Below are 117,880 nucleotides of genomic sequence, written 5' to 3'. Positions count from 1 at the left end.
TGCCAACAAAAACCTTTGCAGAGGACGGATGCCGAGAGACGCGGAATTACGATTTTGCGGGTGTAGTTTACTCCTCAGTGCGTCCTTCCTGGGGAATCTGATGGGAGCTCAGGCCTCCGGGCTTTCTCCCTGTTCACTCCGTTGGTGCTTGACTCCTGAAGATGAAGTTGGGCTCCAACATTTTATTGCTTAGGAACCCAATGCATTTTTAAAAATTATTGTTAAAAAATTGCTGTCAATGTGTTATAGATGTTTTAAACAAATAGGCTTTACATCTCATAAGCATTGTATAAAAATTAAAGAACCAAACTTGATAGGTCCTCAAGCAGTTTTTCTTTATTTAGGTGTGTTTTATTTACTAACTGAATAATGAATTGTGACTTGTACACACTGGAAATTTTGAACAGTTGTCTAGCTGCATTTTGCATGGAAGACTGTCCTGTCTTCCTGGGGAAAATGCTCTGAATGAGGATGATGACTTTGTGTCTAATGTAAGCTATTCCCCATGAAGTTTTGTAAATTGAAGGGCTAAATGGAGATAGATTTCTGATGAATAACCAGCTCGGGGTACAGGAATGCAGTGAACACAGCAGACACTACCATTAGCCCATACCCACTCTTCCCTTCTGCTTCCCAAGAAAATTCCAAGTTAATTGAGGGTAATGGTTTACTGAAAAGACTCAACTTCCCAGATTGCCTTGCTGTTAGGGTGGCTGTCGACTCACCCTGGGGATGAAATGAAGTCGCTAGCGGCTTCCAGGACAGCTACTGGGACCACCACCCGCCCCTCACCCACCAACGTCCTGCCTGGGTCATTGTCTCTGAACTTGATGCAGGACATAAACACAGGGGGAGCCCACGTTGCTGCTGGCGACACTGGGCTGCTCCCTCTGGACTTCTGTCACAGGTGAGCATAAACCCAGGGTTCTGCCACCGTACTTGCCTCACTGCAGCAGGCAGCTGGGAACAATCCTAGCACACACCCAGGGTGCTAGGCCCTTTGAACACGAACCTCAGACTGCTCTACCTCTAGTCTCCTGGGAGATGAACTCCTCCTGGGAGTTCATGTTTAGTTTGATGAAATGAGAAATGTGCACAAGAAGTCCAGCTACCTTCCTCTCTCAGGTCTCTAGACTCATTTGGACAGATAACCAAGACTTCTATTAATACATTTTGCTTATTTAGACTTCAGAATACAAGAGGTCGTTTTTATCTCTAGTTTTAGATTCCCTTATAATGTATTTAACTTTTTTCCTGTGTGACATCTTTCCAAGAATTTGTTACCCTTTTGCTTTGGTGGGCATCATATTTGATTTTTAACTTAATTTTATCCATGTCATTTTGTTGAGATTATTTTTATTGAGATATGTTTGGCATAGTACACTAGTTTCAGGTATATGAAGTAATGATTTAATATGTGTATCTATTATGAAATGATCACCACAATATACCTAGTTAATGTCTATTATCACACATAATTACCTTTTTTTCTGGTGGTAAGAACTTTTGAGATTTACTCTCTTAGCAACTTTCAAATATGCAATACCATCTTATTAACTACAGTCACCATGCTGTGCATTACATTCCCAGAACTATTTATTTTATAACTGGAAGTTTGCACCTTTGGATCCCCTCACCCATTTCACCCATCCCCGCATCCCATCTCTGACAACCACCAATCTGTCCTCTGTATCTACGAGTTCTTTTTTTTAAAGATTCCTCAAAACGTAAGATTGTACAGTATTTGTCTTATTTGTCTTTCTCTGTCTGACTTAGTCACTTAGTATAACACCCTCAAAGTCCATCCATGTTGTTGCAAATGGCAAGATCTCCTTCTTTTTATAGCTGAGTAATATTTAAAATTATGTATATATATATATATATGTATACATATATATACCATATGTATGTATATACACCATAATCTCTTTATCTATTCATCCATCAATGGACACTTAGATTGTTTCCATGCCTTCTGTAAATAATGTTTCTCTGAACATGGGGATGTAGTATTTTTGAGTTAGTATTTTCATGTCCTTTGAATAGATACCCAGAAGTAGAATTGTTGTATCATACGGTAATTCTATTGTAACTTTTTGAGGAACCTCCATACTAGTTTTTTTATAGTGGCTGCACGATTTACATTCCCATTAACAGTCCACAAGGGTTCCCTTTTCTCCACATCCTTGTCAACATTTGTTACTTCTTGTCTTTTTGTTAATAGACATTCTAACAGGTGTGAGGTGGTATCTCATGGTGGCTTTGATTTGAATCTCCATGATGGCTTTGATTTGAATCTCCATGATGAAAGGTTGAGCACTTTTTCACATGAAAAGCCAATAAGATAGTTTGTTGGCTATCTGTGTGTCTTCTCTAGAAAAATATTTGTTCAGATCCTCTACTTTTTATTTTAATTTTAATTTTTTACTGAAGATTTGTTTTTTGGGGGTTTTAGACTTTTTTTTTTTAATTTTTTATTTTTTTATTTCCAGCATAACAGTATTCATTATTTTTGCACCACACCCCGTGCTCCATGCAATCCGTGCCCTCTATAATACCCACCACCTGGTACCCCAACCTCCCACCCCCCGTCCCTTCAAAACCCTCAGATTGTTTTTCAGAGTCCATAGTCTCTCATGGTTCACCTCCCCTTCCAATTTCCCCCAACTCCCTTCTCCACTCTAAGTCCCCATGTCCTCCATGCTATTTGTTATGCTCCACAAATAAGTGAAACCATATGATAATTGACTCTCTCTGCTTGACTTATTTCACTCAGCATAATCTCTTCCAGTCCCGTAGCAACATGGACGGGTTTTAGACTTTTTTTCTGAAAGTAATCTCTATGCTGAACGTGGGGTTGGAACTCAATACCCTAAGATCAAGAGTCACATACTCTACCGACTGCCTATTTTTTTTTTTTAAACTAGATTGGTTTTTGTTTTGTTTTGCTTTGTTTTTTGGTATCTGGTTTGTGAAATTATCTCTTTAATGTATATAGGCTTTGTAAAAAGGATATCTCACTTGACTTTCCAGCTTGGAATTTTGGAATTAATGGTTCTAATACTTTCTAAGTACAACTTTAACCCTATCAGTCTGGTAATTTATATCTATAATCATTTTCCTTACAACAATGTCTCATCTGTTCCACTTTATCCTTGAAATATACTAATGAAATGTATTAGAGTGAGTCCTCTAGACTGGAGATTTAGCCTAAATAAACAACTTCAAAGAAGAAATATATGTTAAAAGTGTCTCTGGCAACATAATTTGTAATGGAAAAAAATCCCTAGAAATATGGTGTATATCTAAGTATAATAGAGCATAAAGTTTGATGGTTTACTTGAGGAAGTATTGTGTAAACATTCACATAATAAATTCAACAACTGATTATATGCATGGGAAAAGTTAAATGAAGTAGCATTAAGTGAAAAAACAAAAAACCAAAAAAACCAAAAAAAACAAAACCCCAACCTATAGTACTGTATATTTCCTGTGGATCCAGCTCCATACAAATTTGCTACATTAAGAGAGGAGGCATGGGTCTCCATTTCTTGGTAAGCGCCTGCGAACAGCAGGGGCACAGACACTCAGCCGTGTTTCAGGGAGCCTGGCACTTAGAAGACCCACTATGGTGGGGAAAGTTCAGAGCTGAATCACACATTCTAATTACATACATGGGAGCTTGGATTTATAAAGGAAGAGTTAGTGAGAATTAAGTAAGCTTAGTTTGGCTCAGTTACACATCTGCATGTCTCTAAAACTGTGTACTCTGAAAGAAAGGGTCAGAGCTTTGGAATAATGCAGAAAAACAAAGATATTGGGTTAGGATCATGAGCTCCCTAGAATTTGTGAATTCTTACTGAAGAGGGAGCTCTGCAGCAGTGGTGTTTGAAACAGGACAGACTATGTCAAAACATGTGCAGGAAGCAGCAGGTCAGTTTCTGGTCCTCAGAGCCTCAGGTGGTGGTGCCAAGAGTAATTTCTATGATGGAGAGGGTGACAGAACAGCAAGGCAATGGTTCAGCATGCAGCCCCACAAAGGCTGGCGTTTCCAGTCTTTCCCACTTCATTAAAGACAAGGAGCAGCAGCCACTGGCCAATGTCCTAAGTAAAACCCAAATAACCCTTAGATGACTGTATTTTAAGATGCGAGTGTGAAGAAGGCAAGCCAGCTTTACCTGTCCCCACAGGGTGTGCTCTCCCCTATGTGCACTGTCAAGTTTGAATGTGGATCATCCATGACTTCATGTCACATGTAAAGGGCAGGGTTTACTCCTAGCCTGTGTGAGTAAATGTAAATGGTTGTGTAATTATTCTTCTTCCTGCTTTATTTGACACTAATAAGGACCACACGAGCTGTTAATAATATTACATAAATTCTTAACATGTGGTCCATTCTCCTGGAGATCAGTTCTACATAACTGGATCTGAGGCCACACAGACCTTGTGAGGAAGGGTTACATTTTAAACACCCCTACTAACATCAAGAGGGAGTTTGGGTAATTTTCTTAAAACAGTCCTGAACTGTTCCCTGAATTAAAGGCCTACAGGCACCTCTCATTTGAACTCTGGATGTAATGCAATTTTAGTGGTTTTTGATGTAGTGCGGTTTTTAAGTACTCTCTTTCATCTGTATTATACACTAAACTTTGAATTGCCGATGAATTGTAAGATATTTGCTTTGTTCTGAGATATCACCATCACTTGGCATTAGTTATCTAGACTGCCCAGGCAGATTGCTTTCACAACCAATGCAGCTCTTTGTTTCACTGATCTTTTTTGGTCTTTTAATTTTTATTTCATTTATTTCTCCTCTGGTCTTGATATATCTTTCCTTCTACCAACTGTGGACTTGACTCTTCTTTTTCTAGTTTCTTGAGCTGTAAAATTAAGTTGTTTATTCGAGACTTGTTTCTTGACGTGGGCATTGACTGCTATGAATTTCCCTTTTAGATCTGATTTTCCTGCATCCCATTAATTTGGGTATGTTCTATTTCTGTTTTCATTTGCCTCAAAGTGTGTTTTGATTTCCCTTTGGATTTATTCTTTGATTCACTGGTTATTCAGTAGCTTGTTGTTTAATCTCTACTTATTTGTGAATTTTCCAGTTTTCTTTGTGTAATTATTTTCTAGTTTTATACCATTGTGATCAGAGAAGATTCTTGATATGACTTCAGTGTTCTTAAATTTATTAAAACTTGTTTTGTGGCCTAACATGGTCTATCTCAAAAAATGTTCCATATGCATGTGAGGAAAATATGTGTTCTGTTGCTTTTGAGTGGAATGTTCTGTTATATCTGTTAAGTCCATGTGGTCTCTCAATTAAGGCTGATGTGTCCTTGTTGATTTTCTGCCTCGATGATCCATTCATTGATATAGGTAGGCTGTTAAGATCCCCTGTTACTATGTTGCTGTCTATTTCTTCCTTTATATCTGTTAATATTTGCTTTATGTACTTAGGTGCTCCTTTGGGGCATAGGTATTTACAAATGTTGTATCCTCTTGTTAGAATGATCACTTCTTTGTCTCTTAGTATAGTGTTTGTTTTTCTTTTTAAGATTTTATTTATTTATTAGAGGGGGAGAGAACACGAGTGAGGGAAGGGACAGAGGGAGAGAAAGAATATCAAGGGGACTCCCACTGAGCGCAGAGCCTCACATGGGAATCAATCCCAGGACCTTGGGATCAGGATGTGAGCCGAAGTCAGATAGTTAACTGACTGTGCCACCCAACTGCCCCCAATACAATCTTTGTTTTAAAACAACATCTATTTTGTCTGATAGAAATATAGCTACCATACGCATGGAGTTTCTTCCTTCAACCCTTCACTTTCAGTCCATGTGTGTCCATATACCCAAAGTATGTCTCCTGTAGGCAGCATATAGATGGTTGTTGTTTTTTTTTTAATTAACTCAGCCATCTGTGTCTTTTGATTGGCAAATTGGTCCATTGACATTTCTGTTTAATTATTGATAAGTATGTGCTTATTGCCATTTGTTAATTGTTTTTCTAGCTGTTTTTGTAGCTCCTCTCTGTTCTTTTCTTCTTCTCTTGCTCTTTTCCTTTGTGATTTCATGACTTTCTTTAGTGGTATCTTTTGTGTATTTGGATTTTTGCTTTGTGGTTACCATGAGGCTTACATAATAAACCTTATATCTGTAATAGTCTATTTTGGGTTGATAAAACTTAAGTTTGATTTCATTCTAAAGTTAAACATTTTTAGTCTCCCCTCTTTCATTTAATGTATTTGATGTGACATTTCACATCTTTTTGCCTTGTGTATCTCTTAACTAATTATTGTAATCATAGTTATTTTTACTACTTTGTCTTTGAATCTTCATCCCAGGTTTATTTTCAATATTTATTTATTTGTTTATTTATGTATTGATAGAAAGGATGAGGGGGGAGGAGGGCCAGAGAGAGAGCGAGATTATCTCAAGCCTGACAGGGAGCTCAGGCTCATGATCCTCAGACCATGGCCTGAGCTGAAATCAAGAGGCTGAGCTCTCAACTGAATGAGCCACCCAGGAGCCCCCATCCTAGCTTCATAAGGAATTAAGTTACTACCTTTACTATAAATTTACTTTTCCTGTGAGACTCATTTACTCATATGTGTTCTTGCTAATAATTAGTACCCTTTCTTCTTTCAGCTTGAAGAAATCCCTTTAACATTTCTTATAAGATCAATTTAACAATAATGAACTTCTTCAGCTTTTGCTTCTCTGGAAAACTCTTTACCTCTCCTTCAGTTCTGAATGATAACTTGGCTGGGTAGAGTACTCTTGGTTGGAAGGTTTCTCTTTAAGCACTATGAATATATCATGCCACTCTCTCTGGCCTGCAAAGTTTCTGCTGAACAATTTGCCATAATCTTATGGGGTTCTCCTGTATATAACAAGTTGGTTTACTCTTGCTTACTCTTTTAATATTCTCTCCTTGTTCTTAATTTGACATTTTAATTATAAAGTGTCTTGATGTGGGTCTCTCTGAGTTCCTCTTATTTGGAACTCTCTGGGATTCCTCGATCTGGATGTGTGTTTCTTTCCCCAGGTTAGGGAGATTTTAAGCCATTATTTCTTCAAATAAGATCTCTGCCCCCTTTTCTCTGCCTTCTCCTGCTAGACTGCCTATAATATGAATGGTCATCTGTTTGATGTTATCCTATGAATTTCTTAAGCTATTTTCACATTTTTTTTCTTTTTGCTGGTCTTATTGGGTTAGTTCCACTGCCTTGCCTTATAGGTGACTGATCCTTTCTTCTGCCTCATCTAAGCTGCAGTTGAACCCCCTCCAGTGTATTTTCCAGTTTAATTACTGTATTCTTCAGTTCTGTGACTCTAGTTCATTTCTTATAGTTCCCATCACTTTGTTGAATTCTCCCTTTGTTCCCCCATTCTTCTTCCCAGTCTGGTGAACTCAATTATGATCACTATTTTGAACTTTTTATAAGGCAAGTTATCTTCAATTCATTAAGTTTTTTTTTTTCTTTCTGAAATTTTATCTAGTTCTTTCAGTGGGAACATATCCCTCTGTTTTTCATTTTGCTTTATTGTCTGTGTTGGAAGAGACAGATATAGGAAGGAAGAGAGAGGAAACCACCTCTCCCGTCTCCTGTAAGAGATGAAATTTGTCATTCAACACTACTCCAGGACTTGGTTATCTCTCAAATCTGTGTTGGTCCAAGCAACCTATTTTTTAAAAGGTCCCTTTTTTTAATAGCTCCCAGTAGCTGAAGATGTACCAAGAGCTGTCAGTATCCCAAAGGGGAGAATCTCAGCACCTAGATTCAGGCTGACAGGAAACCAGATACCCAAGTAGAAGCTTTTAAAAGTATACAAATATATACGGTCCTAAGGGGCACAAGCATAAGTCCCCTGGTCTTCAGAGCCAGGCATCAAGAGGCATCTTTTAAGTGGAGCTACAAAAATTGGAGCAGCAGACATACATAAAGGTTCCCTTCCAGAAGATACTGGTGCTTTGGAGTATGGCAAAGGGAAAATGTGAATATGATGTTTTACAGTTCCATGCCTGGGGAGTGTTCCAGAAGACTCCAATGTGTGTTTTAAATTAGATGTCTGTCCCTCAGACTGAGGCTTTAGTACAAGCAGATGAGCTTGTAAGGCAAGCGTGTGTGTGTGTGTGTGTATATATATATATATACATATATATATATATATATATACACATTTAATGTATTTTCTTTATTTGTTTTCTTTTTTTAACTTTTTTTTCCTGGGCTTCTTTTTATCTCCTTTCTCCCTCCCATGATCTGGGGTGGGGTCTCTTCTGATTTGGTTAAAGCGCATTTTCCTGGGGTCTTTGCCAGCCCTTTAGTATTTTATTTGCTCATTCGTATACTCTTATCTGGACAAAATGACAAGGCAAAGAAACTCACCACAAAAAAAAAGAACAAGAGGCAGTACCGAAGGCTAGGGACCTAATCAATATGGACATTGGTAATATGTCAGATCTAGAGTTCAGAATGACGATTCTCAAGGTTCTATCCAGGCTCGAAATAGGCATGAAAGATATTAGAGAAACCCTCTCGGGAGATATAAAAACCCTTCCTGGAGAAATAAAAGAACTAAAATCTAACCAAGTTGAAATTTAAAAAGCTATTAATGAGATGCAATAAAAAATAGAGGCTCTTACTGCCAGGATAAATGAGGCAGAAGAAAGAATTAGTGATATAGAAGACCAAAGGACAGAGAATAAAGAAGCTGAGCAAAAGAGAGACAAACAAATACTGGACCACGAGGAGAGAATTCGAGAGATAAGTGACACCATAAGATGGCACAACATTAGAATAATTGGGATTCCAGAAGAAGAAGAAAGAGAGGGGAACAGAAGGTATATTGGAGAGAATTATTGTAGAGAATTTCCCTAATATGTCAAAGGGAACAAGCATCAAAATCCAGGAGGCTCAGAGAACCCCCCTCAAAATCAATAAGAATAGGTTCACACCCTGTCACCTGATAGTAAAATTTACAAGCCTTAGCGACAAAGAGAAAATCCTAAAAGCAGCCGGGGAAAAGAAGTCTGTAACATACAATGGTGAAAATATTAGATTGGCAGCAGACTTATCCACAGAGACCTGGCAGGCCAGAAAGAACTGGCATGATATATTCAGAGCACTAAACAAGAAAAACATGCAACCAAGAATACTATATCCAGCTAGGCTATCATTGAAAATAGAAGGAGAGATAAAAAGCTTCCATCCATCTGATATTTCTGAAATCCCATTATTCAAGCTTGTTTGAATCGTGAAGATTTTTCAGTTCTTTAAGCAACTTTTAAAATCTAATATTTTTCTTTATGTGGTGTAACACCTTAAAACACTGAAATTAATGACTCTGCAATAAGAAATGAGGAACAATCAGAAATAACTGAGGAATAGAGGGTGAAACCCTGTAGAATATTATCAGGCATCAGCCCCGGGGGTGGGGGTAAGCTGCCCTCTCTCCAGGTTGGACACCAAAGTGTCCAACTTGAGGGACCTTAATAATCAGTTTCTAGTTTCCAAATGCCCAAAAGGAAATTCCCTTCAGCCTACTTCTTCCAGGAGACATTCTATTGACAAGGCTGTTTTGGTTAGACTGTCAGAGCCAAGTTTTGTGGACAAACAGGTACACTGTTCACTGGGAAAGACAAAAATTCTTGGTTTGCTTATCCTAGAGTACAGGGCATTACAGCAGGAGACATCAATAGTCAGTAACACTCACCCACCTGCCTCCTAGAGTCAAACAGGAGCACAGACATTAGAGCAGTCTGAAAATTAATAAGGGCTTTAAAAGCATTGGATTGGAAATATTGTAGAGAATTTTCGTAATATGGCAAAGGGAACAAGCATCAAAATCCAGGAAGTGCAGAGAATCCCACTCAAAATCAATAAGAATAGGTCCACCCCACCCCCGTCATCTAATAGTAAAACTTACAAGTCTTAGTGACAAAGAGAAAATCCTGAAAGCAGCTCAGGACAAGAAGTCTATAACATACAATGGTAAAAATATTAGGTTGGCAGCAGACTTATCCACAGAGACTGGCAGGCCAGAAAGAGCTGGCATGATATATTCAGAGCACTAAGTGAGAAAAACATGCAGTCAGGAATACTATATCCAACTAGGTTATCATTGAAAACAAGAGAGAGAAAAAGCTTCTAGGACAAACAAAAACTAAAATAGTTTGTAAACACCAAACCAGCTCTACAGGAAACATTGAAAGGGGTCCTTTAAGCAAACAGAGAGCCTAAAAGTAGTAGATCAGAAAGGAACAGAGACAATATACAGTAACGGTCACCTTACAGGCAATACAATGGCACTAAATTCATATCTTTTGATAGTTACCCTGAATGTAAATGGGTTAATGCCCCAATCAAAAGACACAGGGTATCAGAATGGATAAAAAACCAAAACCCATCAATATGCTGTCTACAAGAAACTCATATTAGTCCCAAAGGCAATCCCAGATTTAAAGAGAGGGGGTGGAAAACAATTTACCATGCTTATGGACACCAAAAGAAAGCTGGGGTGGCAATCCTTATATCAGATCAATTAGATTTTAAGCCAAAGACTATAATAAGAGATGAGGAAGGACACTTTATCATACTCAAAGGGTCTGTCCAACAAGAAGATCTAACAATTTTAAATATCTATGCCCCTAACATGGGAACAGCCAACTACATAAATCAATTAATAACAAAATCAAAGAAACACATCAACAATAATACAATAATAGTAGGGGACTTTAACACTCCCCTCACTGAAATGGACAGATCAAGCAAAAGATCAACAAGGAAATAAAGACCTTAAAGGAAACACTGGACCAGATGGACATCACAGATATATTCAGAACATTCCATCCCAAAGCAACAGAATACACATTCTTCTCTAGTGCACATGGAACATTCTCCAGAACAGATCATATCCTGGGTCATAAATCAGGTCTCAACCGGTATCAAAAGATTGGGATCATTCCCTGCCTATTTTCAGACCACAATGTTCTGAAGATAGAACTCAATCACAAGAGGAAATTTGGAAAGAACCCAAATACATGGAGACTAAACAGCATCCTTCTAAAGAATGAATGGGTCAACCAGGAAATTAAAGAAGAATTGAAAAAAATTTATGGAAACAAATGATAATGAAAACACATTGGTTCAAAATCTGTGAGACACAGCAAAGGCAGTCCTGAGAAGAAAATATATAGCGGTACAAGCTATACAAGCTATTCTTTCTCAAGAATCAAGAAAGGTCTCAGGTACACAACCTAACCCTACACCTAAAGAAGCTGGAGAAAGAACAAGAATGAAACCCTAAACCCAGCAGGAGAAGAGAAATCATAAAGATCAGAGCAGAAATCAATGAACTAGAAACTAAAAAAACAATAGAACAAATCAATGAAACTAGGAGCTGGTTCTTTGAAAGAATTAATAAGATTGATAAACCCCTGGCCAAACTTATCAAAAAGAAAAGAGAAAGGACCCAAATAAATAAAATCGTGGATGAAAGAGGAGAGATCACAACCAACACCAAAGAAATACAAACAATTATAAGAACATACTATGAGCAACCCTAGGCCAACAAATTCAACAATCTGGAAGAAATGGATACATTCCTAGAGACATATAAACTACACAAGTGAGTGAAGAAATAGATAACCTGAATGGACCCATAACCAGTAAGGAGATTGAAACAGTCATCAAAAATCTCCAAACAAACAAGAGCCCAGGGCCAGACAGCTTCCCAGGGGAATTCTACCAAACATTTAAAGAGGAATTAATTCCTATTCTCCTGAAACTGTTCCAAAAAATAGAAATGGAAGGAAAACTTCCAAACTCATTTTATGAGGCCTGCATCACCTTGATCTTCAAACCAGACAAGGATCCCATCAAAAAAGAACTACAGACCAATATCCTTGATGAACACAGATGCAAAAATTCTCACCAAAATACTAGCCAATAGGATCCAACAGTACATTAAAAGGTTTATTCACCATGACAAAGTGGGATTTATTCCAGGGCTGCCAGTTTGGTTCAACATCTGCAAATCAATCAATGTGATACAATATATTAATAAAAGAAAGAATAAGAACCACATGATACTCTCAATAGATGCTGAAAAAGCATTTGACAAAGTACAGCATCCCTTCCTGATTAAAAATCTTCAAAGTGTAGGGATAGAGGGCACATATCTCAATATTACCAAAGCCATCTATGAAAAACCCACTGCAAATATCATTCTCAATGGAGAAAAACTGAAAGCTTTTCCGTTAAGGTCAGGAACAAGGCAGGGATGCCCGTTATCACCACTGCTATTGAACATAGTACTAGAAGTCCTAGCCTCAGCAATCAGACAACAAAAAGAAATTAAAGGCATCCAAATTGGAAAAGAAGTCAAAATATCACTCTTTGCGGATGATATGATACTATATGTGGAAAACCCAAAAGACTCCACCCCAAAACTGCTAAAACTTGTACAGGAATTCAGTAAAGTATCAGGATATAAAATCAATGCACAGAAATCCGTTGCATTTCTATACAGCAACACCAAGACAGAAGAAAGAGAAATTAAGGAGTCAATCCCATTTACAATTGCACCCCAAACCATAAGATACCTAGGAATAAACCTAATCAAAGAGGCAAAGAATCTATACTCAGAAAACTATAACGTACTCATGAATGAAATTGAGGAAGACACAAAGAAATGGAAAAATGTTCCATGCTCATGGGTTGGAAGAACAAATATTGTGAAAATGTCTATGCTACCTAAAGCAATCTACACATTTAATGCAATCTGTATCAAAATCCCATCCATTTTTTTCAAAGAAATGAACAAATAATCCTAAAATTTATTTGGAACCAGAAAAGACCTCAAATAGCTGAAGGAATATTGAAAAAGAAAGCCAAAGTTGGTGTCATCACAATTCCAGACTTTAAGCTCTATTACAAAGCTGTCATCATCAAGACAGTATGGTACTGGCACAAAAACAGACACATAGATCAATGGAATAGAATAGAGAGCCCAGAAATAGACCTTCAACTCTATGGTCAACTAATCTTTGACAAAGCAGGAAGGAGTGTCCAATGGAAAAAAACAGCCTCTTCAACAAATGGTGTTGGGAAAATTGGACAGACACATGCAGAAAAATGAAATTGGACCATTTCCTTACACCACACACGAAAACAGACTCAAAATGAATGCAGGGCCTCAATGAAGAGGAGAACACAGGCAGCAACCTCTTCGACCTCATCCACAGCAACTTCTTCCTAGGAACATCGCCAAAGGCAAGGGAAGCAAGGGCAAAAATGAACTATTGGGATTTCACCAAGATCAAAAGCTTTTGCACAGCAAAGGAAATAGATAACAAAACCAAAAGACAACTGACAGAATGGAAGAAAATATTTGCAAACGACATATCAGATAAAGGGCTGGTATCCAAAATCTATAAAGGGCTCCGCAAGCTCAACACCCAAAGAACAAAGAATCCAGTCAAGAAATGGGCAGAGGACATGAACAGACATTTCTGCTAGGAAGACATGCAGATGGCCAACAGATATATGAAAAAATGCTGCACATAACTTGGCATCAGGGAAATACAAATCAAAACCACAATGAGATAACACCTCACATCAGTCAAAATGACTAAAATTAACAAGTCAGGGAATGACAGATGCTGGCAAGGGTGCAGAGAAAGGGGAACCCTCCTATACTGTTGGTGGGAATGCAAGCTGGTGCAGGCACTATGGAAAACAGCATGGAGATTCCTCAAAAAGCTGAAAATAGAGCTACCTTATGACCCAGCAATTGCACTACTGGGTATTTACCCTAAAGATACAAATGTAGTGATCCGAAGGGGCATGTGCACCCGAATGTTTATAGCAGCAATGTCCACAATAGCCAAACTATGGAAAGAATCTAGATGTCCATCAAAAGATGAATGGATAGAGGTCGAAGAGGTTGCTGCCTGTGTTCTCCTCAAGGATTTTGATGGATTCCTTTCGCACATTGAGGTCCTTCATCCATTTTGAGTCTATTTTTGTGTGTGGTGTAAGGAAATGGTCCAATTTCATTTTTCTGCATGTGGCTGTCCAATTTTCCCAGCACCATTTATTGAAGAGGCTGTCATTTTTCCATTGGACATTCTTTCCTGCTTTGTCGAAGATTAGTTGACTGTAGAGTTGAGGGTCTATTTCTGGGCTCTCTATTCTGTTCCATTGATCTATGTGTCTGTTTTTGTGCCAGTACCATGCTGTCTTGATGATGACAGCTTTGTAATAGAGCTTGAAGTCCGGAATTGTGATGCCACCAACGTTGGCTTTCTTTTTCAATATCCCTTTGGTTATTCGAGGTCTTTTCTGGTTCCATATAAATTTTAGAATTATTTGTTCCATTTCTTTGAAAAAGATGGATGGTACTTTGATAGGAATTGCATTAAATGTGTAGATTGCTTTAGGTAGCATAGACATTTTCACAATATTTATTCTTCCAATCCAGGAGCATGGAACATTTTTCCATTTCTTTGTGTCTTCCTCAATTTCTTTCATGAGTACTTTATAGCTGCCGCAGCAACATCTTCCTAGGAACAATGCCAAAGGCAAGGGAAGCAAGGGAAAAAATGAACTATTGGGATTTCATCAGGATCAAAAGCTTTTGCACAGCAAAGGAAACAGTTAACAAAATCAAAAGACAACTGACAGAATGGGAGAAGATATTTGCAAACGACATATCAGATAAAGGACTAGTGTCCAGAATCTATAAAGAACTTAGCAAACTCAACACCCAAAGAACAAATAATCCAATCAAGAAATGGGCAGAGGACATGAACAGACATTTCTGCAAAGAAGACATCCAGGTGGCCAACAGACACATGAAAAAGTGCTCCATATCACTCGGCATCAGGGAAATACAAATTAAAACCACAATGAGATATCACCTCACACCAGTCAGAATGGCTAAAATCAACAAGTCAGGAAATGACAGATGCTGGCGAGGATGCGGAGAAAGGGGAACCCTCCTACACTGTTGGTGGGAATGCAAGCTGGTGCAGCCACTCTGGAAAACAGCATGGAGGTTCCTCAAAATGTTGAAAATAGAACTGCCCTATGACCCAGCAATTGCACTATTGGGTATTTACCCTAAAAATACAAACGTAGTGATCCAAAGGGGCTTGTGCACCCGAATGTTTATAGCAGCAATGTCCACAATAGCCAAATTATGGAAAGAACCTAGATGTCCATCAACAGATGAATGGATCAAGAGATGTGGTATATATACACAATGGAATACTATGCAGCCATCAAAAGAAATGAAATCTTGCCATTTGCGACAACATGGATGGAACTAGAGCGTATCATGCTTAGCGAAATAAGTCAAGCAGAGAAAGACAACTATCATATGATCTCCCTGATATGAGGAAGTGGTGATGCAACATGGGGGCTTAAGTGGGTAGGAGAAGAATCAATGAAACAAGATGGGATTGGGAGGGAGACAAACCATAAGTGACTCTTAATCTCACAAAACAAACTGAGGGTTGCTGGGGGGAGGGGGTTTGTGAGAAGGGGGTGGGATTATGGACATTGGGGAGGGTATGTGCTTTGGTGAGTGCTGTGAAGTGTGTAAACCTGGTGATTCACAGACCTGTACCCCTGGGGATAAAAATATATGTTTATAAAAAATAAAAAATTAAAAAAAAATAAATAAATAGATATAAGATATAAAAAAAAGATGAATGGATAAAGAAGATGTGAGATTTTATATATATATAGGAATACTATGCAGCCATCAAAAGAAATGAAATCTTGTCATTTGTGACGACGTGGATGGAACTAGAGGGTATTATGCTTAGCGAAATAAGTCAAGCTGAGAAAGACAACTATCATATGATCTCCCTGATATGAGGAAGTAAAGATGCAACGTGGGGTATTTGGGGGGTAGGAAAAGAATAAATAAAGAAGATGGGATCGGGAGGGAAACAAACCACAAGAGACTCTTAATCTCACAATACAGACTGAGGGTTGCTGGGGGGAGGGGGGTCAGGAGAGGGTGGTGGGGTATGGACATTGGGGAGGGTATGTGCTATGGTGAGTGATGGTGAGTGCTGTGAAATGTGTAAACCTGGCGATTCACAGACCTGTACCCCTGGGGATAAAAATACATTATATGTTTATAAAAAGTTTAAAAATAAATTAAGAAAAAGAAATACAAAGACGCCTAAGAGACTACAGCGAACAATTATATGCCAACAAATTGGACAGTCTAGAAGTGGAAGAATTACTAGAAATATGTAGCCTACCAAAAACGAATCATAACAAAATAGAAAATCTGAACTAGAAAGGAGATAGATTAATAGTTAAAAACCATTCAACAAGCAAAATTCAGGACCAGATGGCTTCACTGGAAAATCCTAGAATGCATTCAACGAAGAATGAATACCACTCCTTTTCAAAATCTTCAAAAAAAGTACAAGAGGGGAATATCTCCCAAACACATTTTATGAGGCATTAGGCCAACCCTAATACCAAGACCCGACAAGGATATTACAAGTGAAATTATAGGTCAATATCCCTAATGAACAAAGATGAAAGAGTCTTCAACTAAATATTAGCAAACTGAACTTCAACAGTACATTAAGAGGATCTTACACCATGATCAAGTGGGATTTATTCCAGGGATGTAAGGATGGTTCAACATGTGCATATCAGTCAATGTAATACATCCCAAAGACAAAATTAAAGATAAAAATCACATGATCACCTCAACAGATACAGAAAAAGCAGTTGAAAAATTCAACATCCATTTGTGATAAAAACTCTTAATAAAGTGGGTATAGGCAGAAATGTACCTCAGTGTAATAAAGGCCATATATGACAGGCCACGGCTAACCTCATTCTCAATAGTGAACAGCTGAAAGTTTTTCCTCTAATATCAGAAACAAGACAAAGATGTCCATTCTCACTACTTTTATTTACCATAGTATTGAAGTCCTAGCCAGAGAAATTTGATTAAAAATATAAATAAAGAGCATCCAAACCGGAAAAGAAACAAAATAGCCACTATTTGCCGATGACATGATATTATATGTAGAAAACCATAAATACCCCATTAAAAATCTGTGAGAACTAATAAACAAATTCAGTAAAGTTGTAGAAGACAAAAATCAATACACAAATCTATTGCATTCCTTAACACTAATAATGAAGTAGCAGAAAGAGAAATTAAGAAAATAATCTCTTTTACAGTTAAACCCCAAAGAATAAAATGCCTAGGAATAATTTTTTTTAAGTTTTTATTTAAATTCCAGTTAGTTAACATATAGTGTAATATTAGTTTCAGGTGTACAATATAGTGATTCAACACTTCCATACAACACTCAGTACTCATCAAAGTGTACTCCTTAATCCCCATCATCTATTTAACCAACTCCACATCCACTTCCCCTCTGGTAACCATCAATTTGTTCCCTATCATCAAGAGTCTATTTTTTGGTTTGCCTCTCTCTCTCTCTTCTTTTCCCCCTTTGCTCTTTTGTTTTGTTTCTTAAACTCCTCATATGAGTGAAATTATATGGTATTTGTCTTTCTCTAACTGACACATTTTCTTAGCATAATGTTCTATAGCTCTATCCATGTTGCTGCAAATGGCAAGATTTCATTCTTTTTTTAATGGCTAATATTCTATTTTGCATATATACCACATCTTCCTTACCTATTCATCAGTTGATGGACATTCGGATTCTTTCCATTATTTGGCTCTTTTAGATAATGCTGCTATAAGCATCAGGGTTCATGTATCCCTTCAAATTAGTATTTGCCTTTTTGGGGGAAATACCTAATAATGCAGTTGCTGGGTCATATGATATTTCTTATTTATTTACTTATTTGTATTTCTATTTTTAACTTTTTGAGGAACCTCCATATTGTTTTCCAGATGGCCACATCAGTTTGCATTCCCACCAACAGTGCAAGAGGGTGCCTTTTTCTCCACATCCTTGCCAACACCTGTTGTTTCTTGTGTTGTTGATTTTAGCCATTCTGATGTGAGGGTGTGAGGTAATAGTTAATTGTAGTTTTGATTTGAATTTCTCTGATAATCTGTGATGTTGAGCATTTTTTCTTGTGTCTGTTGGCCATCTGTATGTCTGATTTGGGAAACCATCTATTCATATCTTCTGTCCATTTTTTATGGGATTATATTTTTCTGGGTGTTGAGTTTGATAAGTTCTCTATAGATTTTTGGATACTAACCCTTTATCAGATATGCCATTTGCAAATACCTTCTTCAATTCCATAAGTTTCCTTTTAGTTCTGTTGTTTCCTTCACTGTACAGCAGCTTTTTATTTTGACATAGTCCCAATAGTTTATGTTTACTTTTGTTTCCCTTGCCTCAGGAGACATATCTAAAAAGAAATTGCTATAGCCAATGTCAAATAAGTTACTGCCTGTGTTCTCTAGGATTTTAATGATTTCCTATCTCACATTTAGGGCTTTCATCCATTTTGATTTTATTTTTGTGTATAGTGTAAGAAAGTGGTCCAGTTTCATTCTTTTCCATGTTCCTCTCCAGTTTTCCCAACACCATTTGTTAAAGAGACTATCTTTTTCCCATTGAAAATGATTTCCTGTATTGTTGAAGATCAATTGGCCATACAGTTGTGGGTTCATTTCTGGTTTTTCTGTTGTGTTCTATTCGTATGTTTATTTTTGTGCTAATGCCATACTGTTTTGGTTACTATAGCTTTGCAATATAACTAGAAGTCCAGAATTGTGATGCTTCAGCTTTCCTTTTCTTCCTTCCTCCATTCCTCCCTCCCTCCCTCCATCCCTCCTTCCCTCCCTTCCCCGCTCCTTCCCTTCCTTCCTTCCTTCCTTGCTTCCTTTCTCTCTCTTCTCCTTCCTTCCTTTCTTTCTTTCCTTCTTTCTTTCTTTCCTAAGATTTATTTGCTCATTTAAGGGAGAGGGAGAGAGTGTGGTGGGGGTAGGGGAAGAGGGAGATGGAGAGAGAATCCCAAGCAGACTCCAAGCTGAGCAAGGAGCCCAACATGGGGCTTGATTCAACAACCCCAAGATCATGACCTAAGCTGAAACTAAGAGTCAGACACCCAAATGACTATGCTACTCAGGCACCGTCCAGCTTTGCTTTTATTTTTGAAGATTGCTTTGGCTGTTTGGGGTGTTTTGTGGTTCCACACAAACTTTAGGATTGTTTGTTCTAGCTCTGTGAAAAATGCTGGTGCTATTTTGATAGAGATATCAAAATATTTGTTTGGGGTAGTATAGATATTTTAACAATATTTCTTCTTCCAATGCATGAGCATGGAATGTTTTTCCATTTCTTTTTGTCATATTCAACATATTTCATAAGCATTCTATAGTTCTCAGAGTACAGTTCTTTTACTTCTTTGGTTATTCCTAGGTATCTTACAGTTTTTGGTCCAGTTGTAAATGGGATTGATTCTTGGATTTCTCTTTCTGTTGCCTTGTTATTGACATATAGAAATAGAATAGATTTCTGTATATTGATCTTGGATCTTACCACCTTTAAAAAAATTGTTATTTACTTAAGTAATCTCTACACCCAGTGTAGGGCTCAAACTCCTGACCCTGAGATCAAGTCCCATGTCCTTCCACCTGAGCCAGCCAGGTGCCCCTGTCTCGTGGGACTTTACTGATCTTGAGTATCAGTTCTAGCAGCTTTTTGGTGAAATCTTTCACGTTTTCTATCTGGAGTATCATGTCATCTGCAAATAGTGAAAGTTTGACTTCTTCCTTGCTGATTTGGATGCCTTTTATTCCTTTTTGTAGTCTGATTGCTGAGGCTAGGACTTCCAATACTATGTAAAATAAAAGTGGTGATAGTGGACATCCCTGTCTTGTTCCTGACCGTGGTGGAAAAGCTCTCAGTCTTCCCCATTAGCATGATATTAGCTGTTGGTTTTTCATATATTTACTATAGGTTGAGTACCTAGGAATAAATTTAACAAAAGAAGTGAAAGACTTGTATATTGAAAAATACAAGATATTAGTGAAAGAAATTGAAGGAGACTCAAATAAGTGTAAAGATATTCTTTACTCAGAGATTAGAAGAATTAATATTATTAAAATTGTCATACTACCTAAAGCAATGTACAGATTCAATGCAATCCCTATCAGTATTACAATGATATTTTTCAGAGAAATAGAACAAAAAGTCTAAACTTTGTATGGAACCACAAAAGACCTTGAATGCCCAAAGAACTGTACAAGCGTACTGTATGATCTCACTTTACGTGGACTCTAAAAAAGAACCCAACCCAGCAAGCTCATAAACACAGAGAACAGATTGGTGGTTCCGAGAATTGAGGGTGGGAGTGGGAGGAATGGATGAGTTAACTGTTTTTTGTCTCTTTGTTTTTTTAATTTAAATAAACTGAAGGGAAATTAAAAAAAAAAAAATCCAACCTCTGAATTAGAAGAGGCCCCTGCCACGCCTTTTCCTATCATGTGCTTAGTCCAGGCAGAGCAGCTGCAGGGCCTGGAAGCATAGACCTCCTCTGGGTGTAGGGTTACTGGTGTTTGCTCTTGGGGGGCGGGGTCTCTTCAGGTTCCCACAGCAGACAGCAGAAATCTGTGTGCCAGCATTTTCTCTGGTCACAATGACTGCCTCTTCTCTCCTGCACTGGTATTTTCCCTTGTACTAATCGTTTTGTAATCACGATCATCTTTCCTATCTGAATTCCATTTGGAAAGTTCTTTGCAATGAGTTTACTAGTTTCTATGCCCTTAAAGATTAAATAATGTAATGATACGTGCCAGATGGAGTACTTTATTATGTGATTCTCACAATTCTAAAAACAACATGGATGCTGTTTTAATACTGTATTTAGTGCTGTAATTTAATACTGTAAATCCCTATTTACAGATGAGAAAACTGAAGCATAGAAAAAGGACTCAAAACTGCCTTTAAAAGAGTCCCACATGGGTGATTATGAGAGAACTGGAATATTTTCCCTCAGTGAAGTCGTTACCCTATATGTGTGACACTGATCAGGATTAAGAAAACAAGGAAGAGCAGGGGTTCAGTGGGTTAAAGCCTCTGCGTTCAGCCCAGGTCATGATCCCAGGGTCCTGGAATCGAGCCCCGCATCGGGCTCTCTGCTCAGCAGGGAGTCTGCTTCTTCCTCTCTCTCTACCTGCCTCTCTGCCTACCTGTGATCTCTGTCTGTCAAATAAAATAAATAAAATCTTAAAAAAAAAAGAAAAGAAAATAAAGAAGAACAGAATATGAATAATCTGTTTCATTGGAATCACTATGTAACTGAGTAACAAGCCAGGCTCAGGGTTACTCTTGTAAGGACCTATTTAGAAACTGTCCCTGCTCCCCTTCCCCAGGGGATTTACTTGGAGACAAGCCCTGGAAACCAGCTTCAGGTAACAAAGCGCAGATACAAAGGTGGGTCAGGCCAGGTGGAGACACTGATCGGTGGGAGGGATGCATACTGTCTCCCTGGTTATCAAGGAGTATGGGCCCAGCCCTTTGGGAGCCTTTTTGGCGCCAATCCCAATCAAGGTGTAATAGGCTGGTTCAAATGTCTACTAGGGTAAATTTTAACTCAATTGGTCACCTAGCATCATTGTGGAGTTTCCGTGTGTGTTACAATCTCATTGGCCACCTGTGCGTGGCCAGGCCTGACCGCATGGCCTTTGCTCTTAAAAGCTAGTCTGTGAAACAGAGAGGGGTCGCTCTCTCTTGTAAGAGGTGTGGCCCCGAACCTTCGGTTAGATTCTTGATGCTTGGCATGAAATAAAGCTTTGCTTGACCTTCGCTTTGTATCAGTCTTGCTCCTTTAATCACAGACCCATTATTGGGACATAACAACTCTTAGAAAAATGGTTTTAAGCCTTCTCTCCATTTTCACCCTCTGGTTATCTCTCTATGAGTTTTAAACAAATGAAATACATAGAAAACTTGAACTTCTCATGAGGTCTTTTGGCACCAGAACAAGTAGCTGAGCAGGACCCGTCTGACCCTCCAAAATATCTTTTTGAAGCAACAATGTTTGTGCTGTCTCCAGGTTTACCTGGTCCATAAAGCATTCCAACACATTGGAAGTAGTATCAGAATTTTAGCTTTTCACTACAAAATGCAAGATGTCTTTGAAGGGCTGCAAATGCATTGAGTGGAGCAGCAAAATTTCCACACAAAGCCAACAACTCTTTCAAGCTTCTAAAAGCCATCATTGTTGCCCAAGTGAATGATTCACTGGAAATGTTTGGGGAAAAAAAGTATAAGCAAAGCCCTGAATAAAGAGATATCTTCTAATTCAAACTGGGTTCTCATGAGACTCTGCCACATCGCCCTGGCCCACTGAGGCTGGAGGCAGAAGAGCAGAGCTCGTGCGCCCCAGTCAGGGTTGCGGGGCAGGTGGCCCACTGAAGTCCTTGCTGCTGAGCACCTGCAGCCCAGCTGTCTGTCCTTTCTTCACAGTTCCCTGCAGGAAGGCTGTCACTGCTTGGTATTCACACAGCAAAAGAGCCCCTGCTGGAAAGTATGCTTTGACAGAACACTTCCTCTGAGGATGTTACATTGTCATAGTCCAGTCATCATGTACTTATTGTGGTTGGCAGACCAATGGTTCCTCAAAAACATTTACCCTTGATTTGAATTTCATAACGTAGGCTAAAGTCCATCAACCCTATGTCTTGGGACCATGTGACCTCACATACACTTCGTAGAAATGATTAAGCTTGAGATGGAAAAATGATTCCAGATTACCTGGGTGGCCCCATGTGATCACAAGGGAAAGGAGAGGGAAGCAGGAGGGTGACCGGGAAGGATATGTGACAAAGGAAGCAGAGGTTGGAGAGACAGGATTGCTGGCCTGGAAGATGGAAAGGAACCATGAGCCAACAAATATGGACAGAGGCTGGAAGTTAGAACAGGCAACATTTTCTTCTATAGCCTCCACAAGGAATGCAACTCCATTCAACCTTTTACTTGAGGACTTCTGACCTCCAGAACTGTAAGACCATAAATTCTGTTGCTTTAAACCACTAAGTTTGTGGTTTAAAAACAGTCCTATGACTGTTACTGCAGTCATAGGAAACAAACATACCTGTGGGTATTTGCATTGTCTGGCCTAATATTTTACCTTTTGTGATTTGACTTTGTTCTTCACAGAGTTAGGGTTATGACTTGCTTTGGCCAAAAGAATGAGCTAGAAGGGATGATGTGCCAGTTCTGGGTATAAGCCTGACAAAACTTTGTATGTCTGCTCACTATTGCTCTTCTTTCATTGTCGTCATGGAGGCAGGCCTAACCTAAATGACGGTCTGAGGCCTAGGATGGAGACAGAACAGAGCAACCGCGCGGTGAGAGTATCCCAACAGACAGTGGCCCCCGCTGAGCCATATCCAACTGAGACCACCTTACATCAGCTGAGATCCTTATCGACCTCTGAATTATAGTGATAAATTGTCACTTTAAGCCACTGAATTCTGGGCATTTTAGCATTACACAGCAGGAGCTAAGTGATACAGTGATGGCAACTTGGAAAGTAATGCTCCAGGAGTTTATTTACACAATCTCGTTGTAATGTTTGCTTCTGTTGAACACATGACCTAGACCATAAAAATGTAGGCAATTCATTTAGGCTGGTCACAATCCTACAGTCTCATCATACACGGGCAATAACCAGGACCAGAGAAATCAAAGGCTTCTCCACTCACCCACCTCCTTCCATCCACCCCCAGAAAGAACTCACTTTGTAGCAGTCTGTTGATCTCCTTTTTATTAGTTTATTGAAATTGTAAAATATAATAAGTTATATATACAAAATTAGACAAAACTATTGAAAATTAAGACTTCACTGGCTAGACCCATAGCTCTTAGCCTAGGGTGTTCCCTAAATGTTTTTCAGGATAGCAAAACCATGCCTGTCCCCATACAGAATGGCAAGGTGGAGTTCCCGGCTCTGGGCAGTGATAATCACTGTGGTCTCATTGATTTGAATTTCATAACGTAGGCTAAAGTCCATCAAAATAGACTTTTCTTGGATTTGTTTCCAAATAAGTGAATGACAAAGGAATGTTTAACTCTGTAAGGACGAGCTCCCTAAAAATGGCAAGTTTAGAGTCACCAATACGTGGTGTGATGCTGGCTGGACATCTGGCCCCATGAAATGAGGCCAAGCTCCGGGCCTGGGAACAGCACCCCCTGCTCCTTCACTGAGAATGTTGTTCTTGGGAAACTGCAGGCTGTCTCCCTGGAATGGTACGCTCATCACATGTGACATTTGCTGCCTGATTCAGGGGGAGCCTCTCATCATCATCATCACAAAGCATGAGAAAAGGGCGCCATAGAATTTCAAAGAGGAATTAAAAGGATAATTAAGTTTTGCCATGGACTATTTAGCTTGCAAGGATATACCAGATAGGTTCTGAAAAACAGCAGCAAACAGACACAGCAAATGATGATATTAAATACTCAGGACCTAATTATGATCCTATCACAGTATGTTCTACATTCATTGGTGGGAAATTGCTTGTTGGCTCTGAACATATGACTGATTTCCTCCCCCCAAAGCATTTGCTCAGTCATGCGACTTGTAATTTTAAAAACATCGCTTTGTAAGCCAGAGACTGGTTTTAATTTAGTAATAACCCATAGATCTGTCATTAGGAAGCTCAGCATGAACTCTAAATTAACCCCCTGGTATGATTAGTACACTGGCTCCCACGCTCTTGGCAACAGCATGTGTGGTAAGAGAATCTTCCAAGAACAATGCCAGTTTATTTATCTCTAAACATATGTCAAACAACTATAGTTACTCTGAGTTCTTCTGCTTCTAGTCTCATCTTACTTGATGACTCCCGGTATTCACTTGGATGTACACCTTGAAGGCCTGGGATTTCCTATAGCCCTACTTCCCTGTTGCCCACCTGCACCTTACTTCCCCTGATTGCAGAGCCACAGGCTAACCTTCCTTATCAGAAGAGACACTGAAGCCTGGGAGGGAGAAGAAAATGGTCCAAGTTGGCACAACTAGAACCAGGTCCCTGATTCCAAGCCCAGGCCGTACCTGTGCTGTGAGGCCCCACTTTCCTTGACTGGTTCAGAAGCTTTCATGCCTCAAGTCTCATCCACAAGTCTTGGATGCTCAGATTCTACAATTGTGCTTGGCTGAACTCTTAGAAAGTCACCATTTCTCTTTATACATACAGCAGACCACTCCTTTCTGTTTGAAGCTAAAACAGGCTGACACATCATGGATAATGTTCTTGAGCATTGCTTCCCACAAAGGGTCAAACCTGACTAGGATGAGAGTGGAAAGCAATTCATGTGTAATACAAAATCACCTGGTCCCAGGCCCGGGACGCATGCAGTAGAAACTGGCCACAGATTGGACACAGGTCTACCTGACTGAACAAACACACACCTTGTATATCACTGACAGAAGGCAGACCACAGAGTGAACTCTTCCATCAGTGACTGGAAGGGCTGTAGGAATACGGATGGCCTCAAGAACAGGCCAAGGTATCCCAATGAAGCCATAGACAAGTACCGAACCTGACACACTAGATGGAGTGGGTGTCTGCCTTTTGTACACGTCACCAGGCTTTCAAGCTGCTTTCCTCATGAGGCTGCTCTCCTTCATCATGCTTGGGGAGTCATCTCCTCCCTCAGAACTTATCTCACGTTTTCTTAGCGTCCCCTCACCCAGACTCTTTGATGTCTTCTAGCAAGGTGGTTTGTAAACACATCTTCTATCTCTCCCTAGGTTGTAAACTCCTTAAAGACAGGGACAGATTCTTCACCTCTGTCATCCCCACATTGTTTGGTTCATCTGAGCACCCAGCAATGTCCCTTGAATGAGTTCATGAATAAATATTCATCCTGCCTGGTGAGGTACAGGTGGGGAGCTGGGATCATCCCAGCTTTAATATTTTATCTTTGATTAGATTAGAAGATGGGCTTCATTTCCTCTTGTTCCTGGGAACAGCCTAGGGCAAAGCCTGTGACAGCAGAAAAAGCCTCAATTCTTAGCAGTCTGTTGGCAGCACTCACAACTCCAGAGCCCTTCTTGGATCCTTGGTGCCTCCCAGGGAGGACAGCCCACAGGCCGGATCCTCAGGATGTCGTGGGTGGTTGGGAGGCCGGGGGTACAAGCCCGGCCCACTCGAGTATGTCTGCACATAAGGACTCCACAGCATCTAGCCGCTCGATCTGCACCAGTTTTGTGAGCAGCTCTGGGATGCTGTAGCCTGCTGTGCTGATGCGGTCAAAGAGCTGCATGCCATCTGTCATGCCCCCAATCTCATCCCTCTTCAGTCCAAAGCTCTCGGCCAGGTGGCGCCATGTTTTCACAACGGCCTTCTCGGAGTTGTACGTGGAGCTGAGCATTCGGCTTGTCTTTTCAAGGCAGTCAAATGGCAGCTCTGTGGGGCTGAGACCTGCAGAGACAAAGGGCCACCATCAGACATTGTGAATGGCAATTAACAGAAGTACAACACAATTAAAAATTATTTTAAAAACTTTTTTAAAAATTTTAAAATAAAACACAGATGCAGAAAACCACACAAAATAAATGCATAGTTTGAGGTTAACTACACCCAGGACTTTGCCAGTCCCAAGAGAAGCCCAAGTATCCTAACCTCAGTAATAGCCCCCTCTCCTCCTAGGAAAATAGCCGCCACAATGTTAGAGTAATCCCCTCAATACCACTGTCAACAGTCACCAAAGTCTTGAGTATGGGTTACCTTTAGTTGGGTGACCCTGTTTCCTCTGGAGCTGTGCTGAGGAGGGAGTCAAAGGAACAGTATCACATTCCTTTATGGGGATAGCAATCACCTTTATGAAGGTACTTTCAAAGATAGCCTGAAGTTGGTGCTACCTGAGCCAAGTCACCACCATCTGATGGTTCTCAGGCTTCCCTGCACATTAGGCTTACCTGGGATATTGGTGGGGGGGAGGTGATGTATTTTCACTTTTGGATGATGGAGAAAATATGTTTTTCCCTTTTCCACCTGGTAAGTACAGCTAAAAACCCTGAATGGTATGTACAAAGCAAACATAAAGAGATTCTATGGAGAAAAAAGACAGACTCGTGGGGGTCTTGGGAGTAGAGCAATGACGCGTGACATAGTGCTGAGTTCCTTGGTTTCCTTTTGCCTCATTATCATAGACATAGAGCTGAAGAGTCCAGAAACCCAGAAATACCAATAACAATCAAAAATAACCCCAACAGAGGCCTGCTTTCTCAGCCAAAGCATTAGGAAAAGAGAAGCTCATCAAGAAGAAAACATTTATAGACGATACCCACTTGTTACAGCTGAACACCACAGAGAAAACTGTGGCCCAGTCCCCACTAAGGCCAGTAAAGGCTGTAAGAGTCTGGAGGTCTACCTTCAGAAGGCTGTAACACTGTACCAGTTGTTAGGGAAGGCCAAGTTGAGAGCCTGCCCGCTCCAGTGTCTTAGTGGAGACCACACAGAGAAACAGATTCCCACCCTACCCCCCTGCCAGGAACAAAAAGAAGCCCCTACTTGGGTGTCAATGAAGGGTGAATGGGAACCTAGACATCTACCGCCATAGAGATATCAGAAGAAACAAGCTATATCAGAAAGCTTAAATAAAATCCAGAGTCTCATAATGTGACATAAATCTTCCAGTTTCAATAGAAACCCACTCATCACATCAAGAACTAGGCAGATCTCAAATGTTCTTAATTTTATTTTTAAAAATATTTCCAAAAAGGGGTAAAGAATGTGAGGCAAGTCAGCCAAATCCTTTATTGTTGTTGATGGCTAGGAAGATCTCAAATGAATGAAAAAAGACAAATCCAGAGATAACAGAAGTATTAGAATTATCTGATACATATTTTAAAGAAGTCATGATAAAAATGTTTCAACAAATAATTACATGCATGCTTGAAAAAAATGAAAAAATGAAAGCCTCACAAAAGACAAAATATAAAGAAGAACCAAGTGGCAATGTTAGAACTGCAAAAAGACAGTAATTGAGATCAAAAGCTGAGTAGATAAGCTCATTGGCATAATATAGACAGAGGAAAGAATTAGTTAACTGGATAATAGAATTGAAATTATTTATCTGAACAACAGATATAAAATAAACTAAAAAACAGCGTCCCAAGGACCTGTGGGGCTGAAACAAAAGATCTCACATTTGTGCCATGGAGACCTAGAAAAGGAGAGAGAGAGTATGGATGAAAAAGGAAATAATGGCTGAAAACTTCCCAAACTTGGAAAGTGACATAAGCCTACAGATTCAAGAAGCTGAAAAAACTCCAAACAGGGTACACCCAAAGAAATTCATATCAAGACACATCATAAACTCTTGAAAGCTAAAGACAAAGAAGTCTTGAAGACAGAAGAAAAAAAAAATCAACACCTTACCTACAGTGGAAAAGAATTAGAAGGTCAGTGGATTTCTCATCAAAAACCTGGAGACCAGAGGAACATGGCACAGTATTTTCAACTACAGAAAGGAAAGAATTGTCAACATAGTGTCCCATACCCAGTGAAAATAGCCTCCAGGAATGAAGGGGAAATCAAGGCAATCTCAGGATTAAGGGAAAACTAAGAATTTGTCACCAACGGAATTACCTTAAAAGAATGACTAAAAAAAGTTTCTCAACAGAAAGGAAAGCATGAAAGAAGGAAACTTGGAACATCAGAAAAGAGCATGGTAAGCAAAAATATTGGTAAACACAATAGCTTTCCTTTTCCTTTTAGGTTTTCTGAATTATGTTTGCTAGTTGAAACAACCAATGTGGTTCTGAATATATGTAGAGGAAATATTTAAGACAACTTTAAACAGGAAAGGACATAAAGGGAATTTTTTTATATTTCATTCAAACTAGTAAAGGGATGGCCCCAATCATCCTAAAATAACTACAGAAAAGGCTATGTACTCAGAACTTATAAAATGCATCACTCAAAACAACACCAAAATGGATTTCTAAAATATGTTCAAGCGACCCAAAGGAAAGCAGGAAAAAGAAAATAGAGAAAATGAAAAACAGAAACAAAAAAGAGTAAACAAAAAATAAAGTAGCAGTCTTAAATGATAAACTAGACCCACACAAATATGCCCAAGCTGATTTTTGACAAAGGCACAAAAGCAATTCAACAGACAAAATATAGTTTTTCCTAAGAAATGGTGCTGGAGCTACTGGACATCTACAGGCAAAAACAACAAATGAACAAATAGCAAAACAAAACAAAACAAAAACTCACCTCAGTCTAAGTCTCACATCTTTTTATAAAAATTAACTCCAACTGATCATGGACTCAAAGGCAAAGCAAAATGATAAAGCTTTTTAGAAAACAATCACAGGAAAATATCTATGTGATCTAGGACTAGGCAAAGAGATCTTAGCCTGGATACAAAAAACCCAATCTATAAAAAATACAATCTTATCAAAATTTCGCCTTTCTGTGAAAGACCCTATTAAGAGAATGGAAAGACAACCTACAGAGTGGAGAAAATAACTGCAAATCACATATCCAATAAAGGATACAGCAACCCCCCTCAATCCATTTGGAAAATGGGCAAAAGACAGAGTGAAACATTTTACTGAAGAGGACATACAGATGGCAATGACCTCATGAAAAGATGCTGCATTAGGGAAATGTAAATTCAGACCACCATGAGATAAGAAAACACAACTATCTGAGTGACTAAAATAAAAAACAGCACCACTACCGAATGCTGGCAAGAAAGTAAAGAAACAGGATGACTCACACATTGCTGGTGGGGATGCACACAGTACAGGCACTTCAGAAAACCATTTGGAGGGTTTTTTTTTTTTTTAAAGATTTATTTATTTCTTTGAGATAGAGAGAGACAGAGACAGAGAGGGCATGAGTGGGAGGGGCAGAAAGAGAGAAAATCACAGGCAGACTCTGTGCTGTGCCGAGCTTGGAACCCAAGGCTGGACTCGACCCTGAGATCACGACCTGAGTCAAAACCAAGAGTAGGACGTTCAACCGACCAGGCCACTCAGGCGCCCCAGCAGTTTTTAAAAACATAAAACATACAACTATCATACAATCCAACAACTGTACTCCTGGCATTTATCCAGTGAAACGATGACTTATGTTCACATAAAAATCTATTCATGGCTCTTTATAGTGACTTTATTCATAATAGCCCCAAACCAGCAACAACCAAGATGTTCTTAAATGGATGAATGCTTTGACGAGTTGTGATTCGTCCATGATGTGGGCAGGCACTAGGGGTATGAGGAAAAATCCACAACACACAACAATCTGCATGAGTCTCCTGGGAATTAGGTGGAGGAAAAGGGCCTTTGGCAAGAGGCTATATGGTGCCTGAGTCCACTTAATGTTCACAAAATGACAAAACTGTAGAAATGAACAGATTAGCGGTAGTCTGTGGCTAAGGAGAGGTCGGGGAGTGGGGGAGAGAGTGAGGCTAAAAAGGGTATCCAGAGGGATCCTTGTGGTGAAAGAAATGGGCTCTGCCTTTGGGTATCAATGTCAATGTTCTGATTGTGATTTTCAGAGATGGTTCAGGGGGGTGGTCTCATTGGGGAACACTGTGGAAAGGGTCCACGAGAACTCTCTGTATAGTGTCCTACCACCACATGTGAATCTGCTGTGATCTCAGAATTACAAGTTTAATTAAAAACAAACAAAAGAAATGGATGCCGGAGACTCACCCCAGCCAAATTAGATCAGGATCTTGGGGCATTTGGAGGCTGGGCTGGGCAGAGGGCAGATAGTGGAAAACTCTGGGTGAATGTCTGGATGAATATACTATTTCCCCAAGACTGGGCACTGCTCTAAGGTTTTCTGCCTTGGTGATGTGAGGGTCCCTAAGGGTTGATAAGCATACCACACACCCCAGGCTGAGAGAGGGTGGTCAGGCACATGGGGCTCACACACTTCATCCTCCCAGTCTCACTGGAAAGTCTCCTCTTTTCTGTGGGGTTCCTGAAATTAATTTGAAAACCACTGTCCCAGGGGTGGGTGCTAAAAGCCAAGACATCTTTTGGAACAGAGAAGAACTTTCCAGGGTGATGGAATGCAAACCTCAGACCATCCATCATAGGGCAGCCATGCCAGGCTTATCAGACATGGGGATTGTTCATTTGGAGAGATGCTGTGTTTCAACAGGCAGGCAAGTTGAGGTCTTGGCCCCTGGAAGTTACTTCTGGCTAAAGGAGCACTCAGCCAGCAAGGCTTCCCTGGGTTTGGTGTGCTGGGCTCCACTTCTGCGGAGAAATGAGAGGCCCCCTGGCTCCACTCCTCCTGCCTGGGCCAGACCCAGAAGTCCAAGGAGGGATGCCCGTGAGACCAGGATCAAGTGGCCTGGTGAGGCTGGGGAGCATTCCCTAACCTCAGCGATGAGGGGTTTTGTGAAGACAAAGGTAATTTAGAGCTTGGATTTGGAAGAAATGGGAACTGTGGATTCTGATTTTAGGTTGAAATGCTTATATTTCAGTCCTGCTGCCCAGACACAACATGTAGTTGTTGTGAAACAGCCGGGCTCTGCTGGCTCAGGAAGCATCTTTGAGGAGGGAAGCAGGTACCCAAGGAAAAGGCCTGCTAATGACTGGGTAAGTGACTGAAAAGACCAATGCAGGGCAGCGTCTGACGGACACTGGAGGACGCCGGCTCCTTCCACTACTGTTCTCTCCTGACTCCATGGTCTGTCCCCCAGGGAGGCTGTGTCCCAGGGCTGGCTGGGTGTCATCTCCTGGTCCTGAGAGGAAAAGGGGCTTGGGGAGTGCCACGGAAAAGGCCTTAAATAGTTTGATGCCAAATTCCATGTCCCTCCACACGTGACGTGGGTTTGCCAGCCACTGGAATGAGGAACGTGACAATTTGGGATGGGTGGCCTTTCTGGTCCCCGTGGGACCTTGGGACTCCTGCCAGAGCCACCTCCTCCACGCTGACGGTTGGGACAAGATTCTTGGGAGATCTGGCATACAGATCCCCAAACAGCATGTCCATGCTTACCTTCAACGACTCCACACACATTGGCGTACACGTCCAATATCTTTTTCCTTCGACTTTGAATCTATGGGAAAAGTTAAGGGAATGTTAATTTTCAGAATAAGAGAAAGTGGAAGCCCACAAAAATGCCCGTTCTCCAGTGCAGTGCTGGCAGCTGCTCTCCCGACTGAGTCAGAAATGCTGACTGGCGCCCTCACATGACCGTCTCATCAGGAAATTCAAGCGTCTTCCGTGTTCACAGAGGTGGAGCTGCTCTGTAGAGTGCCCTGGACGTTCAGGCTCACAGGACACCTGGCATCAGTCTGTGTGGGAGGGTGAGTGGTGGGGACCCCAGCTGGCCAGTGGGGGCCTGAGACGCCATGGCTGTGTCTGCAGCCATCCACAGATTCTTCTCCCAGAGCCCACCGCTCCGGATAAGGACATGAGGCCAAGCTGGATCGGCACAGGAGGAGTCCTGGCTGAAAGTTCCCATGCCCCACAGGAGCTGGTACCTCTCAGAACAACTCCATAGACCTCCAGGGTCCCTGCAAGTGATGGCTGTCATGACAGATGTCCCCGGACTGAGGGCAGCACAGTGTGGAATCCCTGTCCGGACCAGATTCCCAGGCGGGGACATGTTCACCACTAACAACATTACCTAGCCACACACTGACCTATGCTTGGATCAGGCTGCCAGTGAACCATGTGCTACACACTCAGGCAGCCTGGGCAGCGCTCTGCCCTCTGCCCGTGCACCCTGCCACGGCTCCTTCTGGGTGCCCTGCTTTGGGCGGCAAGCTCTTTGGACCATTTTACATGCAAAATGCATATTATGTTTGCATGAGTGTGTACACTCAGCAGTGTCTGTGTATGTGTGAGTGCGTATACTCTGGGTGTGTGTATGTGTGTGTGAGTGTGAATACTCTGGGTGTGTGTGTATGTGTACACTCAGTGTGAATATGTGTACACTCTGTGGGTGTATATGTATGTGTGAGTGTGCACACTGGGTGTATGTGTGTATGTGAGAGTGTGTGTGTGTGTTTTTTGTGGTTTTCTTTGGTCTGCTTAGACACATGCCCATACATTTACAAAGGTTTTTTTTGTCCTACAGTATTCCAAGCAATTTTAACATTTCTCCCTTTGCTTACTAGCTTCCATTTTCTTCTATAAAGCTAGATGATACAAGGACAAGTTTCCTATTTTTTTGCTTTCAGCCCCCCACCCTATCTAGGTTCCTGTGGCCGGCCTGCCTCATGCCTCTGTCTCCCTGGGCGACAATGAGTGTGCAAGGAGCAGCACTGGGGCCTCACCCCGGCTGACTTGGTGGCCGCCGACTTCTCCCGGGCCAGGTGGACCAGCGACAAGAGGCACAGCTCTGGGGAGCCCTGCTTGTCAGAGGCTGGCTCCTCGTCACTGTCTAGGCTCCGGCTCAGCAGCTGCTCATTCTCCGATGATGCGTCATTCTCGCTGCGGGAACAGGAGGGTGCTTGTTAGCAGTGTCCCTGACACGTTCTCCCAGTGGGAAGACGATCGATTGGGGTGCAGGGACCAGCAGCTCCTGGGCACCAGGTGAGAGAGACACGCCGCACCCGCTGCTCCTCGTCCTCTGCTCTCCTCCCAACTAGTGACCTGGCTGCAGGGTGGCTGCGGGGTCCGCTACAGGGCTGGGGTTTATCAGGGAGGGGGACAGCCTCCGCTTATCTGTCCCCCTGACCTGGCTCAGTTAAGCCTTCCTGAATAGGTCCCAGCTTCCTGTTTCAATGCAGGCCTGCTCCAAGTTCAGTCATGGGTCTAAAGGCAAACAGGTTTATGTGGCTGGCGCTGAATCTGGGCAAGTTCTCCAGAACAACCTAAAACAAAGCTGAATGAGCCTTCCTGGGGAGCCCCCTGTTACCAGGGGGTGACCTGCTGAAACATGTGCACTGTGGGTGGGGTCACAGCAAGCTGCGACAGGGGCCTCAGGAGCTCCCCCAGGAAGCCAGGTGGGCCCACGTCCCACCACGGTCCACCGTCCACAGCCCTAGGCACATGTGGGTTGGAGCTGAAACTCTCAAAATCATTCCACATATCTGAAAAACAACATTCTTTTTTTTTTTTTTTTAAGGCATCCTGTTTGCTTCCTGTGGTCTGGCTGACAAATTACAAAGAATTCTTCTTTTCTAGCCACAGGGTTACGGTAACGAAGCCCACAGTCAAATGCAACCCTAGAGGGGGATGCCGGTGAGGCCCAGTAAGTTCAGGGCTCTCTCGGACGTGGCTGGCCTGCCGCTGCCCCACCCGACAGCAGGCTAGGAACAAAAGCACAGTTGTCCCCAGAGACTACTGACAGCCCCGGGTCCTTCCGCTAAGGCCCGAGAGCAAACAGAGAGGACAGGATCTCTGTGCCTTGTCTTTTACAGAGTGACTGTCCTGTTTTCATTTTTATTTGATATTTACATATGAAACAAGTATTATTTTTCCAAACATTCTTCCAAGTCCCCCTTTCCCCCAGTCCTTAGGCGACACTTAAGACCTATGGATACATCCCTGCCCTTTGGGTACTCTTCTCTCCTACTTTTGAGAATGAGCAAAGGCTGGAACCCAGAAGGGGAGAGGCTGCCACAACACGAGGCTGGGCAGCCGGGAGGGTGGAGGAGAGCCTCGTCCCGGGGAGGCACACTGCAGAGCCATCCCCTGCAGTCTGGCCCAGCCTGGCCCAGCCTGGCCCAGCCTGGGGCTTGGAAACGGAGTTGGTGGGAACAGAAACACTCACAGGAAGTGACCTCACCTAAGGGATTGCCCAGGGGGATCCACACTTTCTTTTTCTTTTTTCTTTTCTTTCCCAGCATGCCCAGATTTCATGATTTAAGTCTGCTTCCTGCCCTTGCGTCAGGGGTCTTGAGAGATGCTGGAGTTTTCTAAATGAGGTAACAACTTTGGAAGTGCTCAGTGAATGCCAAAGCTCTCCACGAACCCTGGATTCAGGACCCTTCCTACAAACGAAAGGCTTTGCAGGAGTCCACCCACCTCGGGAAGGTCCCAGGCCAGAGGCCAGGCCAGGAGACAGTGCTCCTCTGCTCTTTCTGTAATTAGTTTGGGGCTCCGCATGGCCTCTGGGCAAGAGGTGAGACAGGGGACCAACACCATGGGGTGGATTTGTGGAACCTAAGCAGGACAGAGTCTAAATGACCATCTAAGGGGGCAAAGGAAAAGTTGACTTTCCTCTACCCTGGATATTAAAGCCAGTGCTGATTCTACATCCTAATGTGTGGTAAATATGGAAAAAATCTCACATGTCCCAGTTCTTCCTTAAGAGGCCTTACTTCACAAGTGTTAATGGTTGGTCTGGAGTGTGCACAATATGGGCTGTGGGGCCAGACGGACTGGACTGGTCCCCTGGCCCTGCTGCTCCTGGATGTGCTCAGAAACGTGACAGCTTCTAAACTTCAGCTTCCCACAGATCAGGGTGATAAGAAGACCTTGCACGTGGGGCGCTCCCAGACTTAGCATGGCACCCAGTGGGCAATCAGTCCCGGATGTCCATTAGCCATCATCATCACCAGCGCTGTTCGGGGTTTAGGGACACCAGTTCTGGCTTTAGCACTAGTGACACCAGTGTTTTTGTTGGCCATGGTGGGCTGCTGGAGAAGAAGGGGGCACTCTCTAGCTTTGGGTCAGAAAGTGGGTGTTGAAGAGGAAGGCCGGAGCAGCAGGCGGCAGGCAGCTGGCCCCGAAGCAAGGTGTTGACCAACTGCCCCTCACACTGCCTGGCCCCTGCTGCAGGTCAGAGGCGGCCCTGAGGCCTGGTACTCTCCTGCCTTGCTGGTCCCAGGGCCCTGCTCCCTCTGGAGCCTCCAGGCCAGTGGCCAGGCTTCTTGGGATGCTCCCCATCTGGCATGCCTACTCCCCTTTCTGCTCAGGACCCCAGGAGGATCCCTGACCTGACCTGGGGGTGGAGGCTGCCCCACCCCATGATGAGGGGCTGCTTTGGCTTGACTTACCTCTTGGCAGTCTTTACTGGAGCTGTCGTCAGCTTCTCAAATTCGTCCTTCTCGGAGAAAATCACCACACTGTCTGCAGGCAAATGAAAAGATTGGGGGGTGGGGGTGGGAACTGGAGTCAGCCCCTGGCTCTCAGCTCATCCGTCCCTGCTCCCCTTCACTTCCTCCTTAGCAGGCCTTCCCAGTGACTAAGCCACACCATCCCCAGGGCTAAGCGTGACGTGGGGGCCCCGACGCCTCTCCCTGTAGCCGTGTTCTAGGTGGCATGAGAGTGCCAGCAGCTGGGAGGCCAGGCTTCTCGGGGCGTGGGGAAGGAGGGCACACAACCTCCACCCTAGATGGACACCCGTGCTTTGGAGGTTCGGTTTGCAGACCTTGGGCCTCTTTCTTCTCCTCTTCCTTGCTCACTTGGGCTTCCACGCTCTTCACTGGGTGGCTGGTGCAGCAGGCTGGTTGGAGAAAGGGAAGGTGTGAGGAGTCTGGCTTGTGGACTGGGTAAGCTGGCAGAACCGTCAGAGAGCAAGGGTGTGCGGGGAGGGAGTGGGGGCATCGGGGACCAGTCACCTGGAGCAGAAGGCTTCGTCTTCATGATGTAGAACATGATGATGAGCACAATGGCTATGGCCATGATGAAGATGGTGGACATGGCAATAATCAGGGCGGTGGCCAGGTGCCCTTGGCCTGAGAGCTCTGCTGGAGGCAGGGAGAGAGGGCAACACAGAGCTCAGGACTCCCTACAGGCGCCCCTGAGGCCCACAGAGTCCGCCCTCCAAGAAGACTGCAGTGCCTAAGGCAGGGGACGCGTCTGGGAGACCCTCAGAATCCCAAATGCTTGCTCAGCCTCAGGTTTGCCTTGGCTACCGTTTCCGGAACCCTGGCTGGTCTTAACTGAGGCTGATGATGACGCATCTGGAACGCCGGGCTTCGGGTTTGCTCGGTTGTTCCTGAGGTGCTTACTCTTGGTGCTACTACTTTGGGAGCCCGGGGTGGGTTGGGATGTAGAGAGGAAGCAGCCCACGAGCACGTGTCCTGAAGACAGTTAGTCCCATCCAAGCAGAAGTCGCCTCTGAGGGCCAGAGATTCAAACCTTGGCTTGATGCTATCCTGTGTCTCACGCGATTTCAGCCTAAGTGTCAATAATCAGCCTCCCAGGGCAAAGGTGGGGCAGGCGCTGCCGCAGCTCTTCCCCTGTTCTGTCACCCCCACCACTGGGTGCCCTTCCCCAGGGGGCTCTCATTGGTTTCCCCCATAATCCCTGCTGTCAACACGTGCAATACCCTGACACTCGTTCTCTGAAATAAACAGGATTCTGGTCCTCATGAGGCAGGACCCAGGTGACCCACCATTTCCACAGGGAAGGGACAAGATCTAAAGCACCAGGGACCCCCTGAAGGAGGCAGCGGCTGTTTTGTAAAGAGGTGCCAGGGCTCGTAGGCCCGGTGCTGCTGGTTTCCGTGCCTGTCTTCCCGGGCGGGGTGTGCCTGCAAGAATTCACTGTTTGGACCCCAGGAATGGATGCTATAAATGATTTAATATTCGCTGTGTTGTGTGCTGTTCCCTGCCCCCAACCGGGGGCCTGGTGGAAATAAGAGTCCTATATCCTGGCCAAGTCTTCTTGCTCTGATGCTCTGCGAATGTGCAGGAGGGCCAGGTTTGGGTGGGCGAACCTCACGGCGACCTGGGCCTTAAATAGGCTTAAATAATGGATGGCACTGAAACTGCCAGATGGTAGAAAGGAGCAGCGTGAGACAGCAGGAGGGACCAGCCTCAGGGGCCTCCTCCCTCCTCAAAGCCTTTCCATCCCTAAGGGATTGGAGAGCAAAATGTAGTTCTTGGTAACGCATATGCAAGTGCTGGGCTCTGCAGGTTGATCTGAAAGCCAGCAACAGAATGGCTGCTGCCATCAGGCCCAGCCACGGCCAGGAAGCTCGTTCTTTGCCACCCAGGCACCCTTCCCCGGAGCGCCACCCCGCCCCTCTAGGTGTGCCTTTCTTGCCAGTGTGTTCTAAGGGGCCCAGGGCGCCCACGGAGAGATGGATTCCCGTCCTTGCAGACCGACTTCCCACTCCTGGGGGCACCGAGGAGCCCCAGTGCCGTTGCAGGCTCCCACTTTGCGTTCATTTTAGCCCCTTATTTGTAGCTGGCTACCTGAAGAAGCACTATCCGTACCTTTGTGGGCATGCTGGAAAGGAGACAGGGTGCTGCTGCCGGAGGTGCTGGGGAAGTTGGCCGAGACTCCGGGGCTGGCGCCTCCACCTGCAAGGGAAACCCAGTCACTGCGTGTTCCCCAGGATGACCTGGACAGACCCCACCTTCGAGGATGGAAAGCAAGGTGTGGCCGCAGATCCGGGAGATCTAGAATTCTAGATTACATGGGTGTTGCAGCGGGGTCGGCGGACAGGGAACGTGTTCATTTCTTAGCGTGTGTCATAATCTTTAATGAGCACTTGGACCTCCCAAGGGTTATTCTTCAGGAAGAAGACACATAAGTAAATCTGCTAAGACTAAACAGTGGTGTCTCACCAACTTCACTTTTCTATGAATGAAAGTAAAATATATGCCATCTACAGAGATGAGAAGAGTCCGTATATATACAAAAGGGTAAGAGGAAAATAATACTTGAGAAATTTCTTCAGCTATGTAAAACAGGAGTGCATTTTTAATCTCCTTTCTAGTTATAAAAGTAATATGTGTCATCATTAAAACTCAGGAGAAAATAGGAATCACTGACAGCATTACCACCTGAGATTACAATTTGGTATGTTTTCCTTTAGGATTTTCCTGTGATTAATTTTTGTAAAGACTTGTGACCAAACAGTTTAAGAGCAGAGGCGTCTCCTCTCTGGGGATTTGCTGCTTCCGGAGCCCAGGGACCCAGCTTATCTGGAGGTCCTGGCCTTGGGTCCTTCAGCGGGTCTCTCTTCCTGCGGGGCTGCCTCAGGTGTAGATGCTGGCGGGCACAGACCACTGCACAGTGAACAGGGTGGTCTCTGCCTCCTGCAGGGCACCATGAGTTCTGTGGCTCCTGCTTCTTTCCTTCTTTCTCAACTACTGGTCTCTGGGCTCACTTCTTAGCCCTCCCACCATAAGAGAGGCATGCTGAGGGGTGCAAGGGGTTTGGAAGCAGCAGGCCTGCCCGCGGGACAAGAGTGCTCACCAGCACGGGCAGCCCTTGAATGAACGCAGACTGCAGAGCTGACCTGCTCAGAACAGAGGCCGCCCATCCTAGCCCAGGCCCCCCACCAGCTCTCAGGCCCATGGCCACACCCCTTCTTCCTTTAGTGGCTGCCCTCTGAGGCCATGGGAAGCCGGACAATGGGACATGGGAGTGGGAGGGTGTCTGAAGCAGGAACGCTGCTGATGACAGTTGGAAGGGGCTATTCTGCTTCCTCTACTGGGCCTTTCTGTGCCTGCGGTTCCCTGGGAGGGGCCTTGCTGGTGTCCAGAGCTTAGAGATGTTCCTTTGCCTTTCTGGAGGACAGATCAAAGCTTTCTCCTGCCCCCCAATCCCTAAAGTCATGACAGCTCTCAGTGCAGACCACGAGGCTCCCCTCCAGTGTGGGACGGGAGGTTTCAATGGCATCCAGTCAAGTGCTAGAAGCGACATGGGGCATGGCTTCAAGCAGAACCTGCTTTCCTTTTTAAAAGAAAACATGACACTGAAAACAAAGCTAATCTATCGGTTTGGTAAGGGACTGAAGGGAGCTTAAGCTATTCCTCAGGGGAAAAAAAAATACCCGTGGGCTCTCTTTGTGGATTTGTCATCTTTGTCTCTTCTTATCCCTTTCTGCCAGGGCTTGCTGGCCAAGGCTGGGTGACAGGGGCTGGGCTTGGGGACACACATGTGCCCAGGCCTGTGGTCCAGGGAGGAACAATGAGAACAGCCCGGCTGCACGCAGACTTCGAGAGATGCCTTTGCGCCGGCTGGCAGGGCTGCTCCCATGGCAGCAAACACCGCATACAGGCCGGAGCACGTCCACAGGTGTACTAGACGTTCCCCTAATTGAGCTCCAGCCAGGGTCAACTGAACAGCCCTGGGCTGCAGGTGCTGGGTGGGGTGTGCGCGGCTGTTCCATGATCCCTGAGCCGACCAGGAGAACGTTCTGTTCTGAGCACATCCCAGAGGGAGGGGGAGGATGGGCGGGAAGACAGTGGTCTATCTATCTGGGCAGGTGCCTCCAGGACAGCATGCCACAGCCACCAGGTCCCTGCATGGCAAGTTCCCCCGCTCTAGTCTAATGAGTATTTGGTGTCTGGACATTCCTCTCCCCCTGCACTCCGATATGTGCTATGTGTTTTGGGTTCATTTGGTCTCCTTGGAACAGAGGATTAGATGGAAGTGTCCTTCAGTTGTTGTTTCCCCTGGGTGGTCCACTCCCGATCCATCTTTCCCTGCATAATGCTCCCACTGGAGCCTAGCTTTGAGCAAGCAGAGGGAAGGTCCTTTAGGAGAGGAGTGAGGGAGGGTTGGTGGAAACTGTGGTCCTGGAAAATCGGCATGGATTTCCACACCAGGCTACCTTAAAACGAAAGTCAGTGGGGCCTGACTCCACCCGGCTCACTGGTGTCCTCGGGCCAGCACTGACTTGGGACAGTCGGTGCAGGAGCTGGGGCCCCCGGCAGTGTTCATCCACCTTCCTCAAGAGGACTTTGAGAGCTATAAGCATGTGGCTTAACGCAGTAATGCTTGCATTCAGTGCGATGACAGGATTTACGGGGCCTTTGAGGTTTGTTAATCCACACAGTTTATAAATATGTTGTATGTCTTAAAAACTGCTGGGATTCTCTGCAGGGGGCAAGCAGACTGGATTTTCAGGAGTGATTTATTGATTCTTAAGAGTCGTTGGCGAGGGTGTCCCCCGGCTGCTGCGTCGGCCTAGCGCCCCCCAGTGGCGGATCCTGGAACAATGGGCAGAGCTGTTGGAACCTGGCTGCTCCAAGTGAGATTCCCTGCAGTTTGCTGGAAATACAGCCTGGGAATCCACCCCAGACCTGCTGTGTCAGGATCTTTTTTTTTTTTTTTTTTTTTTTTTAACAGGACCCTGGTGACAGGTGTATGCACTCAAGTTGGAGAAACAGTGTGTTAGAAACAGCTGACCGCTGGTCTTTGGGGACATGAAGGCTTCACATTTGAGTGACATTGCTGTTGGGCATCGCACGACGGCATCTGCTTTCCTGAGCAGACTTTTCCAAAAGGTGAGTCCATCTTGGGCCTGGCACAGGGCTTGGTGTCAAAATAAAAATTAAGAGGAGTGTTCATAAAAATGATGACGATGGGACAAGTGAACTGCCGTGCTGGTCCCTACAACACTCTGTGAGGGAGGGCTTCTGCCAGTGGGGTCCCAGGAGAGCAGATGGAGGACAGCATGTGTGGCCTGAGGGGGCCTGGGAGGCCTGGGCTGGAGCCATGCCCACCCACCAGGCTGGGGACCTGCCTCCTGCTCCCTAAGTGCCATGTGTGGCACTGTGGCAGCAGGTGACGTGCCATCCCAGGATGGGGAAACTGAGGCACAAAATTAAGTAACTTTCCCAAGAGCTACGAAATCCAAATCTGAAAGCACACCATCTCTTCCTTGCTATGACCCCAGGCCATTCCTGTGTCATTACAACACGGATCCCTTCCATGCCAGCTTTCTGGCATGAGTTCTCGTGACTTCATTTCTCAGGAAAGAAAGAAAGCCAGACAGTGCTGTTTCACCAAGGGGATGTCGCTCTTCGACTTCACTGAAAAATAACCGAAGGGCTTCTTCTCTCTCTTCCATCTGGTGCTGATTTGCCAGGACACACAGTGGTGTGATGGAAGTGGCTGCGGTCACTGCGGTGTGTGGAAGGAAGCCCTACGCTCTCCTGATGGGCAAGTCACAAGCAAGGGAGATGGGGAAGCCTTTCTCTCAAGGCTCTTCAGCACTCTGGGGGTGCCCCAGGCATCTGGGGGCCTTCCTGTTGGGCTCTGGTGGTTTAGAGAAGAGTCCTCCTTTACATGCGCTTTGTGGTATCAATACTCTAAGCATTTGGGGCGTGGCTGTGTCAGCCCTATTGGTATTTTCTCAATGGTCCAGGAGAGGAAACAGACAGAGGGATTGTGGCTTGCAAGGTGTTTTAGAGTCCCCTGAGTACCAGGCTCTGGAGCAACTTCCAATAACTTCTGTTTCCATCAGGTATGACCACGGGTCCAAAGTTCGTAACCAATGGCCCCATGGCCCGACACTTCACAGAGCCATGTGCTGAACCTGCTCTTACTCCAAGACGGGAGAGCACTTGCCACACAGAGAAAGAGGGGAGCAGCCCTCCAGGAAGCAGCACCTGGCCAGCTATCTGTGCTGAGGAGCTCCCGACCAGGGCACGCGGGGTTCCCCCTGCACAGGTGTCTTCTTGGGAGCTGCCCGTTGTCCCTGGCTGCTCCAGATGTAATGCACGCAGCGCACGCTTTCCCCAGGTCTGTGCCATCTTCTCTGACCATGGGTTTGCACAGTCCAGTACTCACTGACTCAACATAGCTTCGTGCAGCAAGGGCCCAGGGACATCACATCAAAACCAGGGGAAGTGTCTCAGGTTGGACGCCAAGGCGCTCTTGGCCACTGACTGCAGGCTCAAGAAGGACAGTGCCTGGTGGGGCTCGGGCAGCCAGCTGACGACATCAGGGTCTGATGCATGAGGATTCCCTGAGTTCCTGGTTTTCCTGGGGTGACCTTGTCAGGGGCAGGCCTGGGAGTTTGAGTCCCAAGGTTTTCATGGAGGCTATAGTCACAACCAGATTTTCTGGTTCCATCTGCTGCTCCTGAGCAGGGGTTTGGGGTCAAAAGGTCCCTGGACTGAGGATGGGGCAAAGGGGTGCAGAGCCCAGAGCTGGAGAGGATAACCCTCATGTCCACACTTGAGGCCCTTACCCAGATGGGGCTCCGTGCACCAAGTCACCTGTCAAGACCTAGCCCGTTGCCTCTCCCCATATCCCACACGGACACACAGAGGTCTGGTTGGTTGCACCCTGACTCTAGGTTTCAGTGGTTTTGCTGGCCCCTTTCGGGGATGATTGCTACAAACCTGCTGTGAGGCCTTACTGGGAGCTGGTTTTCAGTTACGCAATTCAAGGGTGAAGTTAGGGCAGGGATGCACTCCTTGAAGTGTCCAGGGCTCAGGGGCTTAGGTCTCTCTCCATGTGATGGACCCCGCTGTCAGATGGCGTGAGGAGGGAGGTGACCTTCCAGCTGGCCAGGTGGTTATGGAAGTCTCGCATAGGGACAAACCCTGCGTTGTGAGCTGTGTTCCAGGTTCCACAGGCCGAGGGCCTTTTCAACATGGGTGGGCAGTGCCTGACATCTTGGTGAGGGCTCCATTCATCCCAGAACTATCTGGTATTGAATTGGTCAGGATTCCTTAGCAGGAGACCGTGGTGTGGCAGCTGACTTCAACACAGGATCTGCTGGCAGCCTGGAGCCCTTGGGCCTCCTCTAATTTGTGAATTAATGAGCATGTGGCTGGGTATAAAGCTCCACTTTAAAGACACACAAATCCATGACTGCCGGGGCATCTGCTGAAGCAACCTAGGAAAGAGGGGGTGCACCCCTGACAGTGAGGGTGGGGCTGGAGGAGAGCAAGGAAGGGCTCCTGCGGCCAGGGACAGCTGTCCACCCACCCAGCTCCATGGTGTCTCTCCAGATCACAGCTCCAAGCGGCCACACACTACATTCTCCGGAGCAGAGCTCCTTCCTCACAGAGACATGCAGTGAGGACTAACCAGAAGGAAAACAGGAAAGCACCAGCCCACAGCTGGCCTCAGAACTCGTGAGCCTCACTGCTCACGTGGGCTTCGTGGAATCTGGTGCATTCACTGTGACCACTCCTCACCTTTCCCTTGGCCTTACCTGCTTTGAAAATACATGTATGAGAACTTAGGATCATCTAGTGCTTTGCAGGACGTGGCAAAACACCTCAGCAACTGTGATCTCATTGGTTTTTCCAATAATTGCATGAGAGGGGGGTTCAGATTTTTGTGTCCCCGTGTCACAGATGAGAAAACTCGTTCCAGGTGGCAGGTGACTGACTGACCTAAGTCTCATGCTATAGCAAACCTCCCTTCAGGGACCTACGCCCGGCTGACCAGTCCACGGAGCATTCCTGGTCTTGCCCTCACTGTAGTTCATCTGTCCAGGTGCTGGGACTGGTTTTCTTCTCCCTCCCCGGGTAATGAGAGATACAGTGTAGAAGCAGTACAGTTCTGATGGCAGGATAAAAGCACTCACATTCCTTGGTGTTGGGGGGTGCCAAGAGGCAGGAGTAGCAGACCATGCCATAGATGTTCCTGGGTCTGTTTTCCAACATGTAGTAGCTGCAGGAAGGAGAGACAAGACAAAGCAGACAGCTGAGCCTGGTGTCACTATAGGCAATCACTGACCACTTGGCATGCCCATGATTCAGGCATGATCCTAGCATCACCAAAGTCAGAAATGAGACATATACCTTGGGAATCAGGAGCCCTCAGAGCCAGCAGCCCATTTTTACCACTGAGCTTCCTCAGGAGTTTTTGGTATGACTTGAAATAAAACATTCTTTTTCCAATATTTGGGCCACGTTGGGCCTTTCCGTCTCCTCTCCTGTTTGGCTCTTTTCACTGATGGATTTGCTCAGAGTGTGAGTGATCATCCTGTCCCCACCATTGGTCACTGGGGTATCTGCCAGTAGACCCCAATTAGCTCTCTGGGTGTCCCAGACAGCGAGCCAGAACCCCCTGTAGGAGGAGGACCCTCAATCCAGCAAGTGCCCATCTCATAGCATTTAGCCTGGTGGGATTACTGGTGAATGCATCTCTGAGCCCCTCAGACACGGGCACTTTCCGGACCTCTTGCAGGCCTGCTGAGTTTGGACAGAGGGGGCCCGCAGTGGACAGAAGGACAGCAGCAGCATCTCGAGAGGTCAGCACAGAAGGCCTTCGGAGTGGCCTGGCTTACAACCAGGCCATGACTGACACTCCTTGGCCCGAGGGCAAGCGCTCAGGCCGGGGCTGGAGTGTGAAGGAAGGAAGGAAGAGGACAGATCATCCCCAGTAAGACAGTGAAGTCCTTTCCCCCCACTGACACTGGGAAACTCGAAAGATGTGGCATCAATGTGGCAGCCGCAGTGACCGTGCTCACCCTCAGGATGCCCTCCCTGCCGGGCTCTGCACCCTGGGTCAGAGCTCCCTATGGGACCTGCGACCCTGTCGACCCAGCCATCCTCGCTTCCGGCGCTCACAGCTCTGGCTCCTTTCCACCCTCAGACTTTGGCACTTCTCTTGGCGCGTGCCTGCTTTCCATAAACACACATTCGGCGATGATCATGGAGCCATTTATCACATCATGAGAGGTCGATTAAGTAACATGAGCTGGTGCCAAAGTTTTCCCTCATTACAATTCAAGAGATGAAAAATCCCTCTGCACTACTGGATTTTTCCATGGTTGGTTTTTAACCTCTTTTTTACTAGCCGTGCACACTCAGGCCCCCGCTGATGGCGGGGGAGTGTCAGCCTGACAGGGGTGCGGGACTGGGGGCTGTCTTTGGACTCCAGCCGCCATAAGCTGGACCATTACCAATAACATTATGATCATAATTGCCTGCCCTTCCTCAGGGCCTTTTATCCTCAGATCCCTGTGTATCTCGTAAACATTAATTAACCAATCTCAAAACACCCCTCAGAGAAGCCACAACAGCCAGTTTTCCAGTTAAGCCTTCTGGAAAAAGCCTCTCTCAAACACACATGCTGCCACCCTCCAGAAGCCATCTGGGCCTGGGACGCAGGAAGCAACCATGGGGCCTTGGCGCATCTGCTCCTAGGAGGCGGCCTCTGTCTGTGTGTGGCCTCACAAGGGTGACAGGATCCAGGTCAGCTGCCAGATGTCTGACATCCAGACCCAGTGCTGGCACTGGGGGACCCTGAGCCACATCCCCCCACCTCCAGCACAGTCTGCTGCCAGGTCAGGACTGTCTCCGTGCCTGACCAGGGAGGCCCTCAGGGCCAGACTCATTCATCGCTGTCCTCCTGGCCTCTGTGCTGGGTACTGAGGAGGGACAGTTTCAGGCCAACATCGGTTGGAAAAGTAAATGAATGAGACGAAATTCTTCTCCATGGAAGTTCAAAGTTCACAGACTGACAAGAGCCCTGAGGGAGTTCTGTGCCTCTTTCCTCCCTTTTAAAAAACCAGAACCTCAGAATTCTGAGCCCCAGGGGCTGAGCTCAGTCTTAGATGAAGAGCCACAGCCCCCCAGTGGGCGGGGCACAGCCGGCTCAGGACAGCTCCCCTTGGGCTCCAGGGAGGCCTTGGTCCACCCTTGCTGGGGGGTCCGGTCTGCTGCCCCTTGTCAGCACAGGGCTCCTTCTCGCTCCCAAGTGGCTCTGCCTGACTCCCAGGGGCCTCTCAACAGCAGGCCTCCCGTCCTGACCGTGTGTCCGGACCAAGCTGTGTGACGTATTAAATAACTTGGCCAAGAAACAAAATACCGGGACTATCCATTTAAAAAAAAGTAAGTTGGCTCCAGGCCGCCATTGTGGGATCGCACTGCTGGAGTCGGGGTGTTGACTACCTCACACACTTCCTGGCATGGTCTGCTGTGCTGTGAGTGCTTCCTTTTCAGGAAGAGCCTCAGCAACTCTTGCTGCAACTTACACCCAAATCTCTCATCCTAGCTGAGCGGGCGTGTAGAATAATTGTTTGGGGGCCTCCTTCTGACCCATTCCCAACAGCTTGAAGCTGGGCGTTCATTCAGGGTCTGTGGCCCTGACAAAGAGTATTGGGTTCCCCCGTCCTTTTGTAGAGGCTTAATTTCCTATACTTCCATCTATGTTTAGACTTTTCTTAGTTTTTTTTTCCTTTTCTTTTTCTTTCTTGTTTTTTTCCTCAAAGGTTGATTAAGGTAAGTAGACGAAGATAATACTCAGTTTAAATGGGGCCTTTAGGGGCACCTGGGTGGCTCAGTTAAGCAGTTGCCTTTGGCTCAGGTCATGATTCTGGGGTCCTTGGCTCGAGCCCCATGTTGGGCTTCCTTCTCAGCGGGGAGTCTGCTTCGTCTTCTCCCTCTGCCTCTGCCCTGCTCATTCTCTCTCTCTCTCAAATAAAAAAATAAAATCTTAAAAAAAGATAAATGGGACCTCTATAATCTTCTATGAAGGGACTGACTTCCTCCATGTCAATAGATATATAGATTTCCTCCAAACACTTCCTTTCCTAAGCTTGTCGTGGATGCCACTGAGCCATCGGATGCTCTGTCTTCCCACACAATGTGGTATGTAGACCTGTGTCTTTGATTGGTCCTCCAATTTCCCCACAATGCCTCATCTGATGGGAGTAGACGTGAGGTGGAAGCCGGCCAGCAGAAGGTGAGATGGGCCGTAGCCAGCCTGGGTAAGCTGATGCCCAGGTAGGGGGCAGAGACAGGCTACGAAATCCAGCCTTAGCTGTCTTCCTCTTCTCCTGTTTTTGTTCCTGGTCCTCCCACGCAGCCTTCTCCACAGGAAAGCTCATTGTTCTGCCAGCCTCTGAGCCACACAATGGTGCACAGCACAGAGGGCAAAGGAGAGGGAGAGCGTGCCTGCCAAACCACAAGGGGGCCAGGGCCAAGGCAACCTGTGGCCTTAGGAAGGCAGCTCTGAGGAGGCCTGCGCTGCAGCCTGGCAGGCATGCGGACTAGGAATGAAAACAGCCTTTCACCGGGCCACCAACACCAGCTTACTAAAACTCCTTTACTCCTCCCCTGTAACATGGCATGAGAGCTTTACTTGTTCCCTAGACCTAGGGCAGGTACCAGGAGGTGGGAGGCCCTATGGCCCTCCCCTGACATGCACCGAACTCCACAGAGCCTGTAGGAGGAGGCTGGGGGACGAGAGGTACAGCAGGGGCCTTTTGTGGCAGTGGCCTCGGGGGCTGGGGGTGACAAGGTCAAACCGGAAACCAGCTACACCTTCACATCGTGGAGCAATGTGAGGACACACTGCTATGCAAGTCCAGATGTGTCTCCTCACCCACTCTGCGGGGGTGCTGGGGGCCGAGACAAGGTGTGGAAGAAGCGGGTCGCTCTTCTTGTGGAGCAGGGAGGGAGTTACTCAAGACTTCAGAGCTGGGAACACCCATTTAAGAGTAGAGTATAGATGTCAGCTTCCCCACTAATTCTACACAGTTATCTTTTGAAGCCTTCTAGAGGCAGGGCACGCACAACCACTGGCCATCCTCTTTCTGGGAAATGTACGAGGGCCAAAGAAATTGTATTCACCGCCACAGAACAGCCCTTCTCGTGACAGCGCTGGCACCTGCACTGGTCCCAGGGCTGTGCTTTCTGGGGAGAAAGTACCTGTGGATCGAGGTAAGGATGAAACAGGTTGCTCCAAGTTCATAATGGCTGCCCCTTTTAGATCACCTGGAATAGTATCATGGCTGTATCTCCCAGACCACTGTGGGATGTATGCGTGGTCTGGGCTGCAGCTGTGCGGCTGGGTCAGAGCTGGCAAGGTTGAGGATGAGCCTCTGTTCAGTACCTACCCATGCTCCCCCTCTGTGAGGCTGCCTCACTGGAGGAACCTGTCTGGACCAGTGGCTCCCACGCCATTAATGCAGAGATGACTTCCAGATCTGACCTGAGCTTCATACCTGTTTATCCATCTATGTGTCAGAGTCCTTGGTCTGGAGGCTACAACCACCTCAAATGCACATATGCATCCTCCATCTTCCCTCCCCCTTCTCTCCACTAATCCTAATCCTCCTGTATCCCACCTCCCAGCAAATGGCATCAATGTCCTCACAGCGGGCCAAGGCTGCCATCTGAGATTCCTCTTCAAGATCTCCTCCTCCGAAACCCCAATGCCCTCGGTCTGCAACTCCAATCTGTGCTATCTATCTTCTAGTGAACTCTCAAATTTTTCCTCTCCCTCTGACTTCCAAGGCTCCCATCTGGCCCCAGTTCTCACAATGCCTCTGGGCTCCATGTCTTCCCTATGCGGCACATTTTTCCTCGCTGCTGCCAAGAAGATTGTTCCAAGGTACTGCCCAATCGTGTCCTATCCCAGTTTAAAGTCTGCATGGTGGCCCGCTTCAGCATCGAGCTAAAGACCAGTGTCTTCCACATCATTTTCCAGAGCCATTTTCTCTCTGGCCCCGACCTCCCCTCACTGGTTTCTCCATACCTCCATGGCTGCACCTTCCATGTCACCACAGGGACCCTCATCTTCACATCCCACCAGGTTGCTTGCCCCTTTGAGCTTTGTCCTGAATCTCTTGGAGAGCTCTGTCCTAGTTCTTAGCCTGACCAACTCCACCGTCCCAACGTCACCCTAAGAAGTCTTCAGAGACCCCTCCTGACCCACCTACCTAACCATTAAGGGAGGGGTCCTTCCTGGACTTCTAGAACACCATGTGCATCCACTGCACGATGCTGGGGTCACTGATTTCCTTGTCTCACTCTCTCACAGAAATGAGGAACTATGTCTTTCCTCTTGGCCTTACAAGCGCTGACCTGATAGGCTCTTGGCTCACGAGTTTACTAAAGCAGATGCAGGAGCAGTTAGGCTAGGCTGTGATGGTCAGGTCAGCTCCTCACACTGAGGGGCTCTCAAATAAGTGAGGATTTTTAAAAGAGGATTATTTGCTTTCCAAGGTGAGCATGGCAATGTGTGCACGCTTTTCCTTGGCATACCTATAGTTTCTCCATGAAACTCTGCCTTTCTTTCCTGAATTATGCATCTGCACCAATAAGAATAAGTGATGATGAAGTTTCAGGAAGCACACGGGTTCTCAGTACCCACTTAATGGGAAGACAACACTGAATTTCTCTCCTTTAAGCACAGCACCTGTGCACCAGAGTCTCTCAATGGATGTTTGTACCATTCATTGGGTGGGAATGCCTAGCTTCTGCTTCTTTTAACATGTTCTTTTTGGTGAAGCCTGCACTAATGCAATAACGTCAACAACCAAATTAAAGACTTTCAGCTACAGAACTTTTATTTTTATCATATTCTTTAAGAGAACCATCTAATATCTTCCCTAGGTATAGCTATCTGTTTTTTTTTTTTTTTTTTTGGCATATTGAAAAATAAGGCTCCACAACAAGGTTCCCTGCTTTCTTTATTGATTTTACCGATATGTTTGAATCACATGCTGTGTCAGGGACACTGACATGGGGTTGTCAAGCAGATATCTGGAAATGCAGGTCTGTAGCTCTGGAGGAAGCTCTGAACTGAAGATCGAACACTGGAGAAGGTAGGGGTGGGGGATGGTCACCAGCAGAAAGAAGCCATGGGAATCAATGCTTCTCTGTAACAAATCTGAACTAAGATTTGTAAGATCTCATTTTAAAGAGTTATTCACTTTCAATCTATTCTTAGGTTGGTGGGTCTTTCTGCCTTCTTCGTGTTTCTTTTTTCTTACAGACTAATGCCTCGTGTTCTTATTTGAATATATCCTTCTTACATTCTTTCTTTTCTTAATTCAGTACAGTGATCTGGAAAGATATGGTGCACAAAATGGGTTTTTTCAAAGTATAGTGTGCTATTCAAAATGCCACTACTACCATGACCACCACCACTTCTATTATCACCACTGCCATCATCACCACCACTGCCTCCATCATCAGCACCTCCGTCATTACTACTACTGCTTCCATCATCACCACCACCACCTCCATCATCAGCACCATCTCCTCCCTCATCACCATCACTGCCTCCATCATCAGCACCTCTATCATCACCACAACCACCTCCATCATCACCACTGCCGCCTCCATGTCACCACATCACCTCCATCATCGCCACCACTGCCTCCATCGTCAGTACCTCTATCATCACCATCACCACCTTGATCATCACCACCACTGCCTCCATCGTCACCACCACCACCCCCATCATCACTACCATCACCTCCATCATCACCACCATCACCTCCATCATCAGCACCTCTATCATCACTACCATCACCTCCATCATCACCACCTCCATCATCACCATCACCACTTCCATCATCAACACCTCCACTGTTTCCATCATCACCAGTCTCCAACACCACCATCACCTCCATCACCACCATCACCACCTCCATCATCACTACAACTGCTCCCATCACCACTATCACCACCTCCATCATCATCACCACTGCCTCCATCATCAGCACCTCTATTATCACATCACCACCTTGATCATCACCACCACTGCCTCCATCGTTACCACCATCACCTCCATCACCACCACCACTACCTCCATCATCACTACCTCTATTATCATCACCACCTCCATCATCAACACCTCCACTGCTTCCATCATCACCATTGTCTCCAGCACCACCACCACCTCTATCACCACCATCACTACCTTCATCATCGATACCACCACCACCACCTCTACCACATCTACCACCTCTACTACCACACTGTAGCCTTTGCCACGGTTTTGTTTTTCTGTAGCCCTTGCAAGCACTGCGCTGTGTGGCCACTAGAGGGAGGCAGCAGCAAGAAGAGCCGAGGCTTGGTAGATCCTTGGTGTCAAGCCTGTGCTTCCCTCTTCCAGGCATAACTTGGTAATGTGTCCCGCCTGTCAGAAGGAAGAGTTTATCTTTCTTTCAAGCTAGCTACATTTTCATTTTGCTTTTTTTGGGAAAACTTTTGATACATAACGGAATTGTGGTGGAATTATAGCTACCAAACAATTCACATATTCCTATTAATAGCTTTTACCCTCAGATTTTTCCAGAATACCAAAAAACACTGGATTTATACAGTGTATTATACAGTTTATTAATTTTCTTTTCTTCAAAGAATTCCACATGTGTTATCTTAAGGTATTTAACATATTTGTTTGATTTGGGTTGTTGGGAAGATATTATTGTGATTCTGACTAACATCCACTTACGAGACATGGAAGCTGAGCCTGGTGGGCTGCCCATCCTCTAGGTGGCGGGACTGGCCATCCCAGACCCCATGCTTCCTGACTCCGGACAGGTGCCTCTCCCTATGGACCCGCCCCCTGTAGAGCCAGTGGGAGTGATACTACGCTGTGGTCAGAGGTGTTCATATTCCCTGGGGCCTCGCCAATGGGACATTCGGGCCTTTCTGCAGGACGCATCCTGGGAGGAGGCCTAGCAGTGGCCATGCTTACCCAGGGAGACACGGCCCGCACTCAGCATCATTCTCCATGTCCCCCGGCGTCAGCACGGTGGCCCGGAAGAAGCCCTCGCAGTCCTTGTGGCGCCTGCATATCTGGTAGCCTCCTTTGGAGAACTTCTCTGCTGGGCAGGGGACGCAGCCATAGTCCTCATCTTTGGTGCCGTAGCCGCAGGACTGGCCAAGGAACAGGACAGAGGAACACAGGTGAGTATGCCAGCCACATCTGCTGTGACTGGACCTACGGTCTTTGGGGGCACTGGCATACCAGGCACGCCGGGCACACTGGTTGCTTCCAGAAGCTTCTCTTGCTGGGCTTTGGTTTCCTGACCTGTCCTAACTGCAAGCCCCCTGTGCTCCAACTCTGAGCTCCTTTCCCCAGTGCTCCTGGGCTTCAGATGTTGCTGCGCTTCCCGGGGTCCCTGAATAGATTCCCTGAATAGATTCAGGCCAGGTTTGCCCTGCCAGTGACACAGCCCATGGCTTCTGACATTCTCAGCTCTCCATGACAACCCTGAACGCTGAAGCTGGGGGCCTTTCTCTAGGCTGAACACCAAGCTGAGCCTCTCCCATAGGAGAGGGAGACGCTGCGCTCAGGAGTCAGTGTGCCGCTACTGCGGGACATCAGTCATCCTTTTCAGACGCCCTGAAACCCATCTGATCCAGGTACAATAGGCAAGTGATTGTCCTCTAAAATAAATGGACACAGCTCCTGAGAAATCTGTCACAATGGCCAGCTTTCTCTGTCACTCTGTCACTCTGTGTCTCTTTCGCGTCAGGGATGCGTCATTCCTGGGCTCACTACTGCTCAAACCCTTTAATCGGGATGCCTGAGGCCCATAGGCAACCAGCCTGATTTAGTTTGGGGACCACACATAGAGCCATACACATGCGCCAGTGACATCCGCCATGTGATGGAGGACAGCTGCCCGGGCCCCAGGGTGGCTGGCAGGGGCCTTACCAGGTAGGGCTCCTCCCCTGGGCCACACTGCGGACACTCATGGCACAGCCCCGTGGTCTGGTTGTAGTACTCGTTCTCGCCGCAGTTGGAGTACTCTGCTTTGGCCGAGCACAGCAGTGACACCTGCCATGAGAAAGGGTGTCTTTCCGGCCTCTGTGCCTCCTTGGAGACACGCACGCTTCCTCAGGGGAGCACCCTGAGCAGGTACTGCAGGGGAAGGAGCCTGGGTGGGGTTCCCTGGGGCTCGGGTCCCTCTAACAGCAACCACTACACTGGGCAGGCTACCCTGCTTCCTGCCAGCTGGCCTCACTGCGGGTTCCCCTCACCCCTCCATCAAAACTCCATCTCATCTTCAAGGCCTGTTCCAAACTCCTTTCACCCACCAACTCTTGCTTCCACCCTCCCCAAGGTCATGGAGGAAGCGGCCCTCTTCCCAGACCCTCTGGAACAGTGGATTTCTGTCACATGCAGCCCCTTCTCTGCAAGAAGCCTGGGTCCCTCCTGGCGGTGGAGCCACAGGCGTGGTGCTCACCAGCAGGTGTTGGGTTGCGTATGCTGCAACACAAAGAAGCATTTAAGGACCTTTCTGTACGTGGAACCCTAGAAAGGGAGCGACCAAGCAGTCTAATCTGAAGGGGGTCTTGCTCAGCAGAGCGCAGCGAAGGGGCTGCTAGCAGGTTCCATCGCACTGCACAGCTGGGCAGACTGACACAGAAGAGGCCGAGAAACCAGCCTCCAGTAGGCTGGCAGGCCGAGGAGCTCCCCAACGCCCCCACCCCCACCCGGGCCTCCTCCGGGTTGCTGTGGGTGCTCACAGCGGGAGGGTGCACTTACCACCAGCATGGGGAGCCACGGCACACGCTTGCAGCCTTCCACGCAGGCCATCTGCTCCCACTGCTTTGCCTGTAAGACACACTTCATAGCACCCAGGGGCCTCCATGGCCTGGCCACAGCCTAGCCCCCATCCTCAGTCCGGTGGCCGCCACCATGTCCCACCGGGGATGAGGGGTCTCCCCAAAAGCGGGGCCGGAAGCAAATACAACATAAAAGCAAAGGTGGATTTTAAGCTGAGGCCTTGGGCTGACTTCATCAGTGGCCCTGACAAGATCACACCCATCCCAGGGAGAAAAGACCAGAGAGCATGGAGGGCCCATCATGGAAGACAGGGCAGTGACCAAATGTTCACCCATGCACCGAGTCTGAAGAAGCCTGGTCTTACACGGAGTGTAAAGGTGGGGGTCCCAGCAGGCCCCAGTCCTCCTGCTCCGGGGGACGGTGCCAGGACTCAGAGTCTGGCCTGGCCCCATTGCACTCCACTGCCAGCCCTGCTTCCAGGTTCTTCCTCTCTCTGTTGAGAAGAGGCTGTAGTCAAAGTGGTTAAGAGTGCACGAGTCCGACCACTTAATTTTATAGCCAAGACAATGGAAGACCATTGGGTGTAGTGACCTGTCTAAGGCCACACAGCCACTTATGGACAGAGGGTGATTATGGCCCAGGTGTTCAGGTGCTTGATTTGAAGGAGGAGGTATTGTTTGTCACCTCTCCATCGTGAGGATGGGAGGCCTATGTTTCTAACCAAAAGCAGTCTTACCTGGGAGCCTGCCTGTACAAAGACAAGAGATGGGCTCATGGAAGGGCTTACGTCCGTCAGTGGCCACTGCTGATTCACTGCTGTCTTGCTTTGACAATTTCAGACAAAATAGCATGCCCTCTTGTAATGGCTGGGTTGTGTGAGGAAACTTCCAGAATAAACTATGGACTCAGACAGGAGTCAGACTTCCCAAGAACATTTACCCTCTAAGCCCTCTATCTGGGTGAGCCGTGTCTGCTCATGGAAACTCATAATTCCCAAATCCACACAAAAAAGACTGTGGAGGATAGTTCAAAGCAGGAGACCTGACGAATGGGGAAATTCACTCTTGTTTCTGGAGAAAAGTCCTGACCTTTGTTCTTCAATACAGTATCTTTTTTTTTTTTAAGCATTTTATTTATTTATTTATTTTAATTTATGAAAGGCATAGAGAGAGAAGGGGCAGAGGGAGAGAATATCCAAGCAGATTCCTGTGAAATGTGGAGACTCAGGGCTCCTTCCCATAAGCCATGAGACCATGACCTGAGCTGAATCCAGGAATCACACCCTTACCTGACTGAGCCATCCAGGCCTCCTCCCTTGGAGTGATATCCACTGAATTTTCAACGAAGATTTTTTTGGCAGGGGTGAAACAGAGTTGGGGTGACTACGGACCGAGGAGGGTTATGGGGAAGTCTCCCTTTCCATAAGGTTCTTAGCTTCAGAATGATGTACAAGCGAATGGGTGAACTTTGTGATCAGAAAAAAAAGGTAGTAAAGACATTTCGCTTCGGGAGGAAGCATCTGATTGCTCTGAGAACAGGCAGAGAAGGATGTCCGGAGCCTGATTCCAGAGACAGAGGACCTACTGGAGACACTGGGGAATGGGCAGTGCCCTGGGGGCCTGGATCTTTCCCCTGCTTACCTTGAAGATGTTCTCACCAGTGAGAGTAACATCAGGGGGCCTTTGGAAGGGTTAGGTTTCCAATAACTCTTGAAGAGATACAAAAGCTGCTTTTTCTCCCCTGCTAGCATGCTTGCTATTTTGCAATTCAGTGCTACATTTACGTTTGAAACACACTAAATGGACTGAGGCAAGATTAAAGCACCCAGCCACCCCAGCGGTGAACTTCTGGGTGTTTTCCTTCTAGCAATGGAGCAAGCTGGGGCAGGCAGGGAGGGAGGAAGAGGGAGGCCTGACCTGCAGTCCCGCCAGGGGGAAGGGAACCGTACAAATAAAAGAACCTGCTCTCTGCCCGACTGACAGCCTGGCCCTTGTTTCGGAATGGGGGGTAGCAGAAAGGAGTGCAGTGCAGGCAGCGGGGCCAGAAGCCCTCCCCAGGAGAGCTGCAGCCCTGGAGGCCTTCCAAGAACAATACTAAGGGTTTCTAATTTAATTGACTTCTAATTATAGCTGAGTCTGGGAGGGCTTCCCTGTAAACATAGAGAAAGGGCTGGGCTGGGTGCACCTTAGTGTCAACCTGGAGCATTTATTGAGAGGCTCGTTAAGGAGGTTTCCAGGTGAACCCAAGAAGACAGGAAAGAAAAAAAAAATACACAAAGGGGAAACAAAGTCTGTGGGGTCCGGTGCATTTCTGGCATGTCTACCAGGTCTCCAAGAAGGTGATTGGGCTGGGGGAGGAAAGTGGGGGAGGCCTCTGGTTAGGGTTTCATTTCCAAGGCCTGACTTCACCTGGAGATGCAGCTCTGCCCTCGGGAGCCAGCCTGGCCTGGGAGCAGGGGGGCCCAAGCTGCTCCCAGAATTCACCTCTTGCTTGTCTTTCCTTGGGGGATTCCCAGTGCCCCGAGGAGGGCAGTATCTTAGCCTGCGGGCTGTCAGAGGTACCAACGGAAGTAGCTGAGCGTAGACTCCCACAGTGATGGAGACACGCAGGTGGCAGGGAGACAAGGCTCTGGCTTCCCCGCACAGCTGTCCAGCTGCCGGGCGCCCTGTTCAGGGGGCTGCAGGGGAGTCCACCCCCCCCCCCCCAGTCTGGGAAGGACACTTGCCTTGTCTCATGGCCAAGTCTTTGCAGCCTCGTGCCTGTGGCCATTTTTGTGACAGCACAGAGACCCGGGACCAGGTGAGCCGTTTGCAGGAAAGCGTGGCCCACCCGGCCCTTGTTCACGGCTTCCCCTGCCTCCCACGGACTGTACCATTCCTTCCTCAGTACTATTTGCTCCTAGAACAACAACACAACCATGAAAACGACAGCTGGTGATTGTGGACCTCTGACTCCTGACCAGGCACCACTCTGGCTTAATCCTCACCACACCCCCACCCTCACCGCATGAGCTCTCAGTCAGGGTCAGGGGAGAACAGGCTGGAACCGTGGACCCCCATGGAGGGACGAGTGCTGCTGGGATTACTGGCATGTTTCGCTTCCTCTCCCTCTGGGACCTCAGCCCACAGCCTCAGATCTGCCGCTAACCAAAGAGGACAAAAAAAGGGTGGTGATTCAGAGCAAGGGCTGAATCACATCTTGACATGCTGTGTAGCCACTCAGTGCCTCAGTTATATAGAACTTATTCATGAAATGGGCATAAGACGAATCCCTACCTCGTGTGGGAGAGGAAGGCAGGCCTGACTATTCCTGAGCTTGAACTTGGCCTCTCTTGCTGTGACTACCACCTCAGCTCCAGCTGGACATTTACCGCACAGGTCTTTCCTATAACATCCTCACTTTGTGGCAAGACTTGGGCTGACACCAAGGAGGCTGACTCTGGAGACCCGGGGCTGGGAGGAGTGCGGTTGGGCACCTGGTTCGAAGTGCTCCAGGGAGAGCTTGGGGCTTAACACAAAACCACAAGGTTCCGGGTAGCTGGCAGAGGTGCGGGCCTCAGGAAGCTTATGGTCTGTTAACCTGGAGGGTTGGATGCAGCTGAGACATCAACTCTGAGGTGCCGTTCTCATAGCATTCCAAACTACAAAGCCTTTCCAATCGGGGCCAATTCTGGGCTGTAGGTGGAGGACTCACACAATGAGGCCCACCTCCTGGCCTCCAGGTGACTGGGGAGTGAGGGGGCCAGACGGTCACCCATAGCTTTGGGCCTGGAAGTCCAAGAAGCTCGGGGGCAGCCTGTGGTATGCAGGACAGGAAGGGCCTGATTTGTCCTGTTGGGCCATTTCAGCCACTGACTGAAGTTACCCACAGAGGCCACTGACTAGGAAGAAGCTATGGTGGGCAGGTGGCCTGCTCCTTTGGAAGCACCTGACCCATTCGTGGGGAGATCAGGGCAGCCAAAGTCTCACAAAGGTCTTGAAGGGCAGGTAAGAGTTTTCATGGAAAGAGGTAGGAAAAAGGTCTCCCAGAAAGTAGGAGGAAGGGGCCCCACGTGGCTGGAGGCAAAGCCACGGCTGGACCAGAGGGGTAAGCACAAGGTCAGAGGAAGTCCAGGGGCTGTCATGGGCCTTGTGCACAGGCTGGGCAAGGCAGTGACAGAGTGGCAAGCTTACCTTCCCACTGCAGTGCCAGAAGGAGCCAGTCTGGCAAGAAGTATGTGTCACAGTGCCACCCAACATACATAGACACACACACACACACACACGTATCACTAAGTCACGTGAAACAACGGTATCCTTAGTGCACAGTGTTGGGTCGGCGGGCTCCGGGAGTGCAGGAGAAACAACAGAAATGACCGCTGGGGCCACCGTCTTCCAGCCCCCTACCCGCCCCCTTCCTTAACCCTTGACTCTCCCGCCAAAAGGATGTATGCCCAGGTCACATCTCCATAGGTAACCCGATATCTATGCAGGGAACAGAAGTATCAGGACCCCCTACCCCATAACCTCCGATCACCAAATACCCTACCTATATGGATGTGAGCCCAAGCCCTGCCTTCGCCCCCCACGAACTCCCTCCCAGTGCGACTTCCCCACTCCCCTTTCTGGAGTTGAGGAACCTCGCCGGAGGGTGCCCACCTCCTCCTGCTCGACTTTCCTGGCTCCCCTTCTCCTGAGCCCTGAAACTTCGCCGGAGAGTGCCTTTAATAAATCTTGCCTTGTGCCTACCTCGCCTGGTGTCGTGTTTATCTCGCCTATAAACCTTACACACACAGAGGACTATGATCTAGTCCATCCTGTTGTTCTCCTTCCGTGGGAACAACGGCGGTAGCGGCAGCCCACGAAAATGACTGGGGAAACCACCACGTGTGATCCGAAAACCACTGGTCTAGACGAAGACAAGGCAGGAGGGAGGAAGCCTGCAAGGAGCGGATGGTGTCCCGATCAGGGGAGCCAGAGGGTGGAAAGGAGGGCGTGGAGGGTCCAGGACTTAAAGAGACAGATTGTCAGAGGGGACAGAGCATCGAGGCTGGCCCACACCTCTGCTCAGCTCCTGGGTGCGCAGGAGGTGTGTGAGGCTCCTACTGAACAAAAATGGGGGCAGACGGGAGGTGTTACAAATGTGAACACATTGAAAAGCCTGGAGGGCCTCCAAGAGGAGGCAGCCTCTGGAAGCTCACATGTAAGTTGAGCTTGGGAGAAAGAGCTGAGCAAGGGAGAGTTTATTTGGCTGTCACAGTGTCAGTTTTAATAGGCTGTCCCACGCTGTCATGTGGCCAAGGACCTGTTCATGAGAAAAGGCCCTGGTCTGGGCCTTGGGGAGGGTGGAGAGCGAAACAGAGGAGCCCCTGTCCTCGGGAGCCTTCTTTTCTCTGGATAGAAAAGCTCCAGGCTGGAGACCACTGATCACTCCCTCCACTCCAGGAGCCTTTCTGGAACTCCGGAGAAAGCCCAGGTTCCCACAGATGAGGAGACATAACCCTCTGCGCCTATGGGGAGGGAAACCAGGAACGAACAGACACCACAGCTGGCAAAACGATATGAATGCTTGCAACTTTCAGTAAGTTGGAAATGATTTCAAGATAAAAAGGAAAGAAAGGATGCCACATGCCAGCACCTAGCTTCACCTCGACCGCAGTTAACAGAGAGCTGAAGAAAAGTCTTGATTGTTTGGAGATAAATTGCTCCATGGCCAGTCTTCCAGAGAAGACAAGAAATGAGGCCTGTGCCTGTAGTTGCACGTGAAGAGAGAGGCCGTGGGGACTCGTGGAGCTGCAGGCTCCCTGGGAGTTCCTCACTGGCCCCTGCAGCCCAAGAACCCCGGTGCTGGATCCCCATCTGGGCAGAGGGTGCAGGAATTGTACATGCAGGACTGTGCCAACCTGCTGCCTAGGGCCTCTCCAGTAGCACACCCTGTGCTCACTCACTCCCTGAGGCCAGGGGTGCTTGCTGGTGGTGTCAGCACACAGCATCCACCGTCCTCCTTGCTAACACCTCCTGAGGGCTAGGTACCTCCCGGACAGTAGGCTGGGCACTTTAGCCTGTATTAGCCACCTAATCCCCACCGTCTCCGGAGCCAGTAGGAACTTCTATAACTCCGTTTGCTCAGCCAGAAACCAAGGCGCAGAGAGGCTGTGTAACTTATCCAAGGTTGCACAGCAGTGGGGCAGAGCCAGGATTTGAACCCGCATAGTCTGTCCCCACAACCTGCTCCCACTGCTTGCTACTGCCCCCCCTGGATGTAAGCAAACACAGTCCAGGCTACCCGTGATGTAGACAAATATCTTTTTATTCTATAAAGATTTTATTTATTTATTTGACAGAGAGAGAGATCACAAGTAGGCAGAGGCAGGCAGAGAGAGAAGGAAGCAGGCTCCCCACTGAGTGGAGAGCCAGATGTGGGGCTTGATCCCAGGAACTTGAGATCATGACCTGAGCTGAAGGCAGAGGCTTAACCCACTGAGCCACCCAGGTCCCCCAAATATCTTTTTATTCTAAGGGAATGACAAGGTCCACAGGACTGTGGGCTCCCATGGGGGCCGGTCTCAGGTTTTGTTTTCTTGGTCTCTTGGTAGTCCTATGACCCCAAGGGGCAGCACACGTTCTCCTCCACGAAAATGGAGAAATTTGGCTCCCTTTCCAACTGAGGGATTGCTATGAGGAATGCAGGAGACCCCAAGTGTGGCAGGGCTTAGTGACTTGGAAACACTACTAAGGGAAAAGCTGACGATGTTCTTAGCATTGACTGTTGTGTGGCTGCATCTCAGACTGTGGGAGGGGATTTGATCTTCTCAGGTCTGAGTTACTGAGGGCAAGGCTGGGAGTTACTGCCCTCTGCACAAGTGGCTTAGAAAGAACAAGAATGACTTTTTCTTTCACAGCATTCAGCAGTTTCACACACTCTCTCCCACACTGGCTCCTAGAAGGGTCCTTAGACAGTTGGTTCCCGTGTTCCAAGGGCAGCAGGTCAGGAGGGTTATGTGGGTGGTCTTTTCAGGAGAGGACATCCTACCTTTCTTTCTCAGAAGCTCCCTGTGGTATTCCTGCCCATTGGTAAGGCCGCATGGCTAGCAGAAGGATTCTGCGTGCTGTGTGGAAGGATTATGGGCACCTGTCTTGCCTTGGGGACTGGATAACCGGCAGGACATGTGAGGTATGGGGAAACACGGTCTTTGAAAGCCTTCAGGGGTGGAAGAGGCTGCCCATGGACCTCAGGCCATGGCCATCTCACCCTTGGACATGAGCGGAGTGGAAATGGCTTTCCCTTCACACAGCCACATGCAGACTGGACCTTTCCTCTGAGTCTCAAGCTGAACTAGATAGTCAGGTAAGGCAGAAATAAGGTAAAATACACCAAAAATCATATCCATCCAGCCTTGCTGCCCCCCCCGGGGAGGGGGAGGGCAGTCTCTGGAGCCGCAGGAGCAGCATCACCTGGGAGCTGGGTGGAAATGCCATCTCAGGCCCCTGGAGGACCTGCTGCTTCAGGATCTGCTTTCCAGCCTCATCTAGGGGAATGGGAGGGTAGGGGGGTGGGGGGGTGAGGGTGGGAGTGGGGGCGGGTCTGTATGCACCTGAAAGCTTGAGGAGTGCAGCTCTAAGGACCTCCACTAACTTTTTACTCAGTCCTTGTTTGATTTTTCCTTGCAGACCCAGGCAAGGGCTTCTTCTGGGTTTCTCTCTCCTTCAATTCTGATGTTTTCCCAAGGAACAAATACTGTCTTTGGTCTCACCCAACCCTGTACTATGCACTAGACATGGGGACTCACTTGTGTGCTTTCTTAGTCATATTCATGTATTGTTTATGCAACAACAGCTGTGAGCTGCTCCTGTGTGACAGACACCCTGGGGACTGTGACAGACAGATAAGGGCTGTGGCCCAGGACATCTTCGTCTGCCCAGAAGACAGACATAGGACACACAATTACATATAGAATGTCAGGCCACTTCTTACATTTCTTAGGGCCACTCTATCAGTTCATTCAGGGCTATAATGGGGTTCAGGGTGGGCCACTCCCACATATGCCACGTCGACATATTATTTTGAATTTAAGTCACTCAAGGAACAGCTGGTACAAGAAGGGCACTTTGACCCTCCTTTGTGCCCCTGAAAGCAGAGGCAAAGCTCCCCAGTGAAAGGTGCCCTCCCTGCACAGGTGGAGACATCATTATTGCCAGAGGTGGGAATTCAGGACCCAGAAGGCAGAATAAACAAATTCTTTACTTGTTTACCAGCCCAAGTCCAAAACTTCCTTGTCTTGTCCATTCCTCCCTCATTTACATTTCCGTCTAAAAGGTAGAAAGTTGCTTGCTTTGGCCACTTGAGTCTCCTGTTTTTATGGGCTCCTATAGGTACAAAATTAAATTTATTTTTCCCCTGTTCGTCTGTCTTTTGTCAACTTAATGATCAGACCAGCCAAAGAACCGAGAAAGGAGGAGAGTAAAAATTCTCCTCCCTACAGCAGTTTGCCCTTGGGATGACCTTCACCTTCAGAAGGCTAACTCTGCCTCAGTAGACACTTGTCATCACAGCTACCTTCAGGTCGCTGGTAGGCACCATGGCAGAAAGGAGGCCATGCTCCATATTAGCTATCACCTTTGGAACAGACAGTCACGGCTGGGGCCAACAGACAGTTGAGTCTCATGGCTTCACCTTCTTTTTTTTTTTTTTTTAAAGATTTTATTTATTTACTTGACAGAGAGAGATTACAAGTAGGCAGAGAGCAGGCAAAGAGAGAGGAAGAAGCAGGCTCCCCACTGAGCAGAGAGCCCAATGCGGCACTCGATCCCAGGACCCCGAGATCATGACCTGAGCCGAAGGCAGCAGCTTAACCCACTGAGCCACCCAGGCGCCCATGGCTTCACCCTCTTGATCCAGTAGGGCCAGCCTGGAATGTGAAGACGTTCCTTCTTTCCAAAAGGCTGCTTCTCTCCTGGGAAGGTGGTATAAACCACACAGCCACACCTTAGGCACTGCCCACCCTGAATTCTTGGGAGGGGGCAGAGGCCATGGGGCTGGGGAAGCCTTTGCATGAATGAGGGCTTCCAAGTTACCTTTTGAAGCATGAGGGTCATGTTTTGGGCCACTTCCTTCCCTCCCATGGGCTCACCTACCAGAGAATTCTCAGAAGGTGGTGCTAGCGGATTATGCCCCCTCATCCTCATCCAGCAGCAGCGACTGGGGACAGAGGTCCCACTAGGGTCCCAGGGTGCAGTGCTGTCCTTTCGGACCACACTGCAGCGTGGGGGATGGGAGACAGAGATGGCAGGGTCTGTGGCTGGCCCACCCTGGTCCTCTGCACAAGTGCTTTGTGGAGAGGCGGGGTGCTGGCAGCTGCCTGTGATCTGGGGGAGGCTGTTCCCTGCTCCCTGCCCACCCAACACTACCCTCTCCTCCCCGGCCTCCCACACTCTCTCCTCCCACAGAAGGCTGCCCTGGGGGGAAGGCTGCTGGTGGCCTCCTCCCCACACATCCACAGGATTCCTTTGCTCCCCAGACTCCCCAGAAGGCCTCCACTTCCCACCAACAGAGACAGACCTTCGCTCACCCTCCAGGAGCCTGTGGAGGTCATTATCAGAGCAGCTGAAATCATTTCCATTTGATGTGATTTATTGCTCTCAGGAAGCACCCCACCTCCCGCCTCAGTTGGATAGTGCTAATTAGTGCTGGATTGTGAAGCACTTAACTCATTGTCTTTCACTTCTGTTTCAGTCAGGTCTGTCTCACTGGAAGTGCCTAGAAGATGTCCTGGGACAGGCCATCCCATTGCAACAGGGGACTGGGGCCTTGCAGGCACACCGGCCCATAGGGCAGACCCCGAGCTTTCTGTCTTGAACTTCTTAGTGATTTTTAAAGGTGGGGCACCCCATTTCCATTTTGCACGGCCCTGCAAGTTCAATGGCCTCTCCTGTTCTTGGCCTCTCTGGCCCGGCAGGCAAGGCTGTCACACAGGGCCTGCTGCTGGACACCCTCCCGCCCCAGGAAAGTGCAGCCAGGGATCAGGAAGAGCACAAGAAAAGGGGCAGAGGTACTAAAGCCTTGCCAAGGCCTACAGGCCCCTCACTGCCTCTAGGGACTCAGGAATGCAATCCCAGAGGAGCCGAGAAGGAAGGCTCAGAGAAATTCCTGCAGTGCAGTTTGTTAGGGTATCTTGGAGCTTTAAATCACACCACAAGAGGATTTTAAAGGGCAGCCTCCATTCTTTTTTTTTTTTTTTTTTTTAAGATTTTATTTACTTGAGAGAGAAAGAGCATGAGCAGCAGGGGAAGGGTGGGAGGGAGAGGGAGAAGCAGACTCCCCTGCTGAGCAGGGAGCCTGATGCTGGGCTCGACCCCAGGACCCTGGAATCATGATCTGAGCCGAAAGCAGACACTAAACCCATTGAGCCTCCCAGGCGTCCCAAGGCCAGTCTCCATGCTTGACCACTGCAGTGAGAAGCTTCTATCCAGAGCTCCTTGGTAGAAGTTTCAGGATCATGGCAGGTTAACTGAGCTTTAACAACATCTCTGGGGTAGGGACAGTGTCCATGCTTTGTCTCAAGGATATAATTCCGATTGAAAATATAAACACATCATATATGTGTATATACATGTACATGTACATACGTATCCATACATGTGTGTATATACATAACAATATTTTTACTGAGATCAAAGATCTTTCCATGTCTGTTCCAGGCACTGTGCTCTGGTGCCAGCCAGCTGCACCCACTAGAATTTACTCTTGGGATAATTCTAGGGCTCCAGCTCTTGCCTCTCATGTCAGCCTGTGGGATCTTGGAGTGGGGCTGTTGGGGGCTTTCATCATAAGATGATCATTTCATGCCTTTTGTACTCTAAAAAGATTAATAGGGCACAGGGTTGATGGGTTCTCAAGGAGAAGCAGGACAAGTTACCCTGGTTTCCCCAGAGTTCTGGGGGCAGGTGGGGTGATACACAGGGAGGGCAGGACGAGAGTGGAAAGGGGCAAGGGGCCGGCTGAGCAGCCACTGGGCAGGAAGGCCAGAGGAAGTCTACCTACTCTGCTGGCAAGCCACAGACAGGGCCCCCCCACAGAAGACCCGGCTGCTGGGATAACCCGCTGGGCTAAACCCCTTGGGTGGTGCTTTCCCACAGGATATTGGCAAAGGCTCTGGTGCTCTGAGCTGAAGGTTGAAAATGAGAGCCCCTATGTTTTATTCTTCAGTTTTAATCAAAATAATACTCAGAAAATAGACACTCTTGCACAGATAGGATGGATGTAATACACGAAACATTTATTTTGGACTACTTTTAGCTTTTCCCTTTGAAGGATCACTACTAATACAAATAAGCAAGTCAAACTATTTCAGATTCTATGGGGATCATTAGCTCTTCAGCAGCAGAATCCGGGAAGGCAGCAAAGAGCAAGGAAAACCAGCATTTCAGGCATTTCTGTTCACATCACATCTTTCTGTGTGACTCACCCGTTCCTGTCAGTTTTCATTTTCCTACAGAAAAACCAGCGCTGATGGTAATTGTTTATGAAGTGCTCTAGACAGCCATGGCCCGAGAATGCTCCCTAAACACCAAAATTATTATTGTTGTTTGTCAGACAAGGCCCCGGCTTCTCTGAATACTAATTACATCATTCAGCAGGTGCATCTGCGTTTGTGCAGGGAGAGCTGGGGCTGGAGCCCAAAGAGGAGGGGAGCTCTCTCCTGCATTTGGGACAGGATGTGGTGCCTGGATGCTTCCACAGTCCTGATGGCTCTCTCATGAAGATAATGTGGCCAGCAAATATCCATCGGGAAAGTTCAGAGGGAGAGCAATTATCCTTACCCGGAGCTCCTGCTGTAAAGATATGTGCTCACAATTTCATTTCTATTTCATTTTGTGCCTCAGAGCTGAACGGATCTTGTAGAAGAGATAAAGCCAGGTGAAGCTTTAAAAGAGTGCCTCTGTTATTGCCTTATCAAAATCAGCAAAAGGCATTTTGAGGGTGAAATCAAGGAGGTTATTATAACTCCAGTCCATTGCTTTAAATGACACAACCAAGATTTTCTAGGGCTCTTACATAAATGTATAAATAAAATTTTGCTGGGACGTAATAACAGCCACTCTCCAGCACCTCAATAGGCATGCCATCCATCCTTCCATCTGTCCATCTGTCCTTCCATCCGTCCATCCATCCATCCATCTCCCCATCCTTCTGTACATGCAATAGTTATTGGACACCTACTCCAGACCAGGCTGAACAAACAAACTAGCATAGTCCCCATGCCAAGGGTGCCACATGAAGGAGGCACAGTGGGGTAGACACGGGTGGAGGTGAGGGATGGGGGCAGCGGGAGCAGGGGACCAGTGGACCAGTGGGGGAGTCAGGAAGCCTGCATAGACCAGGGAAGGGCTGTTGGGCCGAGGGGGTAGTCTGGCATCACAACAGCCAGGGACAGGGAAAGGAGGGAGGATGGGCGTGGCCTGAGGCCTGGGCAGGGTGTGCCCCACTGGGGCCACTGAGAGCTGCAGAGCACTCCCTCCAGGTCACCGCTCTGTCCCCTTCTCTAAGCAACAGGGAGTTGAGTTATTTCCTAACCTGAGTTCTGGAGAAATCAAGAACTCCTTCTCCTTTTCTGGCAAGAGGTTACTATGCTCGGTTCTCTCTCAGCTCAGTGGCTTTGTTTCTTTGCTCCCAGCAGCTCAGTGATATCTGGAAAGCAATCCTTTCAGGCCACCCTGTCAGTCCCGAATCCAGCCATTCTTCCTGGGCCTGGGTCCACTAGAGAACAGGACTCTGGCTGGGTTAGGGAGGTGAGGCCTGATGCGTAGACTCATCGGAAGCACCCGATTTTACCCAACAGCACAGGAAAGATGAGAACATAAAAAAACAATCACCGGAAGACGCACTTCAAGAATCCTAAGCCATGTCAGCCAAGTAAGAGACATTAATTTGACGGTGAAGATATCCTTTAAGTAAAGGAAGTTGAAGGAGATAAACCACTTATTGGCACTGGGATCAATAGATCTTAAATTAGCTACAAAGCTGTGGCAAGCAATGAGGCAAGAAGGATCCAAAAATTGTTGCTATTATTATTTGCCCCTGAGGGGCCCTCAGGCAGCCTGCTACTCTCTGAGGATGGTTATTGTGGGTAATTGAGACGGCTCCCACTTGGGTGGCAGAGGCCTGGACAGGGGGGCCTCCCAGACGGCTGTCTGAGAGGAAAGGTGAGCTGAGGGTGTGCAGGAGGCAGGTGAAGGGCAGGCTCTCGTCAGTGCCTACACCCTGCCCCCCCGCCCCCCCAATGGGCTCTATGCTTCACGCCTCTCTTTGAAGTCTGAGCCCAGAGAGACAAGACGGCCCCCTGGCGCGGAGGCCTTTGCACTCTGGGCTCTCAGGAGGCCCTGAGCCTCAGACAGACGCTGGCAATGGAGGTGGTCAGGGCTTCTAGTCTCTTCATTGTCTATAGCCAAAGCCCAACAGCATCGTCATGCGTGTGGAGTGAGGCTCAGGGCGAGAGAAGGGCAGCTTCTGAGACAGTGAGCCCTATCACCGCGCGTGTGCAGTGTGCCACACGCTTATGGCCACCTGTGGGTGGGCACATCCAAGGGGGGACAGTTCAGCGTGACTGAAGCCATGTCTCAGAGTCCACGAGTTTCCTAAGAGCCGCTGGCTTACTGTTCTGGTTATGGGTACATACTTCTAGGTTCTTATCACTAAGACTGTGTTTTAAAAAACAATCAGCTTTACTGACGTGTAATTAACTCACAGTAAAACCCACAGGTTTCCTGTGTGCAGGGCGGTGACTCTGAGGCCGTGAATGCCGTGTACGCCATGTAACCACCACCCAGTTGTGACACCGACGGTTCCATCGCTTCTAGAAGGTCTTGGTGCAGCCTGTTGTCATCCGCCCACCCCGCTGGGCCAGTTTCGAAAGGAAGGATTGATTCTGCTTGTTTGAGCTGTCACGGGAGTGCAGCCATGCCACGCGCATTCTCTGTATCTGGCTCCTTCCACTGAATGTAATTCCTTGCTTCCTCCAGGTGTGGGAGTCCCTAGTTTGTTCCTTTGCTGGGAAATAGTCTAGGTACTGATATACCACCACGTTTATTCATTCACTTGTCTGATTTCTTTTTGCTCAGCGTACATTTTAGAAGTCATTTTCGGTTGTCTCCTGGACAGCGCATCTGCAGTGAGTAGCTAAATATGAGGCAGTTTCCTAGCACGGATGCTCCAGGGCTTGGTCTAAGTCTGTTCTAGACGCTCCCAGAAGAGGACTCTCAGTTGCCTCTAGTCACAGAGCCGTCTGGAAGGAACCACCCCAGAGCTTCCAAACTGCTTCTACTGACCTGCTCCCTTCGAAGGGCTCCCCTCCACCCCTTCCCCTGGCCACCCACAGCCCCACTGATGGCTGCCACAGAAAGGCAGCACGCCGGAGGTGAGGGTCCACAGATGAGACTTGCAGGCCCCTCCTGCACCACCTTGAGTGTGGCCAAAAGCGAAGGAGAAGAAAAATGATAGCATTTGCCCAGAGCTAATTTAGTGATGCTTTCCGGTCACTTCAGAAAGATTGCTGGTGTAGTACTGAAGACAATGGCCTGTTGGCCATCATAAATAGTCATCCTCAACAACATTCTTCTGTCCTGTGATGCTTTTATGGTCACACATGGAACCAGCTCAGAGAAGAAGCAAACATGGCGTGTGCATGTGGTCCTCACTTCTAAGGACGCTGTGGTCCTGGGGACCTTAGAGGCTGGGAACGTGTGTGTCCAGGAAGGTGGAAGCAGGGCTACATGCTAAGTGTGGGGAAATCAGCGGGCACAACTCCAACTCTGCTGCGAGGCAAGTTCCCCCCTCGAAGGTTCCTTTCCAGCTGGAGAAAGCAGGGGCCTTTTCTGTGACCTTTGTCTGATGAAAACCCAGGGAGCGCCTGAGTGGAAGGTTTCTTCAGGCATCGTGTTTTGGGAATGGAGCCCTCAGGTCTGTTTGTTGCAGGCAGATGTCCTCTCAGCCTATTGGGAGTATTTATGGAGAGCGTACCCAGCGCCAGGCCCTGTTCATACACACACTCTTGTTTAATCCTCTGAACACTGCAAGGTAGGTCCTTACTATTCCCCGTTTAACTCGGGAGCCAACAGAGGCTCAGAGAGGTTGAGTCACTCGCCTGAGGCCACACAGACCGAGGTTGGAGAGCTGGGCACAAACCCAGACTTGCTCTACTTCCCACCATTCTGCTCATCCTGGGATCAGGGGAGCCACAGAGAGAGCCGCAGAGAGAGCAGGGAGGGGACAGGGTGAGAGGGACAAGTCAGGACAGGAGCCCAGTGTCAGTGCAACGTGAATGGAGACCCGTGAGAGCTGGACAGTCCTCCGGGAGGCGCTGCCCCTGCAGCATCGTTGAGTGGGTCTGTTGTTCGGAGCGGGGCTCTGTACCCCCTCCCACAGAGGGCCTTTGAAGACTCCTGCAGCCTCCGGCTTCCAGGGATGGCTTCCTGTTATCTCCTCTCCCCTTTCAACACCGCGCCAGCACCGCGGCTGCTTCACTCCCGGGCACACATGTCGTGGACTCCCATGAAGAGTCTGTGCCCCGAGAACCTGGGGAGGCCGGCTCTAACACAACCCACGGGCAGCAACACAGACATTCTCACGTGCCTGGGCTTTGAAGTCAGAGTTTGTTTGTTTGTTCCTGAGCCCATGGATCTCTCCCTGCTCTTAGTACTGGGACCAGCTGCACCTCCCGCCTTAGTCTCCTGACGTGGAAACGGCCCAGCGCAGGTGGCATTTCCGCCGGCGGCTGACCTGGGTGCGGGGCCAGGAACTTGCTCTCGGTGCCCCTCCGAGAGGCCCTTTCGCCTGCATTTGAATCCCAGCACGAAGAAAGCAACTTGTACACTTGGATCCTTCCTGTCAAACTCAAGGTCTTGTTCTACCGGTTTGAGAGAGGATTCTTTTTTTTTTTTTTTAATGTTCTGTGTTCAAGCACAGTAACGGGCAAGCCTTGGGGAAGGCGAGCTAAGGAAGGCGTCCTGTGGGTTCATCGGAGCCCCCCAGAGATGGATCCGCTCTGACAAGCCTTAGGGGGGACCGAGGAGTCCCTGGGGCGGAGACTGAAGCCCCTTCTCCATGGCTTCCTTCACTCTTCGCACGGCTAGGGTATACATGAATGTGACACAGACTGCGCTGTCACCACCTCCTCATCTTGCTCCCACCCTGCGCCTCTCTTCAAAGAGGAGGAGCTGGAGTCACCGTATCCTTTTTAGAAAGTGACTGAAGGTAGTGCGTTGCCCTTGCCCAGACAGGTAGCGACTAGTCTGGATGACCCAGGACGCACGTGAGGAGAGCCACCACAGGCTGGGGAGTGCCTGCTTTTGGAAGGATATCTTCCCAGCCTAGATTGCGGCGTGTTTTCCTTGGCTGGGGCGTGGAAGGAGAGCGGCAGGAGTCGGCCCTTGCTCTGAGTGTCCTGGCCGCTGCTGTCCGCTCTCCACGCCTGGGAGAAGGGCTAGTGGGCTCCCTTCTGCGCATGTGCATGGAGTGTGCCCCGCACTGTGCCCCAGGCCCCGTGGGGCAAGGGTGACCACCAGCCAGCTCTGCAGCCCCAGACCTGGGCTGAGCGGCGTGTCCTGGCTGGATCCGCCACAGGCAGCGCTATTTCCCATGAGCCATAGCCCTGTGCCCTTGACAGAGGCTAAACTCCCTGCGCCTCGGTCACCTTACGTCTCAAATGGTGGGGACACAGCACTGCCTGCCTGCCTGCTTCTCTGATGAGAGGATGAGAGTGATACTCTTATGCAGAAGCGTCCTGATGTGAAGGCTCCATGCAGGTACTTACTCAGGAGTGTGCACAAGCAAGCACCGCCCAGCTACAGAGGGGCAAGTCCTCCTCTGTTCCGTGGGAATGGTATTTTCTTCAAGAAAAGTAAAATAGACAGACCAAGCCTGAAAGATGTTGGGCCATGGAGCCCACACTGTTGCCTTTAACCTGAGGCAGCTGTTATGCTCACAGTGGGTGAAGCAGGGTCTCCTGTTGGGGAGGACGACAGGCTGGGGAGAATCAGAGCACTCACACACTCAGTAGACCTCAGTGAAGACATGCTGAGCTCAGTGCTGGGGAGGATCAGAGCACTCACACACTCAGTAGACCTCAGTGAAGACATGCTGAGCTCAGTGCTGGGGAGGATCAGAGCACTCACACACTCAGTAGACCTCAGTGAAGACATGCTGAGCTCAGTGCTGGGGAGGATCAGAGCACTCACACACTCAGTAGACCTCAGTGAAGACATGCTGAGCTCAGTGCTGGGGAGGATCAGAGCACTCACACACTCAGTAGACCTCAGTGAAGACATGCTGAGCTCAGTGCTGGGGAGGATCAGAGCACTCACACACTCAGTAGACCTCAGTGAAGACATGCTGAGCTCAGTGCTTGGGGAGGATCAGAGCACTCACACACTCAGTAGACCTCAGTGAAGACATGCTGAGCTCAGTGCTTGGGGAGGATCAGAGCACTCACACACTCAGTAGACCTCAGTGAAGACATGCTGAGCTCAGTGCTTGGGGAGGATCAGAGCACTCACACACTCAGTAGACCTCAGTGAAGACATGCTGAGCTCAGTGCTGGGGAGGATCAGAGCACTCACACACTCAGTAGACCTCAGTGAAGACATGCTGAGCTCAGTGCTGGGGAGGATCAGAGCACTCACACACTCAGTAGACCTCAGTGAAGACATGCTGAGCTCAGTGCTGGGTTAGGATGGGTGCAGAAGCCCACACTCCTGGTGCGCAGCCCAGAGCAAGCACTGGTCCAGTTGCCACATCAGCCCATGAGGTGGTCCTGCCGGGGTTCCCACTGTGTAGATGAGACAACTGTAGCACCGCACACGAGTGGACCTTCCTGAAGTCACATGGTTGGGCTGAGTGGCCAAGCCAGACATCTGGCTGCAGAGGCCACACTCTTACCCCACAGACCAGGGATATGGACCCAACCTTGAGGAGCTGACATCTGGGGAAGCACAGGGCCCGTGGTGGCTCTGTTTATTTATAAGTTCTGACATTTCCCCTAGTAGGAAGAAGTGAGGGTTTCCAGGATCACCATGGTATATGAATTTGGTGATTTCAAGAAATTGCACCCTGCCTTCTAAACCAGAACGTGCATGAGTGCAGTTCATAGCTTTCTGACCTGGGGAAAGCCTCAGAAGCTGTGACTGCATCCCAAGCTGCCTCACTGTCTGTGCTGAGGGGACAGGAGTCCTCATGGAGGATAAATGGCTGTGTGGCCATCAGCCAAACCAAGGCAGTGTGTGTGGCTGAGCCCCTCCCGAGCCCACTCCCCATTCTTGCTCTAGTGGAGCTCTCTGTTTATTCCAGGGGCTGATAAGGAATGTTATGCCAACGAATCCAAGTACACAACAGTTAAAGACACCTTTTATTAGGTGTTTCATTACATATTTCACTACTTTGGCAGTCTGAATGCTATTTATTCCCATGCCAACAGCCCTAAGATGATGCCAAAGGATTTGGAATTAGAATATGCTGGTATTAAAATGTAAAAAAACATGTTTAAAGCCTGGAAACCTGGTAATTAGAAAGAAATATTAAATTCTTAAATAGTGAAAATGTCTCTTGAGTTTTTAGGGGAGCTAATTAGAGGTCGGGGTAGAAAGAATATAACTTGGTTTATTTGGACCACCAATGTTTTACATGTCAGCCAGCAAGAGTGCCAGGAAAAAGAATCTTGAATGATTTAAAAATAAAAATACAGCTAATAAAAATGATCTATATATATTTTAAAATGGCGTGTATCCCAAAGGGAGAAACCAAATATGGTAGACACATGCAATGGAATACTAGTTTGCCTTATAAAAGGAGGAAACGGACGTGCCACACAGCTGAAGGATACCACGCCGAGCTAGCCACCAAAGACCAAACACCAGGTGACTCCACTGATGTGAGGTCTCTCAAGTTGCCAGATGGAGACAGACCGAAGGTTGCTGGGGGCTGGACCAGCGGGGATGGGGAGCTGGCGGGTCATGGGGACAGAGTTTCCGGTGGAGAAGATGGAAGAGTTCCAGAGATGGATGGTGGTAATGGCTGCTTTGTAGAACTTTTGCAACCCTCCAGAGCTTTGCAAAACAGAGTTTTGGAGATGCTGGCTCAGGCCGGTGTGTGGGCCTATGAGTCTGCCTAGTTGTGAAGGTCTGTGAGGACAGTTGCTCTCCTGCGTGGCCACCTGTGTCCCCTCTGAGGGCAGCAGGCCATACCACATGTAAGTACAGCTGTATGGGTAAGCCCCTGGGAAGAGTGAGCAGAGAGAAAGGGAAGAGAAGTACAATCTAAAAGGCCTTGTCTGCCTGGCTTCATGGGGAAGGTAGGATGAGTTTGATGTGAGAAGGGTTTTTTTTTTTTTTTTTAAAGATTTTATTTATTTATTTGACAGAGAGAAATCACAAGTAAATGGAGAGGCAGGCAGAGAGAGAGAGGGAAGCAGGCTCCCTGCTGAGCAGAGAGCCCGATGCGGGACTCGATCCCAGGACCCCGAGATCATGACCTGAGCCGAAGGCAGCGGCTTAACCCACTGAGCCACCCAGGCGCCCAGATGTGAGAAGGTTTTAAAGTGGAGAAGGGTGGGAATAGAGAATAAAAGCAAAGGCAGGGCATCTGGGTGGCTCAGTAGGTTAAGCATCTGCCTTTGGCTCAGGTCATGATCCCAGGGTGGTATCATGGAGTCCTGCATCTGTCTCCCTGCTCACTGGAGAGCCTGCTTCTCCCTCTCCCTATGCCTGCTGCTCTGCCTACTTGTGCCCTCTCTCACCCTCTCTCTCTCTCTCTCTGTAAAATACAGAAATAAAAGCTTTTAAAAAATAAAAATCAAAAAGAAAGCTGAAAAGGCAGGGCAAGGAAGACTTTCCAGGAGGAGCAGAGAGCATGGGTTTGCATACAAGCTCCTATCACAGATTCTGGGCTTACTGAGCCTCAGGTCCAAGGGGAAGGAAGTGAGGGGCCGGGAGATTAGTGGGAGCTGAAGTGCATGTGAGTGCAGACCATGGGAGAGAACAGTCAGATTGCAAAGGCTACCAGCTTCACAGAATTTTTTCGTAATGTGGATGTTGACCCTCCACCCCGTCCTCCCATCTGACCTCTCTTCTATCTATCTAACACACAATCAGCCAGAATGATGTCTCCTGGCCTGTGTGTGCATTTCCTCCATTTCTCTGCATTGTTACCAGAAGCATCCACCCCTTGGGCATGAATGAGTCAGCTGTTTGGGACAACCTCCAAATGCTGTGTCTTTGAGGACACGCCAGCCTCCTCCTCCTCCAGGCAGTCCTCTACAGGACTTGGAAAATGTACTTGGGGAGCATTCCAGATGTAAGGGGGCGTCAGGGTACAAGATTAACCTGGGTGCACTACCAGATATTCTGAGGCCTTGGAATCCGCCCCTTTCCATTTTTCCCTGTACTTCACAGAGGCTTTTCAGACATTCATTTCAGTACCTACAGGGCAGGGTGGCTCCATGTGGTGTGATGGGAGGCAGATCCTGGGACCCACACACCTGAGCACACTCAGCATCCCTCTGAGGCTCACGCACAGTAGGGGGCTTAGGGGGGTATGTTGAGCCCGACTCTGTGTAACTGTAACCTGCCGGGCACTGATGGCAGGACTATCCTGAGCACTGAGCAGTTCTTACAGGGCTTATTCTCTGTCCAGAGCCTATATGCTAAAAACTCTTATACACTTAAAAAGTTTTTATGTATCATAAAGTAAAATTGGGGCACCTGGGTGGCTCAGTGGGTTAAGCTGTTGCCTTTAGCTCAGGTCATGGTCTCAGGGTCCTGGGATCGAGCCCGGCATCAGGCTCTTTGCTCAGCGGGGAGTCTGCTTCTCTCTCTCTCTCTCTTTCTCTCTCTTCCTGCCTCTTTGCCTACTTGTGATCTTTCTCTGTCAGATAAATAAATAAAATCTTAATAAAAAAAGTAAAACTGGTGGGGATGTATATTGATGCAGCCACCATGGGAAACGATACGGAGGTTCCTCAAAAAATTAAAAATGGCACTACCGTATGATACCATCTGATGCAGCAATTCCACTTCTGGGTATTTACCCAAAGCGAACAGAAACAGTAAGTCGAAAAGATATCTGCCCTCCTCCCATGTCTACTGCACCATTCTTTGCAATAGCCAAGATAGGGAAGCAACCTAAATGTCCATCAAGAGATGAATGGAAAAAGAAGATGTGACACACACGCAGACACACACACACACATGAACACACAAAATACTATTTGACCACAGAAAAGAACAAAGTCTTGCCCTTTGTGACAACATAGATGAACCTCGAGGGCATTAGGCTAAGTGAACTAAGGCAGAGAAGACAGAGAAAGATGGATACCATGTGATTTCACTTCTAGAGGGCATCTAAAAACAAACCAAAACCCCACCTCAAACTCCAGATAGAAGGAAGAGCTGGGCAGTTAACCAGAGACAGAGGTGGGGGCTCTGAGGGAGAGGCGTGAAGGAGGTTATAAGGTACAAACTTCCAGTTATAAAATAATTAGTCCTGGGGATGTAATTACAGCATGGCGACTACAGTAATAATATTGTCATTATGTATTCGAAAGTTAAAACAGCAGATCTTAAGAGTTCTTATCACAAGAAAATAATTGACCTGTGTGATGATGGGTATGAACGAAATGTATTGTGGTAGAGATCACTTTGCAGTATATACATACATGTATTGAATCATCCTGCCGTGTACTTGAAACTAATAGAAGGGTATGTGTCAATTACATGTCAATTAAAAAAACCTTAAAAAAAAAAGTAAAATGGTCTTGGAGTGAATTATTTTCCAAAGAGACTATTTTTAAAATAGAGGTCTTCATAGTTCTTTCATGTACTATGGATTCCTTTATTTTCACCAGTGTAAGAAGCAAAAGTATTGAAGATACCCCTAGGACTTCACACACACACACACACACACACACACACACACGCACACACACACACGCATACAAACACACATATGCATACACTTGGAATGTCTACTTAATATTGGTAATGGTTGTTTCTGGGTGGGAGAATTGGGAATATTTTTCTTACTTTCCTTTTTACATTGTTCTATATTGCTTGATTTTTTTCTATGAGCATACACTATTTTGAATAAAAACAATAAATAATTATTCTAAGGGAAAAAGCAAAGGCACAAGAAGTGTCTGGCGATTTTGCTCTCTAGTTACCGGAAGAACATGGGTGGCCTGAGCCCATCCATCCTTTCCTTACAAATAGTCATGTGTGGCTGGGGCCTAGGGCCCATCACTTTGGAATGACATTGCCTAGTGCATCCCACTCTAAGTGAATATCGTCTTCCTGCTGCCATAGCTCCTCAGAGAAGAGGACACAACTTGTGATTAGCTTTATCATGAAAACAGTTTTTCCCTAACAATTCTTTCTCCATCGTAAACAAGAATCATCTGGGGTTGAGGACTGATGTGGAGTCAGAGAGCCCACTTGGGTGACAGCCCTCCCCACCCACCCCAGCCCCGTATGCCATATGGAAAACGGATGTTCTCATTTCTTCCTGAACACCAAAGAGTGACTCACTTGAAATAATGACGTACGCTGCTTATGATTTATCATGGGCTAGGTCTTCATGCTGCCTTCGAAGCAGATGTGACTGGAAAATGACCTCAGAATAATATGTCCCATCTAAATTGAAGAGTCTATGAGCTCACTGAGGCTAATGCCCTCATTTCCTTCAGTTTTTGAAGAAGCTAGTGTGTCTGGGAGGAGGTGGAATGCATCCCTCTAAGAGCTGTGAGGATTGGCTGCAGCAAAATGGACAAGTCAATGACCAGATGGTTGTGTTCACTGAGCTCTGCCTGGGCCATGGCTCTGTGGGGAGGTAGGCCCGATGGCGCAATTTCTGATCACAGGAAGGAGCTTCCCAGCTAGGGAACTGAATGCTACAGCCATAGCGAAATACCCAACCCTGCAAGGCAAAACAGACAATAATCCCCTCTGAGATGTGTATTTCAGGGCCAGAGTAATCAGGGAAGTGCAAGGGACTATTTATTCCTTCACATTGCAGTGTGACATGACTCCCCACAGCATGTCAACAGGGCTCTGAGTGGTGCTTCTGAAGTACCAAATGGCCTTTAGGCTTCACCTCTGCTCTTCTGGAACTTTCCCCTGCCTTATCTCCCTTCTCAGGTCATGTTTTCCAAAAAGCTCCCTGAACTGGAGACTGAAGTACACATCATTTATCAGAGAGAGCTTCGGGGATCAACACTTGTGGATGGGAGAAGTTGGGCTGCAAAGGCAATCCCAAGAAAGACCTCAAGGGAGCCAGGCAGGACCTACAGAATTTTCTTGATTTGGAGCAGTGGGACCAGGCCTTTACACCCCCATATCAGCCACGCACTGGATGTGGGATGCACCCAGGAGAAGGGGGTGACCATGGTGAGGCAGCTTTCTACCTCCAAGGACAGCTGCCAGGTTAGAATCAAAAGGAATTACAATGTCAAGCGTATCTTGATGGGAAGGGTAGTCTTACCAGAATTTAAACTGAAATTCTTTGTTTCAAATCCTATACATAATCCAGTTTATAGACACGGCACACAGATAGAGGTAACATGGTTTTAGAGGAAGGAGCACTGGACTAGGATGGTTTTTCCTTTCCAGAGGCCTCAATTTCGTTAACTGTAAAGTGGGGATACTATATTAGATCACAGCTAAATGTTCCTCCATCTCTACTAGTCCATGAGGTTCTCTTAGATCTATGATATGCAGTGAAAACTTTTGGCAACACTATTACCAGAACAAATACCCGTGTTGTGGACTGCTTTATCATGTCCTGATTAATTCAACAAACATCATCATCCTCCCAGGGGCTGCTGGGATACCAAAAGGAACATAAGGATGAGTAAGATGCAGACTGGCCCTTGAGGCTCTTCTAGTCTAACGAGAAGGCTTAGATAGCAGGTAAATGACCTTGAAAGTAGGATCAAGAATATTTCCATTAGGGAGCACAAACATCAGTTTTTTTCTTGTTGTTGTTTGCTTTGCTTTGTTGTTTGCTTTTTTGGGAGGAGATCAAAAGAGAAAAATTACATTGCTGGTTGGGCAGAATGAAGAAAATTTCATTTATGAAGTGGCATTTGATATAGTCTTAAGAATCTGAGGTGGGGAAAAGAATTTGAGGTGTCGGGATGACGTGTGGAAGGGGCGAGGGTGGGGAGGTTACAAGGTGGTGCTGGGGCAGTTTGTTTGCTGCTCTGGTTGAAATGGTGTGTTCACATGAAAGGTATTAGCAGATTAGGTTGGAGGGTAGTTTGGAGATTGATTGCAAAGGGCCTTAAATAATAGGATTTACTTTTCATTAACTAGACAAGGGTTTTCTGAACAACAGGAAAACAGGATGTGTTTTCTAAATCTCTCTTCTTCAGATTTGATTATTTCAGTTGATCTGAATTCAATTCACTGCCTCTTTCTTCTACAATCTCCAACATGTTGTTAAGCCCTCTGGTGAATATATTTCAGATATTGTACTTTCCAATTCTAGAGTTCCCTTTTTATTGTTTTATTTTTTAAAAGATTTTATTTATTTATTTGACACAGAGAGAGATCACAGGTAGGCAGAGAGGCAAGCAGAGAGAGAGGGGGAAGCAGGTTCCCCACCAAGGAGAGAGCCTGATGCAGGGCTCAATCCCAGGACCCTGAGATCATGACCTGAGCTGAAGGCAGAGGCTTTAACCCACTGAGCTACCCAGGTGCCCTAGAGTTCCCTTTTTAAAAAAAATAATTTCACTTTCCCTGCTGAGAATTGTTGTCTGTTCACTCATTACATCCAACTTCTTCTTTAAATCACTGAACATGTGGATATTTAATGTCCTAAAGTCTTTGTTAATTCCAACACTTTTGTTGTCTTTGGATCTGTTTCTATTGACTACTTTTCCCTGAATTGTGGGTCACATTATCCTTCTTCTTATGTCTGGTAGTGGTTTTACTGTATGCTGGACATTATAATGATTTGTTGTAGAGCATCTACTTCAGAAGAGTGTTGGGTTTCACTACAGAAGGTGTATATTACTGGCATATTCTTTTGGAATCGTCAGGCTGGACTTCATTCTTTATTAGGGCACATCTATTTAGCTTTTTCTCTTTAGTCCTAATGCATGATCCTTACACCTAAGGCATGGACTTTGGGAATGCCATTTGATGGCCTAAAGTTCTCAGTGAGGCTTTTCCACCCTGGTTGTGCCAACACTCCAAACTTTCCCAGCTTTGTGAAACTTCTGAGCTCTGTTCAGCTCATAACCCTGTAGGAGCTGCTCTCTGCTGTGTTGTGTTGAGTCTTAGCCAAGGACCCTTGGGGAACTCTCATGTCATTTTATGGGGTTCCCTTCAGTGTAGCTCTTTCCTATATGGTGTCTTGTCCAACAGATTCTAGATACATTATCAGCCCCAAATTCCCATATCATCTGCCTTTTCATCTCAGTGAGATGGCCTCTCTGCTTGGCCTCACTGTGGTCTAGAAAGTGCCTCCCAGCAGAAAGCTGGGTAATGAATATGTCTCTCTTCTCTTAAGGATCACAAGACAAACTGTGTTGTTTGTTGCCCAATGCCTGAAAACAGTTGAAGTTGGCTCCTATATCTGTCCAGTTCTGAAGTTCTTTTTGATGTGCCAGGACACAGGAAAATTAGTTTGATGGTGTCCTTGGAGGACAGCTCTGAGTGATGAGACACTGGAGGTGGGTATATGAAAATAAGGTCCTAAAGTAGGGTGGTGGCAATGGAAACAAAAAAGAAGCATCTAGAAAACTTGACGGAGGGGGCAAGCTGGACAGAAGGAAATGGTTCAGAGTTTCCGAGTCTTTTCTCTGCTCTTTTACCGTCATCTGTTTGTCCAAGAATCAATTGAAGTTGAACCAGACTGGTAGGTAGAAGGGACCAAGAACATAGTTATTCTTTGAAATAATATTTTCCTACAAACTACGAATGGGACACAAAAGATTGCCAAGATCCTTGCACTTCTCAGCTCTCTCCTGAAAAGGATGATGAAAATTCTAGGGTCAGAAAAACAGAATTCAAGGAGCCTCTCTGTGTAGGAGACTGTCATGTCCAAGACTTCTAACTATTATCACTCAGGAAAGTTGATGAAGAAATGTAACACTTGTGACCCACCAATTCCTTCACCACATCCTTGTAAGATCCTTCAGTTACAGCCACACAAAGAGCACAGGAAGTATTTAAAGGCATGAATTCTGCGTCTTGGAGCATGTTCTCTTCAGAACAAGAAACCCATTCCAAAACCAGCAGGATGAATGTAGTGTGCTGGGCAGATGGTTATGGATGGAAACAAAGGATATATGGCCTGAAATTTCTTTTTATCATTTAAATGGTTAATGACTTGATGGAATTTCACAGATTTTCTGAAGTCAACCTGTCCTCTCTCTTCCAAATTGGAGACACTGATAGGTTTGGGTAAGTGTGGCTTCTACCCCATCCATACGGCTATCCACCCAGAAACTATACTTGGAAAAAGATTCCCTACCAACTCCTCTTGGCAAACTTGTGAAACATATGTTTTGTCTTTCCATTCCAGTCAGTGCCTTTCTCACTTAGACCTGTGCCTTGTATGGTGTTTTGTCAGGTCCCTGAATTCTCTGTTTTTACCTGCTTTCCTCTACCCATTCCCTCCGTGATTTAGATTCGGCCAACTGTCCCTAAGAAAATAATTTTATGCAGAAATTCATAAAGGCTGCAAGTGACTGGGGCATCTTTCCCAGGAAGGCACGCACAAACTGATTGGAATAATAGCATTAGAGGGTGATGACTATATCTTTAGGTCCCTTAAGTCACATTCCTTAGGTTCAAAATCTGGGTTGATCATTTACTAGCTATGTGACTTTGGGCAAATCATTTAATTTTCTCTGTGTCTAAGGTGTCTCATTAGTAAAATTATATCATTAGGTCCTGTCTCAGAATGCAAGAATTAAGAGAGAAGAGATGTATAAAGTGCTAACAGTGGTTGGTGCATAGTAAGTTTAATGAACACAAGCTATTTTCCAATTTTGGAAATTTTCTGCAATGAAAAAACTGATAAATAAAAGAAAAATAGAAGAAATAAAAATCACAAACCAACCATTTTGATGCATTTTCTTTCAGTCTTCTATTTGCACATAGATCTCTCTAAGAACGAAATTAGGATAGCAGTATACATGCTCCTCAGCATTTGCCTTTTTTCCCCTTATAGCTTTAATTATTCATAAACTGCATTCTTTTTAATGGGTCCGAACTTTTCCTCTATATGGATGGACCATAATTCAATCAACAAATCCCCTAATATCTGATCTTCAGGTCATTTTCCAATGTTTACTATTACAAATACTGAACAATAAGCATCTTTAAGGCTGTCTGATGATAGTCAATGATGACACTGATCCATAAAAGGGCAATTACAAAGTTAAAGGCATGATGTGTGAGGATGGTTCCTATATAGGCATCCTTTATGACCCAGACAAGACCTCTGGTTTAGTTTCGGGTAAGAACACAGTTTGGTTTTGAACATTGGGTGTTCCTGATGCCACTGAAAACGTTTCATGTCCTCCACCTACTGCTCACGAGCTGTGCACCAAGTCCTTCAGATAGGAAGCTTCTGACATTTGTCAGTCCCTCCAGGTAGCCTCTGCACGTGGCGTCGTGCGAGGGGTCCCACGGGGGGCTTTTCTGGTTAGAGGGTTATAACCTGGCTGATGGACTGACCTTTCCTTTATAGATACCCAGTTATGGGCAGCTCCTTCCACCTGCTCAGCCATCATCCTGCATCACTGGAATTTGCCGAAAATCTTTGGCTGATGGTTTGTTTTGCATTTTCTTCCTTGTTCTGGACTTTTGCAGTTAGGATCCCAGCTGAGGAAGTGATGACTCCAACTGGCTGACTGGCTGACTTTGCACTACCTTCTCCAATTTCCCCAGTCCTATGTCCCGAGCTTGGGGGGAAGGGTCTGTCATGGCTGCCACTAACATCCAGTCCCAGCCCCTCCAGGTCTCCACGAAGTACCGCTGTGGGCTCCCAGGCCACTGGCTTCTTGCAGCAGATGAAAGCCCAGGTTGTTTAGAGGCGGAGGCGATCCCTCTTACGCTCTGGTTTGGAGACCACAGGTCTTAGTCACCAGGTCAGGAAGTCACGGGCGGGGCGGGGCTGCTGATGTTGCTGTTGGGAGCAACCTCGTCGGTTCTGTTCGGGCTTTCCCAATAACGGTCCCTCAAACAGAGGCTCTAAGTGAAGTGGTCTGGCTGTGTTTCGTGTTTCCCATGGGCTAGATAGTTCTGCCAGGTTCTACCTGCCGTCCCAGTTTCCTCACAACCTCCTCCATGAGGACATTCTCAGACCACAGCCACACACCTGGATGCATTTCAGCTAAGTGAAGAGAAACGTGCGGTTCCTCCAACTGCCTTTAAAGCGTAATTGATGGGGTATCACCCACCATTTGATATCCAAACCCCGTCTTTCACCAGGCCTACCTGGGAAGGCTGGCGGAGGGAGGAAACCTCGGGATCCTTGCTTTTTAATGTATCGGAGGTATTCCAAAGGAAAGGATATTTGTTTTCCCTTTTGCTCCTCTAATTGATGCAGCTGTTGCCCAGCCTCATCTGCATTAAGCTAAATATTATGTCTTTGTAACGTTTTTGATCTTCATTAATTATAGCTCAGGAAAGCTGACAAAGGCAACCTGTCTCTTTAATATAAACAAGATTAATTGCACGGTTCCTGCAGAAAATGAACTACCAGCAGTTTAACAAAAAATGTTTGTCTTTAAGCAGTCTTTGGATAAAAAAAAAAAAAAATTAAAACTGTTACAGGAAGTGCCAAAGCTGCCAAATTACCATGCCCGTGAGCCTCGCCCTCATTATCAGACTAAACGAACGAACGCACACACCCCTGCACTTTCATCCTCCTCCAGGCCCAAGGAAAAGAAAGGCGGGGGGTGGGGGAGCACCTTTATACAAAGAAGTGTCTCTGAAGTCTGGAATGCACCCTGGCTGTTTGAAGACAAGATTTATACCTGACACCTTTCCTTAAGCTCATTGTTGAGACTCGTCTGTTTTCAAATCAACCGCAGACTGACTGCTTGAGGTACTTCATCTTATAACGACCACATAATCTAAGATAAATACACAAGGGATTGCTATCACTTTCATTAATAACCATGAAATATTCCTTCCTTCAGCAGGTTAAAAAAAAAAAAGAAAATAAAACAGGCAAATACACTCAATGGGCTGAGGTTGAAGGCTTGTGGGGAAGGGCTTCCTTAGGGCAGGGGCCAGAGGGCAGAGAGTGGGGGCAGGGGTCAAAAGGTGAGGGTAGGGGTCAGAGGGTGAGGGCATGGGGCAGAGGAGAATAGGCAAAGAGCAGAGGACGGAGTGAAGTGTTCAGAAGGACTCAGACACAGCACAGCACCCAGAGGATAGGAAAGGAAGCTGGGGTGCACTCCACAGCCCCTCCAGTGCTTCAGGACCCTCACTTAAAATGGAAAAGCCAAGAGTCCGGACTCGTTGCCATTCACCCCTGGAGTCAGGGGCTGGAGTGTGGTTCTTGAGCCTTTGCAGCAGACCTAACAACCTGAGAGATCAGGTCCTTCAGGAAACCTAAAAGCCCAAGAGTGAGCCCTTTGATTATTTGGGACACTGTGACCTTGAGGCCAATCTGAAAGACCAGTCTGGCGAGTGGGCTCTCCAGGCTCATGGCTGGCTGAGAAAAGGCACCAGACTTGGGACAGGATGACAACAGAGCCATGAAAGAATCTGGGAGCTACGGCCCCCTCATGACAAACCACCCTCCTCTGGCCAGTCCGCACAAAGCGGCCTCTGGCTGGGGGCTGACGCAATTCAAATTGGCACCCACAGAGAATGGAACACGGTGCTCTCCAGGTCATGCTTAGAAAATGGGCCAGAGCCAGAGAATCCTTTGTGTCAACATCTAGCTCTCTGTGGCTTCCCTGGAATTCCTGACTCTGAGAACATGTTGGAATCGTGCCTAATAAAGCCAGCATATATAGATGTGGAGATGACTCAGGTGAAGCCAAAGGAAGGCATTGCAAGGCCAAGTGTGGGCAGGGCCAACCAAGCTCCACGGACGCCTGTGGCCTGGGGTCAGGGGCTCACATAGCCTAGCGGGTAGAGGAGAAGGGGATATGAGGTTGGCAATCAGCTTTCCCAGTGAGCAAGCGGATGCAAAGGAAATGTGTTTCCTGGTGTCTGTGATACTGTCTGAGGATGTAGGGAGCCAGAGGCCTGGAGGTGAGTCTAAAAAATGGGAACCAAACTACTGTTTAGCTGGTGTTGAGAAAGTCCCAGGAAGGTGTGGCCTGGAGGGAAGAAGCGAGCCAACCTTGGTATGCAGAAGCTCAAGTGTCATGTTGCCAGGCCTGTCTCATGGAGTTCCCCCTGCTCTGGTCCAATCTGGGGTCCTTCTGGTTTTTCATGACCAGAACACTGCCTCTTTCAATGCTTGCTTTTCTGTGACATTCAAACCTAGGGTGAAATGACTCAAGTCTCAGGTGTTCCAGGAGCCCTGTTGCAGCCATTGTCCCTGGGCGGAGGGGGAGCTGGGGCCTCACACTCTGGGGCACCCAGCCAGGCCAGCACCTAAGTGTGGGGTGCACCCTGAGCACTCAGCTCCGTGTGCCCAGTGAATGGCTGCCCCTCCAGTGGCACAGTCATGGTGGGACGCTGGCCTCACAGAGGTGACAGAGGCCAAGGCTTTCCTCAGCGCATGTCTACACCTTTTCTGAAGCTTGGCACAAAATGCTGTATGAAAATGAAGAAGATGTGTCTTCTGAGATGCTAACTTTTCCAAGGGTCTGTCCCCTTGAGCGTATTTTGAACATGGGTACACAGAGGCACATACACATATAACTGGAATAAAAGATTTACAAAGCACACTTTCTACCTGATATTTCCCACTATGTGATACAATGCTATACTATGTATTCCATTCCAGCAAAACGAATAAACATGAGTCTTGACCCACTATATCAATCTCATGATGCACTAAGGAGAGGCACCTGGCAGTTTGACAAAATGCTGCTGACAAAATGCTCTCGATTAGCAATGAGGACAGAAGGCAGCGCATGGGAGGGACTTACAGGTCTGACACAGTGCCAAGGAGACTGGGAGTGGGGAGGGTGGGCCCTAGTCCTGGCCAGGCTGGCTGCCTTAGGCAACCACCAGTTTCTCTGGGCTCATTTCTCCATTGGTGGACATTGTTGCATTGGACCCCCGAAGTTCTAACTCTCTGTTGGGACCTGACTTGGTGCTTTCCTGGGAGACTGAACAAAGAACAGGTGATCGGGATGGAATATTATGCAGCCATCAGAAAATGAAATCTTGCCATTTGCAATGACATAGGGCAGAACTAGAGGGTATTAAGCTGAGCGAAATAAGTCAATCAGAAAAAGACAATCATCATATTGTTTCACTGATGTGAGGAATTTGAGAAACAAGACAGAGGATCATAGGAGAAGGAGGGGAAAACAAAACAAGATGAAACCAGAGAGGGAGACAAATCATATAAGACTCACTTCAGGAAACAAACTGAGGCTTGCTGGAGGGGAGAGGTGTGGGGGGATGGGGCGGCTGGGTGATGGACACTGGGGAGGGCGTGTGCTATGGTGAGGGCTGGGAATTGTACAAGACTGATGATTCACAGCAAATAATTCATTATACCTTAATTTAAAAAAAGAGAACAGAACAGGTGATCGATACCTTAGAATTTTTAGTGGAGGATGGGTTGAGCTCATGAGGTGATGCTGTTGGTGAATTTCTTTACAGATCATGGTTAAGCTCCTCCAAAATACTCGATACCTGACTTTCTTAAAACCAGATCATCAGGGTGATGATCTGAGCTGGGTAGCTCAGTGGATTAAAGCCTCTGCCTTCAGCTTAGGTCATGATCCCAGGGTCCTGGGATCAAGCCCTGCATCAGGCTCTCTGCTCAGCAGGGAGCCTGCTTTCCCCTCTCTTCTCTGCCTGTCTGTCTGCCTACTTGTGATCTCTGTCAAATAAATAAAAAAAGCTTAAAAAAAAAAAACAACCAGATCATCAAGCGTATCTCCTAGAACGTCTGTAAGGAGCTTGAGGAAGCAGGTGGGGTTCACACTTCTGTCTCCACTGCCCTCCCAGCAAACAGAACAATGGATCATGATCTCATTCATCATATCATCAGCCTCGCTGACAGTTTTTCATAATTCTCTGGATGTAATAACAATACTTACTAGTCGTAGGAAGCCTTCAAATATGTAAAACTATAAAGAAGAAAACTAGAAAGCACCTATAGTCCTAACATCCAGGATTATTGAGATTTTGATGTTTCTCATTATCATCTTTTATCTTATCTTATCTTATATCATCATCTTATCTCTTCAGCTATATATCTAATCAAGAATCATTTTGTACATAGAGTTTTGTATTCTTTTTGCTTACTGATTTAACGCACCTCTCCTTTTGTCATGAAATGTTCTCCAGGAGCATAGCTGCACAGTGTTCCACAACAGGGATCACCCACGAGTAGCTGACCCATCTTCTAAACCCTTTCACTGTTACAATCAACATTACAATATACGTAACTCACACAGTAAGAGGAACTCTAATCCTTTCCTTGGGATAAATTTCCAGGGAAAGAATTGTTGGGTCAAAGATCCACAGATGGAGGCTACCTCAGCCACCTTACCGTCCCTCCCTCAGAGCCTCTCCCGCAGGCAGGGAGCAGCAGGAAGGCTACCACCAAGGACTTCTGGCGGTGCTTGACTAGATTTTGGAGTTGCAGAGGGAAGAAGAAAAGGGAGCATGATCTCTAATGACAGAAACAAAGAATCAGATAGAAGCAAGGGGGCACCATCCAGCTCTCTCCCTTCTAGATAAGCTGAAGGGAAATCCTCATGGAAGGAGGCTAGGGCCTAAGGTCACTCCTCTGCCTGCTTGAGCCACCAGCCCTGGGCTGGCCTAGCTGTGGTCACGCAGATGGGGGCTCCTGTGTGGCAAAGCAGAGTTGGAGGACAGCACCCCTGGAGGCCAGCCACTCCATCACAGCCTGGCCTCTCGCAGCGGATCTGCTGTAGCTGCTTCTCTTCATATGGGCTCAGCGGCTCTGGGACTCACTCAGGAGAGCTGCTGCCAGGCGCTCATCTGGAATCTTTCCAAGAACTCTTTCTCTGGTGGACTTGGGCAAGGCAGATGCCTGGAGCAGAGGGGACCCAAGAGAGACAAACCAAGTTCTTGTGGAGCAAACATTAGATTTATGTGTCATAGGTGGGGCTGCCTTTTTGGTTGTGGAGATGCTAAAAAGAAGAGATATTTCTATTAAATGAGCATTCATAGGCAGGTGTTAACAACTGTTTTCTTTTCTGAAGCTGTGGGGTCAAAATGAACTGGTTCTCATGCAAGGGGTTCTGGGCCCAGCTCTGCAGCCCGAGTGTGCTGGGCTCGCTGCCTCATGAGTGGTTGCCAGGCTGGGAAAGCGCACAGGCTGTGTGTCCATGCTGCACATGGCCAGGCCAACTCTCATTTTTCTAAGCTTATATTTGTATGAAAAGCCCCAGCTGTGTTCAGGGAAACCAAGGAAGGGATATGCAGCTGTAAGATGAGTCATGAGCTATTTCTCCCAACACTCGGTCTCAGAATATAACAGTTTGGATAAAATCCTAGAGAGATTTTTCTCCTGCTTGGACTTTGCCTGTAAAACACAGAAGGGAAATCTACAAAAACATCTAAGTGGGAATATGAACCCCATCTGGGGCCAGTGCATGGGACGCCTTCAAGGCACCCCTGTCCTGGCCTTTCCTTGTTGTTCTGTGAACCCACAAACCACACTCCCCACTGCAGAGCCGCACTCATTCCTTCAAGTACTTCGCACATTTTTTTTTTTAAAGATTTTATTTATTTCTATGGCAGAGACAGATCACAAATAGGCAGAGAGGCAGGCAGAGAGAGAGAGGAGGAAGCAGGCTCCCTGCCGACCAGAGAGCCTGGAGCGGGGCTCAATCCCAGGACCCTAAGATCATGACCTGAGCCAAAGGCAGAGGCTTTAACCCACTGAGCCACCCGGGTGCCCCCACTTCGCACATATTAACCGAAGTTACGTCTCACGACAATCCCATGAAATAGGTGGGTTTTGCTGTGCCCGTCTCACAGATAAAGAAATGGAGGGTTAGAGAGGTTATCTAGGTTCACACAACCTATACTAAGTGATGAAAAAGGAAGTCCAACCAAGACTTCCCACTCGAGGCCCACATTCTTGCCAGTGGCCACCGCACCACTTTTCCACTTGCTAGCATGACAATTGTGCACACGCTTCTGAAGGCCAAATATATCACCGTTTTATCCAGCACCCCGAGCATAAATTCAAAGATCCTCACTCTGCTATGGTTGTGTTAAAGTCCACAAACAATCCCAGTATTTTCTGGGAGAACTGAAGGCAGCAGAGATACGGAGGAAAGGGATTTGCCGATGATGGTTGCCGTCTCCCACCTCCTGCCAGTCCTGTTGGCAGCCACACTCAATGGAACCGAACAAAATTCCATGGCTCTGCACGCCAGTCAAGATCAGTCACTGCCACGTGCAGGTCCCACATCCTTGTGCCTTCCCTCACTTCGCTCACTGGTGTCGTGTGCATGAGCCCCATCATAGAGATGCTTTAGTTTTAGAAAACTGCACTGGGAAGCTTTATGTTATGTATTCTTATTTGAAATTCTGTGTCAATGCAAAATGGCTGCTGTAAGTGAAATATCATCATGAAATCTAAATTTAGTAAAACCAAGGTTCTTAGGAGCTAGGAGAAGAAAATTCTCTTCGCATTTAGGGGCTGTCCACAATCTGTTTCTAGGGTGTTTAAGAATGCAGACGTTCTTAAATTGAAAAAGACGTGAATTGTAAGAGCTGCAAAAGGACCTTTTAAGAAATCAAACTTTTGGGGGGCGCCCGGGTCGCTTAGTCAGTTAAGTATCTGCTTTCTGCTTAGGTCATGATCCTAGGGTCCTGGGATGGAGCCCCAAAATGGGCTCCCTGATCAGCGGGAAGCCTGCTTCTCCTTCTCCCACTCCCCCTGCTCCTGTTCCCTCTCTCGCTGTGTCTCTCTGTCAAATAAATAAATAAAATCCTTTAAAAAATTAACTTTTTATGTTGAGATAACTATAGTTTCACATGCAGTCATGAGAAATACCGCAGAGATCTGGTGTCCTCTTTACCCCAATGGTTTCATCTTGCAAAATTACAGTGTAATTTGCCCTCACAGCGGCCATTGACATTCATGCAGTCAGGATGCAGATAAGTTACGAGACTTTCTAGAGGCTCTTTTGTAAAACTCTATCATCTGCAAGAACAGCTTGCTCTTTTGACAGAAGAATGAACCGGGGCTCTTCAGGACATTGTGACAACTTTAGGGCAATGCTCAGGCTGCAGGTCTCATCGAAGTGCCCACCCCTGACCTGCAAACTACAAATGAGGGACCCCTTCTTTCTGTAAGTCTACCTTCTTGTGAAATGATGTGGGCAGAGGGAGGACAGTGGGAACCGGCTGGAGGGATGGCCACACCCTCTGTACTAACAGTGAACCAGACAGAGATCAGCCCTGGCTCCAGCACTGGCCGTCCTGCACTCTCTTCTCAGATCCTCTTCTTTGGCCATAAGATGGGGCCACTGAGCTGGAGCTGCCCAGTAAGATGGCCATTTTACACGTGTGGCTGCTGAGTGCTTGAAACGTGGCTAGTGTGACTTTGGACCTGAATTTTTAATGCCTATTAGCTTTAATCAATTAAATGTAAAGCCATATGGGGTTAGTGGCTATACCACCAGGCAGGACAGGAGAAACTCTTTCAGATTCCTCCCTCTTCTCAAATGTTTTCTAATTACAATATCTAAGCTTATCCAGATTGTCCCCCCCCCCACCCCGCCCCACTGCTGTGGTGTTCTTCTGAGATGGGGTGAGCTTTAACCCTTAGGAAGCTGAGATTCAGAGAGTTCTAGAAATTTTTGAGGTCCCACTGGTGAATTGTGCTAGAGCCTGCGGCACACCACAGTCATGTGAGTTCTAGACCACATCACCCCCCCTTCTTTGTATTACATGATGAGTCAAATGCAACCCCACCAACATTTTACTGTGATTTAAAAAAGGGACTCATGCAACTGTCCAACCTCCCCCTACATTGAATATGAAACCCAAAATATGGGCAATAAAAGTTCATATTCTAACTAAGAGAAAGACAGGCACTTTTGGGAGGAAAAAAAAAGGCAAAATGTGGTAACCAAAGACTGAAATAAGGATAAGACTTTGACAACTTAGACACTCCTATTTAAAGAACCAGTTTTCTGTAAGCAAAACGGAACAGTAAATAGCAAAGAACTCTAGAAAGAAAAACACTGAAGATAAAGCCACACAAAAGCTCAAAAAATAAGAGATTTTCGCTGTTGCCCTTGGGCTGAGCTCTTGGCTCATTCAGGGTTGACACCAGCCCCCTGGGTAGGCTTCCCCCAGGAGACTCATCCTTCATCATGAGCTTTCAGAGGGTGGCAGATACAGCACGTGGGGCAGAAATTCTCCAAGCCATGTAGTACAATAGAAACATACTTAACAGCATTTTGAGAATAAGGAATAATTCATTCACTCTAATTAAATCCTATAAGGTTCAGCTTAATACTCTATGTATGTTGAATATTGTAAGTTTCTTCACCTTGAGTAACACAACCAGCTTGTTTTACACTAATTCCCTAAAAACTTACTCCTTATTTCATATTACCCCCCTCTAAATATTATCCCACAGATCAGAAAATGTGTGTGTGTGTGTGTGTGTGTGTGTGTAGGTGTTCTATCTTTTAATGATCCTAAATGTCCCAGTTGTCCCCCGATACGCGTCTTCTAGTGACAGAAAGAGAGAGCAAACACAGGAGGATCCTCCGAAGGCTTTCGCCCCCTAAGGATGGTCTCCTCCTGAGCTCCACAGGCTTTAGAGGGATTTGGGTATTTTCCTCTTACCTTTGGGCGTCTGTGCACTTCTATCATTTCCCTTCCAGTGACTGCCACAGTGGAAAGTCTCCTTCGCCCTTCCTTGGGGTTTATGGTAATTGAATGTTTGATGTAGGATAGGTGGGGCTCTCTGTGCACATTGGCAGGTGAAGAGAGGGAGGCCAGAGGTTTTATCACATCACAGGTGAAATCCAATATCGAGGCCTTTCAAGTCTCGCAGCCCAGCCCCCTCCAGCCTCCCCGAACTCGCCCTCCCTCAGCACCCCATCACCCCCAGGCCAAGATATATTTCCTGAAAACTGGAAAAACTGGGTACCAGCCACCTCAGATCAGTGCTAATTAAATTAGGTTCTAGAGTTTGGGCCCAGTTCCCTTATCTGCAAGTGACGCCTTGCCCTCTCCCGCTGGGCTCCGAGCGTGCGCAGGTAAAGCATCTGACATCACGTATCCTTGGGTCTGATGTACTTGGTAGCATCTGTACACCAAGGGTTTAGATCAGACTTTAACTTGGATGTAATCCTCTCCTCCTGGTCTTTTTCGCCCCTGCTTTCTTCTCACCAGTTACGCTCCAAGCATTCACCGTGTATCTGTGGCAGCCCTTGACTAGTTTTCCAACTTCCACCTTTGTCATGTCTGTTACAAACGTCTACCCCTGGGTCATCTTTACAAGGAACGCACGGGCTGTGGTGAAGGGTCTAAGAGATCACCCCGAGAATTTAAGATGTGCAGTGGCACTGGAGACCCACTGAGGCTTGAGTCCCCTGGGACAGTGTTCCTCGTGGGGACAGGAAGTCCCACTGTGAGATGTCTCACTGGTCCCGTGGGGCCATAGCATGGAGCCTGTGACCTCAGCCACACATCACATGCCTTCCTCGAGAAGATGCCAAGTGCCTCTGAGGGAGAGTCTGTCTTTCATCTGGATAGCAGTGATAACAGAGCTCTACCTCTCTAGTTCCTCCCAATAGAAAGAGAACCCATCTGTTTTCAGGAGCACCGAGCTACGGCATTTTGTTATAACACTGGCCACACAGGACAGACAAATCCGCAAACATGGTACTCAAAGGCAAAGTGCATAGAGAAGCAGGGGGCAGAGAGCCGGATCTCCTTCACCAGGATCTCCCCCACCGGCACTGGCCCATCATGTGTTTTTGAGATCAAGTCCCTGGGATAATCAGCGGTGGGTTCATATTTCACAGAGAAAACCAGAAAAAAAAACATTAAGAATATCAAAGGCTAGAATTTTCTTTTACTCCAGTACTTCATGTTTCCCTGAGGCTGCAGTGACTGCTGTGGAAAATATGGTTGGGGGTTTGCAGGTGAGAAAGGGAGCAGAGGAAAGGTGAGGCCCACTACTTTCGGGTTTTAAAATGAGTGTTTACTGGTTTCTTCCTTGCTTTTCATCCTTTTTAAAAAATTATTATTATCAAAGAGGCTTATAACAGTCCTATGTGCAGCAAGTGACTTCCTGATTTTTCTGCCCAAATGAGGTGGCTATAAAACTTGAAGAGAACTGGGTGCTCTCCATACATGGAGAAGTGGGTCTCTGTAGAAAAAGTTAAGATGAGCTTGATCTTTTAATTGGTTCACTTTTACTTCATAAATAATTTTCTTTCCTCTTCTCCCTCAGAGCTCCAGATAACACCATCTATCAAATAAAAGTAGACCATGGATTTCTGTTTGTTTGAGGGCTTCATGTGTGGATTTTTTAAAAAAGGAAAATAAGAGCCAATTAAGATAAATTTCTCCTGGTGTCACAATGTTACCGAGAGCAGCAACTTCAGGGACAGACTGTGGAAACCCCTAGAGATTAGAAAGCCTAAAATGTGTCAGAGAGAGCTCTGGGTGATGGAGCCCCCTGGCCCAGCAGCCCCAGCTTTGAGAACAGCCGGTGTTCTGGCAGGAGCAGAGCCTGTGCTCTCTCCCATGACTGCACCAACACCCAAGAATGGAGCCGCGGAGCCTGGACGACGGAGACAGCATACAGATGCGCTGCTGAGCACTGACTATGTGACCAAGCATCCTGCTGTCCTGGGTTCAAAACAGAATCCTGCATCCCGGAAGCCCGCACCCTGCACACCCCGGAAACCGTATCATTGGATTTTCACAGAACAACCTGAGGGAGGTGCTGTTATTGATCTCACTTTGCAGAGGAGGAAACTGGGGCTCAGAGAGGCTAAATAACTTATTTAAGGTGATGATAACCAGCGAGTGATAGATTAGGAATATTGCCTCATGCTTGGTAACCCTAGTGCAGCCACTGTTCCCATCTCTTGAAAGCAGGTGGGCTGGGGAGCACTTCATTTTGCTCTGGTGTCTGGGTGCACACCGCCCCTGTGGGGGGACACTGAATCAGCAACTTTCTATGGATTAGGAGCCAGAACATGCTGTCTCCTCAAAGTGTGGCCTGTAGACCAGCTACATCAGCATCACCTGGGAGCTCATGAGAAGTGCGGAGAGTTTCTGCCCTCCTAGACCTATAAGAATTAAAATATGCATTTTAAAAAAAAATTTAAAAAAATTTTTTGGTTGTTTTTATTTATTCATTTGAAAGAGAGAGACAAAGGGAGCATAAGCAGGGGGAGAGGCAGAGGGAGGAGGGAGAAGCAGACTCCTCACTCAGCTGGAAGCCTGACCTGGGGCTCGATCCCAGGACCTGGAGATCGGGACCTGAGCCGAAGGCAGATGCCCAACCATCTGGACCACCCAGGCGCTCCTAAAATCTGCATTTCAACAAGATTCCAGGTGATTCAGAAATGCTGAACTACCTGAGGAGGAATGGCTTTGCACACAGGTCTCCAAGCTTTTTTGGGCATCTGGATGGAGTAAGCATCCTCTATATGGGATATCTTATTATACTAAGATACTATGTACATTGTATGTAGAGATACAGAAAGTAAAAGCATGAGGTTAAGATGAAAAAAAAAAAAAGCAATTATTTATTTGCTAATGGTGCAAAACTCCTATGGTTGTTAAACTTTGAAAACCAGGGTTGTAGCTTTCCATGTTAGTAACTGGCAGGTTTTTCTGAGCTGCCCTTGTGGCTCCTGGGGAGCTGAAGCAGAAGATGCAGGAAGGACCTTCGTGTCACCAGCCCGCTGGGTTGTGCCCAGCCCCCCCCCCCTCCTTGGGGGGCAGGCTGGAGGGAGGAGCTTTTGGAGAGCAGCACCATGGGCTGCATTCTGGCCCCAGGGAGGCCTGACTATCCATAGTCCCCTGGTAATAGCCAAGGTAATTTCTTTTCTTCTTGGGGCTTATTCCCTTTATCCCTCTGGGTCACCCTGGCCTAAAGCTTGAGCCTGATCAAAGAACCAACACTTGCAAATAAAGCAACCTGGAAGGGCGGTGCAGGCCATCATGACCTAGGACCGCCCACGATGATGTCACTCTCCAGGTGAGGGTACCCGGTGGGGGCTTTGCTGGTCACTGTCTGGAGGCCACATCACTGTGAAGTTACATGTCAGCTTGCAGATTTGGGCCTCGTAGAAAAGGTAACCCCAAAGATTACAGTTTCATTGCTCTGTAGGACCCTAAGCAGTTTTGTTACCTCAACATTCTTCTTAAAAATGCCTCTAAAAGGGGCGCCTGGGTGGCTCAGTGGGTTAAAGCCTCTGCCTTTGGCTCGGGTCATGATCTCAGGGTCCTGGGATCGAGCCCCACATCGGGCTCTCTGCTCAGCAGGGGGCCTGCTTCCCCCTCTCTCTCTGCCTGCTTGTGATCTCTTTCTCTCTGTCAAATGAATAAATAAAATCTTTTAAAAAAAAAAATGCCTCTAAACATCCAGCTCCTCAGATGCTTCTGGAAGCGGCTTTGTTATCTCCCGGACCCCAGCACTAATGAGCAGAAGAAGTCCCTGACACATGCTCAGTTTCTGTGTAAAAGCCCGGGTTTTAGCTCCTTCACAATGAGATTGCACAAGACCCAATGAAGAACACACATCTGCTCTTAGGGCTTCTCTTCCTCTCAGTTATCTGGCACTGGTTTTGAGAAACGAGCCTAAAGGACAACGTCCCCTCTGGTTTGACGTGCCAAAGAGAATGTGCGAGGTTGAACTTGACTTGCCCTACGCCCTTCCTTTACTTCTGTTCTTCTCTATGTCTGGGTCCCAAGGTAGCCTCCACTAACATTTTTTTTTTAAAGATTTCATTTATTTATTTGACAGAGAGAGACAGCAAGAGAGGGAACATAAGCAGGGGGAGTGGGAGAGGGAGAAGCAGGCTTCCTATTGAGCCAGGAGCCCAATGTGGGGCTTGAACCCAGGACACTGGGATCATGATCTGAGCAGACACTTAACAACGGAGCCACCCAGGCACCCCTTCCCCCACCTTTTAAAAAGATAGACAGATTCTGTCTTTCTAAGATCTCTTTTGAAATTACCCATTTTCCTCTTGGACTTGTTTTTGCTGCTATTGATTTGTACGACTCATAAATGTGACAGCAGAAGACAAATTGACTTACACCTCCAGCAAGAAGAGAAGAGTCAGCAAACTCAAGAACCCTCCATTTGCCAAATGTTTGCTGGGCCAGGAACCCTGCTAGGCCTCTGACAATAGGCGGGTCACACTCTGGGGATCCAGTAGGGGAATGTCCACAGACAACTACACAATTCAGGGACCGCTATAAAGTAGGGTGATTCTGTTTCAATTTAGCTGTTTATTCCATTTCTCAGACTAATTTTTGACTAAGTGCAGGAATTTTACCTTAGTCATTTAAAGAAATCTATTAAGTGCCCAATAAATGCACAACACCATTTCCGTGCTGAAAGAAATACAAAGAAGTGAAAGATGAGTAAGTCCCAGTCCCTGGGGCTTCACCATCCAGTTAGATAGACAGTCAGAAACATGTAAAAATCTGAAATAACAATGCCTGGCAGAGTGTGATTAAGAGGAAAAGAACAGCCAAGAACAAGTTGTGAGGGAGCCAAGAGGGTAAAAGAAACGACAGCCAGGGAGGCTTCAAGGGGATGTGAGCATTTGACGCGGGTCACAGAGATGACACAGATTTAAACATGGGAGGAACAAAGCGGGAGAGCTGCTCATGGAGGGGACAGCGGCGCAAAGGCTCGCGTCAAAGTGGATCCTGGGCTTCAGGGCGATGTGCAGAGCCCTGTGCTTCCCTGTGGGATGGGCGGGATTCGGCCAGAGGGTGGTGAGCCCTGAATGGTCCACCCTCGGGAGTGCACCCTGGGGGAGCTTGCGGCTCAGACCCAGCCCCAGCATGGGGAGCAGCAGGGAGCCGGTCAGCACTGCAAGCTCAGTCCCCACCTCCACTGAGTTCCCAGGTGGTGCACCTCAGGATCTGAGAAGCACTGATAGAAACCTCCAGATATAAAATCAGTAAGTCAAGGAGGTGAAAAGTCCAGCTCAGGAGGTGTAGTCAGTAATATTGTAATAATGTTGCAAGGTGATAGACAGTAGCTACTCTTACTGAGGAGAGCACTGCATAATGAGTAGAAATGTTGGATCACCACGTTGCACACCCGAAACCAATATGACACTGAATGTCAACTATACTGCACTTAAAAAAAATCTGAGAAGTACTTCGTTGGGATGTGAGGAGCCAGGAGTGTGTGTAATCAGGGACAGGGCAAAGGAACTGTTTCAGGACGAGTCTGTTAATGGAAGAGAACCTGGAAGCCAGAGTCCAACTAGGAGTCTGTTTGTGGGGCTTAGGAGGGCCCGGGGTCATTCCAGATGTCATGCGGTCTGAAGAGGGCATGGCACCACGTGGACACGGCTGGACCGGCCCTCAGGAGCCACGCCAGGGCCTGAGTGAGTGTGGTCAGCCCACACACAGCAGTGAACCCAAGTCACGACTAGTTCTGAGGGAAGAGAGTAACCAAGGAGAAGCAGGTCTTCTGCTAAGAACTGAGGTTCTGAGAATCTTTCAGTTTCTTCCTATGCAGAGCACCAGGAGACAACCCAGCAGACCAAATAGAAAAGTCATGAGAGAGAAAGAAGAAAAACCAGGACAATGGTTACTTGCAGCTTTCATGAAAAGTAATTTTACTAGAATTTCCATAAACCTAGAATTTCACGCCATTAACATAAGTTCAGAAAACACATATTAATTTGTTAGTGGCGCCAATAAAAGCAGCCTTACTAAACAATAAAAGTGTCTTGGGAATACACTACAAGACTGAACAAATACAAATAATTGATTTGCTAATTTTTTCCTTTCCCTGTGGAAAGAACTACCGTTCACTTAAACTAACTTGTGAAAGACTTTCGTAGCTTACAGAAGGACCTGGGCTTTCTGTCCACCTTCCGTGTTGCTGATGGAAGAACGGGGGTTGGGGGGGGGTGTTGAGAATGATGTCATGTCCGTGACAGTCCAGGCAGGAGTCAGCGGGTCACCTGGGATGCTCTTCACCTCAAACACAATTCCTGGTACATCCTATCTGGACCAGATATGGGGTATTGAGGTCTTGGGGTGCTGTTTACATTGTCATGCTATGTCTTCCCCTCGAGCTAGATTCTTTGCTCTTTGGGCATGGGAACTATCCTTGCACTTCTTCACCTTTCCCCAGCATCTGCAAACTTGCTATTCAAAGCATAGTCCCTGGAATGTACTGTATTACCTACGAATTTGTTAGAAATGCAGAATATGAGGCCTCACTCCAGACCCACAGTATCAAAATCCGCATTTTAACCAGATCCCCAGGCGATTCATGATGTTAAAGGTTATGAGTCTAGAACAACAGTTCTCAATCCTTCCTGGACAATGGCATCCTTGGGAGAGATCTGGGCTCCACTCCAGAACAATTAAAGCTGGGTTTCTTGGGTGGGTTCTAGGCACCAGCATTTTTTAGAAGTTCTCCAGCTATTCTAGCATGAGGATGGGAATTGCAAAGAGAGCTAGACACAGAGGAAGAACTGGGTAAATGTTTAGTTAACAAATACATAGAATGAATGAACAATGGGGCATGAGGGCCAAGGGGAGGCTCTGAGGCACCTAGTCAGCTCTCTGATTTTATAGAAGAAATTGAAGCCTCCAGATTTGAAGTGATTTGGCCAAGGTCACATAGTAGTCAGGGACAAGGTAGCATTAGAAATCAGGTGTGCTGGTTGCAAATGTGTACACAAACTCTAACCCTGCCTTCAGAAGGTGGAGCCTATGTCCTCCCCCATGACTATGGGCTGATCTTAGTGACTCACCTGCAACCACCCGAAAAAGCAGAAATTGCTCTGTGCTGCCTCAGAGACTGGGTCCTAAAAGGCACTGCAGCTTCCTGCTTGCTCTGTCTTGGATGGTGTGGCTGCCATGTTGTGGGGATGCTCAAGCAGCCCGTGGAGCAGCCCATGGAGAGGCTCCAGCTAGCAGCCATGCTGGCCAGCCTCTGTAGACATGGCTCCCCAGCCTCCATCAAGTCTTCAGGCGGTGTGGCCCCAGCCGACTGCAACCTCGTGAGACTCTGAGCCACACCTGAGCCTGACCCTCCAGAATGGCGTGAGATGGCAAAGGCCTGTGGTCTGAAGTTGCTAAGTGTTGGGGTCTTTTGATCTACTTCACCTGTGAGTCCGTTCTGTGGGCTGTGCCCTGGAGAGACATCGTGTGGCATCAAGCTCTATTCTACAGAACTTAAATAGACAAGCTGACCCCAGTTCTTTAGAAGCTTTGGTTTAAAGCAGACAATGACATTGAAATCTAAACTCAGAGGGAGGCAAGGCCCGGCACAGTGTGGTCGCCCAGCCCCAGCCCACGCAATCGTGCTATGGTTCCCACTCCTTTCTGGAAGCCCTTCAGGCATCTGCCCTGCCCTTCTGGCTGGCTCGATGGCAACCTCCGAGCCACTGCCCCTTCTTGCCCTGCCAGGCTGCGGGAGTGCTGGGGGCAGGGCTGGGGCAGGTGCCGGCGGCGTCGGAGAACAGAGATGCAACCTGGGTTCGGAGCGGGATGTCTGCCCTGCCTGCCAAGTGTTGGCAGGACCAGCGTCTGAGCAGGGTGGAAGGATTTTCCCCTACTTTGCCTGTCTCCCAGCCATGGCTTGGATTGCACCGGAGTGGGAACTTGTCTGGCTAATTTGAAAAGCAAACAAACAACACCCAGCTGATCTGTTCATGGCCACACAATGGCCGGTGGCCCAGAAACTAGACGCTGAGACTCAGAAAGGGTGTGAGAAAAGGTGGTGGCCACCAGGCTGCCTGCTGCTGCTGGCTCTGTACCTCTTCCTGCTCCCATTCTCCACCACCTCCCCTGGCTAGCGAGATTCTCTCTGTGCCTTCGTGAACTTTCTAAGCTGGGCTTTCACATTTCCTAGGAGGGCCTTCACGAGGTATTCATAATGCTACGTACCTGCCCTGCGTGAAAATAGGCCACTGGAAGTGGGATGGCTCCTCCCAGCGGTGGCCAGAGGAGGAGGGCAGTGGGGTGTGAACAGCAGCTGGCCAGCTGTCCCAGCAGTAGCACAGGTGGGGATGCCCAGAGACTTCTGGTGCCCAAGGACATCTTGGGCCCGAAACCTGGCACTGAGCAAAGCCCCTGACTCTCTACTTTGTGCTAGAACAGTCACAGCACACAAGCAGTGGCTCCGGGAACCACTTGCCTTTCCTCCTCTACCTGCCAACGTACTAGCTTTCTCTGGGAGGGAAGAAATGAGGAATGCATTTTCCAGAGAGCCAGTCGGGGAGCCCAGGCTGCACTCATAACTTGTTCACCATAGACTCCGAACGCAGCGAAGTGCCTGGCATCTGGCCACAAGCTTGGCTTTCCATCTCCTGGTAAGAAAAACATGAGGATTCTCAAAGGCCCCTTAACACAGGGCTCTTTTGGACACCCCACTGGCCACTGCTTTTATGAAAATAACGTAATAACTTTTCCTGGGGTTTAAGATCAGCTCCCCAGGATATGTTCAGCACAAAGTCCTTACCCATCATCAACGAAGTATGGACCTATAAGCCTCAGCTTTGTTCACAAAAGGCTCCACATTCCGCTTCTAGGAGACCTTAGCCCTTTCCGTCCGTTTATTCTCCAAACAGGAATAAGAAAAATGAAAGGTGCCAGGCGTGCCTGGGTGGCTCAGTCAGGTAAGCACCTGCCTTCAGCTCAGGTCGTGACCTCGGGGTCCTGGGATCACAACCGGAGTACAGCTTCCTGCTCAGCGGGGAGTCTCCTTCTCCCTCTGCCCGTCCCCCTGCTTGTGCTCTCTCTCTCTCTTTTTTTTTTCTCTCTCTCAAATTAACAAATAAGATCCTTAAAAAAGAAACAGACAGGTGCCACATATTGATGGTGGATTATGGGTTAGAATCAGAGGTACCCTCTTTATAAGCATTATTTCAATTCTTAAACCATGGAAAGTAGACATTATTCTCATCTCACTGACAGATTCATAGAGGAGAAGGAATTTAATGTAAGTGGCAAAGGTGGAATTCTAGCTCGTGTCACCACCTGCATTGGGGCAGGCACAGAACACGTGAGCCTGCAGGAGTCTGCTGGAGCTGCAGCAGCCCTTGGAGGCAGGAACTCAGTTGTCCCCTAGACCTTGCAGGCAGCCATTGGTAGCCTCCTGCCCAAGGACTGACTGCCTTTACAGCTGGCTTGGAGAACTAGAACCTGTCCTTGAATTTGCTTTTCCTCTGAGTCCACACCTAAGTGCAAGGACACTGCCTACAGGGCTCAGGCAGTGTTCAGGGGGCACGAGATGGGGCAGTACCCTGGGCCAGCATCCTAGGAGCTGGAACATTCCCAAAGCCAGAGGGGCAAGGTGGGCTCTGGGTCTGAACCCAGAGATGGGCCTGACTAGTCCATGATACGTAGCTAACATCCATACTTTATTCAGCTGTCTCTAGTTTTCCCGTCATGTTTTTTCCTGTCCAGGATGCCATCCCGGACAGCATATTCCAGCACATTTTATCTCCACATCGTCTCCAGCTATGACAGTTTTCTCAGACTCTCTTTGCTTTGATGACCTTGACAGTCTGGTCGAGGACAGTGTCAAGGTGTTTTGCAGAAAATCCCTCAACTGAGGGGTTCATTCGGTTTTTCTTATGGTCAGGCTGGGTTTATGGGTTTGGGGGAGGGAGACCACAGGGGTAAAGCACCCTTTTCATCACGTCCTGTCAGATGCACATCCTGTCAGCCTCCTGTGTCACTGCTGATACTGACCTGGAGCACGTGCCAGGCCCTCCCACTTTCCAGTTACGTTTCTCCATCCTGTACTGTCCTTTGTACCCTCTTAGTGATGACTGTGAGCTGCTACTCTTAAGGGCTGGGGAGTTATGCTCCACCTCCTTGAGACGGGTGTGTCCACTTAATCTATTTCAGTCTTCTGCACCGGTGATTTGTATCTTGTCCTCTATTCATGCAATCATTTATGATTATTAATTTTGGATGCAGGGATATGTACATCAAATTTTGGATTATAATCCAATAGTACCTTACTGCGCCATTATTCCGGCTCTGGTGACTGGGAGCTCTTTCACTTGATTCCTATGTCTCTCAGACTTAACCCCATGTTTTTTGTTTTTGTTTTTATTTTTGTTTGTTTGTTTTTTGCCCTTCTCTGCTTTCTGGCACTAGAGGATGCTGCAGGCTTTTCTTTATTTCCCTGCCGCAACCCTGTGATGAGCCCTCTCTCTCTAAGGAATTCTGATACCACTTGCAAATGGCCTTAGAAATGTGGGTCTGGGTGTGGGGCAAGGTGGGGAGATATCTGAGGGTGCCCGTTACCTCCCAGGGCAGGAAAGAACCAGCTTTCCACTACGCAGGTGACGGTGTTGTGACAGCAAGTCAGTGATTGTGCCCTGATGATGCTGGCAGCCTGCCAGTGGCTGGCCCCTGCATGTTTCCAGATCCTGGACTGCTTACCATGAGCTCTGCCTTCACAGCTCATTAGTGCTGCCCTCAGAGGTCCATGGCCTCTTGCCATTGGCTCTTTGAGGATCTTGCCTCTCTGAGTAGTCTTTAAGTAAAAAGTGATTCCAGGTGTTATGAAGGACCCAGCATGCCTGCAAGTCCCCTGTCCTAATACCTGCTTCCTTGACTTCAAGGCACTTTCTCATTGAGTCTTTGTTGTTTTCATTGCTGAAAAAGCCAGCGAGACTCTAATTAACATAAGACTTCAGAGCCGACTGTGGCAGCTTCAGGGGGCTTCAGTATCTGTGAAAGGCCAGTAGGCTTTTCTGGGCCTTAGCACAACTGCTGAGAGGGAAAAATCATCATTTGTGTTTTCTTTTCTCACTCAGTCTCTTATTCATACACACAAACTAATCACTGAGCCCTCGCTAAATCCAAGATATGATACTGTAGGATGGACTGGAGTCCTATAGCACATGCGTATTCTTACTCATAGACAGGACTCATGGCATCAATGGAAATGGACGAGATCCCTCAAGGAGTCTCTTTCCAATAGAAGACCTCCAACCAACCTCCTCCAACAGAACTGGGCTGCAGGCAATCTTCCTTTTGATAAAGGGCGTCCACACAGGGAAGTGCCAGGGCCTGAAGACAGCCAGCTCTGGACCTGCGTGGGGCATGCCTGCTGGGGTGCTGCCTTCACCCAGAATCTCTTTTAGAAACCCATCTTTGGTCTTTGAAGTACAAAAGGACTCAGGCAAAGTACAGGAATAGTGTTTCAAGGGATAAAGTATACCCCGTGGGCCTAGAACACCCCATTGTATCTCTTTCTCTGGCTCCCAATAACCACCATCTTGTTAGGTGGACAGGCCTCTTCTCAAGTCAAATAAAATGCAAGAAGTTCATTTAAGAAAAATTCACCAAAAATATTGAAATAGAAAAAAATTTTTTAAAAATTAAAATTGGCAAGTTCTGGGTGTCTTTACCAATCGGCATGTTTAAAATATTTTTTCAAGACTCAGACTTTCACAATGTATTTCTAAAAAGTAGGCCCCCAGGGGGTCTTCATGATTATGGAACACACAGATCCCTCTAGGAGTTGCTGAGGCTGTCTCCACTAAGAGGAACATTTTTTGTGTTGTTTCTTTGTGTTTAACAGTGATTATTATAAAAATTTTAACCATTAATATATTAAAACTAACCTGTTAGCCTCTGAGATAAGTATGGTCAGAGGAAATGGGTTTCGAAGCAAGAGGAACACCAAACAGTGCCCCACACGGCGTGTTCAGTATGGACACAGTCTATTAGTAAAGCCAGAGAAAAGACTCAGAAAAATCCATTCTGAAAGCAGGAGGGCATCAATGAATTTGTTAGCACAGCTGAGAATCTGGTTAAATTAAACCCAGCAGGAGAATACTCCACACACAGAACAGAAGGGAGCAGCTAATGTAAACTCAGATGAATACAATTTGAAAGTTTTCCAAAAGGAAACCATTAACCCTCAAGAGTTTTCGGTTGGGGGAGGGGAGTGGTGCATAAGGAGCAGATGGTCCACTTCCAGTGAGGGATCAGGTGTCTACTTGGAAACCAGAGAAGTGCCAGATTGAAAGATGTTCAGGGTTGTAGAAAAGGAGATTCACCTGAAACTCATAGACACCAAACCACCCGAGGAAGCCGACGCACTCTTACCTACGCACCCACCCACCCTCTGCCCTTCTTCGTCATGCCTTTCAAGTATTTAACTCACACTTAAGGAACAGACCTTTCTTGCAGTTAGTTAAGCTCCCTTAACTGTAGCTTAGACCCCAGAGGTGCAGGAAGTAAAGGTATCATCCAGTCGGAGAAACTGCGAGCCAGGTTTGCTGCCTCCATAGGGGGGACCTTGGCTCCTCCAAGAAGCTCCTTTGCCAGTGCCAACGCCAGGCTGCTTCTGCCCCTCACTCCTCCACACCCCCAGCCCCGTCCCGGCCTCATCCTGAGCTCTTCTGGTTGATGCACTGCGCACACACACACACGGCCCACGTGCAACTCCGGAGCCGCTGAGGACGGTGCCAGGGGCTGGGGAGCAGAGATGGTAAAGCCTGCCCACCTGGTCATTCGGATGCAGGGACCGCACACTGCGGTAGAGCTGTTTAGCCAAAGCAGGATGAATGAGGAACAAGAGAAGGAAAGGATGGAAAGAAGGCCCAGGAGATGGGGAGAGTTCCAGTAGCAAGGCTGCCGAGGGCCGGACGCCGCCACCCACCAGGCTGCCGAGGGCCGGACGCCGCCACGCCACCAGGCTGCCGAGGGCCGGACGCCGCCACGCCACCAGGCTGCCGAGGGCCGGACGCCGCCACGCCACCAGGCTGCCGAGGGCCGGACGCCGCCACGCCACCAGGCTGCCGAGGGCCGGACGCCGCCACGCCACCCAGTGTTAGAGGCATTAGGGCAGGAACTGAAGACAGGTGGAGGGCCCCAGCAGATTTCAGACGGTGGCTGCCAACAGGTGAAAGGACAGTTCGGGGTGTACGGGGAGGCAAAGCTGTTGACCCTTCTGCACGGCTCTCAGAGGATGACTGGCCCCTTGAGTGAAGTGTTTTCACCTTGACCTTCTGTGTTTCCTAATGGGCCCCTGACTACGCACTTAGGGAGGCAGGCGGGGGTGGGGGTGGGGAGGAGACTGAAGCCTCCCGACCTGTAACAGAGTGTGGTAACTCGCCCCCCACGCCTGCTCTGTGTGTGTGTGACCGTGCCCACCCCTGTGCAGAGCTGCGCCGGCCACTGTAGGTTGCGTGGGGACAGGGGTGTCGGTGGGGCATGGGACACTCGCTGCTTTAGGAATTCCTCATGGGAAGGAAACTCAACAGCGGCCAAGCCTCCTAGTAGATCTTCCACCTCCGCTTGGTCCATCCTTTCCTCTATTTGCTTCACTGATTCCATACGGAGCTGCAGTGAGAGGTTCCCAGGAAGTCTCCCGAGAGTCACATCCTGAAACCGCAGCAGGGACGGGCATAGTGAAACCTGCCTTGGGAGGCTGTCAGGATCCGGGGAGGAAATTCCCATCCCCAGGTTGGCAGGCACGCCTGTCTGGTCTCAGCTGCCACCCGGGTTTCTAAATGAGACTCTAAACTTGATTGCCCACCAAGTCCTAGGCTCACATCCATATGATGATCCCTAGGTTACACTGTGTGTATAAGGAGTCCTCTAGCGACCAACGCTAAGAAACAGGAGTTTGGAGGTGGGAGCCACTTTTTGATTCTGAGTGGGGCTGGGGAAGGTTTCTGGGATCAGGTGCCTTGTTAGCAGAGACCGGAAGGGGATGTACAGGACACAAAGATCCTGGGTAAGAACATTCTGGGCAGAAGCAACAGCAATGCAGCACCTTGTGGCATGTGTGAGGAGCAGCAGGGAGGCTGCAGTGGCCCCAGTGCCGTCAGGGGGGACCAACCAGATACCATGCTCCACGGGGTCATAGACTCTTCCCTGTCCTCTGTGTAGCTGCACCTAAACTGCAGGTCCCAGGGCTATTCTGGATCCTGGCCAAACTGATAGATTATTCCAGGGAAAGATGGACATCTCAGATGGCCTTGACCTTCCCCAAACCACTGTGAGTGACCAATAAAGTCAAGGTCTAGCTGACGTATTAAGTTCAGCCCATGAGAGCGTGCAGACTATCGGCAGGACTTACAGGTGCTCTGTCCTGTTCTCAGAGCTTTGCCTGCCTCACCTCACTTAAATCTGCACAGAGATCGCATGAGCTGAGTATTGTTATCCTTCTCAGGGTAACCGGTAGGCCATAGTTCCCCAACGACCAGTCCCATCTCATCATTAGCCCATGGAGGAGCCAGGACTTGGGCCCATGTCTCCCTCTCACTCTGACCCACACTTCCACATAGCCCCTGGCCTCGGCATCCTTTCTTGAGTCATGCCACCTCCTGTGGCTATGTCCACCTCCCATGGTGTGCCCACTACTGTCTGACCCCAACAGGACATGTCCAGCCCAACATAAGGGAAGAAAGGCCTCTGAAGTTGATGTGGATCTGACTTGTCTTGGGTCTCGTGCAGTTCTAACATTGCCATTGTGAGGACATTGGCTGCCTTGTTTACTCTTGCTCTTGGGGGATGGAAAGAGAGGTTCTGTTTTCTGCTCAGTTTCCAGCATCCTGCTGCCCTAAATAACATATACACAGGGCTACTGCAAAGGATTTGGGGAGGGGCACCTGGGTGGCTCAGTCATTGAGTGACTGACCCTCTTTTTTTTTTTTTTTTTAAGATTTTATTTATTTATTTGACACACAGAGATCACAAGTAGGCAGAGAGGCAGAGAGAGAGGGGAAAGCAGGCTCCCTGCTGAGCAGAGAGCCCAATGTGGGGCTCAATCCCAGGACCCTGAGATCATGACCTGAGCCAAAGGCAGAGGCTTAATCCACTGAGCCACCCAGGTGCCCCCTGAGTGACTGACTCTTGATTTCAACTCAAGTCATGATCTCAGGGTCATGAGATCGAGCCCTGGCTCAGGCTCCATGCTAGGCGTGAAGCCTGCTTGGGATTCTCTCTCTCCCTCTCCCTGTCCCTCCCCACCACTCTCTCTCTCCCCCGCCAAAAAAGAGATCTGGGGAACTCAGAGATGTCTAGGGTTCTAGACATCTAGACAAAGAAAAATCATGCCCCACCCCGAAAGGATTATGATATAAAGTTAAATTTCAATCTAATTTGCAGCAGCCTACCCCAGACCTGATCTCTGAAGGAACCCATGGAAAAGACACCAAGTTGATGTCTGTGAATCTCAGCTGAAATGCTGCCACTTACTAGGAGGGAGCTCTGGGGCAAGTCACCTCACCTCTCCTACACATTTGTGACACCTTGATGATAATTTCAAACTTCCAGGATTGTTACACAGATTAAATAAAATGCAAATGTGAAAGTAGTAAGTGTTCATAAAGGCTGTTTTATATAAACATTAACTGAGTGTCTACTATGTGTGAGGCAGGTACATCCCCGGTGCTACAGGCTCTGGGATGCTCCCCACGGAGCTGTGCTCCTGCCTCAGAGAGCAGCACGCAGCCCAACACCAGAGACCTACACTGAACGATGCAAGGCAGCGTGGTCAGTGCTGTTTTTTTTCTATTTCTTACATCAATCTGTCTTTCTGTTTGTGTGAATAGGCTGTTCGTCCTACTTCTTCCTTTCGGTACCGTGTGCCCTAAGAACAGGGGCCAGGTCTTCCATTTCTTTTAGCTCTTCTTACAAAACCTCTAGCAAAATCTGCAGCCTGGTATTCTATGGCAAATGCAGTGGCCGCTCTAATTTCACAAGGAAAACCTCCAGGGAGACCCTGGAGAAGTGTTGTTCAGGCCACCGGGGTGAACAGGACAGATGTCCCCCAAACCCACCAGCCACTGCACACGCAGGGAGCCTGCATCCTCCTGACTGGAGCCCCATGGGGTGGGCAGAAGGATGCTCAGCCCGACAGATACCTGCTTCTCCAGAGGCCCCTGCTTTTATTTCATTTTTTTTATAAGCAGGAGGCAAATAGCTGGGTCCTCCGAGAACAGGGGACATAGCATTTGTCGGTGTCTCAGTTCTGTTTATTCTGTAAACATAAGGAGGAGCCCCACATTATACTATTCTTAGTTTTGCAATCCTCACAAAATAAATATTTGCCTTCAAAAGCAACAACTGTGATAATCATCAGGGTAATATTCTGAAGCGCCTCTTCCCTCACACACGCCAATTGCAGAAGTCAAGTTAGAGAGCTGTGTGTGGTCTGTTTGGATAATGAATTTCATGTGGAAAACTCACGTTGGAAACCGACTGGCAGCGATGGTGGCGGAAACTGGGTCTCTTGGTTTGCAGACTTGACTCAAAACCAAGCGTCCCAAGTCACTGGCATGTCCCTGTCTTGGTTTCTTCTGTCCATAAAATGAGGAGCGAAATTGCTTAAATGAGTGCTGGAGGGGGACCAAGGCAATTGCTCACATCACAGTGGTCGTAGGAACAGAGCTGGTCTCTGCCAGAGGCCACCGGCGTAGATCAGACGTCTGCTGCGTGGATGGGTCTCTCTCCCCCAGTCTCTGCAAGGATGAGCTAAACCCTGAAAGGGGTTCTGCCGGAATTGCTTTAAAGTCTTCTAACTTAAATGATACTTACTGAAGACTTTATCACCCAGGGAGGAATCCATCAAGCAGAAGACCACTCCGCAAATCCCCTCATGCCTAGTCGCCCTGTACCATGTACCAGTGCCACCCAGCCAGCTGCCCAGCCCCTCCTCTGTAGAGATGCCGGCTTTCTGTGGGGGCGGCGGGGGGTGGGGGGAGCATCGAACAGCCACATCCCCAAAGTGTCCATTCTCAAGGATTTTCTTCATTACGGACAGGAGGGTTTAGGAACAGCCATTTCTAGCCGTTATTAAGGACTAAATCTTAAAGAAAATGAACCTTGAAAGTCCTCTGAGGTGCTTTTAAGCAAGTGTGGCGCATTCCAGGATTTTTAAGGATTACAGTTTTTCTGGGCCAGAGGTAATATTTGTTATGCAAGAACAAAAAAGCTCAATCAAAATATTAAGCCATAAAACCATATTTGCCGGGTAAACAAAATCAGCCAAAGCAGCAGACGTGTGCATCCCATCTGACCGTCCTCTGCAGTCTAGGTCCCCCACCCCCTGCCCCGTACAGAGTTTCAGGAGCTTGGCCAGATGCCACACCCCTGAGTCCACCCCGACCTCTTCCCTCATGACCCATGCATGTGCCCTCAGTGCTCTGGGCTTCCCTGCAATGGGATCTCTTTCCTCTAGGCTGACCTCTCACCCTCATCCTTCTCCACAGCCCTATTACTTGGAAGGAACTCAAATTTGCCAGGTGCTGACGAGCCACCTGCTGCTGCATGGGCCGAGCAGCTAGGGTTCTCCCCAACTCCTAGGGCTGTGTGAAATGGACAAGAATAGCTCTGGCATGCCAAACTGGCTGTGAAATTGATCTCTCAATTAGTTCCTCCACAGCATCATGGGAGAGGAGGCTTCCTAACTGGATGTCAGGGCACTGGGCTGCGCTATGAGAGCTGCTCTGCCCGTCCAACTCCATCTTTCCCAGTGCTGGGAAGTGCCTCTTCATCTCTCCAAGTGAGAAATGGGTGAGTGGAACTGACCTGGGGCTGGCTGCACCAGGATCAGGGAGGGTGCGAAAGGGTAGGAGGCAATGTGGGACTCTATGGGAATGTTCAGTGTTTTCTTTTCTTCCTTTTTTTTTTTTTAAGATTATTTATTTATTTATTTGACAGAGAGAGAGAGAGATCACAAGTAGATGGAGAGGCAGGCAGAGAGAGAGAGAGAGGGAAGCAGGCTCCCTGCTGAGCAGAGAGCCCGATGCGGGGCTCCATCCCAGGACCCTGAGATCATGACCTGAGCCGAAGGCAGAGGCTTAATCCACTGAGCCACCCAGGCGCCCGTGTTCAGTGTTTTCTTTCGAGTTTGAGATTGTAAAGAAAAGTAAGCACGTGTTTCAAGTTGGTATCTTTAAAAATTTCTCAGGAAGGGCCCTTCTGTCCTTTGTTAATTGCAAAGGGAGCAGATGTTGGGTTGAAAGGGATCTGTCCTACCTCGGTCTATACATGACCAGCCCTCTCGAGAAGAGCACAGCTGGAGACCAGACTCATGGCACGTGGGCGTGGGTTTCACAATGTCCCACCTAGGGTGCTGTGGGCACGGATGGTCCCCGAATGGCATGGGGTGTGAATACTTCAGCCCGAATTAATACATGGTTTTCTTTGCCTTCCCACCTCCCTCAGTGAAAGCCCAGACTTCTTGCCACAGCCTCTAGCCTGACATCCTCTGACTCCTGGCTCTCTTCTCTCATCTCCTGTTCTTCCCACCTTTTCCTCTGCTGTCATCACATTGACTTCCTGCTGGTGCTGGCACGTCTTGAGTTCATCCCCAGCGCCTCCCCTTGGTTCTCTCCCTCACTTCACTTAGGGTTTCACCCAGATAACATCTTGTTAAGGGGTCCCCTTCCCTAGGGCCTTCTCTCTGCTCCCCCTGCTTACTTGTTTCTTCATGGCCCTGGATTTACCCAAAACTCCATCCATATTAATGTATTATGGCTTCTTTTTCCACGTTAGAATGTAAGTTCCACAAAACAGAACATCTGCTGTCCTCACCCAGGCACAGTAACACTGCATCACTGTGTCCCTATAAAGTGCCTGCCATGAAGCAGGTGCTCAGAAAAGATTCGCTGAAAGAATGTATATATTAAAACCAACATGAAATTCTACCTTCTTCTCTCTTCTGTGCCTGGCATTTAAGAAATATGGAACTAGAACTATGGCAGGATGGAAACTTCAACAGAAAAGATTTGTAATGGTCTGACAGTTGTCAAAACTCTGACACTGCCCCCCGCCCCACTGCCCGCCATTTCTCATTTGTAGTCTAGATCTGCATGTCTTTCTTCATCTCCTAAGAAAGCACCTTTTGTCAGGATTACTGTGTTGTTGGCAGAATTATCTCCCTATTATTTTCAAGAGACTAATATCTTATTTCAGTATTTGGGCTCACCTTTTAATTGCTTGTACACAGCTACTGGATGGTATCATTTAACAGTGTCATTCTTAAAGGATCTAGAAACACCACAGCTAAGCTTGGCTTCCATGCACCTTAGGTCCTGCTACTACGAGTAATGACAACCCCACTGTGGCTGTTCTGGCTCTGTCTGCTGATTCTGTCGGGACTCACACACCAGGGCACCTTCTAACCACGTGCAGAGCACAGTCTGATTTCCCATCTTGGGAAGTAACTGGCTTGGTGGGTGGTACAGCTGTGGCTATCAACATAAGGGCCTTTCCCTATGTAAGGCTCATTACCACCCATCTGCTTTGCACAGTGATTTGATTTGTCAGAATGGAAAACAAAGGCCTCCAGGTTATGTGGGAAACTGTGCACACAGACTCCTGGGCCTTTCTGGGGGAGGCCTGGGAAGAACCTGGAGATAGGTCCTCCAGCCTTGCCAGCTTGTGTCTGTTCCACCTTGTAGCTAAACTGTGTGTTTGACACCTGGGGCACCTACCCTTTGAGAAATAACATGCATTTCTGTACCTAGAGAGGGTAGCTCTGCCTACTGGTAATGGTTTGCTTGTTGACTTGGGGTACACTTTGACGTTAGGCACCCCTTGCTCCCCATTGTGTGACTGGAGCAACTGGTGGCCTTTCTTGGAAGGATCTTATTCATTCATTCATGGACATACAGCTGACCCTTGAACAATGTGGGTGTTAGGAGGGCCAACCCTTGAGCCATCAAAATTCCATGGAGAACTTTCAACTCACCAAAAATTAACTACTAATGGTTGACCAGAAGCTTTACCAGTAACATAAACAGTTGATTAATGCACATTTTTAATGTTATATGTATTATACATCATAGTCTTATAGTAAAGTAAGCTAGAGAAAAGGAAATGTTATTAAGAAAATCCTACGGAAGAAAAAACACACTTACTGTATAAATACTGCGTTGTATTTATAAAAAAGAAAAGTCTGCATATAAGTGGGCCTGCACAATTCAAACCTGCATTGTTCAAAGGTCAACTGCACTTTTGCTGAGTGCCCACTATGTCCTATGGAAGGACTGAAGACACCTTGGGTTGTAGGATCCCTTATTTACCAGCAAATGAGTGGCCCACTCTGATGCTAAGACCCAGGGCAAAGTTTTTTCCTTGGTTTTAATTATGCAGGTTACCCACGTTGGGCACTTCTCTCTGATGACCTCACAACAGACAACAGTGAAAAACTAGAGTCCAGTCTCATTTGTACTAACAGAGGCCAAGAAATCATTGGGATGCCTGAACCCTAAAAGCCATTTGCAATTTCTCTTAGTTCCTGGACAGAGTCACCTTATTCGACACTGTTTGCACTATATACAAAGAGCAACTTGGTATTTCCCACACCAGGATCTCCTCTACTACTGAGCCTTCATGGGGACAGCCCAAGAGAATGGAGCCTAGACTACTTCCTCCTTGGTCCTGCCTCTGATAATGATGGGAGGCCAGCCAACAGTGTGGTGTGAGGGCTGAGCTCCAAAAAGGGCAGAAGTTCGCTCTTGCTACCCTCAGTTTTATCAGGTTTTATCTGGGAAGGTTGTCCCAGAACCTCTGCCACATGTCCTTACAGAGGCAAGTGTGTCCACCACAGACTCAGGGGACAGAGGTTCTAGTCCCGCCCCTCCAAATTACAAGTTACACAACATGATGCCCTGGGCTAGTGTTGGCATCACAGTCATTATCGACCATATGCGGTTGGGCAGGCTACTTAACTTTTCTAAGGCTCCATTTCCTTGTTTGGAAAATAGGGAAGAAATGCATGGAAACACTTTTGCAAATGGTCTAGAAATGTAGGGCAGAAGTGAAGCGATGGGAAATTAGCGTATCGTCCCTTCTTCACTCTTTTGGCAAATAATAATTGGAGATTGCATCAAAGTCCTTCCCTGGTACGTGACTTCAGGATGGATTGCGTGACCCGCTGGGATGGGCGGCCCTCTCTGAGACAGGCCTGGGGCCTCAGTTTCCTAATTGACCTAATGTGCTAAGTGAGCTTAATGTAAGTTAATTAATGATACTATGGGGGGGGTGTGGAATCACCTAGGCAGAGCCTCACACAGCATCAAAGAGGAGAGTAGGCAGGTGTCCTCTGGGATAATTGGGCAAACCAGGCCCTGGAGGAAAGTTGCTGGGAGGCGTGCAGGCAGGATGTTGAGCAGGCCTGGGGAAGGAAGGCGATGGGAGAGGCTGAGCCACAGAAGCACCAGGCTGGCTTCACACATGCCTCCTGTGTTTGAATTTCAGATCTGTTTGAGTCTTTGCAGCTGGGCTCCTGGGCATTTCCTCGAGAATGAATTTCATTTTTTTAGAGACCACAATACTCACTCAGCCGGACACAGAGATGAGACTTGAATGACCTGGCTTCTAACTGTGGTCTTCTGAGATCTAAGGAGCTTTGATAAGAGGATGCTCCCCAGTGAAAAGAGTCAATCTGGTTTGTAAGGTGTGAAATAGGAGGTAAGGCCAGGTCTGTCTTCACGTCCCCGAGCCAACATGGGGCTGCTTCCTGTGGCAGGTGCTCTGCTGGGTATGGGGACATGCTGATGCTTAAGACAGACACTTCTGAGCTTTGCAAATATGTATCTTCAACAAAATGAAAATCCTGTTTACTTTTAGAAATCAAGTAGTGGCCAGAGAGTGAAAACCAAACATTTCAGGGAGATTTTATTTACTTTTTCCTCCCCAAGGCATGTGCTTCCAGGATTACCCGTCCACTGTGCCATCACAAATTAATATTCCTGTGTACAGCCTGGCTCATGGAAGGATGGGGAGAAAGCTGACCCAGCCCAGAGCAGGGCCCCCAGTCTTCTCCTCCACTGGGGAAGTGGACACATGGGCAATCACCAGGACAAATGGGAACATCCCAACTTGGATGAGTAACTCTCTTTTTGGTGGGCTTTGTCAAAAAGTAACTTTAAATGGCTTTACCTTTGAAATGTCGGAGCACCAAGTCAGGCAAGGAATAGTCTCTATGTTAGCTATATGAATTGATTCCTTTCTCCTTAGTCCATTATGTCTTTTGACCCTGTTAATATTCTGAATTAGCTGCCGTTTCATTCTTAGGGAGTGTCTCAGATATGCAACCTCAGAACAGAGTAGTGGCTAGCTGGACAGCAGAGAAGGCGGGTCAGCCTCTGCTGTCTGTCCTTCCCGCCAGCCTTCTTGTACCCTGCGTCCCACCAACTCTGGAATGCCCCTGCTGATGGGCTTCTGATCTGCTATCCCATCACTTATTGTTTTAACTGTCCCTCTTGGATCGCCATCAGCCACCCTCCCACTCAGTGATCCCCTTCTGCTCGGCCCTAACCCCTCCCGCCCCCGCAGCTCCGGAGCGGTTGCTAAAGGATGCCAGGGAATCAGAGCAGGCTCCTGTGCAGGACCCAAACTCCTCCGTGGTGTGTCAGAGCACCCAGGAGAGCCTCTTGACTGTAAATAAATGCCTCAGTCATCAGAAATACATACATCTCCCACTGTGCACCCCAAACAGAGACATCTGAGACATGGGGTCTCAGACTTGATACAAAATTGCACCGGGAAGGTCTCTTAGCGCACTGCAGGTAACTCAGGGGAGACGCAGGTATGCAGCTAAATCCCAGCAGCTGCCTGTGTTCCCCATGAGACAGGCTCGGGGCAAACCTCGGAAACATACTGTTCATGTTCTCCGGAGACCCCTGTGGACTTGGTAGCCAAAATCTTAAAGCCAGCTAAACACGCAGAGAATTCGACTCACTAACCAAATGTGCAACCAGGAGCAAAAGTGGGGTTTCTAATGTTTTCCTGAAAACAAAGGAACAATCTCAGGTCTTAGAACTGGTAGTGCAGATGCACAGTAATTGGTAAAGCTTGTTCAAACGCAACCCAAAAATGACGTGCATTTCAAAAATGCACTCAGGCCGTTTCTCAGCCCATGACACCTCTGTCTCCAACAGCTTAAGAGTTTAGGAAACCCAAAGAGAAGGACCGAGACTTACCTGGACCTGCTGGCGGGTCAGTTTCTAATCCCAGCAGAAGACGGTCTGTGGAGAAAGGCGGGCAGAACCTGTGCGGGGCCACCAGGTTTCCCAGGTGGCCGTCAGGCAGCGCTCTGAGCAGCAGGTGGCCAAGCGTCGCAGGAGGACCACAGAGCTGCCTGAGGCGAGGCACCGCTCTTTGGCCGGCCCCACTTTCCTTCTACTCCAAAGGGCTGTCCGGGAACTCTTCCTTGACTGCTCCGTCCCGTCTGCGAGTGTGCGAACTGGGTCCCTGAAGAGGGGCTTTCCCTCACTGCGGACTCACCTGCACCATCTAGAGGCCTCTCCCAGCACTGAGATGTCGGCGCTGCGCTGCGCAGGTTAACCCCCTCTGCAGCCTGCCCCGACACACACACCTGGCTTTTGACTTCCTACCCTGAGAAACACCAGCTGGAATCTGTAAAATCATCGATTTCTCTTTTTTAGAGAAGGAAACTTGCTTCTATTAGAACAACCAAGGCCTTTGGCAACTGGAGCGCCAAAAAACTAAATTAGCATTAAAATTCCATTAATCAAGTCTTGTTCACCCAAGGACCCCCTACTGAGTTGGCCACAGGCATGGATACTCCTGCATCATTCCGACACATGTTCACATGTCTATGCACATTCCTGTCCTCCTCTCCCTCTCCCCCTACACCTACAGCAGGCTTTGAGTCCCCAGATCTGTTTTCTCTCCTTTCTCCTGACACCCCACCACCATATACCCCACAAAGCCCCAGACGGTCACATATAACCCATTAAACCCCAGGCAGCCATATATATGCCATTAAACTCCAGATAGCCACGTATACCCCATTAAGCTCCAAATAGCCAAATATATGCAATTAAATTCCAGATAGTCACCTACACCCCATTAAATTCCAGATACCATGTATACTCCATTAAATTCCAAATAGCCATATCTACCCCATTAAATGCCAGACAGCCATATATATTGCACGTAACTCCACATATCTCTTACATATAAATATAAAAGAAGACCTCAGTTTCCTCCATATTGACCTCAGTCTGTACTTCCTAATTGATTAACTTCTTCTTTCTAGCTTATCTCTTAACTCAGGCAAAAGACCCTGTGGGTAAAGCCCCCTCTATGGGAACTGAAACTATTCCCTCAAGTGGTAAAGACTTCCCTGAGCCAGGAAGACCCCCATGACCAACCCCATGACAATGACCAAACTGACCTTTATTTTCCACCTACACGTACCACCAGCCTTTGTTCCATGTTTTCCTTATGTAAACCTGGATGTGTTTTCAGCACTTTGGAGATGGTCTTGAGATGTTAGTCTACTGTCCTCCCAGTGTTGGCCTCACTGAAATAAATGCCTTCTTATTTCGCCACTACTCCTCTTTCTGCCTTTGGCTTTTGTCAGCGGTGAGTGGCCGAGCCTGGTCTGTTTGTGACCCCCTCACCAAGGGCTCTTCCATCCCTCTACCCTAGTTACAGCTGACAATCAGGAAGTTATCTGAAGCACAAACATTTTGAAAGGACATTGCCTTTCAGTGTTTGTCCATTCTTTCTCACAAATTAAATCATGAGGAACCCCCCACCCCACCCCCACCCCCAAGCCCACCAACACACAGAGGAACAGAGCAGCAACTTGGGCTGAACTTCTATATTCTCCCTTTCCATCTTGTCCTCTCTGTCCTGGATACATGCAAGTTAATTCACACATGAGAAAATGAAGAGCCTAAGGAAGACACAGAGACAGAAATGTCTGGGACTGGGGCAGAGAGGTGGGGCAGAATGGTATTTACCCAATTTACTTGAGCAATGTCAATGGTTAATCCAGTTAACGTAGGTTCCTAAATAAGAATTTTAACCTGAACTTTCAGGTTCAGTCTTTTATATGCCCACATGGAGCTCAAGCTGAGGGTCTGTGATAAACAGAAAACACCAAAAATTATTAAGCTAAGAACCTACAAAATGAAAAGGAAGTAAGTATTCTGAGCTAATTTTTTAAAAAAGATTTTATTTATTTATTTGACAGACAGAGATTACAAGTAGGCAGAGAGGCAGGCAGAGAGGAGGAAGCAGGCTCCCTGATGAGCAGAGAGCCTGATGCGGGGCTTGATCCCAGGACCCTGGGATCATGACCTGAGCTAAAGGCAGAGGCTTTAACCCACTGAGCCACCCAGGCGCCCCCTGGGCTAATTTTTTCCATTGTGTATGATTTTGACTCTTTAGCACATTCATTTTGATAAATGTGTTTGAGGATAAAGATTATCTTAAATGCAACATTTTTTGGTGACTTTAAATTTACTAAAAAGAGAGGACACTGATATTTCCAAAAGACAAGAAGAAAGGAGGAGGAATCAGAATAGGTGCTGAATATGAATGATGTAGAAGAAGCCCACCAAAGTTTTTTTTTCTCTTTTGAAAAATCCCAAACATTAGGCTATTAAGAAGGGTTGAAGATGGTTACACTTGCAATGCTCATGGCCATCATGCCCAAATGAAAAGGAGTATTCAAATTAATTCAGCTGATTAAAAATGGAACAAGACAAATTATTGCTTATCTCCATCACTTAAGGCCCCAGAGCTTTGAAGATATGTGATTTTCTGTTTTGTACATTTTCTAGAAGACTGAGGCAGAAATAGCAAAAGCTTATCAATAGAATTTCTTTAAATAAAAACTTGAATCAAGAGTGCAGACCATGGTTGGGTGACTGGGGTCTCTTGGGGCTGTGGAGAACGGAGTGTAATTTAGAACACGCTTGATATACATAGCGGGACCCTGCCCAGCCTGCTGTGTCCCTTCCCCAAGCAAGCGAGCACAGATGCAGCTGGGAGCCCAGAGCACCCCCTAGGCTCACTGCCTGTGGCAGGTGCCAGCTCCCAGCACTGCAGAACCTCGGCTCACAGAGATTCAGTAGGACTCTCCAGCCTGTAGAAAACATTCATGCGTTGATGGGAATGATCTAGCAGATCAGATAATTAACCAGTGAGCAACACTGAGCTGTATTCTGGTCATCACTGGGTCATGAGCATTGAATGAGCTGGAGAGAAGGTTCCTGATGTCCGCTCCTACTATCAGAATAGCATTCTTGGGCGTTGGGCACCATTTACTCATTCAGCAAGTGCATGGTTCACCTCTCGGAGCTGGGATACTACGAGAGAGACAAACTCTGGCCTTGAGAAAGTGCCACGGAGGCATAGAATCACCAAGTTCTGAAATAATCACAATATATCGTTCCTGGAGGTGATAAGTGGGCAAGGGGGTGCAGGATGCTTGGCCTGTGTGGGCTGCAGTGTGACTGTCTGCTAGTGACAGTTTCCTGCCATCTGATTACTGTCTGGGAAAGCAATCCCCCAGACAGGGATGCTACTTTTCGGCAGTGCACCCCAAACTCTGAACTGCCTTGACCTATGACAAGTGGCCACAGCAAGTAAACTTCTGGTTACCTACAAAGTTTCCTTCAGAGTGTCTTCCAGGCAATTATTTTCCTCAACTCACAGGAAGCATATGAGGGTTTCGTGAAACTTTGTATGCCCATAGGGGGTGCTCAGTAACACTCACAGAGGTTTTCAGAAGAAGATGACCATAGCTCTGTCTGTGGCATGGAATTTGCAGATTTGAATCTGTCTTAGAACTAGAGTGGAATTGGAATTCTTTTCCTGGGGAACCTGCCCTTGTGATGATGAGGACACCAGAGTCCTCATGCCTGCCCTGGCCCAGTGTCTCCCGTTTCTCTA

At 47.4% G+C, this 117,880-nt stretch overlaps 1 protein-coding gene across 4 annotated transcripts; it reads right to left on the bottom strand.

Annotated features, from left to right (window-relative positions):
• Nucleotides 1-22,604: 22,604 nt before the first annotated feature.
• EDAR (ectodysplasin A receptor) lies at nucleotides 22,605-114,452 on the bottom strand. Of its 4 annotated transcripts, none has more exons than XM_032351631.1 (12): nucleotides 114,148-114,452; nucleotides 53,841-53,909; nucleotides 53,007-53,129; nucleotides 52,041-52,222; nucleotides 44,179-44,264; nucleotides 38,108-38,188; nucleotides 36,503-36,631; nucleotides 36,313-36,387; nucleotides 35,939-36,011; nucleotides 33,269-33,425; nucleotides 31,983-32,043; nucleotides 22,605-26,426 (listed from the first exon to the last, which is right to left on the bottom strand). In XM_032351631.1, the coding sequence occupies exons 2-12, from the start codon at nucleotides 53,889-53,891 to the stop codon at nucleotides 26,104-26,106; spliced, it is 1,341 nt and encodes a 446-aa protein (XP_032207522.1). In that variant the 5' UTR covers nucleotides 53,892-53,909; nucleotides 114,148-114,452; the 3' UTR covers nucleotides 22,605-26,103. The 4 variants fall into 4 exon arrangements, with proteins under 4 accessions (XP_032207522.1, XP_032207520.1, XP_032207521.1 ...); XM_032351629.1 differs by having other exon boundaries at nucleotides 38,108-38,194; nucleotides 114,148-114,451; XM_032351630.1 differs by lacking the exon at nucleotides 114,148-114,452 and adding an exon at nucleotides 54,201-55,328 and having other exon boundaries at nucleotides 38,108-38,194.
• Nucleotides 114,453-117,880: the final 3,428 nt, after the last annotated feature.

Source organism: Mustela erminea, chromosome 7 (assembly GCF_009829155.1).
Source record: "Mustela erminea isolate mMusErm1 chromosome 7, mMusErm1.Pri, whole genome shotgun sequence".
NCBI classification, from domain to species: Eukaryota; Metazoa; Chordata; class Mammalia; order Carnivora; family Mustelidae; genus Mustela; species Mustela erminea.
The sequence above is the reverse complement of the archived record's forward strand: the minus strand, read 5'-3'. Positions and strand labels throughout refer to the sequence as shown.

Coding starts and splice junctions, on each gene's coding strand:
- EDAR (XM_032351628.1), bottom strand. CDS start 53,927: ATGAAGTGTGTCTTACAGGCAAAGCAGTGGGAGCAGATGGCCTGCGTG. Junction 33,426..35,938: donor CCAGTAAAGACTGCCAAGAG/GTAAGTCAAGCC, acceptor CTGTTCCCGCAG/CGAGAATGACGCATCATCGG. Junction 32,044..33,268: donor CGGCCACCAAGTCAGCCGGG/GTGAGGCCCCAG, acceptor CTTTTCCCATAG/ATTCAAAGTCGAAGGAAAAA.